The sequence below is a fragment of the Haliaeetus leucocephalus genome, unplaced genomic scaffold, assembly GCF_000737465.1.
Source record: "Haliaeetus leucocephalus isolate CR32 unplaced genomic scaffold, Haliaeetus_leucocephalus-4.0 Scaffold147, whole genome shotgun sequence".
In the NCBI taxonomy this organism is placed as follows: domain Eukaryota; kingdom Metazoa; phylum Chordata; class Aves; order Accipitriformes; family Accipitridae; genus Haliaeetus; species Haliaeetus leucocephalus.
The window spans coordinates 2,539,941-2,642,882 of NW_010972583.1; the positions used below are offsets into that span (position 1 = coordinate 2,539,941).

Below are 102,942 nucleotides of genomic sequence, written 5' to 3' on the forward strand. Positions count from 1 at the left end.
CGTCGAAGGAAAGTTGGGAAGGAGCGGCTGTGGCGGCCCGGGGGGGACCCTCACTTCTCACAGCCTTCCTCCTCCTCAAACGCAGCCTCCGTCCCTGTCATCGAAGGCCCGCAATCGCTCGCCAGACCGTTGTAACGTGCTGTTTGTTTTTTCTTTCCTCTTCAGACTTCTACAGGTCATTATTTATTTTTTTTTTTCTGTTGGCGCGCATGGAAATAGCGCTAGTCAACGTGGAAATCGGGTTTGCCACCTGCGCGCCTCGTGAGCTTCTGCAGAGGCAGGGCGAGAGCGGCGTGTAGTACTTGGAAGATACTTGACCTGTGCGTAGGGGTGGGGAGTCGTAAGCCTTGCGGGTTGTGGTCAGGGCACATCAGTAATTCCGTCAGTGTGATGCTAGAGGAATTTCGGTTCATGCGAAACAAGGCAAAAAAAAATACGTGGAATCGCCAGCCCCAAAGGGGCAGGAGGTGGAACTGGAGTTTAAAAACCAGCCAGATGAACTTACAAGGCTTTCAAAAGCGGGAACTGGCGGCAAATGCTGGAAACTAGAGGGCTTTTAAAAGGCATATGGAAATAACGCGATGCCTTGGCAATAACAAGAACAAAAATGCGTACTAGACTCCAAAACTAATGCGGGTTGTGCTTAAAAAGGGGGTTCTTCAGCTAATAATGGGGAACCCGCTTAGGCTTTTTGTATCAGCTCTGTGTATCTGTAGTCTGACTGAAGCAAAGCAAAAATTGGCATCTGCCTGTCAGGCGCAAGGAAACAAACCATATTTGTATTGGAGTAAGAGCTGGATCCTCTCTAGAGAAGATGGCATCAGCCCATAGAATATGTGTGTAACTCAAACAGTCTTTGTGCCAGAGGGTGTTGGGGAGGAATTGTTCACCTTTGCAGTCATGTATCTTCTCCTGTTAGATAGCGTAATAGTGACTGCTGGAGCACGGAGTGAAATCCCAAAACAGTGGTCAAGGCGTACTTGAACTATAAAACAGCGATTCTTCTCTCATCGCTTCAGCTTGTGAGATGTAGGATACCCAATCCTACATTTATGCTATTCTACTGAAATCAGTGGAATTTTTCTACTGGAATAGTAATGGTGGTGTAAAAGCACCCCAAAGTGAGAGCAAATGGTTCATGAGTTGTGCAGCTTCCTTCCTTTCAAAAGTCACTATGGTATGCACAGAATTTATTAATATTTTTTTCCAAGTTTTTTGTTGTGGTTTTTCTAGCAACAGCAGATTCTTTAATGATTTATCTACAAATGGTGGTAAATCTGAGTTTTAGGTTATATGTTTAAGTCATCTGTGTGGTTTTGCATCAGTATTGCGTAATCTGTTGACTGTCCCCTTTTTATGTAATGTATGTTTGTAGTTTGTTTTAAAATGTACAAATATTTTTTTCCTCTGCGTGCTTCTCCTCAGATATTTCATATTTGTCTCTCCATTGCCCTCTTGAGTTAAAAACTTGTAAGACACCATTTTGATAGCTGGATCCAGCTGAGTGTTACGTATTTCTCTTCTAAAAACAGTCTCCATAACATCTCAGGACATGCTCTTTTCCAGGTAAGTTATTTAGAGTGTTGTACCACTTTCGGAGTTTCTGCTTCCTCCTGGTAGAAGCATGAGATCAACTTGTACTGGTGAGGTCCAACATCATAAATGAACTTTCTGTAAAAACTTAGTAACTCATTGACTTTTGCTATGTAAAACTGTTGTGTTTTTTAAACTCATTTCAGAACTCAATGTATTTGATTATCTTAACCAAAGGGGGTGTGTGTGTGTGTAGAAATAGTTCTGTGATCTTTTCAGCAATGCCTGCTTTTAGGGAAGAAAAAAAAAAGGGGGTGTGTGTTTAAAAGATAGGTTGATGTAAGCTTGTAATTTAACTAGTTTGCAGTGGGATTGTTTACCTCAAACCTTTGTATTTGGATCCTATGACCTAAAAATGCCAGCTGGATACTTGAAGCAGCTCAAGCCTTTAGGCCCCTCTTCTGCTTACTCCAGCTGCAGTCCCTGGAGAACACAGCTGGCTGCCTGGCGTTGGGCGCTGCTCCCGTCAAAGCCATCGACAGGCGTAGGAACGGGCGTCTGCCATGCTGGCTCCAGAAGCGCGTATGACAAACGCTGTTTAAGCCCAACTGAATGTGTTCGCAGTGCTGTAAAATTCCACCGCCTGCCAGCCTGCTCCGCTGGCGAAAGCCTGTCAGGCTCGGTGCAGTATGCAGCGTGGTCACGGTGTGGTGCTACCCTCATACTCGCGCTGTTAATGATTCAGCTCCTCGGCTCTCGCAAGTGGCATGGCAACGTAAACTTAGCTGGCTCTCTGCCATTGTACCCACTGACTGTCTGGTTCATGACATTCAATACTCAAGTAGCATGAACCAAATGCTGCTGTCCGGCTCCAGTGAATTTAAGGGGGGGAGAGAGGGGTGCCCCCATTCTCTCTAGTGATAGCTGTAGAGTGGTTACTTACCCTTTCTTTCTTCACTAAATCCAGCAATGGTGGATTTGTCTGGAAGAAACTGCTACTACAAAATGCTTTGAGCTGCATTGCAGAAGCCACCGTGGTCATTAAGATAGCACTAATTATCTGGGTAATTTTCTGGACTGAAACTTCAGATGCAAAGCCACCTCTGTTAAATGCTCTTGAGCCTTTCATCTAGCAGCTGGGCGTCTGTTGGGGGTGATGCAGGGTTTCTGAGATGCGTACGGGATGAGGAGACGGAGGATGTGCCTGCTGGGCTCGGCAGTGTTGCGGAGGGGCCGCAATGACTGACAGGCTGCCCTGGCTCAGTTATCACAGTGCTGATGCTGTCTCTTGTAAAGGTACAGTACTGTGATAACTGAAGGATGGCAGCCATCTGAGCTTCACGGGGCCCTGCACCGCTGGTTCTCTGTGCCCCAGGGACTGACGGACGGATGCATGTACAGCGCAGCGTCCTGCTGAAGTGGAGTCTGCTCATTTTAAATGTACCTCTTTGCATAAAAGTCGAAGAAGGTAAAGAAAACTTACATTTTATTTGAATAAAATATTATACTTTATTGAGAGTTTGCCTGTTAATTGACTGTTTTGCCTTGGAAGATCTTCCAGAAATGCTGTGCTTTGGATATCTTCAGAAATGGTTCAGAAAGCAGGGTCCTGTGCAGCACGGTGAAGTATTAAACGGCGGAGGGGCGGGTCAATGGGTAATCCTTGGTACCAGAACAAACAGAAACGACTCTGTAGCAATACAGAAAACAAAGCCTTCTTTAGGTACTTTTTAATACTTCTTGTTAAAGATATCACAGTCTTGGCTAGCCGGTCTCCTAACTCATTTTCTGTATGTATCAATACATGGAAATAGATGGCGGGACACAGGTTATTTCACCCTCCGGCCAGCGCACTAGGACGATGCAGTGGGTTGTTCGTGATGCAGCTGGTACAGCCCCTTGCAGGGTTGGGGCTTCTCTGCCCCGGTGAGTGGGAGACTGCAAATTTCCCAGGTAATTTCTGTAGCAATGTCATGAAAATACCTAGAATGGACAAGTTTTTTGGGGAATCTGATCTTGGCTGAAGCTGCTATTGGTGATTTTTGTGCCATGTGAATTATATCGTGGTGGGAGAATGGAGGGTTTGTCTGTCCCTGCCTGGGTGGCTCCGGGGGGGGGTGCTGGGTGCAGTGCTGGGACAGGACAGCAGAGGGGCCCCGCGGGCCGGGTTGTGTTGGGGAGTGTGAAATCCGAGGATTTTTGCTTAAAATAAGCAGAGGCCTGCAGACGTGTTGGTGCGGTGCCTGTTCCCCAGATCCCACTCACCCCCCCCAGGAAGAAGCCTGGTCCTCAGGCTGCTGAGGCTGGTGCAGCAATTTCCAGAGGTCACAGTTTATTCTTGATACCGATGTTCAGTGTGGTCATTAACCCAGTGGTGTTTAGAAAACTCTTCTTCTGGACTGGATGATTCGTGACCATCCTAGGACTTTGCCCTGTGCTTCCCTGCACAGCCCTGGCTGCCGCTCACTGGTCCAGGGAGAGGATTAGCTCAACCGACGGTCTGCTCCAAGATGGCAATTAGCTGGTTTATGTTATTTCTCCGATCTTCTTTACTGGAAGGTGTTTCTGCCAGACTGTGCTGCTGGCTATGCCTGTGGGCCCAGATAGGGTCGGTGCTGTACAGCCACGATGGAACATTTTGCCAGCATGCGTCATTTAAATGGGGGAAATTATTACTGGTGTTATCGTAGCGGCTTGAGTCTGTTTCTGGAGGAGGAATCTATTGTACTAGAAACTCTGCAAATGATAAAAAAAGCATCCTGCTACCAAAAGTTTAAGTTCTAGATAGATTAAAATCTGAGCAGTCAACCTTCAGCTTCCTTTCTGCTTCTTTCCAAAGGCTGCAGGGATCCCTTGACCTGGGCAGGAATACACTCATCCCAAAAAGGAGAGGTGGTCATCTCCCGCAGCGCAGGGGCTGCAGCCATCCCTGGCTCTACGACAGCAACACGCTTTCGCTGCTCCTTCACGTGCTGTGCCACACTCTTGTTTTGATTACATCTTTTTAGCTATTCGTGTTGTCATTTTAGGAGCCAGCAGGTGCTTTGGGAACGTGCATCCCCTTCCCTGGGAGAAAGGCAGGTGGCAGTGGAATTTGGAGCTGGAAGTAGCACAGTGTTCAGCCAGGTCCTCCCAGTGCTGCCCGACGCATGGCTTTGGGTGTTCACAGATGAATACAGTCAGGGTGCTGACTCGTACTAGAAACCAGAAAGTTCTTGTCCTTCCCACAGGAAACAAGATAACTCCTCAGGGGCAGATACAAGGTTTGTTATGGACCGGGTCCAAGGAATCGGGTTCCTCACCTACTGAGCCTTGGGTCAGATTTGAGGGTTAATGACCAACCCGGCTCATTTAGTGGGACGTGCAGCAAAGCTGTTTGCTGTGTACTGCAGGACATGTCAAGTACTGGTGAAAGAGAGCAAAGAGCCTGTTCGAATGACATGTGCCTCTGGCTTCAGATTGTGATTCTCATTTCCTGTTACAAGTACAGCTTTGAGCTCTGGCATGGGACAGGAACTGAAACGCTGTCTCTGCCCAAAAACAACACCTCTCCAATCAGATTTACTGGGAGCCTTTATCTCCCTCTCTAGCTCAGCGGACATAGCGTCCATCTCTTTTTCCTGTAGCTTCCTACTGATACCATAGTGGGTCAGACTTATTATAAATACTGGTGGGTTTGCTATGTCTAAATATTGCTACACATGAACAATGCAACTATCAAGTCTCTTTTGGCAGTGGAGCACTTCCTCCCACGAACTGTGTTAAAGCAAGATGTAAACAACATGCATACAGCGATACATCACGTCACTTTCTGCTCAAAAATAAGGTCTGTGAGGACCGTCCGTTTTCTGATAAAACTTTCTGTAATTAATGGGTTTGATCCCAAGGCAAGGCAATTTTCTCATGACACATCTCAGCTGTCATTCCAGATGGATTTGTTCTAACCCGGTTGTTCTCAGCCTTTTTCATCAGGAAAGTCCCTTTTCCCATCTGGAGGCCGTCACCTTCCCACCCACGTTTCGCATGAGAACAGCAGTTCTGCTCCTGCGACGTCTCCTCGGGGCTGCGAGGCTGCAGACAAGAACGGCTGTTCTGTGCCTGGCTCTCATCCACAGATTATCCTTTTAAGGGTCGAAGTTTCTGCTCCGAGCAAGCTGGCCAGCCACTATTGGCTTCTGACAACAGCAGGATAAAAGACTTCCATTGTCTGCTAGCACTCAGCCTTGAACCCAGGTGAAGATGTTGCCTTGCCTCAAAATGCTTTTTTAAAAAAAAGTGACTTCTGTTGCTGTTCAGCGTGAAGCATCGGTACCAAAAAGCCTCGTTTTAGTTGCACTAAAATAAAAAGAATCCTTCCCAACAGAGTTTCAATCATGTAGTCATCGTTTCAAAGTCCAGCAGTGCCCCATATGAATCAGACTGTGTTTTAATTACTGTCCATTCAAATCATGTCTGGCTAGCGCAGAGCACTTGAACTTGAACTTTAATCCAGGCCTTCTTGATTAAACATCTTTACAAATCAAGTAGCCTAACTGCAGTGTCCCGATATGTGCAAATATTAGATGTACTGGAATGTAACTTGTTTTTAGGTCAGGTTAAGCAATTTCTGAATGTGAGCCTGGATATGTTGGACAAAGTGTAATGAAAAAAACAAGTTGATGAAGACTGTGGTGAAGTCTGCGTGATCAGAAATGTCACCAGCTCAGCCATGCAACATTATTTTTCTTCAGGTGCAGAGGTATCTTCTTGGCACGCCAGCTCCAAAAACTGCTCAGTTAGAGCACCCTGCCTGCAAAATTTCATGAGCTTAATGAGAATTCACCATTATTTGTTCATTACAAATATGCTCGGCTCAACTGTGTTAATATTTTCACTTCCTTAGAGTAAAAGTGGATCGGTGTTGGAGCTGCATTCCTGCTCTTGCTGTTCTCAGTGGAGCCCCACGTTTACGTTCTCGCTCCTGCTTCCAGGTGAGGTGTCCTTTTCCACGTAGTGCAAATGCTGTGCGGTAACAGTAATGGCAATTACACGTGCCTGTTACCAGGAAAAGTAGTCCCCAGGAGTACTGCGTGAACAGAGGTTGACATGATCGTTTCTCCTTTCTGCATAAAATATTTCTGACTGTATCTCACGTTTTGGAGATGGCTACTAGCTGAGTTGTTGAATGGTATGTAAACCCTGCATTTTTGTCATTAGCTTGATTCACAAACGGAAACTGTGACTTTAACTGATGTCTGATTGGGGACAAAAATACTCATCAGGAACTGGGTGTTTCAGTGTTGGTACAGTATCAGAGTTACTGCTATCATTTCTGTATTCAGGCAGATTGATAAAGTAAGATTGTGCAACTTGGTACATAATTTGCTCTTCATAACATTTCACAGGAGCAGGAGAGGGGGATGGATCTATGTGTGGATTAATACACTCTTCACCGAGATCGTGCATTTATGTTGGGCTAATGTTACAAGCTTTCTGGGACCAAACACTGCTGGAGCCAGAGGAAAGAGTTCTCTTGACTCCAAGGGAGTCAGGCTTTGGCTCAGACCTGTACTTCATATCATAGGTGAAATTCTGATCCCAATCTCAAGTTCCCCATTGACTTCAAAAGGACGAGAGCTGCACTTAGTCTGGGGTTTTTTTGATACACAGGGATGTACATCTGACACTGGAAAAAGCCTCATTCAACTGTAGCAGAAAACAGGTTAAAAAAAGTGTGAGGCTGCTCGGGAGGGAAACAGCTCTTGGTTTGGGTGGTTCCCTGGATCTTCCGAAATCAGGCGCTGCAGCCTCAAGCATAGCTCAGGACATGACAGTCCCCAGTGCTGTGCACATGCTGGTCTTAAATTAAGGCAAACTCGTTAAGATGTGGTGCTCTGCTGCTGCTGGTCAGTACTGCCAAGGGAGCACAGCAGTTATGGCATGGCAGCTTGCGATGCAGGAGGGATGGAGAGGGCAGGTGGTTATCAGGGCTTGCTCCGCCACAGTTTGCTGCCTCCTCCCTACGGTGAATGTGAGAGCTTGCTATCGACTGCCCTCCGTTTTAATTAACTCCAGAAGCAAGCAAAGTACACTGAATAATTCAAGAGAGACATGTGTTTAAACATTTGCACAAGCTTCAGATTCCTTCTGCGTAAAAATAAGTCTGTGAGCGAGCAAATGATTCCTGTTCGAGGTGTTGGCGGATGGACAAGAGCCATAGACCCTATCCCAACCCCATCATGTTGCTCTACCCAAGAAGATGCCATCTGCGGGTCTCGTCCTCGCTGCTGGGACCAGCCCGGGGCTGATGGTGGTGGAAAGTTCAAGGAAATGAGTCAAAGGCTGCACGCACAAGGGCAGCACCAGCACAGGCAGTTTTGGTCTGGCAGTAGCAAAGAACTCGTAGCGAAGAGCCCTGGAGAAGGGGCTGGTAGAGGAGTAGATGAGGTCAATAACAGGTCTGAACATCAGCGGTTTTAATTGTTACTCTGCAGCTACAGGGGTAGCTGTTTTCCATAACTGGAAGTCTCACCTCCTCATTTTTTTAATAAAGAGAGCATGACTTAAACACACACAAGCAAAAATGTGAATGCACAGATGCCTTTTAGGGTCAGCGTTTTAGAGTGCCAGAGCAGAAGCAATTCTTCCAGAGGGAAGTGGATGAGGAGGAGTCGGTACCTTTCCCGTGGAAGCGTGCTGATAAAGGCTGCGCCAGTTCAGATGGGCACAGATCAGCAGAGACAACGTGAGAGGCTCCATGCCGATGTTTCTGATGTGTGCCCAGGATTAGCTGCTGATTGGGTGTATTTCACATGCAAGCAATTTCCTTAAATGTGTTGGCTTCATGTTCCCAGAGTGATTAAAAAAAGTAACGTGTTTGTTTTAGAAAAATTTCCACCCGGTGCAGAACAACAACAACATCTCAAGGCAGCATGTGATGCCGCCCCTCCAGCATCCAAAGCCTTGCTGCATTCTGGTTTGAAATGCAGTGCTCCAGGGAACTCTGGAAATTAAAATTTCCAGCGGCTTATTGCTAATGAAGCCTAATTAATTTTGGATGTAAATGTGACATGCTGCTGCAGTTGCATTTGCATCTCTATTAAAGGAAAACTCATTTTAATCACAATCCACAGTGGGTGTTTTATCTGCAAATTATTAGAGGATCACAGTGTCTATTTAGTTCCTTCTTAGTCTAAGGATTTTTCACTTTTTCACCCCTTTAACTCAGCTAAGTTAAAGGAAACACGCCACAGCCTTTTAAAACAATTGCATGAAATACGGTGTGTTTCACTTAAGAGGAAATGAGGAAAAACAGAGTTACATAAAACGGGAGAAAAATTCCACACTGCTTTTCACTTCCATAGGTTTCATGGAACGAAACGGTAGTATCAGCTGTTTTCACCAGATTATGTATTGCAACCTGAATGCTCTCAGTACATTTGAAACCCATAGCTAACAGTATCCAAATGCACTGTAACAATTGTCCTCTTACTGTAGACCGTGCCATTTAAATGTAACCCAGGGTGACAGAAACCAGCCTGAACCTCGCCTTCCTCTGTCTCTTAAGATCACTGACATCTTTCATTTTTCTCTTCCTGTACCCTTTCACAATGATGCACATGGTTAAGCAGCACAGCAGGATGAAGGCAAAGACTGGGGCACTAAGCTCGTGGTGGTGATATCGCTCATTCTTTGTGGGCTTGGGAAAAAGTCCATGTTTCTCCAGATCTGGAGTTTGTCTGCCATCCCGCTTGTATTTCTGAACCCTCTGTGCCATTATGAGCAGCACCCTTCCTGGAAACATGACCTTAATTCTCTATCTCCATATGACAGAGAGAGGGGGAATATGGCAAATGCCACATAAAAATGCTGCTTTATAACATAGGCCATGGAAATGTAGTTCCCAAAAGCACACGGGAAAAACAGCAGCAACAGAATGTGCTTTGGAAGTTGTCCAAGCAAGGCTGTATATCCCGACTGCTAGTAATCCGTTAAAGATTTTGGGAATGCTGCGTGCCCCAGGTTACGTGTGTTCTCCTGACAGAAACAGGGGCACCTGGTCTCGGCTGCTGGACACTGACCTGAGAAATGCCCCTAGGCATGTAAACAAGCTCTGTGATCTGTGGACCATGAGGGATGTGAATCAATGTTGTGTATCGTTACGGAACGTGGCATTTCCAATCCTAAAACATTTAATTATTGCTCTGGTTGAGGTCAGTGCTCCACTTTATCCCTCCCCACCAGCAGAACCATCTCCAGTTCCAGTTAGTGCTAGACTTGCCCTTATAAAAGCCAACTGTTGCCCATACAGCTTTTTCTGGGTTATATATATATGGAGATAATATATAAGCAAGTGCGTCTAGCTCTAGCGGTGTGGCTGGCAGGCAGCCAGGCGGCAAGTGGGTACCTGTGAACTGTGCCAGCACCAAACTCATCCTTCTGGAGATGGCTGCGCTGGAAAGCAGATGAGCTGAAGAAAATGCATTTGAGGTTCAGGGCAGTATTGATTTTCTTTACGTATTTTATTAGTCTGCTTGAAGCACAGTAAAAAGGTGGTCACCGAATGAATCTGACTTCAGTGGAGGGGGAATCAGAAGTGGGATTTGGAGCTGGCCACCATCACTGCCACCATCACCACCACCACCACCACACTGCTCCATTATGTCTCAGAGCAGCGATGGCTGAGACAAGAAGCCAGATTCAGGCTGCACTGGTCGCAGTGTGCCAGCTGCCTGGCCACGGGCACGGGTGTAACTCCATCCTTTGCAGCTGCTCTACAGCTCTTTACACAAACCCAGTGTCTGCTTCACAACAAGTGAACATAAGGTATATTTTTCAGCAGAGAAATCTGGGAAAAAAATGCAAATAATGCTGATTCAGTTTGTTAAGAGGACAGTGAAGAACCAGAAGGCTCGCAATGGGGAAAAACAAGTGATGAAGGCAAGCAGCAACATGAACACGCCTGATGCAGGACTGAGACAGGGCGGCAGCATCCCCATGCTCCTGAGAGCTTGGAGCAAAGCGAGCGAACTCCAGCCCCCTGGCCAGGGAAATTGGGAAATGGAGCTACGTGTTACACCTCCTACATGCTGCTGTGCCAGCTTGCTTCAGCCCTGCGCAGGAAATCCCCCTGCCGCTTGGCTTTCAGCAGCAGCTGCCATGGCACCCTCAGAACAAGGACTGCTTTGGATTGACAAAATTTAATCTTTTTTTTGCAAAGTAAATTTGGACTGCCGACAAGAAGTACCTTTCCTTCCCTAAACTGAGATTCTTAGAAGCCCCGCTTAGCTTAAAAAAAAAGGGTTGAGCACCATATTTAGAAGTAGTTAATTATGAAGAAGCAATTCACACATTCCTGATGTCTCAAAATAAATTCTCTCACTTGCTTTTCCAAGCAGAGACAAGCACTCTGAAAACAGTGTCACAAACACGGTTTCACGCATGTTACGTGAACACAGGAAGTTTAAGATAAATTCAGCAACAGATCAGATGAAAGAACTTGTGCGCTTGCATATCTATTTATACAGCTCCTGTGGCAAGTCCCACCCCATCGCTGCAGTATCCGGGGGCCTTGCAGTCTCTAAGATACTACATGACGATGGTGTACAGCACTATCCACTTTGCTGATGGGGAGACATGACATGGAGGAGGGTGCAGGCTGAATTCACCCGCAACACCCGGCTGATGGGCACCCAACGGATGCTTTGAAGCACCTAAGGTTGTTGCTTTGTGACTCCGTTCGCCTGACCCAACTTTGCGCTGCCCAATAGCCTGGTCCTCCTGCTCCTCCTGGCCTGGCGTCCTAGCTGCTCCCCACGCTCTGGCAGCAGGGTGAACCAAACCCGGTATGGGTCCAGCTGAGAACAGCTTCTGCTCTCTGTGTTAGAAAAAAGAACTCTAAGTGAAATGATCAGTTTTGTTGATCTTGAGGAAAAAATGCTCGACTTGCTCTCCTTTGTAACCCCCACTTCTTTTTCCTGGAGATAAAAATGGAAGAATGTTTTTCTTCGGGGGGGGGGGGGGATAAGTTAAAAAAATAAATTCTAATTTGAGTAGCACTGAACATAGCCTGACACTCTGCAGAAGCATACAAGAGCACAAAGACTTATTCTTAGAATAGTTTCTATACTATTACAGTTTAAGGAATTGCTGACATTGAAAGTCAGCGGCCCATTTTATACATTACACAGCGCCTCTGACTTCATTACCTCCTCCTGATTTCTGCTAGTACATATGAGGAGAACCAGGCTGCAGAAGTACTGCCAGGAACAAATCAATGACAGACTGAAACCACTTAGATAGTGTTAAATCACATTTATGTAAAGGTCCAGCCAATTCCAAGATGATGGCATTGGTGACTTAAGGCATTTCACCGTATGCAGGGCCCCTCACGGTACCTTGAAATGCCATGAAAAAAAAGGCTTTCTAAATATTTATAGTGTTTAAAGTAGTTCTAAAACATTAGCATTTCAGAGGGAAAGGTGAGGTTTGGCTTCTGAAAACCAAACTGCAGAGCAGGCAAGTAAGGGCTAATCTGTGCACCCTTTCCTACCCCTTCTTTAAAGAAGGCTAAAAGAGAGAATTTATTTGAATTTAGTTTGATTTTTAGTTCACAAATACCAAGACAGTCAAGTCTAGTCATCTGTATTTGGCCTTTTTTTTTGGTGGAGGATATCAGTGCATCCTGCAAGTTGCAAAATAAAGAAGTACGTAAGATACAAAATAATTCTTCTGACCTGTCACTGCACACTGGTACAGTACTTACAGGGGAAAGAAAAATTATGTTGCATCGAAGGCCTTTTCTGCAGCTCTTTGCAAGCCTATTCTCTTCATAAGCAAGAAAACATATTCAGGTACAAATACATGTGATTAGTTCCTTAGAGAAAACTACTTTAAAGGTTTTAATAGAGAATTACATCCTTCCCATAGGATGGTATGTTGTGGTAAAAGCAGACCATTTTGGGTATAGGTTGGAAATCCTCCCCTGTTATTAACATAGTTCTTGGAGTAATTTTTAGAAGCACATTGATTTCATCCCAGTTACATGTCACAGAACAACTAGTAGAAATCAGCAGACATCAGTGTCCTGAAATTAAGGAGAAAAAGCAAAAAGCTCACATTGCAGGCAGGAGTAGGAGGCTGACCACGCAGTTTCTGTGAGACTTTAAGTGCCGTAGGAGCTCAGCCCCATTTTTTAAAGTGAGGCGTGTGAGCACATGAGAATTTAGTTCTTGCTGAAGGACGTGGCTTTTGGGAGCCTGGGTCATTCCTGGACATGGTCTTGGGCGCTGGGCATTCTGGGTCATTCCTGGACATGGTCTTGGGCGCTGGGCATCCATTTAGATGGAGGCAAAGGTAAAGCTGCTCTCCTCTGAGCTGCTGCAGCCACGAGCAGCCTCAGGCTAAGCCCCTTATGCAATCCTTCTGTCACTGCTGCCTCCTCGGCTTTGCTTTGATTTGTAGCGCTGAGCTTCAGGATTTAAGGACATTCGCAGCATCAACTGGTGTGCTGGGAGACAAGCCTTGCCTGTAAAGCATAAATAATAAAGATGTGGTATGTTATTGGGCATGAAAACCCACTGAGCAAAACTGATGTTATCATTATAAAGGCAAAGCCATGGAAAGGGCTAGCAAGACTGAAAGCTAATCAACGGAAGCACAGCGCTTGCAGGCAGATCACGGGGTGGGGGGGCACAGGGAACAAGAGAGCAAGAAAAGGTTGGGCCTGAGAGCCATGGCACGGCCACGCGTGTCTGCAGGGTTTGACCTCTCTCCTTCCTGAGTTAAGATTACCAGAGTGATGGAAATGGCGTGAGACTCCAGTGCTTTCCCGTGCACCCACAGTGCATGGTTAATCCAGACCCAATGATGCTGTGTGGCTGAGGAAAAAGGTTAACACGGAAGGGCTGGCTTGTTTCCTTTTGGGAGAGGGGAAAAAAATCATCAATTATTATCTATCTTTAGTTTGTAAACTACAACCACTGGGACACGCACACATGTGCACTCACACGCGATCAGCCCCCGCCTCCCAGCTCCTGTGTGGCAGATGAAGAGCTTTGGGCTGATTTCCCGGAGAAAAGGTTCAAAACTCAGGATTGCCGAGGCACAAGGTCAATGAGCTGGGACCAGTTGACTGTATTGGCATATAAACACCTTGTAACAGCAAAGGGACTTGCACACCTGTGCGCTGCCACGCATGAGAAGACCTTGACAAAAAGATGTTATCAGTGTGCTGTGATTAGAGAGGGCACGTTTAGCAGGGCAGGTGTTTCTGAATGACAGATTTGGCTGTTAGGACAATTGCCCCAAAAGGCAGCAGCAGATCGGCTCTTCTTTCAGAAGAAAATGCCAAATATGCGTGCATGTGTGGGAAGGGGGGAATCATTGTATTGAACTGAATCATTTTCTTACTGATATTACTTCCACTTGTGCCATTTCCTGTGACTTTGAGAAGAGTTTGAAACCACAACGAAGAAAACGATTTCTTCTCCGTGCAGACAGGAGAACCGTGCGCGTCTCCTCATTCTGGTGTAAACGCCAAGTTGTTTACGCCGGCTCATTCACTTCTGCGTGAGGCTAGAGGTAAGGTTGTAGTTTTTTTTTTAAAAGATGATCCAAACACACCGGTAGCTCAGCCTCCACCACGGCAGACGCCGGACATCTGCGGAGACGACAGCTACGGCCTCGGCACTGGGATGGCGAAGACAACCCCGCAATTCCAGCGCCGTCCGAGCCCTGCCAGAACACAAATTGGCTGACGGGCTGGTTTAAGCACCTCCTGTTAAACCTCCGTGTGCTGACCCGGTCACTGGGCTGCCCTCCCACCACACCCGCTCCAGTCTTTACCTCACTTTACAACCAGCCAGGAGACAGAGCCATTTTAACCGCCCCATTCCCGCCGCCGCTGCCTAGGCAGGGCTATTCCCGCCGGGGCTCGGCGTCCTCTGAGGGCCTGAACCGCCTACCGTGCCCGGTCTCCCCGCCGGCCGACAAATCTCCTCAGCGGCGGAGCGGTACCCTCGCAGCCCCTCACGCCTCGAACCCGCCGCCATCACCCGCCCCCTCAGCGCGGGGAGGCGGGAAGAGGCGGCCGCGGCGACGCACCACCCCCGGTCTGCACGGCGCATGCTCCGCAGGCTGGGCGCCTCCACAGCCGCCGCCGTGCCGCGACCGCCGCCCTGCCGCTGCCGATCGATCGCGGGCTTCGCTCTCGGACCCACCGGGCCGGGCCGCCCCCCCCTCCGCCTCCTCAGCCCCGCGGCTGAGCGGCGCTCAGCCACGGACGCGGTGAGTGGGGCCGGAGTATCGGGCTACGGCGTATCGTTGTGTCTGTCCTCCCCTCAGCCGGGCCCCGGCCCGAGGGGAGCCGGGGAAGGCCGGGGGGTGTGTGTGTGTGTGCGTGTGTGAGGGCGGCGGGTTCTTCCCCTGAGGGAAGCTCCCGAGATGGCCGACGGCGCAGGGCTTCCCCCGGCGGCCTCGTCGGTCCCTTCCCGGGCTCAGCGCGGCGGCCGGGCCCGGGTGTGCGGTGCCGTTTGGGTTCTCCTCAGCGGAGACGGGGGGGGGGACGGACGACGACGAGCCCCCGCGGGCAGTGTAGGGCTGGGAAGGGGTTTTCAGAGCCACGTTTCGGCGAGCGGTGACTCCTGCGGGGGAGGCCGGGTTTTGGTGATAGGAGGAACCGGAATGAAAATCACTTCGGTTCTGCCCGCTGGTGGAAATGGGTGAAATTAAGTTTTTAAAATGTTGCGAGGGGCTTAGGGGTGAGCTCGGAGCCCCCCCCCGTGAGTTTACGGGAGTCCTCGGCCGTCTTTGCAAGAGGAGCTGTTTAGCCATACTGCTGCCTTGCACTTCTGTGCAAATTAAGGGTTTGGAAAAATTGATTGGGTCCAGCTGTCAGTCTGGCATCTGTTGCTGTATAAAGGATAGAGGCGCTTTTCGGACATTCCTCTCTGTAGGTGCTCCTTCCCCTGAGGGTGGTGACAGCCACCCTGCAGGCAGGTCACCTGTTGGTTTGATACCTGTCACCCGAAAGCACAAGCAGGGATGTGGAGCAGGTAACCTGGCAGTTGGCAAGTTGCGCCTGCTTTCCACCTTCTCCAGACACCTAAAAATACAATTCTGCTGTACGCGTGTGCGGGAAAACATTTGCTGCGTCGTTTGGCCAATCCTGTTGAGGTGGGATTTTCAAAATGCACGTAGAAAGCTCATATATGAGGAGAACCGGGATGCAAAAAAAGTCTGAAGCATGTCAGCCCCGCTGCTAACCGTGTCGGTTGATGGCAGGAAGACAACATGGCAGTCGCTTGGTGTGGCAGGAGAGGCTGGAGCCGGCTCTGTTTAAAGAGACTTCGAGTCCGTGCTTAGAGGGAGGACGGGGTGATGCTGGGGAAGCGTGTGGCTAATGGGGCGGCTGCTCCGATGGATTAGGGATGGGGGTGTGTGTGTATTTTGAGGTATAGAGACCTGGAGGGCAGGTAAGTGCAGTGCAAGAAAGTTTGGTGTTTTGTTCTTTCTTTTTTTTTTTTTTTTGTGGTTGTTTTGGGGGGGGGAAGATGGAAATAATTCAAAGTTGCATTGCTGTTTAAACTTAACTCCAATTAGCCCAATTTAACTCTTGCTCGTAGAAGATTCTCTGCAGTTTTTTTCTTGAGCGGAATGTATGTACGTTGGTACCATTTTATTCACGGCTGCTGAAGCTCAGTATTAAGTTCAGTTTTGACCATATATGGGGAGTGGTAGGCATTTCCTCCTGGTACTTGTTTTTAAAACACACAGGAAGTTGCACCTTGATCTGGGTTTGTGCTAGGTGATACCGAGGCAGGTGCTTTGAAATACAGAGCCAGCTAAGGACATGCTGCTCATCTCTGAGCAAACAACAGATCACATCAGTCTCTTGCTGTCATTTGCGATGTTAAAAGTTAGTGATTGCAGGCAGATTTTACAAGTCTTTTTGTCAATTTATTTTTAGTGATTCAGTTCTCCTTAAATATCTTACTTGTCTAAGTATCTGCAAGCCATTTGCACCAAAGCCCAGTGGAACAGAGACTGTACTATGCTCGTACAGAGCAAAACTGCAAACATTTGACCTTTGGGAAATGTTAGGTGAAAAACTTGTAAAAAGCCAGGGTGAGTGGGTTTAAATTTGCAGAAGAACATAAACGCAGAACTGGAGCAGCTTTAAGTTTGTGAACCCCTGGAGGTCTCTGCACTGCAAAAATCTTTCAGAATTAATTTCAGAGTGGCCTTTTTTGAGAGGTGGATTCTGTAAATCTTGAACTGTTCAAGCATATGCTGTTTCTGTATGTCCAAATTGACTTGTCTGTTCAATGAGTTTATTTTAAAAACAAATGAGAAGCAAGATCTGGAGAGAATATCTTAACACAAAAGCTTTGGAAAGCAAACCTGTATCAGCTGCAAAGCAAAAAGCTGAAGTGTACCTGAACAGTCACTGGACAGATTCAGTGAATTAAATGAACGTACCTTTTAAACTCTTTTTTTCCTTAGTCGAAACAGAGAATGCAATTTAAACTTGCTTTAATTCTTTTACCTTACCTCTTTGGGGGGCTGGAAGTAACCCAGGGTTCTTGGTTGGAAGAATAAGTGATAGTAATTCAGTAGGTTTAGACAGACACTTCTGTAGTAGTTCAGTGTATTGCAAATAAAAGACTGAATTCACAGAAACCTGCTTCCCTTTTTTTGTGTAGAGGGGAAAAATGTTTCCGTTTTTGTAGGCAGCATCCTGACAGTGATGCCCACTGTTGTGGACAGGAAGATTTCACCTCTTTCTACCACGTACCTCCTCATCCTCCCTCGAGTTGGAGGTGAAACACCTTTTTTACCTGCAGAACCGGCCTCAGGTTTCTTGGCACCTTGCTGCTGCCCATGAGGGAGGTATGAGGAAGAGAGGTTCAAAATACAGCACAAACCCAAATGGAGAATCCTTGAATCTGTATGCTATGTTTGGTGTGAGTTGTTTTGAGAGATCAAAGCTTTTACACATAAAAACAAACCCTTAAGATTGGTTTGTATTTAGCTGTGAAAAGTATTATTATGAGACTCGATGAACCAGAAAGCATGCTGAGAAGCCAGGTTATGGAGAGACCGAGTTGGGTCTTGGTTCCTGACGTGTCTCGTGTCCAATTAAAAATGACAAAATGTTTTCTTCTGGACGATAAAATGGCAATATTCAATTTTTTCTTTTGTAGCCTGTCCAACAGTTTGCAATTTCTTAAAGATTGGGCATTATTCCTGTAAACACACTCAGAGTTGCTCTAGATCTCTAAAGCACTTAAAATGCAATTAGATTTCAGGTATTGGTAAATGGCAAACACTTGCTGAATTGATAGAAAATGGCTTTTATAGTTCAAGCACATGATTCAGTCAGTTAATACTCGGAGTGTGCCTTTTGCAAAGAAAGCTTTTTCATGGACTGATGCTGCTCAGTTTTGCTAGTAGGGTGAGATAAATAAGCTTGAACCTCATCAAGAAGGAAAGTGGAATCTCAAAAGAACAGCATTTTGGGTGTTTGGCAGCTAAATTGTTACTTCCATCTCTTGCTATATTTTCTGCACAGTACATGAAGTGGCAAGATTAGGGGGGATTATTCTGCTCCCTCACTTGATATCTTTAGTAGGGCTTTAGGTACCCCGACCAGTATTTGTTTTCCCCATTTACCTGATCCTTCCAAAAACTGAAACAATGCTAAAAAGTACTAGGTTACTGGAAAAAGAAGTTGATGATGGTTCTCTTGGGCAAATTGGTTGCAATTTCTCTTGATTGAAATTGGGGAGGGGGGGGGAGGGTGGGAAGTGAGGAAGTGTGATTTAGTGGTTTTAATGTCCTGGCCTGCTGAAAACAGGTGGATTTTTAAGGAACAAGTCCTGACATTTTTCTTCACGCTGAAGGGCTTATAAAACTAGAAATGGTTTTGCTGGCTAGAGTAATTCTTGTTTTTTTCCTTGAACTGGTTATATAAATGTACCATAAGTTGCATAACTGACAGAAAACCTGAGCTACAGGAAACTGTAAGAGCAGCTTCTACTTGGAAAAGTATAGTGTGTACCACTTAAATTGCATATCATTACCTTTCATCATCCTCTGATACCGTGTGAGTTGGTTGATAAGTGACGCGAATATGGTTTTCTGCATGTTAGTGATTATGATTACACTTTAAAACAGCTGCCCCATAAAATTGTCCTGTTAGACTTTTTTACCCCTGCAGGATGTGAAAGGTAAGATAGGAAATAAAGGAAAAGAACTGGAAGTTGATGGAAAAGTGAAGGATGTATACATCATCCTGAACTATGGAGCAAGGTAGTGGTGAAAGCCTGGGAAAAATCAGATGGGAGTTTTTGTTTGAGGAGGAACCTACCTGCAGAGTTAAGATTCTGAACAAGTGCAGTTGTAGCTACTAAAGAATAGGAAAATTTTTTGTCTTGCAGTAAGTGGCTTGGTGTTGCTATTGATTCTGCTTTGTCAGCAGTTCTGATAGTAAACAAACAGTCTTCCAGAAATACCAAGTCACTGTTCTGCTGTAGCTATGGAGCTCCCAAAGTAGCAGCATGGGCTTGCTAGTAAAGAACAAGCTTTTACAAGGCAACTGGCTTCAAGAAGCTCAACCGTCATAAATGCATGTATCTGGTGGCTTTGCTCTATGAAATTTTTTTGACTTCTTTGAAGCCGGTGTGCTACATAAAGGAGGGTCTGCTAATAAATTGAATAACTTCAGTATTTAATGCTATATTCTCTGACTTTTGAAGCATGTAGGATTTACCATTAATCAAGACTTGGGTTGCCTGTGTGTGTACTGGAGGAGGGAGCAGGAAGGTTCACAAAGGTAAGGGATCAGTCTGCAGGTGGATAAGCATATAACACAGCATTCGATGGGTTTAGAAGCCCTGGGGTGTTTCCATCTCAGCTGTGTCCCTGGCCAGTGCCTGACTTTGGCTAAACAACCTGTTTATTCCTTCGACATGTTTCTCCCCCACTCTCTCCTGGAAATGCTGCGTTCCCTCCCCAGTCCCCAAAGGCTTAACTCCCTTTGAACGCAAAATCTAAGTGACAACTGCTATTCACACTTCCAGGAGAAAACTCCTAAAGGAAAATTTGCGCATTCCTCAGGGTGTGGTACGCAATCTCCCTTGTTTGCGGAGTGGATCTGAGAGGGGCCGCAGCTTGTTGAGGCACCAATACATGAATATAATGCAAGTTTGTAGCAATTTTGGACACCAAGTGCTGTTCTAACTGTTACTTGAGTGCTTTGTTTCCTGTCGTTTCCAGCTATTCGAAAACTGAGCGGAGTCTGGATTGCCTAATCAGGTGGCCCAGTTGGAATTTAGCAGCGTATTGAAATATTTGATTTTATTAGTGGTACTCTTAATAATTACCCTTCAATCTGGGGCATATGCTGTCAAAATAACTTGGTTGGTTTTCCACTTCACATCTTTTAAACTACTTAATTTTACTAGCTGGAAGTTGAGATTGAGGTGATATTGACTCCTGTTATTTTGAACAGGAAGACATCCTTGTTCAACCTAGGAGGTTGTACTTAGATCTGCTGTGAGAGCTACCATGCCTAGGGCTGTGCTGGAGACAGCAGGTCCGGAAAAAATCCTTACACCTTTCATGTCAGGAGGAAGGACAGATGTAAGCCTTTTACTTTTTTTAGGTAAGGAAAAATGAAGCAGACCATGCTAGATCTGTGACTTGGACAGAGGAGCGAGGGAGGAGAGGGAACACTTGCAAGAAATTTGTTTGTATGTGGACTCAGTTTTTCAGGAAATTAATTTGGCAGAACTAACTTTTATACTCATTTTGAGATGCTAGCAGCACAAAGAGATATATCAACAAAACAAACCTTAAAAGCCTTGGCACTTGTACAGTCTAAATAACTTCCTGTTACTTGCCATCCATAAATACCCATCTCTGCGCTGCTCTGAATTTTACCAGAGTATAACAACAAATTCAGAGCAGGTTTTTTGTCTGGGTTTGGTTTTTTGGGTGTGTGTGTGTGTTTGGTTGGTTTTTTTTGCTGTTGTTTTGATAAAGCTGTGTTAGTTTGTAGGGCACTAGATGTTTAAGGAGAAGAAAAGCTAGCTGGTACCTTTTATACTTCAAGTGTTGCATTAGGCTCAGTCTTTTATATTTCAATCTGTTATTTTGCATGGGTTGGTTTTTTTGTCCCTAGGATGTCAAGCTCACATCTTAACTCAAGCTGGTGGCCTCCTGCATGGAAAGAAAGTGTGGCCACCCTCAGTTCTGAGGTTTTTCATCAAGAACAACTATAAGCTGGCATTTGCAGTTCACTTTATATGGTTTTCTTGTACACTCAGTGTCTTTCGTGTTTACTGAAGACGCACAAGAAATAACCTTTCACTTCCTGAACACTTCTGTATTTCACTTTTCCTCAAAGTATGGCAAAACAGAGGCTAATAATTTTGAAATTGCCAGAGCCCATCTATTTAGAGAGTTTAAAAGTTCAGAAGGAACCAGACAGTTAAATCAGTGAGCCTGACCTGTATGTATCAACCTCTGTTGTGACACTTTACAGCTCTATCACCTATGCTGCAGCACTCTGTTTACAGGAGTTATCCTCTCCTCTGAAAACAAAAGATTACAAATTCACTGTTTTCCTTTTGCTTTTTCCTGCTATTGATTTGTGTTGCATCTGTATTAAACTGTATTTTTTTTCCTTATTTGAATCTTCTGCCCTTCTTTCTTGTTCTTAAGCTGAAGGAAGGGAAAGGTGCATTTGACTTAATTATTGAAGTAACAGCTGTAATTCCAAAACTTAGCACTGGCTGCCTTCCACTCTTTCTGATGGTAAAGTCTATTTGAGTGATCTGCAGGCTGTAATGGACACCATGTTCTTCTGAAATGCTGTTATATACCTCATGACTTTTCTAACTGTTTTTCTAATAGAAACATAAGTGCCTGGCTTAGGCAGAGAATGGCTTAAATGTATTTTGACTGTTCTGTATTGATTTTTAGAAAGTCTGTTAATAACTCTGTCCCCTAAAGACAGGGAGTAGTCAAGAGTTCATCCAGATTCTGGAAAGTGCTGGTATATTCAGAGAAAAGGAACTTGTCCAATCCCCAATTTTTGAAGGGTTATGACGGTTCATTGCCAAGAAAACTTCTAATTGTGTTCATGCTGCTGTGTCATTGCCCTCATGAAGGGAACGGAGAGGTTGTGTTTACTGATGATACAGAACAAGCCCCCATAGCCCAATGAATGTGTTGTAGGTAGATGCAAGTTGCTAGCACGAGCATTACCAACTGGGATTCTCACCTGGAAGCCTTTGTCTTACCACCAGCATCACCTGGAAAAAATCAGCTTGTGGTATTTTATATCAGCACTTACTTTACTAGTAATTCATGGCCAAGAATGCCTTTCTTATAAGTGTGGAATTGATTAATACAGGGGAGCATGGGTTTGATTTCACTGTCAAAGCCACAGGTGGTAAGTGAAAGGACATGTAGGGGTAGCTGGCTTAAAGAGCTTAATTTTTGCAAAAGAAGAAAGCTATCTTCTGCCAAATTAAAAAAGAAAAAAGTCCTGTGGGTTTTACAGTCCTTTCAGCTTCCTGTACACGTGACTTGCAACACGGCCAAGTTACATCTATATAAGCAAGATACATCAGCAAACAGAGGGCTCACCTGGCTTAAAAAAAGGCACCTTTCACATCCCAAATACTCAGTATGTGCCAGCACAGCCTTAAGCAACTAAAACCTAAGATGTTGGTGATGTTAGCTTGGCTGTGTACAGATTAACTGTTCGCCCTTTGTTGGTATTGACTGAAAGTTTACCTTGCAATAAAAGTGTGTGGTATCTCCAGGTTTAATAACACTGTGTTCTTGGAAGTTTGCTGTCGAATTAAGTGAAAAACGAGCCCACGTTTTTCTTGGCTTACAACGCATGTGCAGAGGGAGGAGGTAAGCAGTGCTGCTGGGGTATCGTCGAGGCCGTGGTGGTTTCACGTTGCAGATCACAGCAGTGTTATCTTAAGGCACTCCTGTTATGGCATGTCACCCCTTCGGTTGAGCAACTCATGTACTCTGATGGATACCTGTTCCGGCTCAGAAGACTTCTCATCAGCTCCTTCCCCTGCTTTCCACAGGGATGGGCGAACTTGGACACTGTGTCGTGAAAATCCTGCCTAAGAAATGCCAATATGCTTTTAAGTGGAAGCAGTTTAACTTCTCCATATAGCCCAGCATACACAAAACAGTTTTCTCTAGACCTGAGTTGCACCACAGCATATACCTATTGACGTGCTTTATGCGTCATTTAGCATGCAGAGAAGCATTTATATAGAACCACCCTCTCGCTCTGTATACTTGGAGAATTAATTTATGTGACAAGGGCAGGACCTGCCAACCTATAAATCTATGGTAGGACTCTCTTTAGGGAAAGAGATCTGGATCACGCGTTACCTTCATCTCTGCTATGCTGGCAGAACCTTATTGCGTGCCTTGAGATTGTTTCATGCTTTCTTTGATGAACAAATTCCTTAGGACTTTTTCAATCCATTATATCTTCATTACTTAACTGATTGATGGAGTTTAATTAGCAGTTAATGTAAACTGCTGTGCTTGTTTGCGTACATATATGCTGTGAACTCTGAAGTTCTACGCAAGTTCAGTTTCGCACAGGCAAATCAGTGCATATCAGTGAAGCTGAGTAATTACATAAAGAACTTAATTTGTCCCAAGCTTTGTGGTGAGTTCAGCCTTTAAAATACAGCTGAGATGCAAACCGCTGTCTCTTCCTGCTAATTTTGCTGAAGCTGGCAAAGGCTTTTGTTAGAACTGCAACTTTTTTGCATGGCTCCGCCTGGAAATAAGATGTACCACACATTTCAGCTCACATTTTTAAAGCAATTTAATCAGCACTAGTTCTGCATTCAAGGCCAAGCCAGCTTGCACATATGTACACGACTGCTTGAGAAGTACCATCCCTGAGGTGTTTACTGCTCCCTTTCTGTTGGCAAGTACTGCCACCCTCCCTGCAGTTTAACCATGTATGCTTCCCTTTTTTCCCAGCAAAGACTGATGACCACCAGTAAAATAGTAACATCTTCACTAGGCTCTGCTCACAGCCAAAGTAATTTTAGAAATGTTTTAGGTTATGTCCTAATGACTGAATTATGCTTTAAAAGAAAATCCTCTTAGATAGGGTTTAGAAGTTTTTAAAAGCAGTGGAGATCAGTAGCTTTCCTAGACCATTTCAAGGTGTTTGTTTTTCAAAACCTATTGGTACTCACTTTCAGAGACAGGGAAAGTTGAGAGTAGTTTAATTAGCAGGCAAGACTGACATAATGATTGTAATCTAGTAAACAAATACACACTTATGGTCCTTACAAAGCTATTCTACTGGTTTTGGTGGGGCATTTCATGGTGTGTACTCAAAGAGGGCACAGCCTACAAACACTAACATAGAATTTCCTGAGCCCCAACCAAAGGCTTAAGAAGAAGCTTAATATGTTATATCTCTATGTTAATAGAGATTAATTTTTCAGGACTTAACTTGAGAATCAGTCTCTTCTTAAGGGTAGGTAATATGGCATACAGGCAAGTTCTGCAGAGTAGCAAGCAGTCTACTCCATGAACATCCCATTATAAAATGTACTAAAATGGGGTAATTCCTTTCTTTCATCTGTCTCAGTCTCATCCATGATTAGGGATGAGCTATAAAACGTCTTTTAAAGGGGTAGGAGGAGAAGGTACCTTATTGGGTATTTGACCGGAGAAGTCAAATAATGTGGAGATGTGTGGGTGTTCTTCAGTAGTAAGCATTCAGCAATAAATTGATCACTTAGAAATGCTGTTGGAGAGTTCTGTCTTGATTTTGCATACTGAGTCCAGCATCAGGTTTTCTTAGCTTACAGCTGAGTTTAATCTTCCTGGTTTGATTTGCATTTGATCCTGTTCATTTCTATAAGCTGTGACCTTAAAAAATTAGCTGGTGTATTTTTTCATGTGTAAGCATGAGTAAGGGGGGGAGGGAAGGAGGGGCTCAGTCCAATTAATTTTGCATTAATTTTGTGTTCTTTTCTCTTTCATGTTATGATTTTGTAGCTGTGGTCTTGTTCTAAGTTAAAGGCACTGGATTTAGGAAAACAAAAATCGTAATTTGATCCTGATTGTTTTTTTGTAAGGCAAAATGTCATTTTATGCTTAAGAAGACAAATAACACTTTTAATTTGTACACCAAACAGTTCTTTCATGATGAAGAGGCTGGAGCATCTTTCATGTAACACTTCAGTACTGTGAGGGTGGTCAAACACAGGACCAGGCTGCCCAGAGATGCTGTAGAGTCTCTGTCTGCGGAGAGATGAACAACCCAACTGGGGACATCCCAGGCAGCCTGCTCCAGCTGCCTCTGCCTGAGACTGTGATATGGAAGTTGTGGTTTAATAAAATTAACACCTCAATACGCCCATTTTCAGTTTAATTCTGCAGCTGGATTTATTGCCAGATTAAATTTGTGTGTTTCAGTCCTTTTAAAAAAAAAAAAAAAAGATAACTACTACCAAGGAATGGCTTGTTATTGGAATATCTGACATGCTTATTCTGTTTCTCTTGCCGCATCTGTTTGCTCTCTTGTTACAGTAAACAGAAAAGAATCTGCAAGATTTAAAAATGGTGGTTTTGGCTTCTGTAATTCTCAATTAAGCTTTCATCATTCCTAGCTAAAATGGCACGGTGGCTCTTTCAGAGTTGTTGTCAGAAATATTTTTCAGGAGTCTAGATTAAGTATGTGATGATAACTAGCAGAAAACAAAGTTTAAAGCAGCTTAAATGAAGTCCTTTGCCCTGATTTCAGTGACTTCTGGTCACAATCCATTAGCTCTCGGAATTTCTTGAGGCAAAACCAAAGTGGTATGGTATTTCCAATGTGTTTAACACTTAACAAATCAGGTCTTCTATTATCATAAAAGAAAAAAAACTAGAGCAGTTTTTCTGAATCTCTCTTGAATTTCTGAGTGTACTTTTGCATTCTTGCTATAATTGGTAACGAAATAGTGGTACTCGGATTTCTCTCTCTTTGCAGATGTTAGGAATTGAATTCTACTCTTGGTGATTTTGTGGAAAAGGCTTGTGGCCTTTTTGCTTAAATTCAGGTGAATTTGCTCATGAGTGTTTTCTGCGTGTCTTGTTCCACTAGACTTTCAGATTTTCAAAACAGATTAAGAGATTAATTGTGCACTGAACACTGGAGCAGAGGGAAAAAAGGCTATGGGTTCTTGTTGGAAGCCAATGGATACTGAGAGTCAGCTTTCTGGTGGCTTGGTAAAAAAAGAGAAAATGAGAAATTTAGGTTCTCATAACTGTAGGTGTTGTGCATTTAAAAAAAAATAAAATTGTGCATGAGCCCTTTTGATAACCATTATCGAGAACCTCTTCTTCTGCTCTAGAACCTGTGGTTTGAGAGGAGCGGAGTGGCATGGAGTGGAACGGACTTGGTATGAACATCCTTGTTCCACGTGGGTGAAGATCCTGCCAGAGCAGAATATATTTTAACATCTCCATATGTTATATCTCCAAAGATGATCTCCCACCCTGAGTGCTGGCATAAGACATTTTGGAGTGGAAAGGAGAAATTGTGGGGAGCGCTGAAATCCCCTCTTCCCTCCTGCTTTATGCCTCAGAAGTCTGTGAGGATGGAGTACTGCTGTAGGATTATCAGCTGGGTTTGAGTGGGATCTGTGTAATCCTCAGGACACTTGAGAAGTGGTGCCAGGAGCTTCCAGCACAGCATTCAGGGAGATACAAAGGTGATGTTCACTGGGTGGGTTGTTGTGTATTGTGGTGGTAGTCATCGTGATGCACAGACATGGAAGTGACAAGTTCTGCACTGCTGACTTGTTTAATTTCTATAGACCGGCAGCACACTGGGGTTTTCTGAGCTTATTTCCCCTTAAGAATGAGGGAAATAATTTTTTTTTTTCTATTTGCATGGAAAGATAGCGTCTAGAATGGTATAGAGAAACGCAATAGCCTGTTTTTAACTGCAAATAACCTTGCATATTAAAGGTAACCACTGCATATACACAGAATTCGCGTACATAAAAGGAAATGTAGCTTTGTAATTTCTGGTTAAGTACGATTTATGTGCTTTTAGCCATTTGAGAAAATGAACCGATTGTACTTTGCAACATAGAAGTAAACACCAAGGCAGAAATGCAGCTTGGTTACAGCCAGTTTTCTAGCTTGTAAGACACACGGAAAGATTTTGATTAGTTGTTTGAAAAACAGGGTATTTCTTCTCTGTGAAGTTCGTATGATAATTCTCAGATTGCTTAAGAAAATTGCTGGAGGGGTGATACATGCAAGTTACTACAGGAATTACAGATAATTTTTTCTAAAAAAAATAAATAAATTTGTAGAGATCACTTGTAAATAATTTCTGTGAGTTTTCTCTGAAGTCTCTAGTTAACCTTTCAATATGGAGATCTGCTTAATGTAACTAATATTTGTTTCATGTTTACTAAAATACTCTTTCAGTGTGTTAGGTTACAAATCAATTTTTTTTGAGTGGTCTTTAAATTCTGAAACTAGTCAAGCATTATGATTCCTTTAATGTGTTGATGCATTTTGAGTCAGTTTTTCATGGGATAACAGCCTTCTGGCAATTACAGTGACTTAGGGCAGTGGTTTGGAGTGAAGCTTCTAGTCTCCCTAAAATCCACAGGCTTCTGTAAATGATGAGGAATGCCTGATGTGGTATCACTAGTTTTTGTAAGGGCTAAACAGTTTAAGACTGGGGATATTTGTATGTTAGAATAAACCAACCACATAATGAAACTTGAAAGAGGTTTTGTTGTTAAGAATCCTGCGTGTTAACTTGCAATTAAATTTCTAAGTTGCTTTTAAGGTCAGAAAAAAGGAAGTACTTTTATGGTTAAGAGTATTTAAAGCTAAGGCTTAAGTAGCCATCTTGGACTGCTGAGCTAACAGGCTGTGTACTTGGCAGTTAGTGTACGCACGGTGCACCTTCTGGTTTTATTTTTCATTATTTTCTACAGAAGTGCCTGTGCTTTAACAGACATATTTGGTCCCCAAAGTTTTTTTTCCTCTAAGTATTATTTGTAGGAAGTATTGCCCACTACAGTTAAGTATTTATTGCCTAGAATAGCTGTGCTGTGGTATTTGCAAATTGTCTGGCTGCAGACCTGGAGCAAAGCATGAAGTGCCCAGCTGCTTTTTCAAAGTTCTTTTTCTCCATAGTTCTTAGTTTTGAAATCCAGGCTTTGGAATTGTAATTGTAACACATCCAATTTCATCACAGTGTATAAAAACAGGGGAGAGGTGTGATTTAAAGTTCCTCAGACTTTCCTCTCTCCTTCTTGTTCTTTTTTTCCTCTGTCTTTCCGTATTTCCTGGTGGTGGGGTTTCACGGGAGGACCTTCCTTTTCAATTTTCTTCACTCTTCTGTGTTTTCTCCTTCGTAGAAGTATGAAAAGGAGTGTGTGAAGCTACTGTCTCTGTTTAGTTTAAGTTAGAACCGAGTCTTTGTGGCGAATAATTGATTTTGTCTACCCTTCCCCCCTAAATTCAGAAGATTTTGTCTCTCATGGTCTCTTAGACGCAAATATATTGTTAGTTCTGGTATCAAGTTCAAAAGGGGAAATATGAAACCCCAATTCTAGAGCACAGTTCCTGTTTTTTCTGACTTGACAGTTTGAGCTTGGACTTTATTACTGCTGGTTTTTCTTAGTTTTGGAAGCAGGCAAATGCTGTTTGATAGTTAAGCAAATGGGTCAGTCTGGGCATGATGTTTATCTGTCCTCTCTCTGTTCTGAGTTACGCTGAAAACATCCCCCAAACTAGTCATGTTGTGCTTTTCTTGGCAAAGAAGAGCAGGTGGTTATGATTTTTAAGGCGAGCACAACATAATACAGAGAAAAAGTTACTATTAATAATTCATGCATAAGGTACCTCATAGAGTAGTGCAAATATAGCACTCAGCAACTTGGGACTTCCATAAAATATGAAGTATTTTTTCTTAAAGGTTTCAGGATAGTGATTCTCCTCCTGCATTTTCTTTTCCCTTGATTTCCAAAAAAGCCACTCAACCCCAAAAGAAACATACCGTTGTTGTTTTGTCAATGAGAAGTGAAGATGTAATAAAAACTTGACATAACTTCTGAAGGCTATATGTGCTGATTAACTCTATGATGTTGCTTTGCTACCACTCGCGCCTCTCTCTTCTTCCCTTTGTCATTTTCTTTATGCTCTCTTTTAAGGTATGAGCGTGAAAATTAAGTTATTTAGGTTAGGGGATATTACTGCAAATTTGGCAAAGACTTTGGTATATATAATTTTTAAGCACATAAATAGTTCTGGAGGACTGCTTATGTATATAAAATATACAGGATCACCTATTGCCACCTACAGTGTATATGTAGTATTAAACAGATTGTAATTGATATCTGATTAGCTTGATTAGTCTTGATTAAATTGTACCTCCATTATAAAGGTTTTGTAATGGCTTTTCCATTCTCCTCTGTTTTGATCGTAAATGTACAGTTGAAGTACAAAAGTTACGAGCTTAACTATGTGGAAATTCCCTGTATGTGACCACTAGTTCCTGTAAACTCCAGTAAATAAGACTAAGATTTCTTTTAGAAGGGTTTTTCTCTGATTTTTTTTTTTTTTTTTAGTGGTTTGAACAAAGTGTGGCAGAGATACTGTGTTCAGAAAGACTGTCTACACAACTTGTGGATTTCTAGGAGGATGGTATTGTTAGAGGGCGACTCAGTAACTTGGCGTGGTTGCAGCTAGGAGGGAGAGAGGGTAAGAAAGTATTTTGTGAAGCGAGATGCTTGGTAATTGCCTGTTGAACTTTTTGAGAGTGATTTAAGCATGACAACTCCTTAATTTCTAGTCCTTTTTAATGTTGGCTTTCAGTCCTTTTGTAGCGTAATCCTGTGAATTATTTACTTAGAAATGATCACTGAAGGTTGAAAGAACGTGTAGAAAATTCTGATGAAACTTTAGTGGTGAGCATTGGCACACACAACCCCTCCATCCTGGAGGTCTCGAGATCAGCAGTGGTGTTGTCCACTATGTAAAGTAAGAGATGTTAGAGCCAGCACTGGGAAAGAAGATACAGCAGGAGGTACTCGGGGTGAGTCATACATGTTTGAGTCAGTGCTAAAAATGATTGAACAAGAGTGTCCCTGCATAGCTATTTTTAATATTTGCTTACTCACATTTACTGTACTAAGCTCTTTACAGGAAAGGTAGTTAAAAGCTGTAGTAAGGTCTTAAAGCCACTTTTCATGGCAACAGCTTTATTGATTTCGAGTGATGTCTTCAGTCCTGCCGTTTCCGAGATTTTTAGGTCCTAGCATAATTCTTGTTCTGCTTGATGCTTCCAGAAGTACTGCAGTCCAGCATTCACAGCATTGCATCTCGACCTACACGGATAAATTGGCATTGAGACTGGACCTTACAATCACATCAGCAGTGGCACAGCTGAAGTGGTGAGAAGGAGTGGTGACAGGTAGCTTGGTAGTACCTCGAGGTGCTTTTCTACTTCACTAGGTGGAAGTCTGTTTCATAAGGGACATGATTTAATATAATAAAAAAATATTTCCAGGTTTTAGCCTGGAAATGGCTTATACAAGTCACAGCTTTTCTGTTGTAAAACCCTGCTTGCAATGTACGTAATCCTTAAGGTGCTGCCCTTCCCAGGCCAGCAGCACGTTCAGCTCGTGGAGCTCTGATGACCAGTAAAGTGCAGCCCTGACTCCCTTCTTTACATATATGGATATTCTCTTCCTCCCAGCTGTTGACAGCTGTATTTGCAGGAGGAAGAAGGTTAGGAGGTTGCTTGGGGTGCGCATGTGTGTCATGGAGTTCAGTGGTGGCTTCCTGTTTACTGCTGCTGACTGAGGATTTGGGCTCGGGCCAGAGAAGGTGCAAGAGTGTGGCTGGTGGATTCGGTGTTACACAGGTCTGCCCCTGCCTCTCCCCCACGTTCCCCATCGCTTGGCAAGGTGTTGCAGAAATGACTGTAGCCACGGGTTGGGGTGTTTGCTGAGGAGCAGCAGTGGAATCGGTATGCTGGCTGGAAGTCGCTTTCTTTTCTTGCTGCTGAAAAAATTTACTGGTGCACAGCCAAGTTCCTTGAGCTTCGTGTTGGCACTGGAGCTGGGGAGGTTGGGGTCGCAGCTCTTCAGACCAGAGGCTCTTTGGTTGAGCATGGATAAACTGGGCCTGCTTGAGCTGTTGAAGCTGAGACAACTTTTTGTTATCAGCCTCTTGGGAAGAAAGGCTGACTTGTGGCATGTACAGCTAATATCTTGGGACTCGTCAGTGGGGAGGAGCAAAGCAAGACCCAATGATTTGTCAGTATTGCATCACAGCAGCAGTGTAATGGTCCTGCATCCAAAGCTGCTGTTGTGAGAGAGGCATGAGAAGAAAGGGAGGGAGAACTGCAGCTAAGTGACGTCCGTTGCTATGTGCTTCTGGAGAACTGAAATAAAATTATACCTGGACCAAAAAGTGAATTGGCCATAAGCTTTTATGAAGCTGCTCTTGGCCAAAACTGGAAATTCAGAAACAGTGAGCTACTGTAAATTTTCATAATATAAAGACACTACTGGGAATGCAGATAGGCTCCTGAAAATGTAAACGGTTATGTATTTTTTACTTTGAACAGACCTTATAGTTGTGCTTTGAAGAGTGCCACTTGGTATTCTGAAGTATAGAGTATATGTTACTCAGACTCTTTTTTCAGCTGTCATACATTGTGTAGGACTCATAGGAGGATGACTTTGTTGTTAAACGCAAGACCACCAAGTTACCAGGCAGCAAGTGCAGAAATAGGACAAGCAAATATTTTCTGAAAAGAGAAATCATTGAACTGTAAATAAACATGAGATGATTCAGCCCTACCGGAGTTTTGTAGAAGAGTTAAGTTGGATTGGTAAATGGGAAGAGGTGCAAGACCTTCTAGGCAGAAAAGTACTTAGACTGCCAGGTTGAAATTGTATAGGTTGAGATTCTGTGCATTGCCACACCTCTATGTCAAATGCTAAGTGTAGTAGAGTCTGTCTGGGTATGGATGAGTGTAAAGGCCAGCTTTAGTCATTCTGGGACCAAACCATCAGTGATAGGATAATTGCGCAATCTGCAGTACAAACTCTCAAATCTGTAACCCAAACAGGACTCCCTAAGGAAAGAAACAAAGTCCCTCTGCTCACCATTGTACACTAAAGCCACTGACGTGTCTTACCACCTTTGAACCACTGTTGGCACAACTCTCAGAGGTAAACATGTAAAATTTACTCCTATTTAGCTGGTTAGTTAAAAATAGCATATGTATTTGTCTAGGAGATTGAATGAATTGAGTGTAAATATTTAGTTTGCTTGATGGGGTGATACTGGGATATGGCTTGTAGTTGACAAAAGACTCACACCAGCAATTCTCTTAATTGTAACAAGTACACCATGTCAAGCCAAAGCGTTCACAATCAAATTGGATAGCAGGAATTCAGTAGAGAACTTGCTGAAAATAATTGTTAGGACTTCAGTTGGTTGAAAAAAATCCATAATTACTGATACGGTGTCTTGAAACACCGTGCTGCTTTGCTCAGATTATTAGTTCAAATGTGTGCAAGCTGGGGAAATGCTTATGTCCTGTGTTAATAGGTGGTGGTGGAGTGGATTGGATTCATGGGTTCCTTCTCAGCCCAGTGTTCCTGCCGAACAGGCTGCTCGTGGCAAGATCTGCCTGTGCTTAAACACTAAATTGTCGGTTACTTTAGTTGTCTCAGGAGAGAATACTCATACTAGAGAACATCAGGGTGTTCCTCTTTTTCAAGCAGAAAACAACTGTTAGATAAGACTTTTAACTGCAGCAGTTGGCAGCCTGGCCTTTGTAACATCACAGCTATCCCATCTTCTGAAGTCCTGTAGGAGAATCAGTATGAAACCATGGAGGATGTGTGCTGTCTTAGCATGCAGAGGGCATCTGAGATGTGACTGACACCATGTTTGCACTGAAAGGAGCAGCTGATGACTCTACTCGCGCACGTGCGTGTGTGTGCACGTCAGTGAAAAAGCAGCAAGCACCATCTGTAGGGTTGGATGCAGGAGGCCAAAACAGCAGAGGAGGAGCATCTGACCCTGCTATTGGAGAGCCACCACAGTTCAGACTGCTTTTCAGTCACCAAAAGGAGGGGAGGCACAAGGATACTTGTTATTTGGCAGAGCTCAAGTTGTCTACTTAGACAACTTTCTAATAGCTTCATTTGGCTTTCACCAATTGGCTTCCTTTGTTTCAAGTGACTTCTGCCAATTTACTTGTATTGGGTGATTTTTAGGAAGAAGAGAGCCTGCAGCTGTGAAAAATGATGATTTTTTTGCCAGTCTTTGTTGCAGCTGGGATTGAAGAAAAAGGATTTAGGGTGAAATCTGTACCATGTCATTTCTTTATCACTTTACAGGTGATACTTAGGGTTTGTCTCCTCTTTTTAAAGTAAGGTAGGAAATATAAGGATTCCTTAAAGCCTGAGAATATAAAAGTAATTGCAAGCAAACTGAAGTATATGCTGGGGAAGAGTCCGCTCATCCAGCTTTTGAATCTTCAATTTAGAGAGACAAGCTTAGATGCAGATGTCTGAGATCCCTTGTCAGTCAGAGGAAAGACTTGGAAACGTCATCTGACCTACTTCAGATTTCTGTTTCAGGATAAGATAAAATGCAGCTTGGACTTAATTGTCTAGATTGAGAGGAGCATACAGTGTCTAGCTCAAAGGCAGATGTCTGCATTTAGCCAGATGTACAGGAACAGGACAACGTGCAAGTATTGCCAGGGTACCTTCTCAGCTCTGACTGGGAAACCTGTTTTGAACACAGCTTCTTTCTTAACAAACGATTTACCTGAGGCCAAGGTGAGTAAAGGTCATCGCAGACTCATTTTTCAGCTGTTACGCATACTGTTCATTTGTGGGAGAATAGGTATAATCATGCTCAGCTTTTTGAAGAGAAAAGATGAGTGCCTACCCCATTGCTTTTCAGACAGAGACTAAAAATAAACCAGTTTCAAGTTTTATCACTATGATCCTTTTTCTCTAAAGGCCAGTTTATACACCATTCTGTGTACTCTTCTGTTTTACACACACTGGCAGCCACCCCTGGCTGGTCTTTGGGATGCTTGAAACGAAGCATGAAAAGTCTTTGGCGGCAAGGCTGCAGCATGAAGCACAGCAGTCCTTGCAGGGACCTTGTGGATGAGCTGACCCGCTGCCTGCCCTGAGAAGCTCTGACCTTGGTGAAATGGTGAGGAGAGCAGAAAATAAGTCAAAAATATCCATGAAATGGACTGAATGGACTTAGAAGAGGGACTTCAGTGTTGTGTCTCATTTTGCTTCAGACAAGCCAATTAACTAGTCGCAGTTCCTTCCTCTGACTAATAGGGATAAATGTGTTTACAGCTAACCATTAGTAGAGGTGTACTCTGGTGATTAGTCAGTAATAAAAAATAATTGCTATGTGTGTTTATTCCAACAGATGGGCAGTAAAGAACTGTATTTCCCAGTCATGTTAAAATTTATGTCTCAATGGCAGTAAATCTTTCTCATCACCAGTCATGCACATTGAAAAATACACGCAGGTATGAGCATGCCAGTGGAAATGCACTGTACTGTTGAGTAGTAATTACTTAAATTAAAAGCTAAAAAATACAATTAGCTTCAAATAGCAATGTCAAAACTTGACTTTGTTTTTTCTTTCTGGGGACTGATCTTTCTTCTGGTCTCTGTCATGCTGGTGGGAGCCAGTAGGAAATGCCCTTTAAATGCATTTAATGGAGCAGTGCAGTGTTAGAAAGCAGTTGTCAGGTTGCTGGCACGGTGCTGCCTTGGCCCCTGCTGGCATCTCCTGAACGCCCATCCCTTGTGAAACCCCTTGAGTTTGGTTCAGTGAGATTTCTCTTGAGCCAAAGAAAAACGCACCAAAGGGTAGGTAGCTGAGCCAAATAGACCTCATTAGTTTGGTTCAGCATGCACAGATAACAAAATACAGTGTCTGGAAAATGACATTAGGACTTGTTAGTTGAAATGATAAACTATCTGCAGAGACCATTCCTATTCTGAAGCCCACCTGCTCATATGTATGCTGACCTCTACATCAGCCTTTGCCTTTCAGAAGAGCAAATACAACATTTGAGCCACTTTGTGGTCCTCGCAGTTTGGTGAGCGGCTCCTCTGTGAGCAGGCAGCCCTTGTCCCAGTGTATGGGTCCTGTCCCCAGGCATCATGTGTGAAGGCAGAGATGGGACTTGTGGGAGGCCTCTTCCCTGGGTTAGCTTTTTAATGTGAAGTGCTAAGCTACTTGCTCTCCTCCAGCTTTTTTAAACTTACAACATTTCTTCTATACAGAGTGAACCAGTAGTTCAATAACTTTCCTTAGGAACTTTTTGAGTTGGAAAACTCCGTATTGTTCACTTTTCCTTGAACATGCCGCTGGTGCACCTACGTGGCTAAAGCTAGACTTTTTTTTTTTGCCTTACTGTTTATTGGAGCTTTAATTAACTTGAATGCCTTCAGTTTTCAAGTAATAGCTCCTCCTTGCTACATCTACCACCATTAGAACATTTGTAGACTGCTTTAGCGCTAGTGAGCACGGTAGTGCCCCTCTTATTTTCAGACAGTGTGACTGCCATTTGCCGTAGTGAGAATAATGAAGCCCAGTGTCTGAGAAAGCAAAAGCTGCTTCAAAGTACAGTGGTTAATAGGTATAATAAGACAAGATTGAAATGTTACCGTGACTAGCTCTCCTTCATTAGTTTCCCAACAAATAGGTTTTAGTTGGAGGTCAGTGTATTTGATTTTCAAAGCTCTGGGTGGCTTTGGTGTAGCTACTGTAGTGCTCATTTCTTTCTGTAAATTGATCTCAGATGGCTGTGGCTTTCCATGGCAACATTTGCTAACTTTTTTGCAAGAGAACATCTGCGTATGAAGGAGCAGTTTCCTCAGACTGAGGTACTGGTAGCTCAATGTCCAGGATGCTCTGGTGGCCTGCACGGTGTGGCCAGTCAGATGGGCAGGGAAAGCTGGTGTCATTCTGCTTACAGTCATGGAGAGGAGAGCTACAATCTGTTCTCAAATGCAGGTGGTGGTTTGCATGATGTAGCAGAAATTGTAATGCAGCTTGTATCTGGCAGAGGAAGAGGTAATGCTGCTTTTTGGGCTAGCGCTTCTAGCTTTCTAGACCTGTAAGTTCAGTCTGGCGTTGAGCTTTTTTTCATTTTGATGGTAGCAGGGCTTCACACTGTGGAGAAAGACCAGCTGCAGTCCCCCTTGAGTGCATCTCAGTGAAGGAATGCTGACTGAGTGCTAGCAGTTAGTTGGTGTTGCCATATTCTTCCCTTATGTAGATACTGGGAGAAAGGAGGGGGAGAGAAAAACTGAAGCTAAGCTCTCTTTCTTCCTATTGCTGAGTTTTGCTCTGCTGGGTGGCATATTTTCCAGGAATTATGTTCTGCCTGAAGGACAGAGGTGCCACCTAAAACTTCTTCATTGTTGATGATGCATGTTTTTCTGGGTTTCAGTAGTTGTGTTGGTTGCAGCATGGCCACAGGCTGATCTGTGCAGTTAGGTTGAGCTCACTGAAAGAAGGGTGTGCTCCTGCTAGAGGAGCTTGGTGAGGTCAGGTGAGAATAGGAGGAGGAAGAGGTTGGTGGCTTTTGTTTGGTAGCCATATGTAAGGCTGTACCTCAAAGTTTTTTGCCAAATTGGATTAACCTGGAGCCCTTTTGGGGTAAGACCGGAGGTGATCTGTGCTCAGATCTCAAATCCCATTGAAATTTTTCTTGTTGCTCCATTCCTGTTCTGTTTTACCGTGCATGATGACCTTTACAGATGTTTTTGCTCTGTGACTTATTGGACCACACAGCTACAATTAGCACCTCCTCCGCTACCGGAGCACCTGCTGCTTTTCAGAGATTTCTGCACTTCAAATCTCAGCTTTTTACTTGATTGCATCGGAACTATATATATAGTGCCTGACAGAAAGGGCTTTAGTTGAGATGCTATCTTTAACCCTGAGGCTGTTTTTTGTACCATCTGGCCATACCTTCTCCAACCAGAATTGCATGCAGTGTTCCAACTGGGGCTACCACCATTACAGCAGGGTGATTGCAACTTAATAAAAGATGAGCAGAGAACAAAGAGGGGTAAGAGACTTTAAAGATCAAATTTCTCTTGCTGTCAATAGCAAATCTCAAGTTTGCTATGAAATTCTATGGTTTTGCAACTATATTGTAGAAAGAGTGTTGGTTAGGGGCTGTCTTGGTGGTTTGCTCTGAACAGAAAGGCAAAGATAACTGGTAAAGTTTTGTTTGCTTTTGTTTATGACTTGTTTTAAATGGTGAGCCCTTAAGAGTGAACTTTAACAATATCTTCTCACCACATTAAAAAAAAAAAAAAAAGCCAAACCATCAAAAAACACTTACTGAAGTGCAAAGCCACCACAGGAAGCATGTGACTACCAGAAATCTTCGTGAACAAAGCAATCTAGGGGATTCAAGTGTCTTGCCATATGCAGAGTAGATGTTGACCACATCGGTAGAACTCTTTAAGGCCTTTATAAGTGATTTAAGTCCTTATGGCAACAAGTTAGTGACACTTATTTTTAAACCAGGTAGAATGCAAATAGTTGCCAGTATTTCAGTTCATTCTTCTGAGGGCTGCTATGGTCAACTTGAGGTTGCTCTTCACCATCAGTAATTTCTGCTCCTTGAGAGGTGCTGGTGTGCCAGCACTGCTTCTGGGCAGCTCAGCCCCGTGGCAGGATGATGCTGGGCAAGTTCCTCCTCTGGGGCAAAGAAATTTTGCTGTAGCAAAACCCGTTCCTTTTCTGAGGACAGGTGACCTCCATGCATGTGGTGGCTGATGGTGTAGGGGATGAGGAGGGAGTGTGGGGCTTGCTTGCGGTCCCTCTTTGCTGCCACCATCGTAACGTGCAGCCTGTGCAGTTAGTGCTGCCCAGCTCCGGAGAGGAGGAAGCAGGTGGTGGAGAGAGCTGGAACTCGAGAATTGGGCCCGTGTGAACCTCATGAGGTTCAGCAAGGCCAAGTGCAGTCCTGCTTCTGGGTTGGGGCAACCCCCCGATAGCAATACAGGCTGGGGGATGAAGAGATTGAGAGCAGCCCTGCTGAGAAGGACTTGGGGGTACTGGTGGATGAAAAGCTGGACATGAGCTGACCAGTGTGTGCTCGCAGCCCGCAAAGCCAGCCGTATCCTCGGCTGCATCAAAAGAACCGTGGCCAGCAGGTCAAGGGAGGTGATTCTGCCCCTCTACTCTGCTCTTGTGAGACCCCACTTGCAGTACTGCGTCCAGTTTTGGGGCATTCAGCTCTGGAGCCCTTGGCACAGGAAAGACACAGACCTGTTGGAGTGGGTCCAGAGGAGGGCCACAAAAATGATCAGAGGGATGGAACACCTCTCCAATGAAGAAAGGCCGAAACAGTTGGGATTATTCAGCCTGGAGAGGAGAAGGCTCCAGGGAGACCTTATTGCAGCCTTCCAGTACTTAAAGGGGGCTTATAAGAAAGATGGGGACAAACCTGTTAGCAGGGCCTGTTGTGATAGGACAAGGGGTAATGGTTTTAAACTAAAAGAGGGTAGATTTAGAGTAGATACAAGGAAGAAATTTTTTACAATGAGGGTGGGGAAACACTGGAACAGTAAGGTGGTAGATGCCCCATCCCTGGAAATGTTCCAGGTCAGGTCGGATGGGGCTCTGAGCAACCTGATCTTGTTGAAGATGTCCCTGCTCATTGCAGGGGGGCTGGACTAAATGACCTTTAAAGGTCCGTTCTCACCCAAACTATTCTATGATTCTGTAAGAGTCTCCATTTTGTGATACAATTTGAAAATGAAAAAGGTTAAGAACATCTGTAGCTGCTCTCAAGGAAGTGGCTACAAGGCTGAACACGAGGGAAATGACCGTGTGTGGTTACTGTGTTGGGAACTTTGCTAGAGTGGTCTGTGAACAGCCGGTGAGTCCTGAAGGAGGGGAGCTTTGCAGTAGTTCTGTGGTCACCAAGAAGCCCCAGCCCCTTTGCACGTTTTACATACTCTCGAACTAGAAAGCTGTAGCGTGTGAAGTCCGCCTACTCAGGCCATTGGTATTTGGAGGAACTATTGCTTCTCATTCTACCTCTCGTGTTAGAGGCTGCGGAGCGGGACATGAGAGACCCAGGCTAGTTACCAATGCTGGCACTGATTTCCTGGGTAAGTGGGCAAGTCATTTAATTTCTCCTTCTCTACTCATTTGCAGAAGAGACATGCTGATAATGTTTCTTGTGGTGTCTCACCAGTCTTGACTTTGCTAGACATCAGCTGTTTGTTTGTTTTGGTTTGTTTCTTACTAAAGATCTAAGACATGATCGGAAATCCGGCTGCTGTCATAATAAATCTAAGCTTGCTTTTTCCTTAAAAGAAAGTAAAATGTAGGATTGCCTTGTTGAGGAGCGCCAGTGGAGATGATCATTGTACCTGAAAGGATGTATCTTCTCCGTATTGTGCTAAAGGTGATGTAGTGGTTTTGCAAGAAAAACAACCCCCTCCCAGGTACACTCTCAGTCTAAGTAATTACCCAGCAGAGCAGGGCTGAGCATGGAACAGTGTGGTGCCAGGATTGCCCGTCTAGGACCTGAGGTTCATCTCTTCTCCACATGCATAGACTGCTGAGGAAATTAAATCAGTTAAGTGAGTAAGGTGCAGATGGGATGGACTGTGGTGTATAAAACATTTGGCTTATGAGGAGAACTTGGAGGAGAGCCTGTAGATGCCTAGTGAGTCCTCAGACATCAGGTTTCTTCATCAAACATTTCAGCATGGTGACATCTCTGAGATTTTAAGGCTCAGGAGAGCAGGACGAAGTGACCTCTCTTGCTCCAGTCTGGTTAAAGAGGGGAGTTGTTTTGCAGTTACAGACCTTCGTCTGGAAGATGTGGACAATGAAGGTGCTTTGTGTCCTTCCTGGTGGCTTTTCCTGTTTAGGAGAACTGCTGGTAGTCCCTAAATATTCAGGGAGCAAAGGGACCTTGAATTACTATGTCATTTTGTGGAGGAGAAAAAAGGTAGGTGTTGAAGGTTTGTAGAAGTCCTATCACGTTGTTGGACAATGAATGCCCCTTGTGCTCCTAAACCCCAGCACGGTCCTGGCCGGATGGCTGCTCTTGCCACGTACATGCACGGCACAGTGAGTCGTGTGATGACGTTAGCCCGCTGTAGTCTTCCAGTCAGCAGAGAACATCGCATGCGTTGTAGCGGTTTTTCTTCTTTCTATGTTTGTTTCTACCCCTGCCTTTCTGATGGATCTGTGCAACGACTACAGCATGTTTTCCTCCCTTGGAAAAGGCAGAGCCTTTCCCTGGGCTTCAGCACCTCCTCGTAGACTTAAGTGCTGCGCTGACTTTTGGCTTGGGCATACGACCAAAGACTCTTGAGTTGAAAGAGTTACCGTGCATTAGCAGAGCTGATGTACGTGACCCTGTGTTCATTCTGCGTGCCCCAATTGTGGAGCACGTTATAGTAGCTTTCACTGAAGTTTCAGCTTTTAACTGGGGCACGAAGAGCACATGCTTAGTCTTGCCACATCCAGTTCTAGTAACCTGATGAGGATCACTTGCCAGGTAAGCCCAGAAAGAATAAGCTTTGCATACATTTAACACTTTCTCTTCCAAGAAAACGTGGATTTGGAGGTCTTTGCCACATCGACTGATTTTCCTGAAAGTTTTTCCACGCATCTGAACTGAACTTCAGGAAACCCCTTAAATCAGTGCAGTGCCACCAGGAAGAGGCCACATTTCCTGAAGATCTGCTTCATTGCCGGGAAGATGACGTGGCTCTTTGCCAGTGAACTTCCATCACATCTGAAAGGTGCAAACTGCTAGCTGCGTGCTAGCGCAGAGACAGAGTGGGAATGTAGGTGAGCGGCGTGGAGGAGAACATAAAGGAAGGAAAAGGATCATTAATGCTGTGTCCCAGGCAGGAATAAAAACAGATTGTCCGTGCAAATCTCTTTAAGGCTGGAATCCCCCTTCAGTCCCATTAGCATCAATCTTAGTAATAAGGATCTTTTTTTAGATAGTTGGCTTGTGGGGAAAAAAAAAACAAAACAAAAAGAACTTTCATCTAGTTTGCATGTAATAGGTTTTGGAGCATTGGCTACATGGTAATTACATAAAAATCATGTCACTGTTTGGTAGGTTTCCATGATGACTTGAAGCTTGGTACATGAATATGTTTACCTCCAAGGAAATTGATACTTCTTTAGCTGAAAAGGGGTTAGTATTGACTGTACAAGGATATAGTAACAGATTGTAAGCTTCGCAAGAATTGTATCTTTTGAAGTTGTTATACCAGAAATTGTGAATGAGAAAGGATCAAGTACACATTTATAGTTTAGAAGCAAGCTATAAAAATTGTTCGTCACTATTCCTCTCATAGAAGCCCAGTCTGTATCCAAAGGAACATCAGGCTGGAAAGATCAAGTAATACAGCGGAAAATGTGACTCTGTGCATGTGCTCATGCATCTGCAACAGCCATTGCAGACAGGACAATAAACGTGGTAAATTAACACGCAGCTTTCTGAGCGAGCTGAAAAACTTCTTCCCACATAGGTGACACGTCACAAAATTCAGAGAAGTAGCTGAAATTGCGTTGGAAAAGCACAGGAAACAAGCACGGTTAGTTCTCATAGTGCGACAGTGAATTGAGTGGGTTCGTAACGTGTTGGGTCTCGTCTGAAGCAGTCAGTAAGGGGATGCAACAGGAGTCTGCCTCCTCTGCTTTTCAGAGTTAGGTTGCTAAAAATGGAAATGTATAACATCTGTTAATAAAAGTATGTGAATAATGAAGGCTGGCTCACATACCTGATTGTATGCACCCTGTTTTTCAGTTCTTAAGAACTTTGCTGCGCATTAACTATTCTTGCTGAAAATTTCCGTTATATGCGCTCTCAGCCTGATTTTTAAAACAAAGTTTTACAACATAGATCAGTCATATCGCAGTATGAATACTATAGAAAAACCCAAGGGGAATTAGTAATTCTAGTTTTGGGGCAGAAGTAAACAGCATGTGGTGAGATCACTGTGAATAAATGAATAAAATAAATTAAATACTGAATTGCACATTCAGTGATAGAGGCCTGTGGAAAAAAATAGCATGTGATCACATACATAAAGATGATGAAATATTGCATGTGCACAGAAAGGACTGAAATACAGTTAAAAAGGCAACCTCATTCTGTCCTGTAGCATTTTGGTTCTTGAATTTCCAAATACAATATTTTAAAGGCCTTTTTTCTTCCAGTGTGACTGGAAAGAAACATCCCCAGAAAAGAGCACAGATAGTAGTTACTATAGTTTATCTTAAATTATTTGTTTTTAGCTAATGGGAGCATTGAGAGCTGAGTTAGCGTAGCGAGCAGATCCATGGGTCAGAAGAAGACATGGGCATCATAAGCAGCAGGGAGGGTGGTGCTGAACATTTGCTGTCCTCAGGCTTACTTGGACAAGAGTTTTAGACCTGAAGGAGCTCTGTGTACAGTCATGTTCAACTTTAATGAGAAGTCTTTTACCTTTTTCTTTCCCGTGAGCTTTACTTAATCGAGGCTGGTCCAACCTTTGTCTACAGTGGTGGTGGTTGTTCCTTCCCAGGGCTGCTGTGGGAGGGTGGTCGGTCAGCAGTGCGATGGCCCCTTCAGTGATCTGGGATTTTAATGTGCTGCTTCGTCACCGTTTGCTCTTGTATTGTTACTGTTGTTTTTTCTTGTTAAAATTTATGAAGTTAAGTAGAGCACCTCGGTTTATTTTAAATGAGTCTCTAATAGGTTATGCTAGATTAGGTGCATGTCCCATGTTGTACAAGCTGTGACAGGTTTCTTTACTAGTGTGTTGAAAAAATAATAATAATTGAGAACTTTTGGGCTGACATAAACTATGAGTACTACAAAAATGGCATGCCCTGCATGCTTAAGGAAAGCCTATCTGTTACTTTCTTAGCATAAGCAATCATAAACATCCCCTGGCTCTGTCCCTGTCATGAAACCAGAAACCAAACTGGCTGAGAGGGGGAAAAAAAGAGGAAGAGCTTGCAAATGGTGCTTCAGAGTTCTGGTTTGGTCAGAGTTTACCTGGGATTTTCCTCTTCTCACATTTTAGGGACTTTTCCCCCCCAAAGCAGACCTTTCATCTTTGCATTTTGCTTCTGTGATCTTTGTTTATGGTAGAAGTGTGGCCAGCACAGGGGTGGTGGTGTAGCAGGGCTGGCACGGCGGGGACAGCAGCCGACCGGAGTCTTGTTTTCCTGTCAGAACTCCCCAAACGAGCAGGAAGCAAAACTTGCATTTTTAAATCCGAGCAGGTCTCACTGCGCAGGTTTGCCTCAGGTTAAGCGTGGATGTGCGCTGGGACGCTGCTTCTCAAAACCTGTGCGGGTTTCGTGTTTTCCCTTTGCCCATTAAAATATTTTATGAATGGAAAATAAAGGGTGCTGGGTCCATGGGGTCCAGCTGGGCAGCACATGCAGGCAGCAGCTTTCAGGCAGCTGAGGGCATTTCTCTTGGCAGGCACGGCAGCTCTGCCATGCATCTCCTCCGTGTCACAGTGCGTCTCTTTTGGGAATTGCGGCAGCTCTGCCAGGAAAAATTTAGATGTGTCCCGCTGAGAGCGAGAAAACTGTGTTGGGGTAAAAAAACCCACAAATCCCTTGGCTGCTCAGATAAGGAGCTGAAGCAGTGTGGCATCTATAGCCTTGTTTGAGCTCAGGTGAGAAGTTTTCTTAAAAATAGCCCAGTGGAGCTTGGAGGCAGCATCTGTTGTTGTCTGACGTCTTGAAGTATCTCCCAGCTGACGCTTTTATCCTCTGTTTCCTTATTGCAGCGAAGCTCTTCTTGTGTTTCGGGGTATTTTTGTTGAGGGGAGGCCCTCAGCAGGGCCAGGTGCAGATGTCTGGGCTTTACAGGAGGCTTCGGAGCCAGGCGGGCTTGCCCAGGCTCCTCCTTCCACAAGAGTGAATTAACTTCTTCCTTCTGGTTCAAGGAGGATTTGTAAATAGTTTCTAAAGCATTTAATTTATGCCCCCGCCTTTTCTTTCTTTGATTTTTGAGGAGTACAGAGGCGTGAAGGGGTTATTTAACAATGTTGTACATTTGTCTTTTTTCCTTAGAAAAGCTAGGACTGTTGGGCATGAACCACTTTTACAAAGGGGATCTTGGCCATGGCAAGTTATAGGCAAGAACATGAGTTTTTACCAAATATTTTTCTCGCCCAAATTTTCATTAAGTCTTAATAGTTTCATAGCCAAACCAGAAACAAAATTATTTTGAATGACCCGCCTTTAGAATTTCGTCTCCCTATTTTTTTAACTTTTCATCTTTCTGATACTAAAATTTTGTAAGTGCTTCATCGGTGTATGAGAAAAAAAAAAAACTTTCTGTGGGCCCAGATCTGTTTGTTGACCTAATCCAAAGAAATGATGTGCGGGTTTTGGCAATTGTGGGTGCATGGTTTTGTTTTTGTGCCTGTGTGCACTCAGAATCCCTAGTTTCCCGGTTGTAACCCTAGCATGAAGGATGAATCATTGTCCCCCTCTGCTGGTGGTGCACCGGGCTGGGGGTTTGCTCACCCTGCCAACTAGCTGACTTACTCTGCAACTGAAATACAGACTTTTAAGAAGGTGGCAGGTATGTGTGTATACATTGGTCAGAATTTTAAATCACCAGAGAAACCTTTTGCTTTGGCAAGTGCTCAAAAGGCTGTAAGGCATGTGGAGTTAACAAGCAGAATCTTGAGATTGGGCTGTCCTACCTTCCCCTAAATATTTTGCAGCATGTGTCACAAAAGACTCTTTCCACCATGAGAAACAGAAATCGGGTGAAGAGAAAACGTGCTTTGAAAAAAGCAAATTCTGTCCTGTCAGTCAGACTCCCAGCAGAGACTGAGTGCATCCCTGTTGTCTTACGTCGTGTCCCCTGGAGTAGTGCTGCTCGAAGAGGATGGGTTAAGTGCTGAGAAGTGCTGAAAGAATGAGCAGGGGAAAGTGGAGCTTGTGGTGCAGGAAGAGACCAGTGGAGCATGGTGCAAGCAAGCAAAATGCAGTCTGAGAAAGGATACAGCTGGTATCTGTAAGTTGATTAGGGAAACATTCACAAGGGAGGGAGATAATCTGCAGAAGATACACAAAAACAGTGGTCCACTGAGGCTCTGAAACCTTGTAAGCGGCAGAGGATAAAAATCCCCTTCAGATTTCTGAGATGAAGCATGAGGGGTGTGTAATGTGATGCCTAAGATTGCAAGAGACCTAATGTAATGGCCACGGGGAGCTCTGAGTCACGCACATGCGACTGTGGTGAGCCTCGCACGGGGGACAGTCGCACGGCTGCCAGTATGTGCCTGCAGGCAGCGGGGTCTAGAGGAGCAAAGGGCTGCCGTAATGCTGTCCTGGCTGGCACCAGGTGCCATGACCTGTACGTATGATAATATTACTGTGTAGGACTGGTAAAAGATGCTACTGCTGAGACAGAGCAGGAATTTGTCTTGTTCAAAGGAGACTTTTTTGGAAGATTAAGATGCATTTTTAAAAAGGTGAATTCCTGACATTTAGCATGGGAATATCTGGAAAACTTGTTAGTAAATAGCAAGTTAGAGATTGGATGTTGGTTGGTTTGGTTCATCCCCCAAAGCATATTGTAAATAAAGCAGCACCTAAGGTTTTTTTTTGGATTCTGGGAATTGCTGCTGCGATTAGAAACAAGAGTACGAGCTATTAAGCAAAACCAAAGAACGCTGTGTTGAAAAGCAACAATTTTGATTTATGAATCTGCGAGAAGGCAATGTTTTTTTATTTCCTTTCACATTTTAAAACGTCTGGACAATCTTTTTAGTATTATGCCTACACAGACATTAAAATATATTGAGTTTCAGTTATAAGATATGTTGTTTAAAAGGGAGTATTTTCAATTAGATTAAAGCTAATATCTTTAACCTTTCACATTTAAATTTTATGGTGCTGTGCAGAAATAATTACTGGCTTGTCTATGTGTTCCTGTAATCATGCTCTCAATTACTTCTCCCCCATATTACTGCTGAGGGAATATGTCTGGAAACTCAAATTTAGCATTAAAGTGGCATGGATGGAAGGAACATGCAATTTAATTGTAAATGTGTGCTAGGCTGTTAAATGTTATTTTTTTGTATGATAGTATCACGTTTGCTGGGCACTTTCCAAGCACAAGGGCAGTTTGTGTGGCATTGTCAGACTTTCTCCAGACTAAGCCTAAGGCTTATAAAGCACTATTCATTGAAGTCTGCTATATCAGATTAAGGCCTAATGCTGTTGCAGCAAAACCAATACACATTTAGTTCAAGTACATTTTGGCAGAGATAGGGGAGAAGAGAAAAAGGAGGGATGGAGAATACAAATGGAGGAGTCTTTCAGCCTCAGATGAGTGATGGATGATGTATACCAAACCAGCAGTACTGTCATGTTCAGTTTAGACACGTTTTGTCACATTTAGTTTACTGTCGCACTTCATTAGTGACTACCCCAGGAAAAGCTGGTGGGACGCTTGGTTTCCCCTTGAGAGCGTGGAGCCGTGGCTGATGGGCAGTGACGTGGGACCAGCGCCAGAGCATGGGAGTCTCTTTGGAGATGCAGAATGGAGTCCCACATCCTCCTTCTCTTCAAGAAGTCCAGACTCCTTCCTCTTCTGGCTTATTCCCACGCCAGTGGGAGAGGAGCAGCCTGTCCACCTTTGGAAAGAAACATACACCCATGCCTTTCAAGCATGCAAGCATCATCTTTCACTGATGCTCTTACCATCAGGACTGGGATCAGGGAGACGTCTTACCAGTGCCCACTCTTTCCCCACCTGCTTCTTGAGTATTCCTGTAGTGTCTCATTGATTTTACAGTCCTGGTATCAGACAATACTTTAAATAGAAGCACTGTCACACCTACATTAAAAAAAGATGGTATTGAAGTTTTCCCGGTTTGCTTCAGGTGGTAAGGATAGCCTCTGACTTTGGGTGGGAGTAGTTTTGCAAACCAGCCCCAGAATACTGATGTGGTTTGTGGTGTTAGATAAGGCTTAAAAAAAACAAGTAGGCTCTTGGAAGGTGCCCGTGTTGCTTGAAGGTACTGAAGGCATGGGCTGCACTCGTTGTGAACAGGGTTCCTCTAAGAGAAATATGACCCTTGCAATGATGCTCTCTTGAGTAGCTTCCTTATTCTCTGCCGCCCACCCAAGGCTCTGCACCTTTCATAGAGCAAAGGAGAATAAAACAGAGAAAAAACCTGATAATCTGGAAGGGGAAGAAACAATAGACACTGGGGAAGAATTGGAATTAGCAATATGTAGTTAAAAATGTGAAGAATGAAGTGACTTCAAAAGCCATGAAGGAGATAAAGCAAAGAGCGGAATGCTGCTTTGGTGTCACAGCTATGGATTGCAATGAGTACAACACTGAACTGATGGCTGGTGCTCTGAAAATATGAAAAACCCCCAATGAATAACTGAGGCTTCCCCCCCTGGTTTTTGTTTGCGTCTCAGCCAGTGCACCGAAAGAGCCAAAAGAAATGAGTAGACTTACATAGACTCCTAGATGCTTGCTATGACTGTCTTTGGTTGAGACTAGATCCATATCTCAATTATATTAATGGAAAGATTCCCTTGGATTGCAAGTGCCGTTTTATCAGCCTGACCATATATTTTGTGCCTCAAACTGTACAAAGCCATTCCTGACAATTTTTTTTTTTTTTTTTTGTCAGCCAGAGTCAAGTTGCTCTTGGAGAGCACGAAGATAATCCATTTCAGTTGTGTAGAGGATCAGACAGTCACATAAATGCAGGTGCGTTGGCTTTTGAGGTTTGGTTTTTGTTTGTTTGTTTTTCAGTGGGAGGATTAATTTCATAAACTATAGAATTGGTGGTTTGGGCTTTTGTTATTAATTGAGCTCAAGCTTAGTAAAACATGGAACGCAGACCCCATAATACCCGGAGTGTGTGTTCATCTATTTCCTTTCGGCTCTTTCTATTTAAGCACCGGGTATAAAATGCAAAACGCATTTTCTTTTGAGTCAGAGCTGCCTTGTATGCATTCTTGGCAGTCTAAAAGCTATTGCATTAAACCTACTTAGTGCTACTCTTTTCTTCTGGAGAGAGAGAGAAGTAATAATAATAAAATAACTCTCCAATAAAGCTCATTTCACCATGACACATTAAGTATCAGGAGTTTAAAAGACAAAGGGTGAGAGGGGAGAAAACTGTCAGAAATATTTAGCTGTTAAGGAGATTGTAAAAATAGAAGCTAACTTTTTTTTTTAAAGGAAATATAAATTGTACTGTTTATATTACCCAGCCTCAAGTATTGTTTTTCAGCCAGTTAGGTGCTTAAGGATGTGAAAGTTATTCCTGCTTTACAGTAAGAAGAGAAACCTTCTAGAATAGTTGTGGAACCACTAGAACAGAAGGGAATTATTTGGACCAGAGTTACCAGAAACAGAATAATCCTTGACATTTCTTTTTTCACTTTTTCCCTCATTTATGAGAAGTACTGATTTTGAATAATCAGGTTCCCAATGTGAAGACTTTGAGAAATGCTGTGCCTAGCCCATCACAGTATGCAGTAGCCTCATTAAGCAGTGGATTTGTGTTCTGACAAATATTCAAACTCTTCATGTTTTCCTTAACTATTTTTCCTCCACTTTCAGTATCTAAATGTAAAAGAAGATTGCAAAGCCATGGCTTTCTGTGCAAAAATGAGGAGCACAAAGAAGACCGAAGTAAACCTGGAAGCTCAGCATCAGGGTTTAGAAATACTTTTCTACCTGCAAGATAAAAATCCTATTTGTTACACCAGTGGCGAGTTTACCTCGGAGGAGCTGTGCATTGAAGCTGCACAGAGGTGTTGTGAGTATATGGATTTTATATAAGTTCTCAGTGGCAAGGCCTGACAATATCGAAAGCGATGCATCCTTCTCTGCGTGTAAGTCAATGTTTATAGAAGAAATATGCATGTTATGTAGTCTAGGATGGAAACTTTTGCCAAGGGTCTGCTTGGGCAGTTCTTAAACTGCTTGGTGTGGAAGAAATGGTGGGAGAGACTGTCTTGAGATTAGTATAAAGTGATGATCTCCCACCCTGGCAGATACAGCTACTGATTTTTTTGATTTGGGTGTGGTGATTAGGTTTCTTTGAAGAGAAGAGGAGATACCATATACAAATAAGTTAACACAAAGCTGGTTTTACCTCATATACTAGTTGGTAAGCCTGTCAGGATCTGTCCTGTGTTACAACACATTTTGGAGAGCGCTAATGAAAAAAAAACCACAAAACACAAAATCCCAAACCTGTTTGTTACTTCTCCGGTTTTAGTTTCCTGTTACTTGACACTTTTTTGCAGAGAGTTATTCACCAGTTAAGATTACCTGAACTGTGCACAATTGCGGTAATGCATAAATGTATAATGAAGATTTCTTGCTTTGTCACTGTGGTCCTTGACTCAGCAAAATATTTGAATATGTGTAATTCTACTGGAATTAGTGGATTTAATCTATGTTTGAGGCTCATGAACCAGTATATGTTTATATTTACAATTCTAAGGTTCTTGCCCGCTCTGATCCCAATTTTGTGTTCCCCAGGCTTCATGGAACACTAAATATTATTCAGCTGATATGGGAGTGGTGAATCTGGCTGTAATAAACAGGTGAACTGGGCATAAGTTTCCCGTCAGCTTTAAAATGTTTTCTTTTCCCATGTCATCTTGATTCTTGTAACATTGAGTACCCTTCAGTTCATTTGCCTAATTGCTTCTCTTCCATTGGAAAGGCAGGAATGATGGGAATCTGAAGGACAAACCTCATCAAATAAGTACTCACATTGTTTTTGAATAGTTTTAATGAAAATGAGAAGTACTTAAAACCCACCTATTCATGTCAGCCTGTAAGAGCTGTGAACTGCTGCTGTTTGTATGGGTGTGAACCCACATAATGTGCAACTGCTCCCAGTAATTTCTGTTGGAAGTTTAAAACCTTTGAAAAAATGACTTCAAGTGAGCCTTCCATAAGGGAACTTCTTTCTACCTTCTCTTGCTTTTCATTAAGTCCACAGCACGTGCTAGTGAAGTACAAAAGTTTACCTGTTTCAGCAGGCCTGTGGTGCTGGTCTCTGCTGTAAATCACAACTTGAATGTTAAACCATTGATGGCATCTACATACTGCTTGTTGACATGCAGGAGGCAGTGGCTGCCCAACCCGACCTTCTGTGATCTTTGCAATTAGGCTCTTCAGTTTTTATTGCCTTGGCTTCTTTTCTTCCCTTCTGCGCTCTCTCCCCAAGACACAGTAGAAATGTTTTCACTGAATTCTGCAGGACCCCAACAAAGCGCTCTGCAGTTGGCCCAATTTCAGAAAGACACTTAAGCACATGCTATGGTGCTCTCTGCAACTTTGCTGCTTGCCTGACCAGGGCTTTTGCAAAAAGGTACTGCCTCCTATTGAGCAGGAGACTGAAGCAAGGAATTCAAACAATGGTAGACCTGTAAACACTCCATAGCCTGTTTTTCTCTGGGATGATGTAAATGCAAAGGTTAAAACAGGTCGGCATAGACATACAAGTCAAAGTCTGTTCTTTGTTGGAAACCCCTCTGTTGAATTGGCAAAGAATGGAAAAATTACACGTTATGCTTTCTGCTTGTTTGCTAATGAGAAGGGGATTTTAACTGTTTCACTAAAACCTTGTCTTTCAACTATGGGAGTAAAATTTATTAATAAAATAAAACTGAGAACAAAGTTGTGGTATTGCTGAGTGGTTCTGTTAAAACACCCATTTCTGTGATCTGGAAAAAGTGAAGATTTTTAAGTCATTTCCTCTTAAGTTCAGACAAAATCAGGATTTCAGAATAAGTTCAATGTTAGAAGTAGCTGAAACGATACGTTCTTTAATACACAATAAACCCAATGGAGTGAACCAATGTGCAGTTTGCAGTTCCACTTTAACCGTAACTTTCTAGTGTTTGTTTTAAACTAATCCTAGTATCAGTTTCTTTTTATGGCCTGTTTCGCAAGATCAGATATTTGCTTTATGCATTTGTATATTTGGGGTGTGCATATGTATTGTAGCCTTGTGATTCACACGTTTGTTTACTTTTCTCTGACAGCTATATCTCCTCTGTGCCATAATCTCTTTGCACTGTATGATGAAAACAGAAGACTCTGGTATGCACCAAACCAGGTTTTTAAGATAGATGAAAAAACATCACACCGGCTCCATTATCGAATGAGGTAAGCGCATAGTATCTGAAAAATGATTCCTTAACCATATGTAGATGCTCTAACTCTTACTGCTGAACTCACTGAAGAAGCAGGAAAGCAAAACCAAAAGAAGCAGCTTGCTTTTCACAGCATAGATAAGAGATTAACAGTAAAAGCTTAAAATGTCTCCTGATTTTTTTTCATCTTTGCTATATAACCTTAAAAAAGCCCCAGAAGTTGAAAAAATGCAAGAACCTGTAGCCACAAAGCTGTAGGTGACTGAACTAGCTAAAAGCTAAATTGAAAAAAGGGCTCAAAAATGTTGGTTTATTGTGTCAGTATTTTGCATGTTTCAATTTCCTTTTGAAGTGTTGAAAGTGAACTGTACTCCTACTGAAGTCAATGGGAATTTTACTATTAACTTGAAAGGAAAAAGCAACATGCTGTTGCTTTTGAAATTCTCCTCCAGGACTGTAGGGGAATCAGTGTGACCTCACTGCGGGTGGCATGCATTAGACTGGAGAAAGCATCAGAAAATAGAAACCATTGTTCCCAGGATCTTTATCCATCATGTACCATCAGGTTGAACTTCAGGTGGCTTTCTTAAAATACAGCACATAGCCTGTTGAGATTTCTGGGGCTGAATGGGTACACCAGCCCTCATCCACTGGAAAATGAAAGCAGTAATGCTGGCAGCTGTTGAGCACTCTCACATACTCTAGCTAAAGAAAGGTTGTCCTCCTTTTAGGATTTGATAGAAATCTAATTCTGCACATTATGCTACGTTCTTTTTTTTTATTATTATTTTTATTCTGACTTTTCTTCTTGTATCAATATGAGCTTTAAGTGTATGATTCTGATTACTTTTGTGCCAGACTGGGATTGTTATTGTTGTTGGATGAACTGTTATGAGAAGAAAAAAAAAAAAGTCAACAAAAAGATCTTTGCTTTTCAAGTAATTATACCACTGATACCTATTTTTAGAAGAGGAAGAGGTTATTACAGTTTTTTCTTTAACACAGTCTATTAGTGGTATTAATGGCCGAACCTCAGCTAATCTCAGAGTTCAACAGCTGTGATTAAGTTTGGCAGATAAACACCGTACAGTAATGGAATTGAGTGACTCTAAAAGAAGCTCTGAGGACTCTAATGGCCTCTTACAGAGCATTAAGTGCTCTTTCTTGCTTTAAGAGATCAGTCAGATTAACCATGTACTGGATAATAAAAAAATTTCTTGGTATAATGTGAGTCTGGGGTGTTTTCCCCTGATACTGAAATTCTTCGATGTGGTGTGCTTTTCTCAGTAAAAGAAGGTAGTATTTAAAAAATGTAGTTGTGGGAATTTAGTCCTCTAATTAGAAGTATGATGCTGGTTTTTTAACTCAGTTCTTTAAAAGTAGTTTCCGCTGTGTTTGGTGTTTATATGTTTCTATATGTTTCTGCTTTGGGTGAGGGATGAGAGCTCTCTCCAGGTACTCTTTCAGTCCTACTGCATCTTACTTGCATGGTGGGTAACACCACCTTCTTTAAAACTGCTTTAACAGCTCCCTCTTATAAATCTTCTTTGGCTCTTCACATCTCTATCAAACTTTAGGTATATGGGCAAAATTACTCCATGTTGAACTTTTGTTTTCTGGATTTTTTTCTGTTCTACCATTTTACACAATGAAGCTATGGAATGTGCCCTGCTTTCTGTATGTAAAAGTTCTGGTGGTTTATTTTTTTAAGGTTTGGAGTTGGGATTTGAAGTTTGGCAGGGGCGTCTCTTTTGTCAGATGTACTCCATGCATGGAAATTGGCAAACTTTGGGCCAATAATTTGAATTTAAAGTAATTTCATATGCATTTAAGAAGAGCCTGTATGAGTTAAGCGCTAAAATCTAAATATTCCCATCTCCCTAGGAATAATGTAGTGTATTGGTGAAGTGGTATTTTCCTTTCTTTCATTTCTGATCTATCGCGTGTCTTGGCTTGGGCATCTGAACTGAGAGCAGGGCAGAGCACTGAAAAACTATGAGCAATACATGATTGTGAAACTGTTCTCTAAATGAATATTGTTTATTCTGAGCTCTGCAAGAGGCAGAATTCCTCTTGAAAAAGGAAAATGGTCTGGGCTTATGTAACAGTGCAGTCTATTAGACTGTATGTAATCATTTAGAGACAAAATAATTTTTATATGGACAATCCACTTTCTGAAATTTCATTACATTGTTAGAATTGATTTAGTCATCTCCTATTGTAATTACGTATATATATATAAAATGAAGGTATGTGAGTAGTTTCAAGTGCTTTTAGGTGTTCGATTTTTCTCCCACTGCTGAAAGCTTTAGATTTGGTTTCTGATTGTGTGGACTTCCCATCCTCCTCCTCTCCCCATCAAATCTGTGCCAGCTGGTATACTTTTCATAATACTTTAAAGGGCCTTGCTTTTCACTAGAAACTTTGAAACTAGCCCTGTATTTCTTTCACTTGCCTCAAGTTTGGGGGGGGGGGGGGGAGCTAAAAAAAAAAAAACCCCACACCTTTTTTAATATTCTGGACTAATTAGCACACCAGCTGATGGAGGAGGAGTTTAACTGTTCCACAGCTGGATTGTCTTTAAGCCAGAGGTAGCAGTGTCTCTTGGCATGGAGAAGGGACCCAATACACATGTTTCTGGAAACTCTGGAAAGAAGGACTATTGGAGCCCGCTATAGGTGAAAGAGGACAGCAAGTCCCACTCCAGCGTTTCCACCGCTCCTTGGCCAGATTGAACGGATGAAGTGCAAAACTGCTCTGTCCCAGGGGTGACCTGCTCGGGCTGACTCCCCAAATCCCCCCTCCCTGCTGCAGCACCCATGCCGCAGGTGCCTGCCCTGGGCTAAAGCGTTCAAAAGGAGGGGTAGGTCATGCTCCTGAAACTCAGGAGCACGCTGTCTCCTTTCCAGGTCATTTGCAGGACTTCTGCATTGGAAAGCTTCTGCTCCCATTTCTGTTTGTGAAAGTGGAATAGTAATGATCTGCCTCCCCCGTACCACAAGTTAATTGGTCTCTTCAAGGCAGAGACTCTCCTTTATTTATATGGTTCCTCAAACAATGGGGCTCTAATTTTTATTGTAACTTTTAAGTGTTGTCTTAATCAGTGCAGTTTAATAGGGAAAGGAGCAAATTCTCCTCTCAGTTACCAACAATACACAATACCTTGCCCATAATTATTTTCAGGAAATACCAAAAGAATTGGAGTTATTAATTTTCACTCATCTTATAAAATACAGAAACAAAGTAATTTCCTGGAGGCAGAAGGATTTGCTTTGCTTTGCTTTTTATGCTTCATCCAAAGGAGTTCTGCAGTATCTTACAGAACTTGTCAGGATTTTTTGGCATAGTTGTGTGTTGGTGTTCCTAGATACATGCTTTTGGGGGACTTAAAAAGACTTACCAAAAAGAAAGGATGGACAGAAACACTGTACAGAAAGTCTCATCTCTTTAAGAGTAATTTGATACACCATTCGTCATTTGAATGGTCAACTTACTGTACAGATAACATGTGATGAAAACACATGGTGCTGAACTAAAAGTACTAATTTTATTTTGCTCTTTGAGATCCTGACTTTGCACTGAGACTGATACACACCAGTCCCAACCACTGCAGAACTGGGGCTTAATCCATGAACTCCCATTCTGGTCAGAGGCAAGTCACAAAGATATAGGCACGTATTTTAAAACACATACTTTTGCATGTGGGTTGTTCTGCACCATAATGTTCTTAAGCATTTGCCAGTTGACTTGCTGCCTTCCTGCTGTCTTCCTGTCTTCCACGACACATCCCTTGCAGTTTTTATTGCATTATATTTGAAATGAAACTGCTTGGGCAAGATAGTGGTTTGTTATTTAAACAGATTTCTTACTTGTAATCTCAAAAAGTGTTCATAGATTATAAGGTACTTTATCTGTTCAGCTTTTTCTTTCGATACAGAAAACGTGTATTTCCAATTCAGGAGTTGGATATCACATGCCTCAATATTTTCTACCTAAAACCTTAGGTTTTTTCCACTCCCTTTTTGTTTACTACTACTTTTATGTGCAGTGTCTATTAACATTCACATTCATTTGTCTTTTTCCTGTGTAAAGCTGTTTGATCTCATTTTGGTCACAAAAATTCTGAATGATTTTGATCACATATTTAGGTAGACGTTAAAAGCTTTGCTGTCGAGATTCACGGTAATGTGAAACAAATTAGGCAATGCTCACGGTGGTCACTGTCCATCAGAAATGTCTGATATCACACCACCCTTTGTATTAATGCAGTAATATATATACACAATGCAATAATTCTGCATTGTTTGCTTTTGCTAGTGCTGAATGCTGCTCTGGAATTAGATCGACATATTCTTCTAGAAATCATTCCTACTTAGCAGTTGGGTAAATCTGCTCTGCTGTAACCTTTTAATTGTAAGTAGTTCATGATCATGTGCAAGGCATGAACCTCTGCAAAAGGCACATTGATTCAAACCAGATTTAATTAAACTTTACTTGATTTAAATGTTACTAGAACCCAGATAAACACATATTTCTGGAGTAATTTAGGCAAAGATTTCTCAAAAGGTGCTAATAGAGCTTGAACTCAAAAATTTCATTAATTTTCAGTAGACACCAACTCCTTTAGCAGGTTTTTAATTAAATAGCTTTGTGTACAGATATGAGTAAAAAGCATGTTTGTCACATACACGGAAGATTTGACTGTGTCCCTTTGAAACTGGGTGATTTGAATTCGTGCATTTTTCACCAGCTCCATCCAAAACCAAAGGGAAGCAGAAATTCCGGGGGGGTGAGGCATAGTGCAGTTGTTTTTCCCTGTGCCTGTAGAGGAGGAGGTCTAAAGTCTTGTTAACCCTTTAGATGAGCCATTTTATCTTGGAATACAAATGCCAGCCATTGGTTAACGCACAGTAGAAGTATTACACTCCTCAAGTAATGTCAGAGGTGATGGAAACGTACTTGTCATCTGAGTGGTGGCTTCTTGTTTGGTGGACTGTACAGGGATGCAACAGGCAGGCAGGCATGGGATCGTGAGTTGAGTGAGATACTGTTGAGTGGAAACACTGAAGATCTTTGACTAATACACCATTTTTCCCCAGTTCCTCAGGCCAGGCATGCGGTTTCAGCAGTGGACCACTTAAGCTGCAACCTCAGGGCAGAAGATTGACGGATTTTGACTTCTAACTGATTTTCTTTTAAAAGATTAAAATACGCATCTAATGTAAATGGAGGATTTCCCCAAAAGTTTTTAAAGTTTATTCCTCTTTTCTTGCAAGATACTACTTTACAAACTGGCATGGCACTAGTGAAAACGAACCCTCAGTGTGGAGGCATTCCCCAAGGAAGGCAAAGAACTCTTACGAGAAAAAGCTGGCACCAGAAGGAACCCCTATACTTGATGCACATTCATTAGAATACATCTTTGCACAGGTAAGACGTTGCTTGCAAATATCTCTGCCATTGTAGTCACACAAAAATTATTTGATCCAGTAGAAGCTGCTTTAAAGACCTATTTTCAAAATTCTAAAGTACATGTAACCTTACCTGTTAGTATTGATAAGTGTTTTCTTCATAATTCTGCATGGTGGAGAGAATTTGCTACATGAAGAACAATCTACCCATACGCATAAGTGTAAAGAAACTATATATCACAGTCCAAAAAGGGCTATATTTTTACAGCATACTTTCTTTTAGTATTAACTGGTTTTCGATATAAATGCTATCACCTTTTCTTTTGCAAAGCATTTGCACATAACTTTGACATCTATAGTCCTATAGAGGAGCAGTAGCAGTATTAAAACTGACAGTATGGTGTCCTTTTAATGAGTCTTTTTTACTGCGTCGTGCTAAAACATTGACTGATAAAACCACTGTCACACAGCCTGCTTACATGCAATTTTTCTTTCCTTTGGTTGTGCCTCCCACTTGTTGGCAGTACAGGCAGCACGCTGGACATGGCAAGTAAGCAGGGTCCCTATTTCAGAAAGCTTGTGCTCTTGTACAAAAAAAGGTTGTATACACACAAATGATTTTGCAAACCAGAAACTGTCTGGTTTCACTAAAGAAATGGAAAGATTGAAGTTGATGAAGGCTTGTGAAATGAGCAAATGAAATGCACTGGATAAAAACGTGTTTACTGTTAATTCTGAGCATAATTACTGCAGAATTTTCAGACTTTGAAATATGGTTGTGTCCTTCAGAAAAAGAGATACCATGAAGCTGCTCCAGTGAATCCTTGTTTTGTTGTGAAACCACAATACAAGAAAATACCAAGTTAGCTACAGCTATGGGTGCATTTTAATGGTACCACTTGCATTCTAAAGTAATAGAAGCAGCAAATGTTTTTTTCCTGCGTAATCAAACTTACACCTTGTTTTGTGTGAACATTCCTGTGTACATGCATGCAACTTTGCAAAATCACTGTTTGAAAACATGCTGTAAAACAGTTTTTTGTCCTTTTTTTTTTTTTTCCTTTTTTTGAGTGTCAGCAAAAAGAATGAAGACGCCTTTTAAGTTGCAGAATGAGTAGGGACCCTAATGGATATTGTCAGACAATGTTGCATTGAGCAGAATTTTACTTTTGGGTAATAACATTTTAAAAAAAGGCCAAACAGAAAAACACTAATGCTAGTACAAGACAACAGAAATGTCTTTGCTCTTTGGTAACCAAATATTTTTCAGACTGTCCCAGAGCCAGGCAGCTGCCACAGAGTTTGCAATCTCAGCTTTGAGATGTGGCTTAGAGACTGTGAGTGCATGAGGTTCATAGAGACACCAGGTGATGGAAGGCAGAGATAAAGCAGAGACACAAACTATTTTACTGCGTACCAGAAAAAAAAACCCATGATGGTGCTAGAAGGGGACAGGGGTGGTGCTTTCTTTAGTTAATTACCAAAAAAGGGAATTTTTGGTGGGCTAATACATAAAAGAAGGGGACAGGAGTTTTGGAAGTGTTTGAGCAGTGCAGGTGTTCTCCCTGGATGTCCACACACGTTCTTGGTGAAAGCCACAATGCTGTGGACTGTACGTGGGATGGATGTTCTGTGACGATCCACATGGTGATTCCACCCGTTCCACAAACTGTTGTTTTAAAAAGACTTCTCTCAGGTGCAAATGTTGGTGTTTCTTCTCAAATCAGCAGGGTTTGTGAGGTGACTAGTGCTTGCCTGTGTTTCTGTTTCACTGGTCTAAGAGAAGAATGCATCTATTGCACAGCTCTCCCCTTCTTCTCCTACCTTTTCCTGTCCCGGCTTTCAGTTTTGGGTGACTCTTCTTGCTCAAGGAGAGCTTGAGATCTCACGACATACTGCTTGCTCATAGATAAACTATGACAAATAATAAATCTGATAGCTTTCTTTTCTTGCTTCCTATTAAGGGTCAGTATGACTTAGTGAAAGGCCTGGCACCAATCCGTGATCCTAAAAATGATCAAGAGGTTCATGAAATTGAAAACGAATGTCTGGGGATGGCTGTCCTTGCAATCTCTCACTATGCCATCAAGAAAAATGTGAAGCTTCCAGAGCTTCCCAAAGATATCAGGTAGGTTGGAATAACTTCTTTGTCACTGTTGGGTCTGCTGCAATTCTCTTCCCAGAAGGGATTTTAAGCATTCTAACTTCCAGAGTCTGACTGTACAGGAGTTACAAGCTCCAACACTGCTATTGCTAAGTGGGTCTTCCTAACCTTGTCAAGAAGGATATGTATTAGAAAACCGGAATTTTTTCTTGCCTGGAGAGTATTTGAAATCTATGCAGCTAGTGTGCCCAGCATACCAATGTGTTGGGTGCCGATTGACTTGCTGTAAATTCAGGGTTCTGGTTAGCTAGTTCAGAAACGGCAGTGTTGTTAAGTGGCAACCTAATGAGAAAACTGTTAGAATAAATTGTGTTATTGATTTGAGTGGGCTGTATCCATCTGACTAAAAAGCTTTCAGATAAGGTTATTATTTGAATTCCTCTTGGCTATTAATGCTGTAAACCACTGCTACAGTACCAGCTGCACGCTGGTTTACTGCATCTTGTTCTCTGTAGCTTTCAAAGTAAGGCAGTTGCACATTTTGGAGAGTTAGAAGTTTAGGAGACAATGGTATTAACTCATAGCATTGTTTTTCCTTCTAGTTATAAGCATTATATTCCTGAAACTTTGAACAAGTCTATCAGACAGAGGAATTTCTTAACCAGGATTCGGATAAATAATGTTTTCAAGCATTTCCTTAAAGAGTTTAACAACAAAACCATTTGCGACAGTAGTGTGTCTCCACGTGATCTGAAAGTTAAATATTTATCAACGATGGAGACCTTGACTAAACATTATGGAGCAGAAATTTTTGAGACTTCGTTTTTGCTGATTTCATCTGAGAATGAAATAAATATATTTAATTGTGGAGACAGTGAGATCCTCCCACTATATGAAGTCATTGTAACAGGAAACAATGGAATTCAGTGGAGGCTCAAGCCAAATGTAAGTATCCCTTGATAAATGGGAATTAGAGGATTGCTTTTGGGGGCATAACAACTGTTAAAAAAATGGTCATGATCTTCAGACACTGCAGATCAGCTTTTTATTGAAAGGACTTCTTTCATAGGATTATAGGGTTATGCAGGTTGGAAGGGACCTCAGGAGGTCTATAGTCCCAACCCCCTGTTCAGGGTTAGCTTAGAGATCAGACCAGGATGCTCAGGGCTTTATCCATTCTGGTCTTGAAAACTTCCAAGGATGGACGCTGCACAACCTCTGTGGGCAACCTGTTCATCAGGAAAATTAAAGATTGTATTATATCTGCCAGACCAGACACAAGTTTTGAAAGATTATGTCCGTGGAGGCCTTTATGGTTTGGTGCTCTGTCTTGATAATCAAAGTCTGATAATGCTTTTTCTGTATATGGCACCCGAGGTGCCATGTTTGCTCATACTCATAGACTTTTCATGAATAAATTAAAATATAGTGACATGAAAGCTAAGCTTTCTCGCATCAGTGATATTTTATATGTTGCTCCTTGTGTCAGTGCTGCTAATTGAGGTCACTTTGGTTAATCTCTTCTGTACTTTGCATACATAAATATTAAATATGCTCTAAGTTTGAAGGGGGTTATGGCATATTCTACAGTTTTTCTCCACATATGATATTGAACAAATAGACCTCTTTTTGCTTGCCTCAGTTCCCCACAGTGATGAGAACCCTGCTGATAGTTATCTTTTGTAGCATAGAAAGCATTGTGCTTCACTTAATTTAGATGTAAGCTAACTATCTCTCTCTATCTCTGATGGAGAATTTCTGTTTTAAATGATAATATTAATGGGAGGGGAGGGAAGGAAGAGCTGCTATTTGAGCAGAAAAGCTTGCAAGAAGTGCAGCCTGTTTCTTGTAAGGCTCCTGTTTCTGCTTATTTATAGATTATATTTATTTAAATGCCTAAGCCAAAGATTTTCATCACAGTGAGAGCCTTTCTGTGACTAGCAGGAAGCTTTGCTGAGCCTGAACATTTACCTTTTTAAAATAAGTAGTTCTTAGTAATTTTTGACCTGTAAGATGCTCAGCTTCATTGTGGTCTGCATGCAGAATTTCATCTGCTGTCGGCAGTTCAGGCATGCAGTGTGAGATGAATGTGGCTCTTGCCTTTGGGCTGAGCTCTGAGAGAGCATTTCAAGTACATAATTTAGAAATCTCAGCAGAACCCTTTCAGCCTTGTACTGCTACTAAAGTTATTGCTAGTATACCGAGAAAGAGGTAAGTTACCTAGCTAATGACTGGTTTCTTTTATCCTCACGAAAACTGTCTTATGGACTGTTCTTGACTGAAGTATATCCTTGCAATACAGACACACTGAACATGTAAATGAATTGATGATCGGTGCAAAAAGCATTCAAGAATAAAATAGCTGGATGAACTTGGCATGTATTTTTGGTTGAGTGTAAAAACACTGTGCTAAAAAAATATGGTTTTATTAGTATACTTTAATCCAAAATGTATCTGCAGTCTGTACAGACAGAGAAAGAGAAGAAGAAGAAGTCTGATGGCAAAAACAAAAAGGATGAAGAAAAACAAAAAATTCGAGACTTATGGAACAATTTTTCCTATTTTCCTGAAATCACCCACATTGTCATCAAGGAGTCTACAGTTAGCATTAACAAGCAGGATAACAAAAGGATGGTAAGAACCAAACCTTGGATAAGTTTCCTTCCCATGGGAAGCTGTAGTGACACAGTGTTGTTGGGCAACAGGTGACAACCTCCTTGAGGAACATTTTCTAATGGGACTCTTAAATAACAGTTTAATATGCTGTCCTCAACACTGTACAAATGCAAAAACGCTAGTTAGAAGAGCAGCAAGTTGGTGAGCACAGTTGCTTTTCTAGACTTGTTACTGCATACCACCGGTGCCTGGTGGCTCCTTGATATGCTTCTTGGCCCGTGGCCTTCCTCTGAACAGCTTGGATAGCCAAAAGCAGCATCAAGAAAGAGGAGTTCAGCAAGGATGGCAGAGGGTGAGGACCTGGGAGGGTGGGAGAGGAGGGTCGGTTTTATAGATACCCAGTTCTTCTTGCTGTGGGCTGCCAGCTGTTAGAATTTGGAAAGGAGCTGCCAGGGTGCCCTTGGCTTTAAATCCAACATGACTGCCAACATGACTGCCCCCGTCCTGAATTTCTGGTGTTTTACAAAGCCTGGCACAGGAGTCTGCCATACAGATCTAATGTAGGATTACAGCAGAATATAAGTCATGCTGGAGAATGGAATTTTCTAGCCAGTAATGAGTGAGGAGGATAGAGAATGGTCAGTATTGGTTTCCTAAATGTATATGGTTTTCTGTCATAGCTTTCTGGACATTTTTTTAGCCACTTCATGCAAAAATTGCTGCATATGAAAACATTCCTGAAATGTTTTAGTGGAACTGTAAGAATTCTTGACTAAAATATCTTTTTGGTTTAGGAATTAAAACTATCCTCACATGATGAGGCCCTGTCATTTGCATCGTTGATAGATGGATACTTCAGACTTACAGCGGATGCCCACCATTATCTCTGCACAGATGTGGCTCCCCCACTGATTGAGCACAACATAAAAAATGGATGCCATGGTCCCATTTGGTTAGTAAAATTTTATTTTTATTTTTTCACTGGAATAGTTAGTCCTCTAATACTACTGCATATTGAATCCATTGAGGAAATCTGACATTTGGAAGGTTGTTAGTTCAACAAAATGTTGTAGAATAACTTTTTTTTTTCTAATGGTTATATGGAAAAAGTATCACTAACTCTCTCCACATCAACTTACTCATCTATAAAACCAGTGTTTCCTCCCTATCGGAGTATTTTGAGCCTTACTTCACTAATAGCTATAAAGATCATTGTCAGTTGAACAGATGGGAATATTTTAGGTAAACAGAGTTGAACTGTATCTACACTGACACTGGGAGTCCTTGGATGGAGGCACAAAGCCTTTGGTTTTTTTTTAAATAGCTAAAGCAATTATTTTCCCTTCTGCCCACATTTTTGGCTTTTCCTTTTATGTTTGAAGATGCAATATGTAGAAAACTGAGAGCTTATGTGCACACTGTGTTGGATGTAGGATTTCCCCATTAAGCATGCTAAGAGCTTAATAAAATTTTCTTCACTTGCTCTTTGGCAGGTAAATGTGAGTGTGTGTAATGCACACAATTAAATAATTTTTTAATTATAATATAAATATTTCTAAGTTGCTGTTACTAATTTTTGTTGCAAATATAGGATTACTCTCCTCTGTATTTACTAATAATAAATTTTGGGTACAACTGCTCATTTGTTGGCTTTCCTCGTTTGTGCATTGACTCTTTCAGCACGGAATATGCCATCAACAAACTGCGACAGGAAGGGAATGAAGCAGGCATGTATGTGTTGAGATGGAGCTGCACAAACTTTAACCACATTCTCATGACAGTGACTTGTTTTGAAGGCTCAGAGGTACGTCAGGTGTGGCACTCCCAGCAGTCATTTGATAATGAGCTAAAGACTAGCAGCTCCCTGTAATCCGTGTTGATATATTTATGTTCTTTAGGGCAGACATCTTAGCTGATGCAGCAGAGGGTGGATGCTTGTACTCACAGCTTCATTTTCTCTGGAATCCTGTGCTATCTCTACAAATCTACTGTATCTACAAATATGATTCATTACATCCAGAATATTTCCATTCATAGCGATAAAACTGTGCATGAACATGATTGAAATGAAGCTTTTTAAACTCATATAGTGTAAGAATGACATACAGAATTTGTCACTGCAGCTTACCTAATGTTTCTTGAACATGGATTTAATTACATGAATGTATTTCTACTGACACACTGTAAAAGAATAGCACATGAGGACAGTTGCCTTTACACATAGAGCACTACAGAAGGGGACATATACACAGTTAGCTAGTGGAACATATTTTGTGAAAGATGAGTGATAAGTAAAAGCTCATGTGGTGGGATAGGGGTGAGAACCCATTAGAGGTAGAAAAGAAGAATGCAGCAACTGCACAGAAGTTTGAATTTTACTGACCCCAGCTGGAAGTCTGCAGCTGACTTGCTAGTTTGGGGAAGATATTTAAAGTGTTCACACAAGAATAATAATAATAGTGTAAAGACATATAAACTGTTTTCCTTCTCTTAGAAAAAAATGTTGTTATTAAAATGTATTAGAGTCAATTATGAGAACAGGAGGGTCATTTGAAACAAGAAACGACAAAATGATGAAAAAAACATCTTGGAAATAATAGTAATCTTTTAGCATTGATATTTGGTTCATCTTCTGTAGACATTTGCAAAAAAAATCCCTGTATGATCAACACTGTCTTCTAACAGACAGGGCAACCGAGGCATTGAAACAAGAAATTAATTTTGTCTTGGAAAAAATTCAGCCTCATTGGGAGGCTTAGAGAGGAAAGACAGGTGATGGGAAGCTGCAGTATGGTGGAGGTGAGGAAGCAGTAGAGGGTAGAACTTGAAAGGGAATGGGCTTGAGATAGAGAAGTACAAAAGTTCAGTCATTCTTCCTCAATACATTTGAATGAAACTGGGAGGTTTGAACAGCAGCCTGAAATCTCGTTTCACTTGCTGAACAATCTGGGTTGTGAAAGGGAGTTTTGCTGGTTTTAAGTTGACATTTTGAAACCGTGGTCCAGATTCTGCAATTCTTGACCAAGTGAAGAGAAAATTCCTTCTGAAGAGTCAGAGCTTCTGCATACTCTCAGGCTCTGCAGAACACAGAAGCTGTAATTGGACTTGTTAGATGATTACATCTTTATGTTGCTGCTCTTCCACACTATTATGAGCCTTCCTGGGACTGAAGGTTATGGGAATTTTAGGGCCTTTTTCTACTTCATTGGAGTTTGATTAGAGGACACTAGCTTAGGAACAAGTGATTAACTGGTACTACATGTAATTTCAAAGGCTTCTGGAAAGCTTTTATGGCTTTAAAACATCCTTTCACTTTAATGATTATATTTTGCTTGCTTCCCCCCCCCCCCCTTTGCCCCCTAATAACAGATGATAAATAATTCAATCCAGTACAAGAACTTCCAGATTGAGGTGAAGAAAGGCGGGTACTTCCTACATGGTTCAAACAAGTCTTTCTCATCCTTAAAAGAGCTGATGGATCACCTGAAAGGACAAATACTTCGGACAGACAACATAAGCTTTACACTGAAGAGGTGCTGCCAACCAAAACCAAGAGGTAGGTAGTCTCCTTTAAGAGAAGCAACGAACTTTGGTGTTGAAAGGAGACAAACTCCAGAAATAGCTGGCATTCTTAGTGTCTTTGGTTTGCTCTGTATTCTTGTGTGAAGCTCTTTTGTCACTTAAAAAATTATATATAAAGTTTCTTCCTTTTCTGTGGAGGAGGTGTCCTGCCAGAAAGCAAAAGCAAGTGCTGCGAACAAGGTTTTAGGGCTTTCCTTTCAATGTTACAAGCTCAGCACAGGATGCTCAGGGGACTGGTGCTTCTCATGAGCCTTGTTTGCGTGAACTTGTCAAATGACGGAAAAGTTCTGGTTTCCCTTTTTGCACCTAAACAGCTGGCCCTGCAGTATTGATGACAGAGGTGGAACTCTAGATTTGTTTAGAAAGAAAATGTCACAGCTGACTCAGAGTCATGGGCTGAAACACTGCAGCGAAGCAGGGACTATATAAGGTTCTTCCTTTGCTCCACTGAGTCACGTATGCCAGGCAGTGCTGCCCTGCATCACGTTGCATTCCTCTAGCAAAGGAGGGTTGTAGCCTGCAGTGGTTATATGGCAAACTTCAGTTTGAAGCTTGTTTGCTGTCATTACGAGCTGTTGTTTACTGTTAGAAGCAGCAGGGAGGGCTTGGTCTGCAACTGTTAGCAAGCAGAACAGCCTTGCAGTCAGTAAGGTCAAATTTGAGAGGGCTGGGACAATTGTGCATTTGTTAAACTGTTAATGCCAACACTTACTAAAATTGTTTGCTATAAACTACAAGTGTCTTGCAGCTGAATTTTGTATGAAAGAGGAAACACACTGGCGTGATTGTGTTGATCAGATAATGGTTTCCTGTTAGAATAAGGGGAATAACTGAGCTGTATTAATTACCTGCTTGTTCTGATGGTTTTAGAGGAGAGTACTCTGTAGATAGACACGGAGCTTATCAGCACTTTGAATAACATCGGTAATTGTCTGGAGCGTGGAGAGATTATACATTTTGACATTTTGATTACATTTTGACAGCTGTATTTGGGATAAAATAAAACGGGTCAAGGAGTTGACTGCCTACTTCAGCTTTTCATTGGCATTAGTTACAGTGGGATCCAGTGCATTATCTGTGCTGTTCCCTGTTCTGTCTCTTCCCTGTTCTGTTTTGGTTTTTTTCCTTTGTTTTGAAGCTATTTAATCGGTTATTCACAAAGAAGTTTAGGGGATGCAGAAATAAAGCAGTTTTTCCAGTGTATGCTTCATTACTTACTGTTTTCAGAGTGCCAGATCACGGTTTAGCCCCGACACACATGTTCTGCTCACAGTAATGGGAAGGCCAGATGCACGCAGACATCTAAAACCATTGTATCATAATAAATAACGCCTGCTGTCAAACACAGGAAGACAAAATTAATGTGCAAGGCTTTTGGATCTAACCATGCCTCTCCCTGACCAGAAGCAGTGGGGAGCAAGTACTGGCCTTTTGAGTCTTTTCCTTCTGTTCATTTCCCATTCCCTAGTTTAATTCCAGTGCTCTGGAAACAAACTGTTAGTTTTTCCCAGAGCGCAAGGAATTTTCAAGGAGGTAAAGAGAGGACATGAGACTCCAGCTACCCCTTACCCATCCGCACACCGGGAGACATACCTTTTGGCAGGAGGGAGTGTATGTACAGCAGAGGTATTGCCTCTTTCAGTCTGGGGTATTCCTCTGTGCAGTGAGCACTATTCAGTTTCTTAATGTCAGCCCCAATATGGCTAATATTACCATTGTATATATAATATAAAATATGTAGCTCTGCTGTAGTGAATTCTTTGTTGAATGATGAAATAGAAGTTACATGAGCAGAAGTGAAATCAAAGTTTCTTCTTTGTCCCTCCTCCTCGTTCATTTGGGGATTTACCTTGCAGTGAGCATATACAGTAGTGCTATTGACTGAGAAGGGTGAATGCAGTTATCTTTGAAAAGTCTTAAAAAATATTTTTTCTCCCTGCCTTCCAGAAATCTCCAACTTGCTAGTTGCAACCAAGAAGGCGCAGGAATGGCAGCCTGCTTATCACCTAGGGCAGCTGAGTTTCCATCGAATCCTCAAGGAAGAAATAATGCAGGTAGGAAGCTGGTGACCTGTGCTTCTCTCTTGTAATCAAAGTGTGGCAGTACACTGTACCTGGTCAAGTAATACAAAATCACCCCATTCTGGCTGGTTCTTCCACTCCCATTTCTCCTCGCCAAAACTTAATTTGAATCTTTATTTGTATTAAAGCCTCTTATTGCAGAATCTAAATGTTTATATGTCCTTGTGTGGAAAAAGAAGAGAAGCTCGGCAGTAATGCCTTTCACTATATTCAAATTGATATTTGAGCAATTTTCTAATGTCTGTGGAAAGAGGTGCTTCTAAGGTGATTCTTAAAAAAATCATTAAAGTCTTAAGAGCTGTTTTTCCTAGCTAATTTGTTGCTAAATGTGGCTGTATTGTTTAAAGCCTGACATATCAGAGAAACAGGTAAATTGAGGTTTTAAGATAATATCCTACAGTAAAAAAAAAAAAGGGTGAAGTATTCAAAAGCTCTGAAGAGCCTTAGCATTCAAAATTTTATGTTCCAAACTGATTTAGCACCCAAATTTTCTGACAGTTGTTTGCAGTTAGTGATGCGGGTGACCTGAATAAACTTAAAAAAACCACACAGTGGCTTGAATGCATAAATCGCATTTAATGTTTCTAAGAAACCTGAGCTCTTAAATCATGCAGTTAGCTTCTTCAGTTAAATAAAAAGTTTTGGGGTTTTTTTTTTTTTTTTAAATTGCATCACTGACTGGGGAGGACAGATACGGATTATGTTAATTGTTTTTTGATTGGTATATTTACAGTCAGCATGCAGGCTTCCTGCAAAAATATCTGAAGGCGGAATCCTCTGTTATTTAGGAGGAAATTGCTTTCCCAAACAAAGCGTTCCATTGAAATATTACTTCCTCTAACTTTTGGAAACACATTAAAGATTGCCTCAATAGCAGCTTATTGTAAATAAGAAATGAGTTGTTATTTATTCATTTGGTGTTTAGTCTAACAATGTTAAATCACACTGAACATATTTGTTGTTAATGGAGATGTGATAGCCCTTTAACATCAAATGAATTTACAGTGGTGAGTATGCATAGAGAGACCACTAAAGCAAAGAATAACATGCCGTCATTGGTTTCTCACTGTAATAATTTTAAGTCTATATGTAGCTAGATCAAGTGGAGGGCTAAGTCCACTCTCTACCTGTAGAGGCAGAATAGAGTGCAGATTCAAGTATTTGTGTAAATCTACTCTTGTTTGCTTTATGTCTTGGTTTGGAAAATATATGGTGTGTTATGTCTTAGGGCGAACATCTTGGAAGAGGGACGAGAACACAGATTTATTCAGGGATTCTCAACTACAAAGATGATGAGAATGAAGGATATCAAAATGAAAAAGAGATTAAAGTCCTCCTCAAAGTCTTGGACCCCAGCCACAGAGACATTTCTTTGGCAAGTTTTTTCCTTTTTATCCGTTGTACTACAAATACTGGGCCTCACCATATTGTACATGGTTAACTACGAAAAGCCTTTCGAAAAAAGGGGTTATGTATATAGCAAGGGAATGGGAAAATGCTGAAGGTGTATCTCACCGTTTTAGGCAGTCAAATCCATCCTTGACCAGCATTTTTGAGCTACTCGGTAAGCTGATCTCATTAGACAGGCAGCAGTATCAGGTCTGGCTGGAGCACGCCAGTGCTCACTTCCAGCCTGCGTGCGTGCAGACCATAAGCGCAAGGAAAACAGATGCAGCCCTTGCTGTGGTACGAAACGCACCATCACACCCATACCCAGGGTCACTTCTGCCTCGTGTGTCGGGCTGTGAGTCTGTCACCGACACGGCCACAGGCAAGTTAGTTGACCTGCATTTTGCTTAGTCATCTAGTAAGAGAGGCTAACGTGTCACACGGGATGCTAAGACCTCATATATGCATGTTCGCAGGAGTGCAGGGAAGAGCACTGGTTGCTTACATGACCTAATGAACACCACCACATCTCTGACAGCGCTCCGCTGCCCCATTACTACAGCAGGATGGCACATCCTTGCCATTGTTGACCCCTTATGTTATTAGAAAACACAGCGATCTTCTGCAAATGTTTCTGTTACTTGATGCTCTGTATTTGTTAAACACTTGGATGACTTGCCACGATGACCAGCAGTTTAATGGCTAACCTCTTTCCCGTTCTAACAGGCATTCTTTGAAACGGCAAGCATGATGAGGCAGGTGTCTCACAAGCACATTGTCCTCCTCCATGGAGTCTGCGTCCGTGATGTAGAAAGTGAGTTCAGCGAACGTCTCTCGAGGCAGCACGCTTAAGCAGCGGGCTTGGTAGGGACAGGGCAGCCGTTCAGTTCAGTGCTAGCAGCATGGGGGGAGATGGAGTTAGCAGCTGCTGCCTCTTGATTTTTTCAGTCCAGACAGAAGTGGAATTGGAACAGCAAGGCAGCTGCAAAGTCCATTCTGCTAACAAGTTTCCTCTTCCAATGCTGTCTTTGAGTAAGTGCCTTACAGGATGATTCCTTGAGGTCGGCATGCCAGAGTGATAGTGGTAGTGTCAATACAAACCAGCCTTCTGGCAGAGGTTATGTCCCTGGGAAGGCTCTGCCCTGTGGTCTTTGAAATGCTTTGTTCCAGGTTTACTGTTCGCTTACTACATAAAGCCACTCTTCTCTGCCTTTTAATTTGGACTCTGAGCACTGAAATAATCTTTGAGGAAGGTGAAATAAAGAAATAAAGACATCTTCTAACCACCTTGCCTGGGGCGGGGGAAGATGGTAACAGGCCTGTTAAGATTACCCTGACACCGGTTGTTGCAACACTGACTTTATGCATCTGCCCTTGCAGATATCATGGTTGAAGAGTTTGTTGAATTTGGGCCTCTGGATCTGTTTATGCATCGGAAGAGCGAAGTTCTGACAACTCCTTGGAAATTCAAAGTTGCCAAGCAACTTGCAAGTGCCCTAAGCTACTTGGTAAGAAGTTGTTGGTAGTTGTGGTTTTGGTTTTCAGCTTGGAGTATTTTTATAATGATCCCCTATGCTATAGGTATATTTGACCACTTGCAGAGCACTGCTAGCTCACTGCACTCACTATTCTTTTCCTGCCTTACTGTAGGAAGATAAAGATTTGGTACATGGAAATGTGTGTACTAAAAATATCCTACTGGCAAGAGAGGGAATTGACACGGAATATGGTCCTTTTATAAAGCTGAGCGACCCAGGAATACCAATAACTGTGCTGTCCAGACAAGGTATGGTACAGGAATCAGATTTCTCTTTTCAGTGTGGTGGGGAAGGGGAAAGGAAGAAACACCATTTATACCAGCTAGAACTGGCTCTAGTATAGAAGCGATCAGCTTTCATAAATCTGAAAACTACACAGAAGTAAAGAAGTGTTGCTGACTTTGGGTATTCATTTCTCTTAAAAAAATCATGTTAAGTCTAGTGAGATAATATAGAAGGAATCTCAGTTTCTGGATGGCTCAAGGCATGAGCTTGTAAAAGCCACGGAATCACCCTTCTGAGAGCAGGGTTTTGAGAATCAAGATTTCCCTGGAACTGGACAAATACTGTAGCTTTAGTTTATTTTAGTTAAGCAGCTATTAGAAAAGAATAATTAAGTTACAAGGCTGGTTTTTTAGTCCTTCGATATTAACTCTAAAATGCATGGATTCTGTGTTTTATCTAAGAATGTGTTGAGCGAATCCCCTGGATTGCACCTGAATGTGTTGAAGACTCCAAAAATTTGAGCATTGCAGCAGATAAGTGGAGTTTTGGTACAACACTGTGGGAAATCTGCTATAATGGAGAAATACCGCTGAAAGACAAGACGTTAGCAGAGGTAAAACTATGTTATATAAACTTTACCTTGACATCTCAGATACATCCTCTTTGGCACTTCAGTTTCTGTACCCAATCTGAGTTATTTTCAACTTACAGGAAAACCAGCTCAGCTGGACTTGATAAGGGGCTGATCCACCTAAATTGCCACAGGCTGCAGCAGGAATTCTTGTACTTACTACAAAAATTGCTAATTACTGCTTCAACCTGACCTTGTTGGGGATTTTCAAAACTCAGCATAGTAACAATTAATCAGAACTTCTGATGCTCTCACACCTGTCCTTTTCTAAGCCTTATGTCCAGTTATAAACTGACTGAGGTTCCACTTAAAAGCAGCTAGGTTATTCTGTTATTGCTTGTTTCCTTGGGACATTAGTTCAGAACTAGTCTCCTGTGGGACACCATTATTGTTCACTCTAAAATCTAAAAAAAATTTAAATCGCGTTCTGCCTTACTGCTGGCAGTTTCTCTTCATCACTGCTGGAGTCCCTCAGCATATGTTCCAAATGTGCATTTTCTCTCTTGAAGTTTTGCTGTGTTGGGAAGGCAGTGGAGCAAGGCAGCTGCTGCTCGTCTGAAGGAAATGACTGAGTACTTGAGTCACTGCCCAAGTTGTTTTAACAGGAGGTAGCTGAAAGGAACTTGCTGCCCTGGCTACAGTCCGCTTCCTGCATGTGGCAGACAGCCGGGGTGGTTCTGCAGAGCTTAGAAAATGCACAAGCCCACCCTCATCCCATCTGCCCCGAAGCTGGTACCTTCTCAGGGGCTGTGAAGAGCAGCCAGTGTTGTGGTGTTTCCTTGGCAAGCATTTCCACTCAGTCATTCATCCCAGGGCATAAATAACGTGGCAAACCTGGCAGAAAAATAACTTCTGAAAGGTGAAATCTTCAGCACATTTTAGAAACTTCATGTGTTCTAAGTGGTTGCTCCAAAGTATGCCAGATTCCACTCAATAATGATTCTCTACTGTTGGGAGATGGTTTAGAGATGCTGAAAAGGAGGATTTCCTTGGCAAAGTTAAGTAAAGGTTCACAGTGAGTTAAGGATTGAACGGTCACATCTTCTGATGTAGAACATGGGTTTATTAAGTTAAAAGCTAAAATTCATGCCAGAGTTTTCATTTGTGCCTTACAGAAGGAGAGGTTCTACGAGGGGCATTTTGTGTTGGCAACACCATCTTGCAAGGAACTAGCGGACCTGATGAAACAGTGCATGAACTATGACCCCCATCAGAGACCCTTCTTCAGAGCGATCATGAGAGACATCAATAAACTAGAGGAACAAAGTAAGGCATGGTCTTGCTTATCAGCTGGAGGGAGGGATAAGGAAGGCTGGTTTATTTGGCTGAGTTGGGCACCTTACAGCAGCATTCTTCTGTGTGGTTGTATTCACAGGAGCATGTTGTGTCCCTACAACAATTGAACTAACCCTTTCTGTAGATGAGTGCAAATAGGATGCGAGTGTTTAATTCATACTGAATGTGTGGCTTAAGTTGTGTTGGTGTTTCTGCCGGTTCATTCGATGGTCCCTATTTTATACAGCAGCTTAAGATAGTTTCAGGAAAATCTTTGAGCTCCATGAGATTTCCATAGGACTCTCTTGACCGAAGCAGAGCATTAACATGGATAACTCTGCTTCCTGGTTAATTTTCTGTTGAAATTACGACAGAGCAACTAACAGACGCTCAGTGTGTAGTAAGGGTAGAACCTGACTTCGCACACCTAGTAAAAATAATCATAGAAGCTGAATAACTACTGCAGGGTGGGAAGTATGTCGAGAGAAAACTGAATCAGAATCTGGAAGAAGACCCAGTGAGCAACCTACAAAGTGAGGAAGATCAGCAAGTGATAGACTGGCACGTACAAATGGAAGGAATTCCCTGTCAAGAAGTAGGCAAGATTTAAATAAGAAAAACTGTGACAGTAGGGATAGACACACTCTAGCAGCGGCAGATTGGAAGTGAGCAAGAATGCCTTGAAGTGTCAAGACCAAGATGTTCTTGCAGGAATCCGTCTGACCTGGGACTTTTTTTTTTTTATCACGCCCAGATCCCGATATCGTCTCAGAGAAGAAGCCCTTTACAGAGGTCGATCCCACGCTCTTTGAAAAACGATTCTTGAAAAGAATCCGTGACTTGGGAGAGGTAAGAGGAATGTCAGATACAGAATGCGGATAAGTGTTCCTGTGTGTGTATACACAGCTGTGTGTGCTTTCTGTGTCACGACAGGAAGATGTGAATCGTAAATGCCTAAAATAGCGCATCAGTGACACTATGGTAAGTCAGTGTTGTGTTAAATAATGCTCTCCCTTCTTTTACAATTAGGGCCACTTTGGAAAGGTTGAACTCTGCAGATATGATCCAGAAGGCGACAATACAGGGGAGCAAGTGGCAGTTAAATCGCTAAAGCCAGAGAGTGGAGGGAATCACATCGCTGATCTCAAGAAGGAAATAGAAATCTTGAGGAACCTGTATCATGAGAACATTGTCAAATATAAGGGAATTTGCACAGAAGATGGTAAATCTTCATGTAGAATGTTAAAAAGTATACACTAAAAGTATAAGGGGTTTTGTTTAAAGATGAAGCATTTTAAAAGGCAAAACAGTCTTAGTTCAATCTTACGGGTTTAGATCTCTTTCTTCATGGAAGAAGCAGCAATTTATCTCTGAAGTCGTCCTGCGTTGCAGCTGGGTCATAACCCTGTAAACCCAGAGGTCGTTATTAGAAGCATACGTTACTCTTCACAGAAAAAAGCTCTATTGCCTTGTATTTTTTCCATTTGCAATAGTGATTGTTTTAAGCCAGTATTTAAAAACTTCAAAAACTTGAAGTTCAGTAACTATCCTGCCTGGAATAGATTCTCCTCTGGATTTGTTCAGTGACTGATAATGGGAGTTAGCCCACAGCCTGGCCATGGTCACGCAATACTTACGAATGCTTCTACAAAAGTTATTGGTGTTAATGACATGAGAAGGGTCATGTGTCTGCAAATTAAACACACACTCTTTTCTTAGGAGGAAGTGGGATTAAACTCATCATGGAATTTCTTCCTTCTGGGAGCCTAAAGGAGTATCTCCCCCGGAACAAGAACAAAATCAATCTCAAACAGCTTCTCAGATACGCGGTTCAGATCTGCAAGGTGAGCCTGGCACCAGAGCCTTCCTGCAACTCAGCTGTTTGATTAGTTTAATATTTAATTTAAAGGGGGGGGGGGGGGCAGGAAGAGAGGCTTGCTTGCTGAACAGACCCGTTCTCCTTGCTTTGTCCCCAAGGACCTGAATCTTAAAGCAGTCTCTCCCGTGCTTCAGGTGCTGCTGGCACAAAGATCAGCAAGGGAATAATCACTAGGTTCCCCTTCCATAAAAATTTACTATGAGAAGTTGTCCCTGCTGCAGAGCTGGAAGTATTAGGAGGGAGGACAGCATTTAGAAAGGGTGTGTTGGCAAGAGGGAAGGAGCACTGTGTAAGTCTAAGGTGAGGAGGAGATGCAAGTGCAGCGAGGCCACGTGAAGCAGTGTGCTTTCTGCAAGAGACTGTGGTTTGTGATTACGGTGGATCGGGCAGTTATAAGAAGTGTAGAGACATCTGTCAGTTTCAGCAGCACACAAAGGAACTGCTGCTGTGGAAAGAAGGGTGAAGATGGTGGCTGCTCAGCTGAAAATTAAAAAGCACAGAGCAGAAATAACAGTCTGAACAGATGAGGAACCCACAGGCAGAGTTTAAGGGGTGAGGGGATGTCAGAAAAGGACCCTGGAAAGTGCCAACAGATGGAGAACCTGCCGCAGGAAACCTGGGTAGGGTATTGCCATGTGAACAAGGGAGTGACTGAAGTACTGGAGAAACTAGTGTAAAAGGCTTTCTTCTTTCTTAGGGGATGGACTATTTGGGCTCCTGTCAGTATGTGCACCGTGACTTAGCAGCAAGAAACGTCCTTGTTGAAAGCGAGAACAGAGTGAAGATTGGAGACTTTGGTCTCACCAAAGCAATCGAGACCGATAAGGAGTACTACACAGTCAAAGATGACCTCGACAGCCCCGTTTTCTGGTAGTAACTTATAACTCATTTTCTTTAACCAGACTGTGCAGCAGAATAACTTGTCTGTTCCTGTAGACTTACGCTTTTTAGGTGTCCTGAAGATTTTCCTGTTTTGGAGCAAGGAAAAGGCACCCAGTATACTATACTTGTCTACTCTTGTGCTGTTTATTTCCTCTTGCGCTTGAATGATCCATTTTCCCACAATTTTGTTATTGGTCTCCTTTAGTTTCACAGTCGCTTGCTGTGTAACAGTTGTACCTTATTTACCACTTCTGTGGCATCCCAAGCCCTATGGGCACATTAGTTTATATCTAAGGACTCTATAAATGCAGAATGTGTTAGTTCCCTTACTTTAAATGCGTACGGCTTGTGCATGTATGAGTAGATCTGTGCAGCTCTGAATGAAGTTTAACGCTGTCACGTTGTGTCCGCAGGTATGCTCCAGAATGCTTGCTTCAGAGTAAATTTTATATCGCCTCGGATGTCTGGTCGTTTGGGGTGACACTGTACGAACTGCTTACATACTGTGATTCGGAGTCCAGTCCCATGGCAGTAAGTGACTGTGAAAGAAATTGCTGCTCAAGCTGCTTAAATCAGATTTTTCTCTTTTTTTAAAAAATTTATTATTTTTGGAAACAAGAAGTGGAATGAATCTCTTTATCTTACAAAAACAACCCTCGTGGTTAGTCTTTCACGAAAGACCCTGTACAGAGATAAGTTGTGGTGACTGCATGTCCCTGTGAGGAAACTGTATTTACAAATGTTACTGTTTTCTAATGTGAGTAGATGGTGCACGGTATCTGTACGATAAGCATCTACTGTTTGTTTTCATTTTGAGATTCAAATGTCATCTGAAAATCAAATTGAAACAGCCTGGATTTGCACAGGGTAAGACGATGTGCAGCTGACTCTGGCTCTTTTCACAGGAGTTCTTGAAAATGATCGGCCCCACGCAGGGACAGATGACGGTAGCACGGCTGGTGCGTGTCTTGCAAGAAGAAAAGCGTTTGCCACGTCCACCCAGCTGCCCAGAGGAGGTAATGGATGCACCTATGCTGTGATAATGGTGTCTGTCCTTTGACGCTCAGTTAGCAGCAAAAGTACCACACCTTCATGGTTGAATAGGCCTGGCTGCTCTTGGTAGGAAAGCCTTCAGGTTTGCTATTAGGAAGACATTTTCAAGTTTTTTAAGCATTATTTTAAACTGTTTTTTGACACCAAGGTTCCCAAAATTGCAACATCCCTTCAGAGGACTTAAGAATTTTGCTTTAGTATCTGGATCCATGTAAAATTCATTCAGAATCCTTCTGATTTTTGAAATACAGAGTTCCTGGGTGTGCAGCAACCCAGACCGCAGTGCACCTCAGCAGGGTCTCAGTTAGCAGACCCCCATGCACAGCCTGTCCTCTCCTGCCCTTGGAGGAGCCAGGAGGCAAGCAGACCCTGCCCTGGGGATGGGCTGTAGACCCCCAGCCTCTGCCAGAGCTGCAAGCCCAGAGAAGGCTGGAGGGAGGCAAGGGGCAGGGTGTTTCTGCCTGCCTGCATGGCTCAGTGCAGCACTGGACAACTCTGTGTCAGAAGGTCCAGAGTAGAACTAGGAAGGAGCTGCCCGTCCCGCTCTCCCGCAGGCTCCTGGTGCCTGAACCAGTACAGTGTTCTGAGGTGCAGCAGGCTGTGGGGGCCTGGCCCCTTGCCAACAGGCACTTACTGCTGTTAAACCAGTAATTACCAAGGTATGTGGTAGTCGTTTTGATAAAACATCCATTCCCGAAACTGTGACAAAGCTGTTGCATTGGTTTGAGCTGTCTACACTATTACCGCATCGTCTGCACTGTCAGACAAACATATCCCTCTACTTAAACAAAAAAACCCAGTGGTAACAGATACTTGGTAATTCTGATCCAAATCTGAGGCATGTTTCTGTCTGTGTTCTTCACTTCATAGTAGTGACAATCTGCTCCATTCTATTTACTGGAAAACGAATGAAATGTTTCACTGCTCCTTTAAACATTTCTCTTTTTTGTCGTTAGGTGGACCAGCTGATGAGGAAGTGCTGGATATTCAAACATGATGAACGGACAACCTTTCACAATTTGATTCAAGGATTTGAAACAATTATGAGTAAAATGTAATTCATTTTTTTTGTACTTTAATGTGTGTCAAAATACAAATGCCCAAGACCTTTCATTTTTTTTAACTACTGTAATTTGTACTCTGACTGTGCTAATGTGTTTAAAGGATTCTTTTCCCAACAGTTTTCCTTTTTAATTTTAGTCAACAGTTGGATCAAATGAATTAAAAGGTATGGCAGAAACAATAGCTTCAACTCTCTTTGCTGCTGTTATTGCCAGGCAGTTTTATCTTTATCTGATTATGGTCTTGCCACAATTTGAACTACCCAGATGAATGCGAACTGAAAGAGCCATGTCAAAAAATGCTGCAGTTCTCAGTGCAATCTGTAGCATTTAAAACAGGTCTGCTGTGTACACTTATTCCTTGAATAACTGAACTAGTGGACATAAGCAGACTTGATACAGTAATTTAATAATTTTCATGGGTTTTGAGGAGGTTTTAAAAAAAGTTTGGCTGACAAATATATTTTGTGTGCACTTAAAAAAAGCAACCTCTGGCATAAAAATCCAGAGAAGACAAAATCATCGGCGCATCTTAACCAGGCTGCAGTTCTGAGCTCTTATATGTATTTAAAAAAAAAAATAATTGCTTGACTGTCATGTTCACAAAAACAAACAAAAAAAGCATGGATCAGTGTGTATAGTTATGCATTTCATTGAGAAACCCTGTTTCTGGATAAATATACTTCCTTTTCCTAACTCAGCCCTCCCCTCCCACATTACACATTTCTACCCGCTGAAGTTTCTACTGTTTATGTAGCTATTGCACAAGCAACTGCTTTTCAGCTTGTACTGCCAGTGGACTACGGTGTGGTGAAATGTGCGTAGGAAATTAATTACATACTTCGGGTTAGAAAAGAAAATGGATCTGTGCACAGAATCTAGGGGAATTATCTAAGATAGGACTGAGCAACCGGGGCAGCTTCCCTTGGAGAGAAGAAAGAACCCCTCCAACACCCAAAACGGTCTGTTACCAGTGGTGCCGTCCAACAGGTGCGTCGTACTCGTTTTTTTGGTCAATGATTTCTTTAGCCAGCAGGTAAATTCATGTTAGCAGTTCTTCTGTGAAGCTGTTCATTTGGCCTAAGGTGATGAGTCTTTAAGTAACAGCATTTGCCTTTACTTAATTTGACTTACAGACTCAAACCATGCACTTGGGCAGTATTCTGTTAACCAAAGGGAAACCAGTGGGACCAGACTGGGACCATGTTATGTTTTATTGTCAGGACCAGATTTAGCATTCAAGCTGTAAGCAAGTCAAGTGAGGGCACTGTACTCTTTTTTTTGTAAACCTGTTAGGCTCTGCTAAACAGTGGTTTAACTGGAAATCTTTTGCTGACCCATTGCCTAGAACTGGGGCGATAATTTTTCTCAAAGCATTTTCAAAATCCAGGTGCAGTGGGGAGATACTCATTTCTGGCAATAACAGAAAGATGTCTTTAAATATCTATCTAAATATATATATAAAAAATTGTAATTATGAGCTGCAAGGAGGTCAGATTTATTTTTACAGTATTACCTGTTTTTTCTGTATGTCACTTATGAACCTGATTTAAATCTGTAAGCACTTTGTTACTCTTTATACAAACAAATCTAATAAAGTTTTTTTTTCTCCACATGCATACTTTTTTAATCATAAATTAAACAGAGAAAGATTTTTAAATGTACCTTTCATAGGAATAGTGATCAGAACATGTCTTCAAAACAACCTTTCCCTACATTAAATGCTTACTTTAAAGGTAGTCCAGAAATGTTTTCTTCCCACAGAAACCCACTTTAAATGCATACCAACAATTTATTTTCATTGAAAAGCATAACAAGTTGAGAAAGTTGCATATACAAACAGTTGGAACAAAACATTACAAGTGAATTTATCAAATACATACATGTAGAATCCCCGAAAAGCTCCTGTAACCTGCGTTGCTATTTGGCTGTTGTAAGCAGTTACTGCCTGTATGCACAGTGTGTACTAGCTATACAACCCAACTGCTGAGGGAGGAGTGATTTTGATTGTGGGTTTGTTATTTGTTTTGTTTTTAACTTTGAAAATATGTATCTTTGAAAGGCAGTTTAAGACACTTTTTTAAAAAGAAGAAAATCAGTACTGAAAAATGGCTTCAATATTGTCTAGCAAGATTAAGAAGGACCTGGGTTCAGTCCAAATGAATCTGCAGCAGGGTTCCAAGGCAGCAAACCCATACTGTCCATCACCAAGGGTTGGCTCATCGTTTATCTGTCACAAGCACTGGATTTCCAAAGTAATGATTTCTAAGTCTTCAGCTACAAGGATTAACAGCAGAAAAGAAAGACTCTAGCCAGAACTGCTTAATGAATAAGGTAAAAATACAAGTTGTTTTTTTTAAAAAAAGGGAAACAGAAATACAATCAAGCTGGGAAGCGATGTCCGTGAGGTGCCACTGCTCAGCCCCAGGCCCCAGAGGAGCTGGGCTGGGCGATGGGCAGAGGCAGCCCCGTCTGTGCCGTCGCTGCTGCGGTTCACAGTGTATGGGGGTGAGCCCGTACCGCACCCCTGGGACAGGTGAGTTGAGTGAATACCATTTCCTTCTAGTGAGAACTACTTCATGCAAAAGGTAATATGTAAGGAGGAGTGAAAACCGGAGCCAGGATGCTCTGCTCTAGCAGGCTTTGGAGTGCAGCAAATTTCAAAAGTTAAGATGCTCAGGAAAAAGAAAAGAAATACAGTGAGGAGCAGGAAGGCAGGATTAAAGACGTCATCCGAGAAGCATGTCAGTATTGCTTCTGCTCCAACTGTGAATCCTCCCGATCCAGAAGAAGTCAGAAAAAGTACAAGAGGCAGTTGATTTCTTCCACTTACAGTTACCTTTAACAGCGCTCCGCCACCTGACAGTGTTGCCGGCAGCCCTGCCTCAGTGACACGCATGCCTGTTGGAAGGAGGACGGTGCTTTGCCACATACACCGTTCTACACAGATGCATTCACAAACTGTAAATTACTTATTCCAAGGAAAAGCTGTGGATTCTTGGCCTAAAAGCAGATAAAGGTTACTTCATTGTCCAAGTATCACCTAGCCAAATCGAATTTAATATTGCAAGGCAGCACACAGTATAGCATCTTACTTTTAACAAACATTTATTGAGAACATCACAGAGGCTCTGGTAATACATTTGGTATAGCTCCATTCCAGGATTAAGAGGAAATATTAAAAATATAAAGGCTGTAAATGCAGAACTCTTAATCCTGGAAAAAGTAAGACTGAAAAAACCTCACATTCTGAGTTAAAAAAATAAGAAAAAATTACTATCAAGACTTCATCTTTTAACTTCCTCAGTCTGAGGACTAGAGAAAGGATCAGTGTTCCCTCCACAGTATTTTTATTGCTTTCAGCTGGTAAGCTACCAAAACTCACCAAAAGTTAATTTGCTTTGTCAGCTTCAGCCCACTGTTACTTCCAGCGGCAGATGACAAAGGAAACACCATCCCATCCTTTCAGAAGGCAAGTCAGACTACCCAGAAATGGCTAACCTCATAGCAATACCTACCGTTTCCTTGGCAAATTTGCCTGTTACAGAGGGTTGTTCCTCTTGGGATGTTCATAACCCACACAGAAAGAATAATTATTTGTCTGAAGTTAAGGCAGCAATAAATAGCAGAGGTACAAAAAGCCTGCCTTCACACCCTAAGGCAGGAGTGATTACTTAGGTCTCAATAAACACGCTTTTTTTTTAGAGAGGATTCTCCATAACGTACTGCGGAGCCCTGAGTCTGCTGGCCAAGGTACTCCATGGGGCCAGGTTCTGGGGAAGAAATGAGGTACGAAGAGCCTCGCTTCTCACTTCTCGCTGGAGCCACCTAAGGACAAGAAGAAAACAAGTGACACATGATCCAGAGCAAACGGCGTCAATAAATAAAGCTCCAGTCTGGGAATTAACAAGAACCAGGAGCCAGTAACAGACTCCAAAGGCCCGACTCCTTCGGCTTTAAGGTCCAGCTATACACAGCTCATGAGTCAGTGTTCGTGCCCTTTCCCCAAAAAAAACCACAAACCCAACCAATCGTAAATGCATTGGTGGCCCACCACACATGCATTTTTGTGAGGGCAAAGAGCTGGCTGGGCCAGGTGGCCGTGCTCTGCAGTGCACGTTTAAAAAGCAGTAGTGTAATGGCCATGCTATTACCCTGCAGTGTCACAGCAGCTCCAGCCATCTCCATCCTTTAAAGTAAGGCACCAATGGGCCACCTTTCATTCCTCTTCCTTTTCTCTTGGAGAGCTGAATGGGTTAAACTGCCCTGGCACAGCTATCACAGCAAGTCAGACGTCAAAGGACTTGGTTTCCAGCCGTGCCAAAGCAGGTTTGTGTTGCAGATTACAGGTAACCATCTGCCTCTTACAGGCATGAGTTCACATGTGATACCAAAGTGAAGGAGAGAGCAGTAATGGTTTGGTTCTTTAATCAAAACTTCATCTAAAATGCCTCACTCTAATACACAGAAAGTCCTGAGGGTCTCTGAGTAGGGTTTCTGGTAAGGGCACAGGTGACCTAAAGCTGCCCCACCACCAAGGGCTTCTTGGAGTACGCAAGGCTCAGGTTCAGTTCCTCTTTGGGATCCGTCAGAGCAGGACCTTGCACTATCCATGCACCTACAGCACTAGAAGCTGTACATACCCATTAGAGCCCACCACCCTAATCAATGACTCTTGATCACTTCTCTCTTTCCCCCAACGTGTCATTAATTTCATTACCAAATGGCTTAAACAGTCATCTTGTTCTAAAAGACTGAAGCATCTGCCCTGTAACAACCACCTGAACCTGGTCTCACCACATCCTGCTCAACCACACTGCGTGTCCTGGGTTAAGTCTGGCTCCTAGATCAGGAGAATCAGTGTTTTGGTTCATGTGGGAATGAATACTTTAGAAACCTTAACATTTTTCACAAACCAGGACACTAATTCCTTAACTCCATCAAAAGAACAGCTGTGCCGACCAAATGTCCCTGAGCTGAACACTTCCTAGCCATTCTCAGAAGCACCGCTTGCTAATTCACATTCACAACTCAAATTACACTCCGCTAAGTCCAATTTCATTTTAGCATGCACTCCTATCATAAATAGGAACTTGCTCAAGGAAAGACTTTTAGTTTCCCCCTGTCCTCTCTCTTACACTTCTAACAGCTCTGGGGATCTCACACGTGTATTGTAACCCTCCACCATGTCCTGGCTCGTGTGGCAGAGTGCAGCATCACCGCTGCGTGCTTCGTACAAACCTCTGTGCTCCTTCTGAACCTCTGAAATGCAGCTCACAGAAGCCAGAGAAAAAGGGGTTGCGGGGTTGCAGTAGGCACATGCACACGAGCACACACTCTTAACCGATACAGAGCCTCTTGGGGACCAGTCTCTGTGCCCTCTTCACTGAGATTTCTCTTCTGATTCCAGTAACAAGAAAAGTACCTCGCTGCAGAGACCAACTGTACTTCTGTTGCATCTATGCCAAGGGACCAACTGCTCTCTTTCTGCCATTTATGGCATCTGGCATTAAGACAAACTTTCAAGCAAGCTGCTCAGCATCACCTCCACAGACAAGCTTTCCTCTTTAGACTAGAAATAAACTGAAAGGTGTTAGTTAGCTCAAACTCCAGACTATCGCCTTGTCTTGTCACAATTTCACTTACTTCCAGTCCTACGGGAGCTGTTAGGAACCTGAATGTGCTCTCTTCTGCTGCACAGAGCTAGATTTCACAGCCCATGGTAACACGTTCAGGCTTTGGCCATCTTTATCCCAAGATATGTCAAAGCCAGCTCCAGCCTGGCCTTGTCTCCTATCCAGGAGTCACGAATTGCTACAGTTCTGTGTTCCTTCTAAATCTCCTCCAAAAAATGGGAATCTCATGCCAAGTCTAAGATGCGAGTTTCTGAATGCCAGAGCATCATGTGCTGAATCCGGTTACTAACCTCTGCGCAGCAAAGGGATTTAATACTGTGATGGAGGAGAGCCACGCAGGAGGCTGGGCCCCTAAGCTCTCCCAGGTCCGACTGCTGATTTCAGCTGTGACTCCTCTCAGCATGGCTGGACACCGTGTAAAGGGCCACAAGCTGCGCTGGAGGCTGGAGAGCCAGCTCAGCGTCCCTCCAGCAGCACTCAGAGAGATTATCATCACTCTCATGGCTGCATGGCTGGGGCTGGACTTCCAAAAGCAGCAGCTCCTTACGCTGATGGGCATACTTGCCTGCAGCTGCTCCAAAACAGATGACACTCTGGCTTTTAAGGTCTCTCCCATCCGTAAGAACAGGAGCAATGTGATTTACCTATGGCATGAGGGTATTAATTCCTCATTTAAAATGGTTTTCCTCCCACGATCCAGTTAAGAGTATTACGAAGTGGAAGCTGTAGGTAACCTGGACGCTGCTTTGACTTGCTAAGTCCACTTCAGAGGTTTTATCCCAGTGGCACTCACTGCAACATCTGCAGGTCAGGCAAAAAAACCCATCTAAAACCAGTGTGAACTACCTCCTCCTCCTCTGTTCACTTCCTACTATATCTGCCTCCTTCAAGGCATTTTTGCACGTTCACCCTCACAGATACCATCTTTCCAAGAAGTTTGTTCACAAACATCCAGCCTTCCTTTGCCTGTGGGTTCTGGTGGTCTGCAGGCAGTGAGGAGCACTGATCTCCAGAGTGCCGGAGGGCTCTGAGGGGGTCTGGTGCTGGCACGCCCTGCTCAGCCACTGCTTTTATTTATCACATCCACCAGGAACTGCGTGTGAACCTGAGCAACTCAGGATCCTGAGGAGCACGGATGAAATGGAAAAGCTCTGCCTTGGCTTGTTGTGGGTCCAAAGTCCACTCGGTGGCAGCATAACACAAATAAGAAGCGCTTCCACCAGCAGCTGGCTCGGGCTGCATCTGCAACCACTCTGCTTGGTCTCTCCTCTCACCTTATTTAATGGGTTTTGTGGAGGAAGCTGCAAGCTGCCTGGCTGGTATGATCCCTGGGCTCCACTGTAAAGTGTAGGCATGACCTGCAAGCAGGTACTGTAGTCTGGGTAAGATCCACCTGTAGATTCCTAAATGCAGAATGGGATCGATGATCAACCAGAAGTTGAAAGAAAATAGGTTTAACAATTCATTTTTACTTGATATAGTAATGAGCACTCATCAGATATGAAAATATCTGAGTCACACTCAATTGCTAAAAGGAGTGTACGATTTAGAGCAGCTCAGGCATGCAGCAATTTCTTGAGCAAAATGTAGGATGTGGGGGACAGTTTACCTTACACAATTCCTTAAAAAAAACAAAGCGTGCTTCTCATCGGTCATGGAAACCTCGGGCTGTATAATGGCCTGGGTGAGAAACAATCCTTCAACAGACTCACTGGGAAATAATGTTATGGTGTGCTGTTTCTTGGTAGGGGTATTTTAATACACTCCTGAGCTTTACAGGTAACTTCAGATTGTGGGATTTTAGAGAGAGGAACATTTATGCCAGATATAATCAAAAGCACGAGTATGAATCCTGGAGAGTGACTGTGCAGGGATGCCCTGCAGAAGGTGACCATGCAGTACCATTCGTCCCACGCTCTCTAGCCCCTTATTTCTGCAGTACCGATGGCAGCAGCCACTATCAACAAAAAAAGCAGGTGTCCAGACTCCAAAAGCACCCTTACAGCTGATGGGAGAAACAGCCAATGGAGACAGGAAGAAAATAAAAGTATTTCTCACCTCAGAGGCTTCATTTTCAAATTCATCGACTCTTGCCTGGGTAGAGTTATATGCCTGAGCATAATGCTGATACCACTGCTGAACAGCCTCCTATAAAGGAGGAAAAAACCTCTTCCCATTAGCTGCCTACTAAGATCGCTTTAAACGAAAACAATTCTTATGGCCTCACAGGACATGAGAATGAATAAAAGGCAAAGCTCTCCAAGAGGCATCAAAACATGTTTAACACCAATGATAAAGCTCAAACCGAATATTTAAAACTACGTTACATGCTTAAAAGATACACAAGGCACCACTGCCTTGGCAGTGGACACAAGTACAATGTAATTTCTGTTACATGGAAGGAACAGACAGTACAAATACAGCTGAATGATGACATGTGGCATCTCTGCACCTAAGTGACATCATCCGAGTCCTTCATATTACTTAAGATAATACTAGTAACACTAATACTACAATCTGACTGATTTTTTTGGACAGTATTTTAAGGATTTGGGGTTAGGAATTAAATGAGTTTAAAGCCAGTAATCAGATTCAAACAAAATATTCAAGACTATGTTAGTGCTTACATGAAACGCACAGCACAACGGCCCACAGGACATCTCTCTTGCTTCTCTAACCCGCAACTGTCACCACATCTGACCTGACTAGGAGATGGCTCTGGCCCCTGGCAAAGCTCCCTGCTGCAGCAAACGCCAGGCAGCGACCCCATCCCCTCCACCCCTCCTGACCAGGCTGAGACCCTCCTAAAACAGAACCACCCCCATGCCCACCCATGCACCCACCCTCTGTCCTCCAGACCCAACTAACTCCCACAGCAGCCCTGCTCTACTCCAGGAGTTTTGGGGCAACACAGATTTCCTTGCCAGCAGCCTAGGAGAGGGGAGCATAGCTTATTTCTGTCTCCCTGCCGTAGGAGAGATCGGGCGATTCTCGAGGAGGTGATGGGGACAGGGCAGGAGGAGACCTACAGCAGAGCCAGAGTGGATGTCTCAGCACAGACCCAAGATTTTTATACAGATTGCCTGACAGCACTACGATCCAGTTCTTGTATTCGATTTGTATACAATTATATTTCTACACAGACTAGTGATGGCTAATGAAAATATAGAAACGTTATTTCACAGAGTATCCCAATGTCTGTGAAACCCAGTGCTTGCTCTCAGTACTGCAACGCTCTCCAGACGAGGGGCAGCCCCCCACCTTAATGGCCATGCTCTGATCACCAAATGGGGCATATGGTGAAGAAATCCCATGCAGTGAAACCAGCTGGCAGAGACTGCAAAAATTCCTCAAGCTATACAGGAGCTTCTGATCGACAGAACACTCTCTTCTCTGGGATCTAGCCAAAGTTCAAGAAAACTTTACAACTTCTTGGGAAGGGGAAGAGAAAAACTTCATGGTTTTGAAGACAGACAAAAGCCAAGCCAGAAATGATAAGAAGTAATTTTTTAGCCGACTGCACTGAATTCAGGTTCTCAAGAAGCAATCTTTCAATGGTTATGACACTGCAGCAGGGAATGTATAGATGCTTTTTTTGACTGGCATTAGGTGTACTTCATGCTAAATCTATTCAGTACACCAAAAGAGATAAACTATCAGTGAAGAGGACCCAACAAGGTTCAATCTGAAGAGGGTAGGCTTTACTTGTAGGAAAGCCTAGGAACTGCTGAAGAGTGATTCATGATGTTGGGCAATGCTGTTCAACTGCATGCAGAGCTATCAGACCACACATGTACCAAGAAGTGCATTAAGAGTACACAGAGAAAAACAATGAGCAACTCAGGGAGGGATCTCTGAGCAGATCTCTGCCAAAGATCCTGCTACCAGAGCTCTGAGCGACAAACCAGGCTTCAGAAGTAAGTGCTCCAAAACAACGTACCTGTGTGTATTCCCCATGCTGTTGAGAGTAATTAAAATAATTTTCCATTGCGTGTTGTGATGAAGTTCCCTGAGACACAGCAGCATCCACAATGTTGTTCGAAAGTCCGGTCTGCTGTGGTGGACTAGAGGCTTTGCTGGCAATTGCTGTTTGTAACATGAAGAATACACGGTTTGTATAAACTGTACAAATTAGGTTGCACTCTTGTCTAGTAATATTCTGAGTTTAAAACAGAAATTTGCTACTTCATATTAGGCTGTGCTCAAAATTAATCAGTGCTACTAATAACTGAAAGGCTTTCTAGAAGTTTGTCTGCATCACTAAGTCCATTAACTCTGAAAATTTACCCTTACCAAATAAAATATTAACTATGGGGACAGATTACATTGCAATTTTAAGGCAGACTACAAAATTTCCTTAAAGATAAATGTTGTGGTCACTGGAATTACCTGCCAAACAGAATAATGATTTGCCACACTCTGGTCAAGGAAACTTGTAACTAAAACCACTTAATGTTTGCTTACCTGGAAGACATATACCAGGCAGCACACTTGCCAAATTCAAGTAGGGGTTGGTACTAAGACGTATTTCTTTTGGTGGTTCTCCTAACAGTGAAGTCTGTTTTTTCAAGGGAGTCTGTGAAACAATTGGACAGGTCAGTTTGCATTATATTCATACAACATTTGTCAGAAATAAGGTAAGTGTACCAGCAGGATTTTGAAAAAAGCTGAGGCCTATGAAATGTAACAGGAAAGCTTTTAAAATAAATACCAGGGTCAATTATCTGGACACATTGCCTGTACCTTTTTCTTGTCAAATAATTTTGTAGCAATGTTTCTCTTTAGACTGTAAGTTACTAAAGGATAGTAAAAAACAAATAAACAAAAGAAAACCTTTTACACTCAAGTAAAGGAATAATAATCACTGTAACAACTCCAGATGCAGGGAGGAGTTAGCATTAAGCACATGGCCAAGACAAAAATCAACTCTCTTCACCCAGAGTCACAAGCAAATAAAAGGACAAATGAACCCTGGACTGGAGAGATGACCCTGTCTGCAATCTGCCCCTGTTAACACATCTTACTGATCACTCTATTTATAAGCCCTTACTTAGAAAGTGAAAATGTTTATGAGTGGAAATGAAGCGTCAGGACTGACTCACTCCTCCAAACCACCAGAAGTGTTTCCTATGAGTAACTAGGAAGGGTACACTACCAGCTTATGTGTCCTCAGCTTATGTTAGAAAAAACAGCAGAAATAAGGATGAAGCACCTATAGCAAGTTACATAGCTTGTCTGAAATACATAGCTGAAAGACGTTTATACAGTATTCTACTCCACATCTATTCTGTTCATTTTTTCAAAGCCCATTAAGGAAAAAAATTAATCCGTTATTTTAATGGTTTAATACTATTTTCAGTAAAATAGTATTATTCAACAACTTTTCAAAAACAGTGAGACCAGTTTTTAAACACAAAAAGCTTCAAGAGTGCTGAAATTCTTCATCTGGATGCAAAAGCAGGAATTTAAAATAGTGTGACCGTTCAGTATCAGCATACAGCCTGTGGTTGTCTTGCAAGGAAGCGATTTTTGCAAACTGGGCCTTCTGTCTACTGATACAGAAAAGGAAACAATTAAAAAATCTACCAGGATTTCAAAAAAGAACTTTTTCTGATAAACAATATTCGTAGAAATAAATGAATTATCTAGACTTCTAATTATTTAATTACATGTCCTTTTAATTAAATGCTGAAATAAAACACTGATTTTATATATGTATACAGATACACCTTATGTATTTTCTCCATGTGTATCTATACATCAGTAAAATTCCACTTCATTACAGTAAAAAAAAAGATTTAAAAAATGAAAAGTGTACTTTCTGAAGTAGGACCAAATCTGTCAAAGCTGTCTAACAAAGGCAGCCACCAATCCTCTATATAATCTAGCACTTCAGATGCTTCAGAAAATACTTAAGGAAAACATAGATCTGATCTGAATTAAGAATGTTTCCCCATAAATGTCAAAGTATTTATGCATATTATAAAAAAAGTAAATTCTGTTGATGACAGGAAAAAACTTCTGAAAAAACTAGACCATTCTGGTTCAATTCAAATCCCATCCCATCATCCTCCTACTCCCTGCCTTCAAGGGAATAAATATTAAAACTGATACAGACTAAGAATATGTCAGCTATGGCTAAGAGGGTACGGATTAAATTTACATACATATATATATACACATACACACCCCCACCCGGAAACCCAAAAGCCTGACATACCACCAGAATTACTCCCGATTAGTCATGAAATTCAACCACAAGTTCAATTTTCAGTCTTTAAAAGGGACATTGCCCTTGAGATAATTTCATCATCAAATACTATGAGGCATACACATGGAAAAAAAACCCTCCAGCACTGTAAAAAGATTCCTTTGTTAATTCATTTGGACCACCAAAGAGCATTATTGTTCTCTCCCTATTATACATAACTGAAATGACCTTAAAATGTCTCATGAATGATCCTATGATCTAGCAAATTTTATAGCTAAGAACTACAATAAGCAGTTGCAGTTAACTATTAGGCATGTTAAAATAAAAAAAGAGAAAATCCACACACAAGAAAAAAGAAAGTATTTGTGTTCAATGTTCCTTACCCCCAAACTTGTATCAGTACTTTTTAGTTGATTTTGTTGTTTGGCATGTCCAGCCCGCAAAGCTCCCGCAGAAAGATTTGTTAAGGTCTGATGATAAGGCTGTGATCCCGAGACAACTGCTTCGGTAGTCGATTGTTTATCTGGAGCGTTATTCTGCCCTGGTATAGCTTGTCCAACAATGTGCTGATTCGGAAAGAATGGCAGCATGCCCATCCCTGCTGCTGCTGTTTGAATTGGAGTCAGATTAGATGCTGCAGTCAACCATAAATGGAGAAACTTTTCTGTTAGACAAGATTTATCAGTACATTTTGTTTGTGGTTTTTACTAAGTGATGAGAAAAACATTTAGACATCTATTTTACAGCTGTCCCAGAACAGTGGATTCTGGCAATAATTTTTATTCTTTTACCATCCCAGGAGCAAACAACTCTATTTAAAGCTAATACAATAGAAGAAAACTCTGACTTTTCTAAATGTTTACTATGAGAAGTTACTTAGTGTTTCCTGTCACTTTCAAAAAGCCTGCCAACAACATCCTGGAGAATCCTATATTGGAACAGAGGGGGAAAACACCACCTCAAATGGCATTAGTAAAACTCTTTCTACAAACAAGAGAGCTAGAAAGTATTCTCTAAAATTAAAATCTAGACATTCAGAATAGGTTTCTTCCCCACCCCCCCACAAGCTTTTCCTTGCTGCTGGTTACTACCATTGCTCACACCATGTCTAGAAGCGCAGAATACATGGCTCTCAGTGGAGGAAACGAAAAAGATGCAAGCAAGCAGTATCGCAACTGATCTTTCCTCATAAAAACTGAGGGCATCGCTGATGCAGAAATTTGCATTCAAAATTGACATCCATCACAGACCAGATGTTAAAGCTCTATTGCTTAATGAAATCAATCTAAAAAAACCTATTTGCGGTGCCTCTTCAGCTACTCAGATTTACCTGCTTTGAAACAACAAACCCCAAAATTTTGATCCTAAATAAAAACAAATTTCAAGTGTACTAAAAATAGTAGTAACTGAGCAAGCAGAATATTTAACAACCTGCAAATATTCAACCAATGCCACAGCGTACTCTTTCTTTCCTGACAAACAGATGAGAGAAGCCTGGCAACAAGGCAAGATATCTCAAGTTTGTTTCTTGCTTAAATCAGCAGTTTACGATTGGTTATACAGCTATAAAACTTGTTACCTTGCTTATCTATATAGCTATACAACATCTATTATTGTCCAGCTCTCTGCCTACCTTACTGTGCAGTGATAAGGTTCAAACATATTATTGCTTTTGCTACAGTGGGAGAAAATAAGGTGCATAATTTCAGGCTAAGCAATTCTACTGATTTGGTATGTAATAAAATGTCATTTACACTTAAGAGCTTCTCCACGGGTTCCCATGCCTGAACTCACTGATGGCATTACCCCTATTCCCAGTACTGTCTGAAGTAGCATTGTTGGAGGTTCTCCCAGCAAACCCGGTTTCTATAAGGAAGAATAGAAAACTGTGTAAATGATTAAAATAATGTCTGTTGCTATTTCTTATAACTTTCACATTCAGTTAATCTTTTTAGATACACTAAACTGTTAAATTATACTAGATAAAAAAAAAAATTGTTTTAGCAGTTATAAGAATGTCCAAGGACAGCTGAAGTTAAAGCGATGACCTTACACTATTAGCCTGAATGTTTTCAATCTTCATCAGTTGCTGCTGTGGCAATGGTAGGTGAGCAGGGCTTTGCAGTAGTAAGTTAGATGTACTCCCCAGAATTGAACTCTGTGAAATTATTAAAAGAAGTGTTAGTTGACAGTCATGGAAAACAGTACATTCAGATGATACTGCTTAAAGAAATTTAAATTAGTTTCTGAGTTAATACAGCAAAGGAAAATAACTATTTCCTCCACAGAACTAAATTTTTGCCTCAGTCACAGAGACTTATTTCAACTTCTTTTAACCCCTCTTCCGCCTAGCCCTTTTTTTCATCTCACAACCACAAGTATGCTTTCTGATGGCTTTTAAAGGATCAAGAGTATACTCCAAATACAATCCAGACTCCATTGCAGCCCCTGTGTCTAAGCCAACAGGGAAAGCTAAACGTGTTTGAAGCCTCTGCAGACAGACTAGATAGGGGAGTTACCTACTATGCCAATAAGAAAGACGAGACACAAGGCTTCAGGGGATTATGTGGTCTATGAATAAGGACTTCATTGTTTGTTAACATTTGCATTGTGCCTTGCCTTGCAATTCTAATACATAATCTCCGCCAGATATCTATACAGTTTACAGGACTTGGCTGTAACCGGCAGGGACTCTCATCCCTTGCTTTACAGTTACCAAACAGTATCTTTACTTTCAAAGAGGAATATCCGGTTATGTTTTTCCAGCCTTTTTAGTGGCAACTACCTACATGAAATTCTATTCCAGAACCATTAAAAAGCTTACAAATCATAGTGCCTACAGATTTTCAAGTCTATAAAATATTAATATTCTTAATTCAAAAAATTCTGGATCAGTTTGCCACCAGAATTGAGCCACTTAACAACTTTGTTGCACCATATTCAGACTCGGCTACTGGTATATTCAGCATTATGTGCTCTGGCTAGCACAGCGGCTTAAAAGAAACCTTATGCCCACTCTGGATCACAAAACCACATTATGATTCATGCTAGCTGAACACAGGCTTGAAACTGTCTTTCTGGCAGCAGCTCCTGAGCACAATTTGCCAGGCAAAACATAGGTTGCTCTACAAACCTTTTTGTACAGTGGTGCAAAAATAGATATATGGGACATTGACTATGTCAAATCACAATGAGTATAGCCTTCCTAATATTTTTTTTGAAATCTCCTACATAGGAAAGATCACCAAACCCAGGTAATTATGATGGAACCCAAAAAGAAGGCAGCTCTCCCGATGCTTGGCTTTGCAGATTGTGCAGCCTCCTGCAAAACACCTCACAAGTATTTTCAAGCCTAGGTTGTGTCTCTATGTGGCAGGGTCAAATTCCCTAGGAAAAAAAAACTCTGTGCCTATAGTATAGTCTTCTGGACTCATAATGTGCAATTTAAAACAAAAAAGTGCCATATCTAGATTAGTTATGCATCTGCTATTTTAATTGTCCAAAGCGATTTCCAGCAGAAATTATCCCAGGCTGTTTATTGTAACCAATACCAATGGTTGTTCCCCCTAAACTTCGTTACATCAACGAAGAAAATGTATTAGTTCAATTGCAAAACTTTCAGAAATACAAGAGTGGAAAATCAGTTAATAAAGATATAATAAACTGCTGGATGACTCAGGAAAACACATCACTGAGAAAGTTTAAAATGCATTATTTTGGCACATGATAACTGTAACTAAGAGAAATTAAAAGAAAGAAGTTGAAAGTCGTGCTACCTCCAGAGTTGAAAGATTACTGGGTAAATAACCCATTTGTTCAAATTCCCCTCTGTTGAATCTTTTATTATAAATTATTTTATAATGATGTGGCATAATCATCCTAAAAATGCTGTTTCTTCTCATTATATTACTTTACAAAACCTTGAATATAAAATAGCAAAACCAACATACACAGGAAGCTGCATCAGTGTGTGACTGGGGAGGTGGGGAGAGAGTCAAGCCAAGACACTGTGTGTTCCTCTATCTTGTGACAATACTGAATTTCAAGACAATAAAAATAGTGACCTGGTTCTCTGGCTTTAGAGAATGCTCTGAAATAAGTCACTGAGTAACAGAAAAATGTGCCTAACAGAAGGAATTGGGATAAGCAAATCATTCTCAATAAAATTCAGGCTATTAGACCAGGTTTGGAGCTAATTAAATGACAGGAAGCTCCCTGGAAGAGAATTAGACTTGTAAGTCTCTCTAAAGAGAAAACACTAAGTTGTTTGGCTGCAGCACTCTTGAGCCAAAAAACATTGGATCATCATCAATCACACTGTTAACTGGGTAAAACATGCCTGTCTCCAGCTGCGATTAGAAAACATTCACATTGCCTTCCAAGGAAGCATAGACTCTCCAAGGCTGAAGAGAGAGCAGCGGTAACTAAATATACCAATTGAAAATGTCATTTAAATAAAAGAAGTACAAGCAAGGAATGATGTATTTTTTCATTGTACAGGACAAAAGCAATTAATTTGAGGGGGCAAAATTAAGTAGTATTTATTCAAAATGAATATATTCACCTACTAGTTTTTAGCAGAAAAAAAAGAAAGGCTAAATATACTTACACAAGGAGTATCTCTGCATTTTAATTCGGTCTTTTTTAAGATCTATGAGTCTGTGTTTGCCAGAAGAACAGCAGAAATAACAACTAATACTTGAGGGGATTTTATTTTTTAAATAGGAATTTCTGAAACATCAGAATTAGTAAGTCAAAGTGACTGACTCCAGTCCTTCACAGGTACTTATGAAAATCTCTGCCATGAATATTAAAGGCAAATTTTGGCTGCTGGCAGAGCTGGACAAATCTCTGACAGAACCTCAACGCAAGGTGGAGGCCAGGCAGGCTGCTGGCCAAGCACACTGCTGCAGGGAGGAGTTCTGGTTGTGGGTGCTACTCTAGCATGTTCTCATCACCAGCTTCTCCGGCAAACTCATCCCAAATATCCGGTATAGTATCTTTCAGAAATTCTGGTGTCCATATGGAAGTCACATCAACTTTACAGTGAATTACAGATACTCCGAGAACACTTTAAACAGCTTATAACCTTGGGAGTTTTTTGACTAAGAGGTAACATCTGCAAATCACTATTTTTTTATGGCATATATAGCACATTTTAGTCCCTGCAAGCTTTAAAATGAAGATAATGATGCTAAGCTTGTTGGCTTGAATAAGATAAAACAATCAAGTCTCTCTACAGGAAGTGTGTATGAGCAGTTCCAAGAGAAATGGATGTGCCACGCTCCTCGAGCGCTAATTTAAAGATGATTTTTTTGGCCTGTAATGGCAAGTTGTCTCTACATCAGCAGGTGTTAGCAAATCAAAAGCTCAGTTAAGATAAAATAACTCACTTGTGGATAGTAAGCACAGTCTGCTCTTACATCCCCATAGGCATCTCATAATAAAGTGCTTTTCTTAAACATAGCTTTAACGAGAACACTTGATTTTAGTTGTAATTTCTTAAAACTTTGAGAGTATTTTTCATGCTAAGATCTGCACAAATATGTATTTTGACAAAAGTTTTTTTTGTCACGTACCTGATGAATTTTGTTCAGCTGCAAAAAAGGTGGGCCAACTGCTGAATTTATAAGGTGGGGTAAACCTGCAGATGCTCCAAGAACTGTTTGAGAAACACAAGACAAAGTAGCAGTGTTTTATAAGTTAGGCAAGTAAAGATCTTTAGAAGAGTTATTCTCTATTTTTCAGATGTGGTTTCCACAAAACTTTCCAGTATACTAAAGGTCACTATAATGAAATCTTTCAATACACCCAGCTTTGATCTGCAGTTAACAGCATTAGAGATCAAATGTACTGTCATGGAGCTCCTTTAAAGCTGAGAGTTTTGCTCAAAGAGGCAGAAATGTCTGCTGTTGACTGCAAGACCACAGCATTATCTAAAGTGCTTTGACACTTCAGCATTAGCTAAAGTGTTTCTTCAATAAAGTGCTCACTTCACACACAATTTGTGTATCTTCTGTCAGTAGGTTATGTCACAAACTCTTAGCTGTCCCCCACTTGACTCTTCAAATTATCTGTTCTCATTCCTGTTCTGAATACTTTCACCATTTGAAATGTGCTAAGGTTGTTTTTAATATATTTATTCACATCCATCCTAATGAGAAGGCAGAGAAATGGTTTTGGCTAATGCCGTTATGAAGTGCTGTGTATGACTATGGTAGCATCCAAGTGAGTAAAGATTTACATTGGAAACAATAAGAGAAAGACTCAGGCTGCAAAATTCAGATCTAGAATCAGATTTAAAGTTGCCATTTTTATTACTGCAAAAGACATTTCATTTTAAACCCATTTCTAATATAAACACTCAGAGACCACAGAGTTAATGTGAGGACGTTTTTAGGTAACACTAAATTTTACCCAGACACAATAGTGTAGCAATCTACCTCTTGCTTTTGCTTTCATAAAATGCAAAAGTGTCTACACAGACACACTGAAACAGTGTCTGCACAGATTTTAAAATAGTATTCCTGCTTCCCTCCTTTGCTGAAAGCCTTGTGTCCTGGTTTCAGCTGGGACGGAGTTAATTTTCTTCTTAGTAGCTGGTGCAGTGTGTTCTGGATTTAGTGTGAGAATAATGTTGATAATACACTGATGCTTTAGTTATTGCTAAGTAGCACTTATCCTAAGTTAAGGATTTTTCAGGTTCCCATGCTCTGCCAGCAAGCAGGTGTACAAGAAGCTGGGAGGGAGCGTGGCCAGGACTGCTGACCTGAACTAGCCAAAGGGATATTCCACACCGTAGAACGTCATGCTCAGTATATAAACTGGGGGGAGTTGGCTGGGAGGGCCAGTCGCTGCTTGGGCATCAGTCAGTGGGTGGTGAGCAACTGCATTGTGCATCACTTGTTTTTTTTCATGGTTTTTGTTTGTTTTTTTTTTAAATTAATTATTGTATTATATTCCTTTTCATTACTACTATTATTATATTTTATTATTGTTGTTGTTAGTATTACATTTTATTTTACTTTAGTTAGTAAATTGTTCTTATCTTAACCCACGAGTTTTACTTTTTTTCTGATTCAGTGAGCGAGCAGCTGCATGGTGCCTAGTTGCTGGTTGGGCTTAAACCACCACACCTTGTATCACCAAGAACAGGGTTTTACTGTTTTTTTAACTCAGTTTTAAGACAACTTACCAGGTTTAACAGCATGTCCACGCAACTGGGGCTGCAGTAGCATTTGCAACATTGCTGGATTGTTAAAACTTTTCATAATCTGCACTGGATTTGGCTCTGGAAGCAAGCCTTTCCTGTTGTTCCTCATCTCCAGTTAAGAGAGATACAAAAAATGTTAGAATCAGGAGAAAACAGAGAATACATTTAAATCCCTCAAAATCATGTGCCGGTAATGTACATATTTCATTTTACACAGAAATCTCCTTCCCTGTGTACTGCTCCTTTCCATGCTCCTTTTCCCTCAAATGAAACGCCTAACAAACTATTTCCCCAAAACTTCAAGCGTATTATTTTTTCCTGAGACACGTTTCTTTTTTTCCCTTCAACCAAGAGAGAGTTATCAAAAGGAGAATATGAAAGGCACTTTTAACTTGAACACCACATACTATCTTATAATAGCACTACTCATCTCTTTTATAAAGATGTAGGCTAAAGCTAGCCAAAGTAATGAGACTGTTCTGCTTTTACTTTTAAGACAGCTTCATGTAACACTTATCACATCCAGTGTTCTAGGAAATAATTTGATAAGACATGTGGGTGTAAAAAGCTTTCTTCTAGATCGAGCATGAAACTAAACTATTTCTTCTACCTTGAAATTTATCTTAAAATTGACAAATTCTTGCCTCTCTGTTTCAAACTAAGTTTTAGCTTGTCAAATGACTCCATTTCCAGTTACTTTTGTTTTGAACTGGAATAATTAAATTTAATAAAATCCCAGCGCTATACAAGTACAACTTTGTGATATCTTATGGCCATACTTTACCCTCCCTCCTTGCAGAATATGGCCATGCTTTTCCTGGGAAGACTGAATTGGGCTGACTAGACTAAAAAAAAAACCAAAAAACAGGCTAATGCTTTCAAAAGTTTGGCTCGTTTTCCTAATGCAAAGCAGCTGAATCCCTCTGACCCTTCAGGCTGCTCAAGGTGTACCAAACTCATTCTGAAAACAGATTTGGAAATATCTTACCATCCTTTGCGCTGCTATAAGTGCTGCTAACGTGCTTCTGCCTGGCGCTCCTGGAGCACAGTACGACACCTGGACTCTCTTTCCTTTGATAGTCATGCCATTGGTGACTTCTTGTACTTTCTCAGCCTGCTCTGCAGTTTCATACTCAACCACTGCAAAGTCACCAATATAACTATCTTCATCCTGAGCAAACTGAAACAACATTTCACAATACACTGAACAAAATGGAGAATTTCAGGAACTGCCTTGCAGTGTTTTCACCTATCCCTTGCAAAATACTTCACAAACAGCTGACACCCTATGTTAATGCCTACCCAGATCAGTATGTTTCTTTCTCAAACGTGCTAGATATAAGTTGAATATCATATTTTCATAATACTTGGCACGCATGCTCTTGAATTACCACCTTCCCTTCAATTTAATCTCATGGAGAACCCAAGCTATGAAATGTATTTAACACATATTTCCAGAATAAGGAAAGAAATAAGAAATAAATTGTAAAAACAGCTGTATGCTACAATAATTTTTATTTTTATTTTGCAAGATAAGAATTATAAAGTCATTATTGTTCAGTTTTTAAGCCTACAATAATAAAAATGTTATTCATCAGGCTACATGATAGCTTTTGAAACATGTAACAATGCAAATTCCACCAATATATACTGCCTTTTAGGAGAATATGAAGTCTGTCGTTGTATTTAATGCCAAGAGAAGCTGCCAGACTGATCAATCAAGCAGACTGGAAACAGGCTTACATGTCAAACAATGCTCTGTCCTTTGTTTGCAGAGTTTTATAGCAGAATGAGCAGATTTAAATCAAGCAAAAAAGGGGGGTGAGAAGGGAGGGAATAACTAGCTCTGATGTGGAAGAGAGCAAATCTCCTCTAGATTTCACTGGATAACATTAACCTATTCCCAACTATTAGGTCCCACAAACTTATACTAACAATCGAAATATAAATCACAAAGATTTTGAAGAAAAATAGGGTAGTCAGATCTTTAACGTCACTGTTAAAGACTGGCCTCTGGGAAGAGCTCTGGAGAACACACATATTTTGATATATAAATACACACATAGCTATGTATGTATGTATGCGGGCAGGAGTGTCTGTGTGGAGAAGCATTATATTTTATTTTGACATCAGTTTAGCTGCACTGGTAAAGACCTGAAGTACTTGTGAAAAGAATGATTTGCAGCTATGGAACATATCATAGTTCCATGCACGGTTAAAAACTCCCTTAACATGTGAAAAGCAGCGATCAGTATTGCAAACAGATCAGGAATTTTTAAACTTCCTAAGTAAACAGGTACTGAAGAAAAGCCCTCTGTCCCTATCTAGGTAACAGTAGAGACCTTCTAGTGACAATTTAAAGTTGACATCAGAAAGGAATGAGGTTTTCTGGTCCATTTTGTTGGCGCAAAGGACAAAATGTGTTCCTGTAAGTCCTAGGAAAAGCCATTTTTCTAAGACCCACTTATAAGTATCTGGCTTCAGCTCTTCCTGACAGAACATTTCTATTGTCAACAGAGGAGAAATCAATTTATTTTAAAAAAATGGTAACTCTGGAACAAAATGAAATAAACCAGAGTTTATTTCATGAGTTCAGCTAAGAATTTTAGGTAAAAGATCATATTTACATGACGAAATACTGCATCAGTTACCAGCAGAACTAAGCCACGAAAGCAGCACAAGACAGCTAGGTTAAAGAAGCCATACCAGGAGATGGGCAAAACGATCAAAGTGACCCTACTGGAGGGACAATCTGAATGCAGGAGTGGTGTGAAGGCTGGACTGGCCAAGACTAGAAAAAGGAAGGAAGAGAGAGACTGTAGTCACGAAGATATAAAATAACAACAGTATGAACAAGCATTTTAATTGTTTCTCTAAAACTTCCAGGAGAAGTTTTCCAGACAAAGGCACTTCTCCTAGTTATTCTCTATTGAAATCCCCTCCCCACCCAGTATTCTGCTACCCTGTACTCTCCTAGTTTTCCTCTTACATCTCTACCCATCATGTCACACTCCCCTCCTTGCTTTTTCCACAGTTTCTTGGGTCTTCCTCCTCCGTTCTTTGAACTTAATTTTTAGGTCACCTCACTCAAAGCCCTAATTAATTAGCACTATTGTGATGAAAATTCATCCACCGTCTTCCCTTTTTCATCTGTCAAATTTGAACTACTTGTTTACCTACCTCCACCCTCATATCCTCCCTCTCTAGAGGGCTGATTCCCCCATTAGCACATGGGATTCGTCCATCACTCTCCCATTACGTCTGCAAACCAGCACCTCTGCTGCCTCTCCCCGCCAGCCCTCGAGGCAGAGCCTCCCTTACCATTCAGTACCTGCTGGATGCCCAGTGGAAACATGAGGCATGACTGAGAATAAATCACATGTTTATTCTCTGAAAGTCACTGAGAATAAATCGGAAGTTATCATAAGTAAACCTGTTTTTCTTCTATTATCATACTTCTACGATCTACCTATTAGTCTATTACACAGTGTGTTTATACAAGTGATAGGTAATATGAGAAACGTGCCAAAAATGTTTTCTTGGATATAATTTTGACTGGCTGCCTATTTCCTAATTCAAAAGCATACTGTTTATTTCCTGTATTTTACAGAAACATGTATTTAGTGCCATTTACTGATACAACGCCTACAAAAACAGACCCTCCTCACCTACACCCGGTGTGACACATGTATCATTACGAACTAAGAAGGAAGGTAAAAGTCAATTTTTAAGTGCCTCTAACTGCACAGTGCAATACTGTTTAGTGAAAACTCTTTATCAAAGAAGGCTGTTATTCTTTGAACCTCAGAATTTTTAAAGGGTGTTGAAAAATTGTTGCGGAGGCTGCTAACAGCCTCCAGATTATCTGACAGCTGGAAAAAAGCCCTCAAGTAAAAGACTTTAAAAAGATCAATCTGGTTAGCTAATTAAACAAAGATTCAGCAAGTAACTTGATTACAGCATTTAATACCTTCTTACAGGAAGAAAATAGTGGGGAGCAAAGGCTCCTCAATCGAGTCATCAGTGAGGTGAAGCTGAAGCCAGATACATTCAACTGAAGAAAACAGACACAAGTGCAAAATAACAAGGGAGAGGCAGTCAGTTTCTGGAGAGTTACTTCCAATTTATGCTTCTCCTGGTATATTTGGATCAAGCAAGTATAAGGATGTACTTTAGCCAACTATTAAGTACTGGGGCTTGAAAAGAGCACTAGGGAAAATGTGATGGCCTGCAGGTGGTCAGACTAGACAGCCTGATGGACCTCCTGGTCTTAGATGCTGAGAATCTCTGGTTACTTATCCCTGAAGCTAATCCCTGAGAAGCCGTCCAAGATACTTAGGAAAAAAAAAACCAAACAAACCAAACAATGAAATCACCCCCAACTGTGTAACTATAAAGCAAGCTTTCTATCTACTGCCTGTTTATGGTACGCTGGTGTGCACCACTTCTACGAGCAACATTTTATTTGTGGTCTAGTATCTCACAAGCCATGATGATGAGAAGGAAACCTTTACACTTGCAAAGGCTAGTAAGGATCTAACTCTTCTATACCAGCAAGGTTTCCAAAAGATCTACCACTTCTATCACTGGCAAGCCCAGCCAACAATGAGATCCCAAGCCTGTATCTTCTCCAGTTTGGGAAAAAACATATGAGATATTTGCAAAAGTTTCTTAAAGAAATTATATATTTTATATATATATATATATTCATTCTTGATCATCCAAACTGTTGCACTTGTGGTATTCAGACACTCTGGCTTTCTTCACTGAGCAATAAAACCATCATCAATGTTTACTTTAAAAGCTTTCTAAAATATTTCTAAAATTATTTTCAATAAAATACATGAGGAGGGTATGTGTTATAAACATTTTATTGGTGCTTCACAAGAGTGGTCTCCTGCCAAATTCCCAGATGACATCGACCAATCACTGCAAACCCATACCAATAAAGCATCTGTACCACATCGTATACTGCAATGCAGATGCATAACTATTCACTACTTAAACTAGAAATAAAAGGGTAATAGAGCAAGTAGTGAAGGTGCAAATACAGAGCTACTTAAATCACGACCGTAATCTTCCAAAAGATACAAATTCAACATACCTGGCAGAAAACAGGTTTATACTTTAGTGAGAAAGCTTGGATCAGTTCTTTTGAATCACTGTAGTCTTTTTGAAATTTATCTACGCAAAGGCACTTGGAGTGAATAAGATTTGTCGTCAGCTGGTTCACATCCATCCACTGTGCAAAGAGAGTGCTCTCGTCTAACTGTTTCCCCAGAAGTTCCAGTCTCGCCTTTGCAGCAGAGTCCTTCTTCATATATTCCACAAAACCATAGCCCTTTGAATGGCCAGTAACTTCGTTATAGACCAAAAAACACCTCTCGACATTGCCATATGAACGCACAAGTTCTTCAAACTCTTCTAACGTAAATGAAATGGGCAAATTAGTAATGCAAAGCAAAGCATCTGTTGGTTGGAGTTGCACGGATATTTCTTTTCCCCGAAGAGAATACTGGTGAAATTTCCGAATCGCGTTTTGAGCCTGCTCTCCATTTAACAGAGTAACGAATGCTGTAAGACCAAAACAAGTTAAGTCACCTACAACTGCTTCTCTCCAGCTACAGAGATAATTACTATACCTCTTCCTCCCCTAAAACCCACTAGTGTGTGTCAAAGGAAAAATAAAAATTTGGGATTTACCCTGAAGATGCAATAGGTAGGGATATGCTGTATTATATATATTTTAAAATCTGACATTATCAACTGGATGAGTATTTAACTAAAGGAGTGACTACAGAAACACAAGTACACACAACCTCACTACCTGTAACACAAAAAAAGTTTATATTTGGGAAAGAGAAAACAATTAAATTTTATGCCGAAGTCAACAAATTACTGATCCTACGGAATTTCTTTGATGACAGCATCCATAAATTCTCACAGCAGGGCTTCTAGATATTTTTGGGGTTTTCATTCATAAAGCATTTCACAATCACAGAATCACAGACTGTGAGCATGAGGATGAAGTTGGAAAGAACCTCTGGAGGTCATCTTGTACAATGCCCTGCTCAAACAGGGCCACCCATAGCTAGTTACGCAGGGCCATGTCCAGATGTGTTCTTAGTATCTCCAAAAATGGAGACTCCACAACGTTTCTGGGCAACCTGTAACAGTGTGTGGAGACCCTCACACTGAAAAAGTGTATCCTGATGTTCAGAGGGAAACTCCTGTGATTCACCTGGCACCGCTTGGCTTGTACCCTGTGAATTAAAGAGGATGTAACAGTCTGCAGTGAACCAAGCAGATGAAACCTAATACATGTGTTTCCTTCCAATGACAAACTGAAGTGCACAGCGAAAGCAGGCCTGGGTAAAAAATTTATTTCATTTCAGAGAAAGACAAATGCAATTCTTGCACTCCAGGCAGAGATACTCTCAGCATTGCAAGCCACTCATCTCGTCGATGCACAGCTGGCCACTGGGCCATGTCTTCAATGCCAACAGTGTGAACCATCACATTCAGAAAACTCAACAAGCATCTTTCTTCCAGAATAACCCTCAAACCCACAAATCTCAGCAGCAAGTACCACCCAAATCTTCAAAACAGGGCCGTGAGTACCACCTGCTGCTTTTAATTCTCTTCTAATCTTGGCTGAGCTGCTGCTCTTTACATTCATCCTACAGCCTTCTCCTTTCCTTCCCCAGCAACAACAATTCTTCTTTTCCATTTCATTTCATCGTTTATTGAACTGTGCCTTCTCATTTGACTGCTGGAAAAGCAGGATCACATGGATGCAGCACCAACTCCAGGCACCAGCCCCGGTGATGTCACAGCCATCACATCACATCACAGCCAGCAGACTGTGATGTGGACCACCAGGAGCAAAGGCACTGGTAACACGACGAGCCCCAGAAGGGTATGAGAAGGGCTGCGCCAAGCCAGACTGGCAGACGAGGGGGCAGATGAGGGACGACTCAGAGGAGCAGGCACCCAGTGGAAGGCAAGGAACCTGGGGCTCCCCACAGCAATGGAGGGTGACTTCTCTTTGGCTGCTTCTCCTGAGAATTACAGCCAGAACCCTGGAAAGGGACGCAACAAGACGACGGCCCCTGTCCTCCCGCACCTCGTCAGTCGGACGGAGAGCTCTCAGCACACTACAGAACAGGTAAGGACACCCCTGGCCTCTACCCATCCCAGTCTTGCAGGGAGCTTTCCAAAACCACAGGCAAAGGGAACGCCACAAAATTGTCCACTTGGGGGCTGAGGGCTGGGCCCAAAACAGAGATCCTAGCATCAGCCACGGTGAATGTTATGGTCACGTCACAGCCAGCAGACTAC

At 42.0% G+C, this 102,942-nt stretch overlaps 2 protein-coding genes across 6 annotated transcripts; one reads left to right on the forward strand and one right to left on the reverse strand.

The window, feature by feature from the left end:
- The first annotated feature begins 14,731 nt into the window (after positions 1-14,731).
- On the forward strand, positions 14,732-77,015 carry JAK1 (Janus kinase 1). 5 transcript variants are annotated; one of them, XM_010561529.1, is made up of 27 exons: positions 14,742-14,799; positions 29,181-29,313; positions 29,465-29,647; positions 47,316-47,395; positions 48,257-48,455; positions 50,704-50,827; positions 56,091-56,244; positions 58,190-58,353; positions 58,932-59,274; positions 60,790-60,963; positions 61,740-61,897; positions 62,626-62,749; positions 64,312-64,501; positions 66,475-66,581; positions 67,837-67,983; positions 68,724-68,811; positions 69,378-69,505; positions 69,648-69,783; positions 70,222-70,373; positions 71,507-71,657; positions 72,421-72,515; positions 72,696-72,888; positions 73,386-73,510; positions 74,243-74,415; positions 74,841-74,958; positions 75,333-75,443; positions 76,437-77,015. In XM_010561529.1, the coding sequence occupies exons 4-27, from the start codon at positions 47,390-47,392 to the stop codon at positions 76,536-76,538; spliced, it is 3,462 nt and encodes a 1,153-aa protein (XP_010559831.1). In that variant the 5' UTR covers positions 14,742-14,799; positions 29,181-29,313; positions 29,465-29,647; positions 47,316-47,389; the 3' UTR covers positions 76,539-77,015. The 5 variants fall into 5 exon arrangements, with proteins under 5 accessions (XP_010559829.1, XP_010559833.1, XP_010559831.1 ...); XM_010561530.1 differs by lacking the exon at positions 29,465-29,647; XM_010561527.1 differs by lacking the exons at positions 29,181-29,313; positions 29,465-29,647 and having other exon boundaries at positions 14,732-14,799.
- Positions 77,016-79,992: 2,977 nt separating this feature from the next.
- Positions 79,993-101,710, reverse strand: RAVER2 (ribonucleoprotein, PTB-binding 2). The gene is made up of 11 exons (XM_010561542.1): positions 101,701-101,710; positions 100,706-101,175; positions 96,590-96,781; positions 95,584-95,710; positions 93,968-94,050; positions 90,442-90,546; positions 90,143-90,254; positions 88,772-89,022; positions 86,642-86,753; positions 86,118-86,263; positions 79,993-80,369 (listed from the first exon to the last, which is right to left on the reverse strand). Exons 1-11 carry the CDS (start codon positions 101,708-101,710, stop codon positions 80,223-80,225), a joined length of 1,755 nt encoding a protein of 584 aa, XP_010559844.1. The 3' UTR covers positions 79,993-80,222.
- Positions 101,711-102,942: the final 1,232 nt, after the last annotated feature.

Excerpts from the sequence above, each read along its gene's own strand:
- JAK1 (XM_010561527.1), top strand. Across the intron at positions 50,828-56,090 it reads CGGCTCCATTATCGAATGAG|ATACTACTTTACAAACTGGC; the intron begins GTAAGCGCATAG and ends TTTTCTTGCAAG. Across the intron at positions 68,812-69,377 it reads CTGCGTCCGTGATGTAGAAA|ATATCATGGTTGAAGAGTTT; the intron begins GTGAGTTCAGCG and ends CTGCCCTTGCAG.
- RAVER2 (XM_010561542.1), bottom strand. Across the intron at positions 86,264-86,641 it reads GCCTGGTATATGTCTTCCAG|CAATTGCCAGCAAAGCCTCT; the intron begins GTAAGCAAACAT and ends TGTTACAAACAG. Across the intron at positions 80,370-86,117 it reads AGCATGGGGAATACACACAG|GTGGCTCCAGCGAGAAGTGA; the intron begins GTACGTTGTTTT and ends TCTTGTCCTTAG.